Genomic DNA, 144,179 nt, shown 5'->3' with positions numbered 1-144,179 from the left:
TGTTTATATTGTGGTATTATACTCAATCGTGGTAATAAGGTCAACTATCTTTGATGCGGTATAGCCATAAATAAGCCACAAACAATATTAAAGTAAACCTTTTAAAAATAATCAAATGCTGCATTTTTGTAAAATTTCACAATGTAAGAGTGTCATGAACTAAATAAAGTAAGTTTCACTGATACACATGTCTTTTTGTAATTACTCTATTATATTTTTACTAATTAATATGTTTGCGGTGAAGAAAACAGGTCAATTGGAACTTGTTGTTGTGGTTTAAAATTAATGACATATTAAGGGATTCCCAGTAATGTAAGTCGTACAAAGGTAATATCGTACATAATTGTCATACAAAACCTTGCATGCCTAAAATGTACCCATTTATTGAGGGCATGCAAATTCCCCAACTCACACTTGACCAGCATGGTGGACTTAGGTCTTGATCCTTCCCTCGTTCCGGAGGAGACCCTTGCCCAGCAGTGGGACGATAACGAATTAAAAATATACCTATATGAAGGATATCTATATAGGTACTTATCAGTGCCATGTTTTAGCCATTCTTCTGTAGCCAAGCTTAAATGTGCATACTAAATAATATACAGGCTATTAAATATCATTTGGTTTTTGGTCTTTTTACGTTATTATATCAGAAAACATACAAAATCCCTTGATTTTAAATAAAGTTTTAATAATACGCGCGTATATCTAAGTTAATGAAACGACATTAAACTCGGAATAAGTGTTTCCATTAATCGTTCCGCGTAGTCGGACTATAAATTAGTGTGGGGCCATAAATCCAGCGTGGCGGTGACGCGCGGCCGCTGTCCGCCCACCGCTCCGCTCGCCGCCGGCGCGCGGGCCCCGAGCACCCGCCAGTGCGCGAGTGTACGCGAGTGTACGCTAGTGCTCACTGGCAGAACGCTGTAGCATGCCACATTAATTCATTACGCCTTGTTTTGGAAGCTACGTTTTGCGGTAAGGATGTTTTATGCGAATATATTTCGCGTTATTAATGAAGTTGGGTTTTAATTGTAGTTTTTTGTTATGTACTGTGTTTTTATTGTTTGCTGAGTCAGTGTGGCGTGTTGATTCATAAGAAACGAGAGGTGAAATTGTAAACAAACAAACTTTATGCTGAAATAAATTCAATGACTCAACTGCTTTTGTTTTTATAATCCGACGCCTATTGTTTCCGACGGAGGCAGAAGGGTCTTATATTTATATAACTATCTTTAATTTTATCCTACGTAAAGAGGGTCACCGATTTTTTATGTTTAGAAAATGTGCAAGAACATCTTATCTCAGATGCAATTAAGTAGTTTTAAAAATACAAAATCCAGATACTCAATTATACTGCAGCAGAGCGTCTAAGAAGGTTTTAATATTAATTGTTGGTCTTAGCCAAAAGTCAAGTCCGAACCGTCGCGACCAATAAAACCCCTGCTTCCTGTCAATTTGCCTAAATCAAAGGAGACTAACGTATTGCTCCACAAAACAAAACATTTATTTCTAGAATATTCTTTTTTGTGAGGAATTTTGGCTCGACTTTAAGACTACACCACGAAATGCACAAGGTTTTTAAATCACTTTGTTAATTAATTGGATATTTTAAATGGATATTTTGTGTTTGTACTGAAGGTGGTTTATGGCTAGAATGAATTAAATTTTTAGATCCCGGAATTAACTATTCTAACTAACTTCATAGGGTGTTTCTAAATCCCTCGGCAAATTTTTGTTCATATTCAGATGACAAGCCAGTCATCTCTTTAGCGCATTTAACTATTATAATTCTACGAATTCGTATATCTTCTGGCGTTTAGGTCGCGAACCGAACCGCCTTCATCATTCCAAAATACAATTCCCAGCTTTAATTTAATATATTTTCTGTTGATAATAATAAAGAAACGAACCTTTACATCAGGATTACACTAGAGGTGTGGGTTTATGATCCTATCCTACTTTTAAATATTTAAATAATAATATGTTCTCTAGAGTATATCAAGGATTAGAAGAATCTTTCACATCGCATGTGTCGTGTGAGCTGGTGACCCGCAGCCGCACGCCGGTACACTCGACTGGCCGCGTGCGCTATATAAATTACACACAACACAACTAAACCACTGCGCTATGGACCTTACCGCTGCTACAACTATGAACTGACGAATATTATTTACACATACCTTGAATTCTAGATAACAGTGGATTATTTATATCTAAAATTAATATCATTGTTAATGGCGGAACGTGGGAGTAAAATCAAAATCAAATCATTTAGGTCAAATGCTGCCAATTATGATAGTCAATGATACAGAGAATGAATTTACCGCCAGTTCGGAAGGTAGGGCCAATGTGATAGTATGTATGTGTTTATTTCTTGACATTAAAACCACCATTTTACGTCTCGTGTAAACGAAAAAGTTCATCAATAATGTACCAATAAAACCATTCGTTTTAGCTTTAATTATTATTATTAGTTTAAGTATTCAAATAGCATAAGTTATTAAAAAAACTTTTCTTATATATATTATTATAAATCGTAAAGATTAAACAGTATAAAATATCGGATCAGATATTTCATGCATGAAAAATTGTCATGAAGAAATTATTTATCGTTGCATGTTCATACGTTTAGTAGTCACATTTAAGAGGTCCACCGATGCCGAAATAACCCGATGCGAAAATTAAAACAACTGTGTGCAGTCTTTGTTATTCGTACGTAGCGATATTATACGCGTAGCATTCTCGTAGCGATATTCTCGTAGCTTTGTGTCGTAGCATTTTGTGGAATAATTAAAGGCCTCTATCTGGTTTGGGTAGTTTGCATAAATTATAGATTTTATAAGCGTAACTCTAAAAAACATTTTTTTTACAAATTTTCATCTATTTCTCATTTAGGTCAAATAAAAGAGACTCACTATTGTCAAAGTTAAACTAAGGCTGATCTACTTAAACGTTGCAAAATTAGCCAGCTTGATAGACTTATGACCCCAACATTTCTCCTTCTTAGAAGTAAAAACATTTTATACAAAAAGTTATTAATAGAACAAAAACCTATCTCATTTCATAGTTAATACATTTCAATGTTAACATAGAAGAATAAGGTGCGAAATCTAGACCTTCATCATCATCAGTAAATAATAAATCAGCTAATACAATCAATCTTAAACTACAAAGCTAATGTTGCAATTGACGCTGTGTTGCACCGTCCTCTCTCACGACACAACACGATACGACACGACACGACACGATGCGGTGCGACACGAACCGCCTCGGTTCTCAGCGACACTTAATTTATTTGCCGCTCTTACTTCCACTGCGATGATTCTCTATCTACAGTATCTAGAATATCTAGCTGTTTTCAAACTGAAATGTTTTCATTAATCTCTCCTGTTTCACGTTTTTCATATGCTAACGTGTTGATTTTGTTTGTTTTATATTTTGTTTACTTTATGGTACTTTAATATAATATAATGTAGGTTATTGTGACTCGAGAAAAAGAAGCTACACGAAATTATAAGTCACTGGTATTTTAAACCACGCCTTTTTTATGACATAATCTGGTCTTTTTCAAAGTTATATGCCCCACTCTGCTTGTAAAGTTTACTGTATAAATAGAACGAAAATTACGTAAATCTAATTCCTTATGATAGTTTTCATCTAAAACTTTTATTTCAAAATACCGTAAGAAAAAATGGAATAAGCCCACATTCGAGTTAATTTCCTTCTTACTCACGACCTTTGTCCACTGACCACAATCGTTTGATTCAATTAATGATCAGGTAGTGCCCTTACATTGGTCGGTAATCGTAATATATGCAGGAGAAGTAGTGAAGTAGTGAATCAAAGACGATCCTGTTCAAACAAGTCAACTAACTGCTCTGACAATTTGACTAATTGCCGACCGACTAACAACTTCCAAGAAAGTTGCTCATTTAGGATTGAGATACAATGAGTGAGATAGATTAGAGATCGTACAATCAGTATGTTTGGTACTAAGTTTTAGATATCTATTGTTGTGTAGCAAAAGTTTCAGATAATTTTACTAAAGCAAAATAAGTAATTAGCTCTAAAAAATAAAAGTGCTAAGCGTCTTAAAGAATTTTTAGACCCAGGCAACCATGTTATTGTTATAACTTGTCGTTGTCACCAGTGCAAAAAGTAATGACTTTCAATATCGTAATTAGATACTTTTTTTACAGTGAAATCCACGTTACCGGACTTAATTATTGCCTCAATCATGATCCAGTATCAATTTGTATGAATTTGTAATATAATCAAACTAAAGTATACAAGTCATCTACTTTCTCCCTGTACACCTCAAACTTAGTAGCACGGTGAATGAGCAAGTCGCAAGCAGTGAGTACAATTAGTGGCAAGCACCAAGGGTCCGAGTGTCCAAGTCTTATCGCCCCACCCGGCCGGCTCGGCCCTCTCGGCCCACTCGGCCCACTCGGACCACTCGGCCCACGTATTTGCATACGTGGCTCTTAGACGTGGTCCTCGGTGCAAAGTTGAGGAGTTTAATTACTAGTTTATCTCATTAGAGGCTGAATCGATGGCGAGCTTACTGTAATTTTGATGAAGCCAATAGACGCATTTCCTTCAAAATAAGACCTTCTAAACAAAAAAGTGAGTAAAAACTAATATTCTTGTGTCGGGATGTTACATATTACATATACATATACTCTGAAACGAACGAAGAACTTTACTTACATTTCAAAACACTTACAAGACACATTTTACTTACACTTTCACAGAAAATTATATTAATATTGATGGTCAAACTAAGTTTACCTATCAATTCTTTGATACAAACCAATTTCACATTGCTGGAAAACCTTTAGACCTTTGTTACTGAACAAAATAAATCAAGAGATTTGAATAAAATAAGTTAAACAAATAACTTAAAATTACAAGTAACAGTAACTATCTATAGTTACACATGGTCGAAGTCGTAGTCAAAATCTATAGTAATTACAAGTATTGCAGCTCACCCACCTATGTTTGAAACATTTGATAAGTTGGTGTAACTACTTAACTAGGGGGTGTAATCCGGGAAGCAATCAAACTTGCCTCATACATATGTATCGGTGGACATCAGCACTTTAATACACTGCACACAAACACACACAGAACTAACTTTGCCACGTGAATATTTCGTAATTGGAAATTAAGGGTATAAAGGCAGTAGTGCCTTTGAACAGTGAAAACAATAAAATCACCCTATTTTACTAAATGTCTCTTAATGCACTCATTTAATGCAATTAATTTTCTTTATCTCATCTTGAATGATGATAACTTTATTCAGTCATGGTCATTACCACTCGCAATAGTAAAATAGCAACTTTCTATTCATTTTGTACGCAGCCGCGAGGGTTAGTTATTATAAGTAACATAGTAAACACTCACTGCTCCTGTGGCCCGGTCGGTAGTGTATCCGACTACTACTCATGAAATCTAGAGTTCGTCGTCAGGTCGTACGAAGCACTATTGGTCTTGAGTAATTTAATTTAAAATACTTATTCCTAAATAGTAGTCCAGGCTTTGTACTTTCCCGGTAAACGGCTCGCCCCTTATTACATGGGTCTAAAATTAATAGCGAAACATGGGTGTTTTTCATAAACCCCTGCCTACACCTTCGGGCATAACAGGCGTGATATTACTCATGTATGTTATACTAATCATAACAAATCTATACCACAACAGTGTATAGTTAGCCGTTATCACCTTTCATAGTCGCGTATTGAGTGCAAACCCTCGCGTCGGCAAGTGCCGCGAGTGCGGGTCGGGGTGAAGGTCGTCGCGTCCACGTGCCGGCGTCGTCGCGTAATCGACACTTTATGGCGCCTCGTGTCCGGTACACTGTTTACTAGCAATATCAGTCAGGTGTGTCACTGGCTTTATGAATAAATAGTTAAATAAATTTTTGAGTAATATTTTGAGAATTAAACGATTGCACTAGCAAATGTTTAAGTTAAGTCACAAAGTAACCCATCACTATGCCACTGCTGGGTAAGGGTCTTCTTCCAAACGATGGAGCATTTTATTTAATTAACTTATTTTCGTCATCAAAACTGTAGTACCTACCTAAATTGCAAGTTCTATTAAATTAATCACTGTGCTACACGTTTACTATTGGACTTAATATACTTTGATCCATATTCTATTCTAATTTTGTACTCTGTGTCAGTTAACAAAACACAAAACAAAACTTCGTCAAATTAACATAATTTTAATCGCCACGACAAAAACGACACAACTTTAATAATGTTCCTCAAGGAACAATTTTATAAAAAATCAAATTAAAACATTCGGATGGGTTGTTTACCATTTCGTTATGATTTTACAACGAGGAGGAACAAATCAAGGGAACTCTCAACAAACATATAATGGAGGCTGTAAACCGCACATAAAAACGCGAGACTACGCGTCAAATAAGATACAACTTTACACGCTAACAACTTGGGGAAGTTCGCAGAATTTATCCACGTGGAATAGAAATATGCTTCTTTGAATCAATGGGAGTGTTATTTCTATACCTAATGCAATATATTACGGGGGTGCATTTTAAGGGCCTCATCGCCGCGCGCCCTTTAAGTTGTTAGGTTCTGCAGTGAAAAATGTAGATGAAAAAATACTTTCACCTCCGTCGTAAAAGCCTAGCAGAATCAATCATTTACAATAAATTGTTTTTGACGTTTCCAAGCCGAAATAAATCTAACTGTTTAATAAACGCTAAAATCATTTGCATTTCTCATCCAGCCGTCGCGTCGTCTAATCCAAGTTCACGAAATAAAGAGTATAAAGAAACAAATTTGAAGGGGGTTGCAGTAGTGTGCAATATAAATATGCCACGTGTATGTGTGTGTGTTATCGCGAGAACATAAAGTGCTATCGCGCGATCTCATACATACACATTGGTTAATTTGGACACACGTCACTCGGACGTCGTGTCGTCACGGGAAAGGGTTGACGTGACGTCATTTGTGTCGTAAAAATGTAATAAAGTTAGTTTTATTGTTGTTTAATAGTCTTTACTGTAGAGTTATTGAAATAATTTAGTGAATATTTGTTATCTTTTTGTTCATTACTATGCTTTATTTAAACGTGCTTTATTAAAAACATCGACAACATAAAATATTGACAGCGTATTTATAAAAATATTTGTATAATACTTTGTGAACCAAGAATCCTGTAGAATCCTTTCCAATTGAATTCTATTTATTTTGAATTTTTCTACATCTTTTATGGCATTTCATCAAAATCTATTTTATTTCATAAATCTAAATCTGTAAACAATCCCTACATTTCTCACCTATAAATTACAAAACAAACGGAGAACAACATATTTCCAACATCGTCCCTTCAAGACTTAATCAAAACATTTTCTCTCCTCACCTTTATATTCAAAAGAAAGCAAATTTTCTCAGAAATCATCAGACAAATAGAAAGTTAATTTGATTGTAAAACATGGAGCCGCCATTGATCTCATCTGTACGGGTGAGTGGGGTGAGGGTGGGGCGAAAGTGGGGCGAAATGGGGCAAATATTTGACGCGAGTAATAAAATCATATCGGATACCTGCCGGAGATTGAACAGTGGGGCGAGGTGCGAGACATGAGCGGTGAGAGGTTTGGGCCGAATTAATTAGGGATTAATGTCTTGATTAGCTTTATTAACATGAGATCAGTTAACATACTTACTGTTTAGTTAAAATAAACATAGCACTGATAGTTTTCAAGACCTTTTTCATTGCTCCTTTATTCTGCTTTTGTATTCTTCTTTACCAGTCTATTACGGTAAGAAACCTGTGTTCAGAATGGGTAGTAATGCATTCTTTGTCTTTAATTTAATACATTATGAAAGCTTCAGTTACAGCCCCGACATAAGAAAAAATGCCTGCAATTTTCAAATGAAATGGTAATTATTATTTAACACATCCTACGTATTTAGGTACTCGAAATAATCCATTAACAAACTCACACAACATTATTCAATTAACACATTAATTAATTGACAATTCTATTCATACGGAATTACCTACAATTATATAAGGATTATACAAAAGGTAAGAAACATTAATAAGTATAACAATGGCGGGTATTTCCGTCTGTCTGTCACGTGTATATTTTGTCAATGAGATCGTGAGGACAATGTTTCCTTCAATTGCGTGTCCGGGATTAGCCCGAGATTCGTACCTTCTTTGTTATTAAGTAGGTAATTATTAGGTTATTCACTTTTGTCTAAATTAATTTTACAATGTTGAGACATTTTTTAGTCCTCTCACGACCAAGACCAACGTAAACTTACTGTTACGCAACAAAGTACAAAATATGATTAGGAAAACTTTGCTATTCGCATACTTGATGTAAAACATATTCAGTAACACATTTAATTGATGAAACACGTGCCACAAATTAAAACCTATATGGAAAAACACTTCAATCCGCCAGACATCTTCCGCATGAGTCTTGAAAGTTTATATTTCTTTAACAATCGAAAATACAGCTCATGGAAACCATTTTGTGTATCAAAACAAAACCCAGAATCGAGAACTTATACAGTTAGTTTATGCTAAAGTCAGCATTTACAAACAGATTGTAATTCGACTATAGGTACTAGATAAAACATTCGTATTTGATAGCTATGCAAGTCGCTCTCGCTGTATCCTGCCCCTCGGCTGCGCCCCTGATATATTAAATGTATAATACACAACAAAGTGTATCAGTCAGTTGATTGCGCGCCGGAACCTATTTATGTTTGTTCGTCTTGAGGTGTACGCTGCCTTCCCTACAACGTGTAATGAAAGATTATGCAGAAGATCAAGTCTGTACTGTCAAAGAAAATAGCTGTAATATTTGTAAATAATTATACGTTTCTTTTAAGGTTTGCTATTAAATTCGCTTTAAATAAATTATTTTTCCAAAATACTTTCAATGTATTGTGAAGTTTTTTTTTATCATTAAAATATTTTACCCGAATTAGTTCAATATCAAATAAAGTTTCGGTGACAACTGGAAGACGCCATGAGTAAAGTAAAATAAATAAAGCCAATACACGGATGCGTCAATTTCCTCCATTATTTTCTAATGCAATAAATCCTTTAAATGATGGTAAAACATTTGACGACACGAAATTAATCGCCCTGTGTAAACATTCTAAGACGTTGTTGTACTTCTGTGTGTTATCTGTGTTATATCACCGGGGGTGTACCGGTACGTAGCTGGAAATTACTCAATTTACACTTCAATCCAGGTTCGATGCTGGCGGCCATTTTTGTGCCAACACAATCACAAACAACGTCTGATTGAAATACTCAAGATCGTAGTACACAGTCGTTGCTTCGTTTATTATCTTACAACAAAACAACAGGTAGATTTTCCACAACTTGTTCGAAAAATCTGTTGTTGGTTAAACCTAGTTTTATAATTTATTTCCAAGTTAAGTAGTGAACCTATATTCAGGGGTGTCGTTTAGAAAGTTTTGTTATGATGAGGTTAAATATCCCATGAGTCCAACATGAGTAGGTACGTCATGCAGGAAATTAAATAGTTTGTAGTGTGAGTTGGTAGGAATAATTATTTTAATCAGATTTTTTCTTATATTTTCTGCATTGGCTTGACAAGCCTATGATACGAACACTACCTGGTAACCAAATAGCTAGCAAAGCAGCTTACAGATATTTATTCTTTTCTCTATACATTAATAATATATATCTTTTAATTATATTCTCTATTTATTATATATAGATATCTCGAAACTCAAGTCAAAACTAGCAACAGCAATAAAATAACCATTCTCTTCAATATTAACCCTTTAATACTATCTAAACCAAACACGAATTCAATAGCTCCTTTATACCTTTAACGAAGTAACCCTCAAACGAGGTGACGTCTCCCGCGCACCTGTTCCATTAATATTTCAATTACGTCGCCGCTCGGGGACAGTCGGCTGCGCTCGGGATTACTCGGCAAATACTGTGTTTGTTTAAACACGGTATTTGTATATGTTTGTTTTACATTAGTGTTTCAATGAGGTGTGTAATACTGTGTTATGTAAAGTTCTAATAGAATACTAGCAATTGTAAAGTTTTATAATTTGACGCCGAATACTCAAATAGCTCAATGCAGTGGTCGTACATGCCATCCCTTCTTGAAAGAAAACACTCTTTTTGTTCACAGTACTGTTTCTATGGATTATAGTAAAAACTAAGCCATTACTGTCCCACTTCTAGTACTGGCCAGTGCTTAGCTAGCGCGGTGAACCCAATCGCGCTGGCCAAGTGTGGGCGGTGGACAGTTTCTATATCATGAGGAAAAAAAATATTTCTAGCCATTTCTTCTCATAACATTCTAATTTCTACATTATAAAACTATGTTGATCTACCTTTCTCCACACACATAACCTCACCTCCCTACAAATTGGACAACACATCCTCCAACATGTATTAACTGTAACAACAACTTACAACCCTATTTACTCACATAACCCGTCACTCGTCTCGTCTCGTCGACAAACAGACTGTTACACGTCGATTTGCGACACGATACGTATTCGTTAACCCCCCGCTACGTGAGACGTGCCTGTGTTATCAGGTGGGAGACAACGTTTACGCGGCGCTTTATACATATGTTGAAGTAGATATGGTTTGTCTCACTAATTATAAATCCTATCCACACTTACATTCTTATTGCGAACGACTGTCTGTATGTCTGTTATGCTATTACAGTTAAACCTTTGAACAGATTCTAAGGTTTAGCCTGAAAACGGTCTCGGGATGACTCGTGATGATGAAATAGCTTAGCTGTAAAGTTAAAATTGCTGAATTCGTTTTATTAAACAATTAACCGTTAAAGGTAGGTTACAGGATTAAAAACGCGTGTCGCGCGGATTAGCCAGTCCTACTAATATTGCGGAAGTTTATAAGCATATTAAAATGTATTACTCTTCCACGCAATAGCTACTAAATGGATATTGTTTAAACCTTGATTATTGCATGAGATACCTTTTCACCCAAAAAATCTTCTACGCGAAGAAAGGCGCCATTAGAAGTTGCTGCCAAATGTGGCGTAATTTTATTTGTGAAAAACCACACCTTCTATCTCTCTACTTTCAGACCTAGCTTAACAAATAAAACCTAGAAATTCAAATACTAAGTTGAACACAGCGTGATCTTTCGATCTCCACAACTAGCTACTTATGCGAGCTCCATACAATGGAGAGCGGCCAAACAAACAGTATGTGTGAATTATGCTAAACAGTGAAGAAACACGGGCCGGAGTCGTGTCGGCCTCGTGTCGTCGAGGAAAAGTGCGCAAACTGAAACATACACTAGTGTGATACTGTTTCGTTAGTTTTTGTTGACGAAACATTTTTTTTGTTTTTTGGTATATTATTCTACATTCAAAAATTTTACTAAAAAATTATAAGTGGCTAAATTAAAAGTGGGTTCGTACGAACGCATGCCTATATTGGTGTTTGTCGCTTCTATGTATAAGCACATTAAGTACAATCTGCTGAGTGAATTTGGTACACAGTTAGTTTATAATTTTGATTAACACGGAAGACATTAGGATTTGAAATTAAACCTGTTATATGCATGCTATTAACACCTTAAATACAAACACAGTAAATTGGACTATTATACATTTAGGGAAAATAACAATGAGATACTTTCCCTACCTATCATATTTTATTTAAATCCATTATGTACACATTTGAATCCATACTTAATATGCAAGAAATATGTAAAATTAAATGCAAGTCTGTCTTTTTATATCGTACTTTTACCACAAAACGGTTCATTTCATATACTTAAGTGTAAGATACGTGTTTCACTATTATATCCATAATTTACAACAAGAAAGTGAATGCAGACAATGCCGCGGGTACAACATTCTAATGTTAACAAAATAAAAGCAGTGACAGCCGAGTGGTATAAGTTGTTACCTCCCACGCAATTGGTTGACGGTTCGAGCACGAGGTATTATATAGGAGTTATGTGTGTATTATAATTATAACTTTACAAAAATAATATAATAGTTTATAAGAACAGGTACATGAACAATATGTAGTTATATTATCACAGACAAAGTTAACGCTATTTCCCGTATTTAGAGGAAAATAATACTATTATATTCTTAAATAATTAAATTAGTTTAATTCAAACCGTTTATAAAATAATTGAAAGATAATATTAAATAAGTTCCTTGTTATTGTAATCCGTAGTTCGAAGTGTTTGTGGGTTTTTTCATGTTTACTTCTAGCAATAGATTAGTTTATTAATCGAAACTAAAACGATATAAATTATTTAAATACGTTTTGTCCACGTGTGGGGAAAAACAAGTGGCAAATAGTTCTGTTGTTTTTGTTCTAGGATGTTAGTGTAGTTTTTAAAACAAGGTAATTAAAGTCAATTTTAACGCATTTGACGGCTTGTAGAGAAAAGCAATCGAGTAAATTAATGAGATCATTAATTTACTCAACAGCAAGAATCATTTGATTCTCTTCATAAGTCAAAGGGAACTCTATTATTGACTTCGACGAAATCTATTTTTACTATCCTAAACTGCCAGAATCCCACCTAGCTCGGCACGCATACAAGTGGAAATTGTTGGAAACATGCTGCGAAAATTGCTTAAAACCAAAAAAAATAAAATCCTGCGCATAAGTGAACAAACACACTTCCCAACTTCAACAATATATATTTATTTATTTACATTTATTAAAGTCAAACACAACACGGACAACTGGTAGCCGGGCGGGCGCGGCCAGAGCGTGGCAGAGGTCAACCCTTCAACCGCGCGAGGCTAAGACGGCACCTCCTTTTCCGTGTACCACCCGCCGGCGAACGGTTAAGTGCGCAAAAAATTTATGCGATACCAAGGTGACAGTGGCCGCAGGGTTGAGTGCCAGAGCTGCGAGGGTTACATGTAAGGAGGGTTCTGTGGGACTGGTTGAAGGCATTCGTGGAAAATTCGTAAGGAATAAAAAGTCATCTCATGTACAGAATTGCAGGTATCAAGGTTTTTTTAATATGTGATCACTTTAGCATATCTATGGACTGTGGCCTGCAATAAATTATTTGAATTAACTGATTGATTATCTATGAATTTACTTTTTGTATCAGCGAATAAAGTAATTGTCTTCTTTCATGACATGACATATTACTTATATGACATTATAATATGTATATCTTATAACTACTGACTTACTAACTATAATTTGTGTACATAAGTATTTGTAAAATAAATATCCCGATACATAAAACAAATAATAAAATACCATTTCAAAATAGTCGAACAAGGCACAAGCTAAAAATCTCAAGCTTTCGCGAACGTTCCACGCACAGGATCTCACTTGCAAAACATTAAAATAAATATTTTTACCGTTTAATCAAAAAACAAAACTAACTTGGCTTGGACTTATTATTTTTGTAAATGTAGAGCAAACGACTTACGTAAAGCTTAACCGCAACAATACAAATATACCATCTACTCTACTTACAATCGACGAAAGCAAGCATCATGAATTCATGACGTCATTTCACTTTTACATAAAAGATAGAGACGTTTGTACGTCACAGTCTACTCTATATATATTTACTACGAGAGTTTTACTTCAATACAACGCACTTGCGGTGCTAGGCATTATGACTGACTCTACCTAGAGACTAGTGGACGTCACTACGGGAAATAGAGGCGTTATTGTAACGAAGAATACGTATTGAACTTACGCAAAAGAAAATTATTTAGAGATTTCAATTAATTTAATTGACGCTACTATTAATATTGGTAAAAAAAGTCATGCAATATTATGACATTAATTATTACCCGCGACTCTGTTCGATGTATGGAGTCAACTATTAACATACTAACTTTCCTAATTTTGACCAAATTACGTTTACGTAACGAACTTTATTAATGTTGTTAAAGTTTTAAGTAATTGCCTTGATCGAATACAATTGACGTGATATGGACCGCAAAAAGGTAAAATTTTCCATCGGAAATAACTAAAAGAACGATTTTGAATTCATCATTGTAAACAGGAAAGAAAAATGCAGATAACTCTATCAAAATGATCCATAGTTTAATACATTTCGCAATAACAGTAGTGTTACAATTTTCAAATTACCTGTCCATAAACTTGCACTACAGTAAATGTAGAGACACACTTGTATCACCATACTACGATATAACGCGTTCTGAGTACACAAAGCCACAGTACATAACCCCACGCAGTGTTATGTAAAGTGTGTACATAGAGTCGTTACGGAAGCACGGCACAGGTGCGCGGCAGGTGGGCTGACGCAGTGGGCGGCGCGGGGCGGCACCTGCGCGCCACGCCCCTCTCACCTGCACAACAGGTGACTCTACCGCGCAGGTAGAGACAGGTAAATAACGGCTTATGTACTTGCGCTGTGGACGCGCCTTTCGTGAGATATGAGTGGGTGTAGAGTTTACCTGTACTGTTAGTGTGTGTAATGTAGAGTTTGTTTACGTTGTTTGAGTGTGTGGATAAAATGGCATGCTAATAAAATTGTTTGAATGTTGTTCTATATTTGATTTTGCATATACGGTGTATTATTTGTGATTGATTTTTTAGGCGACTCTCCTAAAACCTAGTTTGCACCTATAGTAGTTTTTAAAACAACTATATATAGTATATATAGATAGTCTCGGGCGCATAGCAAAGGGTTTTTGCTGATTTCAACAACACGAAATAACCACTGAGTAAACGAACGAAAGCAAAAAACCAAGACTAGTCACTTTGTTTATTAATATTTTGAGAAACAGTATCACTAAAACAAAAACACATGTTTATCCAACATTTTTTCCTCGACTCTACCAAAATAATTTCTCAACATAAGAGGTAACAAACAATCCCGGAACAGTGTTGTGAGAATAAACAAAGGTTCCCACATAGAGTAGGTGTCACAATCAGCGGAGTAGGCTCTACTAGCCACTCTACCTAATTAGGACGACGAACAAACAAGTTTTATAAACAGCGGCAATTGGATTATGTCGGCACCTAATTACCTTAATGGGGAGGTGGGGTGATCGTATTGGAATTACTTGGTAGAGTCTTGGTAGAGCCAGGAGAGAGATGACTCTACTTACAAAGAGGAAACATTAAAATTATGATGGCATGATGACTTAAGTTATTATCGCTCAAATAATACTCAATCATACCCATATAGTTTTATCTGTAGTGAAACAGAGGACAGAAACTTCACGATTAATTCTTTCTTTCTAATTAGCATAAAGACAATACATTCCACAATTCTAAACTAGGTGCAAACCCTAACCACCCGCTTAACCAAGCTAAGACAATTTAAAAATTAATTAAACAAAATAAATTCCTCAATCTAAAGGGGTAGCTACCCCAAGAATAAACAAAAAATCTGAGAACACCTCCGTAACGAGTGGCGCCATCTGGCGGCCACACCTTCATCTCAACCCTTCCGATATTATATAATAATAAAACGACTAATTAAGCAAGACAACCAATAAAGACAAGACGGTACGGAAAAATAATAAAATTAATTAATTAAAAACAACCGTTGAAAACCTACCAACTATTGCAATAACGACCTCTCACTCTTGCAAATGAATTTTCCAATAAGTGTGAGCAAGACTTCCGATGGTTTTAAAACTTTGATTTAGGCGTTTATCGCGCACGACAATTGCGAGTGCTCGATAAATATTTGCAAAAGATTCTCGTCGTCTCGATATAATTAGTTGAAAACGAGAAAAGTTTTTCAATTTGAACACAATACTCCGACTTGAGACGGACGTAGGATTAGTTAAGATCTTAATTAAATAATCTTTGAAATTCATGAAACAATTCGTATCACAAGACAATCAAACTCTTTGCTTATACAGAAATATTGCTTCTATATCGAAAATACCTAACAATTCCAAACCATTTTTAAACTCTCGCGACTTGTACACATAATATTATAATGTAACAGGTCTTAAACGCGATTGAAAATTATAGGTTAGAATACTTTATTTGTCCAAACCAACTAAAACCAATTTCACTTAAAATTATTCCATGAAGCATCACTAGTGGAAAATCACCGTAAATTTACAAATAGAGGTACAACAAGTACATCACTAACCGCATGCAATATTTGTAATAATAAAATTAGAAATTAACACAAACATCACAGTTTTCCTGTTACCTAATTTATTTTAAAATTAAACTATAATAAATCAATGTTTGGCAAAAATATTAGTGAAGCAATTGAACGTGGTATGGATAGTCGAACCATAAATGCATTGCGATAATTGTTCTAATACATATTTCAAATTGTTTTATTTACTTAACAAGGTAGGATAGTAGAGCTACTGTCTATAAATAGATAGTTGCCTTCAAATTAATATATGTTTTTTTAAATGAGCTTATAACTTTGACCCTAATGGTTGATGCAAACTATGTCGGAGTCACAAACCTTACGTTTCATAGAGGTTTTACCCAATTACGTAACCATTAAATTTCTCATGTATAGTATAATATTTTATACTATATATGAGAAATTTTTTCCAATATTATAAAATAATATTATATCGTATTCGTAAAAAAATATGCTATTAACATTGAAATTATCATTTGAGATTTCAACCGTTACAACCTGTCCAAAACGTCCAGCAAGTCTGGGTAAATAAATGAAAATCACTGTAATGTTTAACGCATATTGTCTCCGTAATGTAAAAAAAAAGTTATAGCTTAGACTTAATTACACAAAAACATCCACAGCACATAATCTTAAAAGCAAAAGCGTTAATCCACCGATAATTTTAAAAGGGTGGTTTGATTAAAAAGAAATCGCGAGGAGGGCGCTAATCCAATTGTAATGCAACAATGTTAAACAATAACCGGCTTAAACCGGTTTATACAACATTAGCATTCACGGAATCGGCCGACGATAATGGGGACGCTTACCACAGATTCAGAAGCTTGACTACTGTTAGGGCACTGCCACACTACACTTAAATGCGTCACAATCAAGTAATTATGATATTTACTTGATGCTTTTGTGGCGTAGTAGTTTGGGTGGCCATCAAGCATAGGTGCATATGGAACGTGAAACTGACAACTGACTGACTGTGTTTGAAGTGGCACTTTAAAACAATAGCGATGTGGAAACAAGATTAATAGCTCATACGGAAAATTCTGTTTTGTAATTTAAAGTAAAATAAAACTGTTAGTAAACGATTATGTTATAATATAAATGATCAACAATGCAATGTGTGTGAGACACTTTTGTATGAGTTCGTAGTTAACGTCATCTCGCATTCTCTGGCGTTGCCCTAACACTGCTTGGATAGGAAAAAGTAATTTATGTTCATTAATCACGTGTCGACTGGTATGCGACCGCAGGTTCTCTCGAGGACCTTGCGTTTTACGGTTTTTTCCTAATGAGAAATAATTAATGTAGGCACACAGTTATAATGAGCATTGTGTCTGCCCATCTTAGGCAGTTAGGTATGACGAAGTACATTTGTAACCACATTGATAGTTTCCTGCAACAGGCTATTCTAATTAAATTTAAAATATTATACGCATTGTATTAGCTCTTAGATAGGGCTTTAACTAAACACAGGATTGTCTCTTATCTCTTATCTTAATGCTCTTATTTTTATCTCGCAAATGGAATTGTATTAAAAAAGCAACCTGAAAGTAATGTCTAAAAGACATGACCGAACTCTCCTTTGACACAGGAATCATATTAGCCCCGTAAAGTTTATATTCCAAAATTTTACAAGTAGAGCCGCAAGTATAGCTAGTTATCTGCTACTATTTCGAAAAACAACGCGAGTAGAACGATAGGTACAAGCTATCTCTATCTTATAAGACTACAAGTATTTCTTTCGTCTGATACAAAAGTGCTACACCTACTATATCCCCAGTGTTTCCTTGCGCTGCGCGCTGTGTAGTTTTTGTTCAAAGCCCCTTTGTCTGAGGTACTCTTATTCTTGTTAACTCGTCTTTGTCTCACCACCTCACTACTACCTACAGAACTACAGACAGAAGTTTCTTTTATTAAGAATTCACGTTTTAATGATTGTTAAATACTTTGTTAACCTTTAAATTTAGTAAGAAAGCGGCATATTTTTTGCACTATCTCAGAAATCTCATAATGTGTTCAGATAGTAGCGTTACAGATAGATGGACGTAACAAATATTTAAAGGGTAGTTTTAATTATGGACAGGACTAGTGCAGATTGTACCAGGATGGTAGCAAAAGATGGAAAAGAATTGAGATCATAATTTTGGGGCGAGGCCTAGCAAAGGAATGAAGCAAGCTACCTGTAACCGTAGCAGTAATATTTGCCAACGTTACCAGTCCATCAACAACGATCTAATAATAACTCTAATCCTGCAACAATGTAAATATCAAACAATAGAAACGAATCAATAATTTATAATTAAAACTAACTACTTCAAAGTTTAATTACTCAAAACAATAACGAGACAAGTTTGAACCGTGTTCAATTTAACAAAAATCGTTTAACAATCCCTCTGAAGACATACAAAAACTTTGTTGAAGATCAATAATCTGGAATAGAATGAGCAACCTGCTTGTAAAGGCAATTAACGGACTTATCTTGTGAAATAACGCGATCAAACGGGCCGTGGACGAAGCGGGGGGAGGGGCGGTGTCGCGGGGGAAGGGGGGCAGTTGAGAACTTGTAGTTAGTCGAAGAAAGAGAAATCAATCTTTGAACCGAACCTGCCGGACGGGAGTGACGTTTAGAGGGAGCGATACGATTTTGTATAGTGAAACGACGTTTGATAACATAATTGGTATTGGAAGTTACCTTTACCCAATTAAGGTGAACTAAAACTTTAAGCAAGTGAATAACTACAGGTGAACTGAAAAAGTGGGAACTATTATAAAGCATCTAACAGGTATTTTTTAAGCTACATCTTCACTTATTATATCTTTCGTTTCAAAATATAAAAGGTGTTTAGATTCGCATTATTCAGCTTTTTTCAATCCTGTTCAGTTCGAATTTTTTACAAAATTTTTTTTTTATTTATCGTATATTAACTTCAGGTGTTATTTGAAAACACAAAGTATTTAACCCTGAAAAAGTACCTACTGACAGAATAACAATTAAACCTAAACCAATCTTCCTGACAATTGTCGTGAGATATAAAGGTGTTCCGCGATCGCCGTCGGCGGGACTAATTTAAATATCAAAACTAATTTGTGGAGAGTGTCGGCAGTTTGATTGTGTGACGTCACGACGAGCACCGGTGCCGCGGACGAGGGAGAAAGAAGGGTTTAAAGAATACAGTCCAAGGTTTAATTTTATGTGCCAGTTGATAAAGAAAGTGAAATATTAACTAGAAGATTTATATGTGATCAGTGGCCTTACCCCATAAGAATGGAATTCAAATCATACTTTTAAATTCTAAACTAACGCGTGATCAAACACTGGTTTATAATGAAAATAATCTACCTCAATCAATCTTATAAGTTTCACTTAAAACCATCAATCATGCACTATTCGGAATTAAATAGTTTGAACATGTCGACGGTCCCTACGTACATTCCCTCAAGTGGTACTTACGGGATTTGCCTTTTTTGTTTCCGTGACCTTCCGGTTGTCATATACTTTCGATTGATTAAAGAAAAATTAGTAAAAATGCTTTAATTCTACCCTAAATCAACACTCGACAAACCCCAGAACTACAACACTTCCGATGTAAAATGTCACTAGTGAGAGTTAAGACATTTTACATTGGCAAGTCAACAACACTCCCGCGCGCCTCCCCCGTAACTCCCACATGCGGGCTTGTTGCGCTCGCGCAAAAAAGAAAATGAAAAATGTAAAAGATAAAGGTAAAACCATCAAAATATCATCAGGTAAGTTGAATTTGACGTTTTATTTTATTGTACCTTCTTTAACTTTAATTATTAGTCAGTAAAAAGTTTATTTTTAATTACATTATCAACTTAAATTACTTTTTTGGTAATCGAAACAAGCTTTGTTCAATTCCGACGTAATTAGTCGCTTTTGGTAGTGACGTTATTTTACTTGGGAATGTTTTGAATCAAAAAGTCTTAAGTCTTACATAAGTGTTTTTACGTGGGAGAACATATACTACTGTTTTAAGTAACTGCCACTTAAGTTATTTTACATCGGGAATATTTAATTTAAAATGTAAGTAATTACCATTTCTGTTATTTTACGTTGTTTTTTGTTATTTTTTTCGGGTCCATTTTCGCTAGCATCAAAAGATGAACACTAAGATCTGGCTCAAATCCATGCAAAAAGGAGTCCTACGCCACCCTCGGCTCCATTAGCTTCAAATTTGCTCGGTGATAAAATACTGTCAGATTCAAGTACAGCAGAAATATTGGAATCGCCACAACCGACGTCTTCTCTTTGGCTCCAGGGGGTTTCTCAATCACCTTCCGAACATCGTGTTCCTTCATGGACTCCAACTCCCGCTTCATCGCTGCTATTCACTCATGGCTATCAGGTCTTCGAAGGACTTCTTTGTACGAACGTGGTTCTTCCTCTAACTTGCATGTACTGTTGTAGCAATATAGTCCACTTTGTACGCTACGAAGCCTATTCCTCAGAGGATACCTAGGCTCTTCCTCGATATTCACACTTACTGTTCTGACTCTTGTATCACAATGTTCAGCATCAGATTCATTTGAATTCACAGGCTCCACAGATTCAACACAAGGATCTGTATCCACATCTGCTGAGTCTGAGCTCTCCTCCGCAACTTCAATACTGTCTGGGTCTGTCAGACGTGTTTCGTTCTCCACATGCCTCACGAAGTCTTTGAAAAAGTTCAAAGCTTGAGACTTCTCCCTGAGAAAGAAATTTACTAGTGAAATTGTCTACTATTACGAACATGTAACGAGCTCCACCATAAGAACGTTCCGACATGGGACCACACAAATCAGCATGTAATAAACTGAGTTTGTCTTACGCTCGCCTTGCTTCACCCTTTGGAAAAGGTAATCTATGTGCCTTACCTCTTATACAAGCAGCACAAGGTTCCATTACACTTTTACCTCCAACCTCGATGTTAGGCAACTTCCGTAAATCATTCAAGTTAACATGCCCTAATCTACGATGCCAAAGTGCCAACGAGTCTTCAACTAGAACCGTAGCCAAAGCACCATCTACAATAGCAAAACAACAACCTGAGACTTCACTAGCAGTAACCACAAGTTTACTCGTTATCTCGCTTATCGATTGGTGAAACATCCTACAGCCATTAGAATCAAAAATAACTCTCCATCCATTCTGTACCAACTTAGATACCGACAAAAGATTAACTTTCAAGCCAGGCACAAAGGAACAATCTTTTACAGTTAACAAAACTCCTTTCACATTAACTATAATATCACCTTTGCCTTCACTTGACATTCTATCATCATTTGCACACGTCACAACATTCTTATCAGTAACCTTAAAGTCTCTAAACCACTGCTTCTGAAAACTCATGTGTGTCGAGGCTCCACTATCGAGATAAAACGTCGAGGGGCTGAAGGATGTGTGCACCGACAGTGAACACTTGAACAGCATAACGCAACTTTCTTCGACTTCAAGGAAACCGTTGGTAAGCGTGCTCCACATCCTTGTCCAGCATCGGGCAATCGGACTTCTTATGACCTTTCTTTCCACATTAAAAGCAGTTGTTTGTTTTGTTTTGTTTCTTCACTACTAAAGCCGAGTTCGACGAGGATTCATTTGAAGAGCTCTGAGCGCTATCTTCTTGTAGAAGCTTTTGCCGAACATTTTGAGAAGTAATCTTCATTCCTGAATGCTCTATTTTATTTTAATGGTCGGTAAACATAAGGTATACCTCGCAAAAGTACCACGGCAACCAAATCGTCATCGAAACTTTGATTGATTTCTTTACGCTTTTGAGCGTGACTCATGACAGCAGATCGGTGGTTTTCCAGCTTCTCATCCAAGAGACAATTCATCAGAGTTATGCGCCTATTTATTCCCTTGTCTTCAAAAATTATTGTCAATGCTACCCACACTTCTTTTGCGTAAGTAAGATTTTGAACATACGGATACAGATGAGATTCTAAGTAAAGGCATATTAACGTGTATGCTTCTTGATCCTTCTCGATCTCGGCTTCATCATCCTTCTTTGGAAGTGTTGATGTATACTTGAAACATTTTTCTCGAGCAACCATATTCAACAAGTACCTAATTATGATTGCTCAATATTATTACTATGTAATATTTTATATCTTTATGATGAAGAAAAAGGTTGCCTATTGTGAAATTAATAAAAAAAGTTTATAAAATATTTCTTTTTATTTTATTATCAGCCCTTACCTCATGGCTTCCAGTATGAAAACACCGTAATTCAATATTATACTCAACGTAAAATTTAGTAAAAGGCAGTTACAATTTAGATCGTTGTTCAATCCCCCATGTAAAGATCAGTAAGTACCACTTAGGTAAATGCTAGTCGGAATGTCTCCGATCTAAAACGACGGTTGTGACCAATGGTACATAAAATGAATATATTTTAACGTTTTTATTTTATTTTCTCATAAAAGACAACAAATAAAGACTTCGTGCAAAATTTCATAGCTCTGCGATTGATAGAACTTGAGATACAAGTGTTTGAAACTTCAAACCGCTCTCCTGTAAAATTTGCGTTTTGCAATTAGGTTATTGTACGTAGGGACCGTCGATGTATTTATAAATATAATTATGGCAAATTGAAACATTTTATTAGACACTCATTTGATATTAACGAAAATACGAAACTGTGACGTCACTTCACAGTATTTCTATACTAAGATGTGTATTTGACATTTCATTCAAAGTAGCTGATTTGAGTGGTAGTCAAGTGCTCAATTCACAAATTAGTATTAGTAATTTGTATAAGTCACATATTATTTAATTGATCAATGACAGACAGAGATAATAATCATTTATCATTTTCCGATGACCATTTCATTCAAAAACATACATTTAATTGAATAACAACGCGAAACAATCCCATCATTATTAATTATTATCAGTATTCATTCAATAACAACTGAATCGCACCTGTGGAATACCTACCAATTATAGCGTGGCTTCATTGAGCGCAGATAACAGGAAAACTGATTGACCTGTAGGTGACAGGTCATTCGCAGTTTAAAGGAAAATATTTGTGTGTACTGTGACGTCACAAATATAACAATGAACATACGTTATGTTGCACTGTGACGTCATAGGTGTAAAATGACGTATTAAAGTGAAATTTTACGAAGTTGATTGCTTGTTTCATCCTTTAAATATTTTTTGTTAATCGTGTTTGATGAGTTCTGACTCCAGAAGTTACTTGTAATAAAGGAATGAACATATCAGTTTCCTTATTGAGTTAAAATAAGCAAGACTTTTCAAAACCTGTATTCAAAGCATAAATAATATTAAAATTATCTTAAAAATTAAGCAATCAAATAGCGTCTTTATCTTCTAAACCCCTTTAAAAAGCGTACCCTTATTAAACTTCTTCAAAAAATTAACGAGCTCAATTCACCGTAATTATAAAGATTGGCTATAAAACCGTTCATAACAATAAAAGTATTAAGCGATGATGCCGAGAGCCGCCGGTGTAGCCACCCCTTTAATTAGTAAAAATAGCGCGACATTTCATCGTAGCTGTCAAAGTTGCGGAAACGACGCCATGTTACAAATGGCCGCCGGAAGTGAGGTAGTCTACGGTTAATTTGTTTTGCTGTAATGGCTGATAAAGGTGGGTAATGATGTGCAATATTGCTCTTGTGTTAGACAGGAGGGTTGTACAAACATAGCATTCTTATTTAATTGAATTTTGCCTTTACTTACAGTATCTTTATAAAGTTCTACCATACTTTTGTAACTGTATTTATTACAGATTTTATTTGTTTAGTACCGAACAATTACTGCAAACGTTATTTTTTTCAGTTTATTTGGAGTTTACTATCGATTATCAAAATATTTTGTATTTTTCCCCTTGTTTTTAACATAAAGTATTTCAGACTCTAGACAAAAGGGAACCTGGAGGCCTTGAATGTCATAAGCCCAAAAACTATTAAAATCATTCTACTAGAAAATATTATTAAGTTTTAACTACAATAACAAAACTTCTCACTCAATATAAACGATCAATATTCAAAGTCCGTAATGAAAATTAAGGTGTTTATAAACTGCGGCCCATGGAGAAAGTGATTTTAATTTGTGAAAATGTACCAATCGAGTTAATTCATAATCGTTATTAAATGATTGGATTTATAGCGTCGTTGGGCAGCGGGCGGCGGTCCGCGTACTTTATGGCCCGCCCCGAAGCAACTACTTTCTAATAATTGATTGAATAAGTTCCACAGTTGGCGACTTATATTTGCCAATTGTTTTAGAATGAGTTGCTTTGTTTACTTCTGTTTACGTTTGAATTTAATATTTTGGATTTGTGAATTATTTTGCTTAGGGGTTGCAATTTCTATAAAATGTTATATACCTAATAGGTATGTACTCCCTCGTTAAGCCCATCTTCATTAGGCATTTTATCGTTTTCCTTATTTCAAGTCACCTCAATCGAATATGGGAGTCTTTTGAGCTATAACCATTATATTCAATCAATCCACTCTACAATCTATAAGATTATCAGAAAGAACCAAAACAAGAACAAAATACAACAACAGTGCCACCATAACTAACCAAACAAAACCGTCTCAATCAAACCTACCTAAAGAGACCTTAAATACATTTTAAATTCGCACCACCTGCACAAAAAAAAAACATCGTAATCGTGGTTAATTCCCCGCAGTACAAACAATGAAAGTCTCCAGCACTCAGAGGTGCTCAACACAGCTCGGGTCTGCTCGGCGCTGCTCGACGCTGTACAAACGCAGTGCCGAGTGTTCGGACAAACAGAATAATTCATCCGTCCGCGTTGATTCAATGAAATCTGTTTCACCCTTCAAACTGAATCTTAAGACTGCTACACCGAGATTTTTCCTGGACGTCTTCGTGTGGTACAAGTTGTGAGTTCCAGTGATTAATCCGCTGCTGTAAGATTTGTAATGCATTTAAAGTCAGCGGAAAGCAGCCTAATTGTTGTTGGTGGTCAAATTAGCATATGTATCTTCAGTAATCTTCACTCATGCTTCATGTTGTATTTGCTTATTCATTCAATCACAATTGTGTGTGGGGAGCTATGTAGGCAATAGTAGGCATACTAAATAAGCAATTAAAGGATGACTGTAGATGGCTGTTTAAGTGTAATTTGAGGATCAAATTAAGAAATGTTGGCTGTTTTAAGTTTCTGTGAACAGATTTAAAAGTTAAGGCTTCTCGTTGGCTATTTCTAAGATATTTTCGCAGTTCCTTAACACATCAGTCCGCTATTAGCTTGCACCACTCACTGATTTATATTTGAAACGGTGGAGCGGCAATTACTCGCCGAACTGGAATCATTGCCTCTGCCCTTCACTAATTAATTCCGCCCCTCTTTTAATGTTCAAAAATCGTGGCGTCTAATTAGGTTTTAATTCGTTTTATTGGCCAAAGTAATGAAATAATGGCCGGCCCGCGCGCAGTTACCGACTCGCGCAACTCCGCAACTCCGCACAACTCCGCACCAGCTCCGCGCCGCTTCACCCATCACCCGCTACGCACAGCACTGTTTTATTACTCTAAAACCTTTTAAAAGTTTACTTTGTAATAGGTTCGACTCGGTCACGCGAAAATAATCATTTATGAATTACATTTTCGTGGAAATTATTGCGACGATTGGCGTTTACCTACTTCGATTTTGGATTGTTATTTTTGCTAGCTTCATAACAATTGGGAAATACGTACCTATATTGAAACAATGGATGGTAACAAATGCATATTTATACTAGGTACTTTATGAGAATCTTGCACCAACTTTCTAATGGAATGACGAATAATGCAAATTTAATAATAGGTATATAACCAATGCCCATGCACTCAAAATGCTTTAAACCAAGTTCACACTTTTTCATACCTACCTCTATATTTCGTTTTGACTTTAGGTTTTGACTGAACACAGCATTTAAATATTCCCATAAATCACAATCTCTATAATATCAGCGCGCAAGTCATAAAACCCACGATTGAGTTTGAACGAGCACCGCCAGTACCGAGTACTTCTGACCTCTTCACCTGCCCCACTGCTGTTTGCTTCTAACGACATTTTTCGCGCCATTACTCCCGCCGATAAAAAACAAAGCGCTCCTAATGACTGCGCCGATTACCGATCACGGGGAAAAAATCCACTAACCGATGCCAAACACTAGCGGAATTCAATGACCGGAGAACTGAAGATATTTTCAAGAATATTCCAAGATTAGCGTTTCAATTGTGGATAATCTTTTGATGATGCAATGAAAGGGGAGTAGTGATAGGTGACTAATTTGTTGACAATTTTACTAGAAAATCTATGGAAAAATGTTTGCTTAGCTACTCCTCTATCATGACAATAAAAGAGTAACTATAATTAACACAGGATGGTTAAATACCTACATCATTATGTAATTGCAATAACCAATTTAAGAATACATTTCGTGGTAGGTAAATATTTAAATATCCCTAATTTACTGTGTACAAATTCAAATCTGTTTATGAACTCAAACCCCTGCTTACAAATTCTTTGTGAAACTTCGTATCAGATAAAGTGGCGCGTGGCGTGCACAAACTGCAAACGAATCCTAAAAACAACAACGTTAACGAACATTCAACAACGCGATATCTATCGCCTACAGAGCCGCCTCAGTCGCTAATTCAATATTATTTTTTCGTCGGCAACGTTTTAAAGTACACCGAGGTTAACTAGTTAGTTATACAGGCCCCGCTGCGCCGCACCGCCGCACCGCTCACCCACCACTTTAATATTCGCCACTGGACGTCTACAATTAACGCTTCAACTATTTCATAACTCGCCTCCGCCTTTGAGCGCTCACAAACTCCGCGGAAAAATAAAAAAATGTATATCAGGTCGCGAGGCAAAGGAAATAAACAAACGGCCGGAGCGGAGCCGAGCTCACAAAGAGACGTGGAGCCCGTAATTAGATTAGTGGAGCCGAGATCTCGATTGAATCGACAATACTCTTATCGAACTTCTTTATAATCTCTTGTGGATCCCTTTTGACAACTAAGGTCCAATTTATTATTATTTCGTTCATTACCGAGAGTTTTTTGTTGAGTCTCTCCGATTAGTCCCATTCATTTCCATATTTGGCAATCAACTGAGTTGCCAATTTCGTTATTGTTCCGCGACTTACTTTTCTTTATGAATTTGGTTTTATTGGAAGATTCCTTAATATCGCAATTTAATTAAAGACTTAAAAGATTTCGAAGTGATAAAAAGTTCTAAATAAATTCACGAACCACAATATTTTCTTTAGAATCAGATGAAACCGAAGTTATCAGCAGCACCAGGACTAACTTACTGTCTGAGGTATCAAAGGCACTTGGTGGCCATTATCCTCTTTACTGTAGTAAAATAATCTAAGATGAGAGCACACGTATAGGCCAATCACGATGATATCGCGTTAGGTAGACACATAAAATCTTACAGCCTCATCAAATTTAAGTGTAAAATCTGTCAAAAAAATATGTTCGTGACAGAGCGTTGCGAACAGATAGAGTCGGTCGTCAACCCTCGAGTAATCCCAGCGGGCGCCTACTGCGTCCCGGGGACGTCCCGTGTCGGTCCCGGCCCCGGGCGCCTCGCTATCGCCGCATCTACCACACCACACCACGTCAACATATCACGAGCTAAATGCGCGCCAATTTCCAAACATCTAGATTGCAACAAGCAATCAACTTGCAAATCCTTTATAACTCATTGTATCGATAGAGGAACATATTGTTTGTATTCATAGCGGCTGACACGACGGCGCGAGACGGGAGGTGCCGCTGTCGAATATGCGAAGATAAGATTGAGTTTTTGTGTTCCACCTCGCGGCGACCGTTCGACTCCCGCGTTTTATGTGTTCGCCGGGGGCTAGCCGGAGATTCGAAAATTTCGCTGTCACCGGTTTTTTTCCAGATTGCCACTTGCGAGTAATCTTCAAATCTAACTGGCCGTAAAGACAAAATAAGTTTTTGAAGGACGATATTATTTTATGCTGCGTATAAAGGTGTCAATGCACTGTTTTTGTCTAACTTTCGTTGAAGTCTGAGAGTATTAAATGGAGTGAAATTTGAGCAATTCGCATGCACTTACTTATAACATTATGAAAACATATTAAAGTGGTTGAGATTGAGTGAGAGTGAATCAATACGTGTCAAAACAACCAAAGCAAGAATTCGAAGGGCACTTACCTCTGAGATTTAAAACCTTCGATGTGACCTGAAACAAAAGTAATACACAATGAAGTACATAGAACAATTAATTCATACAACTTCATGTTCAATACAAACATACAGCGCAATGTATCACTGAAGACAAGGGGCCCTTCGACGTGGACCAGAGACATGTTCTAAGAGTATCAGTTATTATCTACAAGTGATATACGAGGGACTCCACGTCTCGAGGCTGACCGCAAACACTTCTGTTCGATGTCTACACATCGTGAGTTATTGCAAGTAATACCCAATTGAGTGAAGAATCTTTTGTTATTCATGTTATTTATTTATCGTATGGTTAGTGCCTAGTGGTGAACGTAGTCTTTCTTTTTCTTTTTAAAAAGACAACTTCTGCTTTAAGAATTGCTCGTGTCGCGGGGACTTTTACAAACATACAAACAATGGACGCAAAGTGCAACCAGACCCGAAACAATAATTTGCGGATCGCACAAATAAATGTTCCGAGTAGAGAATGCCAAAGTAGCAGTAGTGTCAAAATTCTTCCAACCGCGTAAGGACTTTTGACATCAACTGAAACCGACTTCTACCCTCTGAAGCACGCCGATGCTCTGCTCTCATACAAATAAATACTCACCCATCTATGGAACGTTTTTTTAAGGTTGCTTAACCTAGACATCATGTGCCAATGGACGCCTCACGTTAAAGTTAAACCACAGCCGAAACTCGTTATTATTCATGGGATTGTGTACATTTAAAACTGTGTAATAAACCGGTCTTGTGATGTAATAAGTCTACATGTAACCTAATTTAAATTATTGCTTTGTATGTATTTGTTGTGTGTACGTTCTTTAGTGTTATTCACGAATGACTAGTGTGGTTTAATAAGGTACCTAAAAATTAGTACAAATTGCATTTTTTTAACACATTGGTTGCCAGCAACTCATGCAGTGGGTTCAGAAAACTTACTTAGTAAGTTTGTTGGCAGCGAAAGTGTTAAATAGAAATTCTTTTATGTGTTTACATACCTAATCGGGTGATACAGTACGAGGTGATTTAACTTAAATTTTAATTTAATGAAAATCAAATCCAAGTTAAAATTACGAGAAAAAAATAAGTGTCAACACAGTTTTAGCGAATGCGTAAGAAGCCCAAGATTTAGTGTAGTGTCAGTACTTTCCTTAACAAAGGCAAGGTCATATCATTATATTGTTCAACAAATTACAAGTCCCGTTAATTCCCCGTGAGTCACGCACCTCTCTCTTAGTTAGTTAGCTTAGTATGAGTAATGCAAGGTTACGGTTATCTCGGGCAAAACCACACATTTACTACATAATTTGTAATTGAGTACAATAGGTAAGTAAATAATATGTTGAGGAAAGTAGGAAAACTCTGAAAACAGTTGTTTCCTCGATAAAAAAATATGCAAAATATCACTTAGGAAACAAAATATTGAATTCGAGAATTATTTCTTCTTGTACATTCGATAAATATATTGAACACGACTATATTTTAAACAGGGCATAGTTTCAAATATTGATGTAATAATTACTTATTTGTATCGAACAGTTTAACGTATACCTAAACTACCATAATAACTTGAGTAAATCCCAAATTTGGCTTCACTTTATCTAAATGAAACTTTTTCTTATTAGTTTGCACGAAAATTACATTAAATTAAATTCAGATAAGATTGTGTTTTTTCTTAAAATTCTTATACATTACTATAATTTTTTATCCTCCATCTACACCTCACTCATATCAGGTATATTCAGGTATATAATAATATAAGAAGAAGGTATATTAATATTAAAACTAGTATTAGAGAAAGTCACTTAACTATTAGATAAACACTACATACAAGATAGTCACAAACATGTTTACGCGCGTGACCCCTGACCCCGCGGTGCGTACGCGCAGATCACAGATAGCCGTCTCTCATTAACACATCATGTACTTTGTTTACCTACTTTACTGCGCAGGAGTTTTGGACGGTAATGTAAACATGACGCACGGTGAATCTGACTCTTTCCTTAGGTGAGGAAATATTCCTGGTTAATTGCGTAAATCGATATTGCTGATGCTTGTTGGGTCAAATTAGATAATTAAATTGAGATGAAAGTGCATCTGCTTTTGAAAGCGACAATCTAGCTAGGTTACCTTACGTTTAATACATTTGTATTTTCATCACACAAATTTAAATGTATTTAAGTAAATTTTTACGTTTAACTTCTTGGACGATTCCAAAAGTCTTTGTTAATTTATTTAATCTCAAAATCGAGGTAGGTTTTTTGTCATTTTCACCCAAGTTTCGTTCTCATTTTCTACGTCTTATCACAGAAGTAAACTGCATCAGTTATATTGGCACCGGCTATCTGCAAGGCCGTCCTATCGGCTTTACGTCCAGCGCTCACCTCCCGTCGCGAATAAAACTTATCGTGCCTCTTACCTACCTCGATGATACAATACCAACATACACGACCAGATAAAGACCACTTTAGGCACTTGTATTAAAGATCAAAGTTGTGTGGCTGAGGTATATATTTAAGTTGGTTTAGCCCAAACGGCGCGGACACATGGACAGCTAAGATGATCTAAATAGGAGGATTCGGTTTTATGACGGCTGATTGTGTGAAATTTCTTTTAGTTTGTAGAATGACACGCCTCGGGATGTGATGTCACCTAAGGGACGAGTTTTATATTGCAGTCCGTACCTTTTGCGGGGATAGATCGGTTGCCCGAGATTAGATAGTGCATGAATTTTTTTGAAGATGGGCCTTAGTTTATATTGTTGATATTACTGGGAATTAGACTTCAACGGAATTGTTTCAAAACCCTTTTTTATCTTTAGTCTTTTGTTTACATGGTTTATGTAAAGTTGCTTCAAAATATGCCTACACTGACAAATTTCCGATATAGTTTCTGAAAGCAAGAGAAGAGTACCTAATACCTCATGTTCCTAATTTCCTAGATCATTTTATATGGGGATTAACTACATTCTGTCATAAACTTTTAATTGAAATATCTTATTGCAAAATTCATATTTGGCCGACTTAATTTTTAACCAGCACTAGTACAACCCACACAAAATATGATCACCATTAAACATGGCCTTACAAACGAAAAGTGACTACCCTAAACCCCTCCCATAAAGAATCAATTTCTCACTAATGCTTCCCTTCGCAATTATCCCGTGCCTTCCCTTGACCACGTGCGTGTCTATGAGATATGGCCGGCCGCACACCTGCGACACACCGCACAGCTCCGCGCCGCACAGCTCCGCTTAACTCCGGACGCATTTATCTTACGCTTGCAAGAACACGCGGCGCGGCGCCCGCTCATATATCTAACCTGAATGACTTCGGTAACCGGCCTTTCATTTAGATAAGTAACGTTTGTTTGAATTGAAATTATTAATAAAGGGATTTGTTTCAATAGTTATTAGTTAATTCAGAAACGTATATCTTGATTTGTAAATTTAGTATATCTATAAACAATTCGTTTCTTTAAATTGTAAGTCTTTTTGACATTTTACGCTACGCTATCTTTGCCCAGGTAAAGTTTTTTTCTTTCACAGCACTTGTTTACGTTTGATTCTTTGTGATATCTCATCACATACTTAAACATGTCCCACCAAATAATCTCACAATCTCCCCTCGCGTTAAATACAGACCTACGAAAACAAAAGACAACACAATGAAAACATAAACATTTCAATTTGCAGCACAATTCCAAAACCAAAAAATCCCATTAATAAACAAGGGCAATAAATTCGCAACACGTGTAGGTTGTCCGACACGGCGCGACATCTCGACGCGACAACTTTGTCGCACAACTTCAAATGTCGCCCGCTGTCGCCCGCGATAATTGTTGTTTGTAATTTGTTCATACCTCATACCGCACGCAAGGTGATATTTTAACCTACCCGCATTTATATGCAAATGTGTAAACTTCCGAGTTTTGACGGCTACCTACGCACATAATTTTCGTTTGTCCAAGTTATAAATTACTCGCCCTCGCCCCATGTGATTTGAATATGATTACATCTAAATTTTGAGTGTCTTCCTGTTTGAGAATTCTAATTGAAACCTACTTTCGGGAATTAGGTAAGTTTTAAAATTCAAATGTTTTCACCTTGTTGTTCGTGTCGTAGATTTTTTTTAAAGTCTTCAGGTGGAATTAATTTTGTTGAAGCCACTGTTAATGACCACAATTTGTACGAAAATACAAAATCAGCCACAATTTAGTTTCAAAGTTAAAGAGCAAGTTCTGTTTGATCCCAAACTAGGGCATACATATGTAGTTAGTTGTTTAGCGCATTCAGTATTGGAGGTAGGGTCCTTAATAGCCATTGAAACTGAACAGAAACGTGAGTGGACAAATTGGTCGAGCCCGGGTCACGATAAGGGCTGGCCAAGGAAAGGGAAACGTCCATAAACAACAGGCGACTCGGTCCCAATTAATAAAGCAGCCAACACTGAAGTAGTGCAATTAATTCTGTGCCTTCGGAGATTTTAATAGTTCACATAAATCAGGCCGAGTGGCCGGTGGGTTAATCGTCGTTTAATATGCGACCGTCCTATCGTCCTGTCTCATAACAAATGTATTGCTCACTACCAACTGATAGAGCACGATACGTGACGAAGTTTCGATATTGTTTTCTTTTCCAATTCTATATTTGTTCGAGGCCCACGTTAGGGCGCCAATACGAAAATTTGGCGCCCGAACTGGGACAACTTCTGGTTTTTTATATTCGGTCTACGTTATACTTTACATTGTCATGTAGGAAAAGCTTTCCAAACAACTTAAAGCGATAGCTTACCAAAAACAACAAGGATATTATGAGAGCACCTAAAATTGATCTACATATTTTAGTACGGTGGAGAGTTCGGAAATTCAATTCGGTCCAGACTTCACTTCTCGTTAAGTGGTTATATCCCCTTTAACAGTGGACAGAGGACGGCTAGTGGACACTAAACACAAGGTGCACGGGTGTGCGAGGGTGCCAGCGGGGTGCCGCGGGGCGCGGGGCGGAGGGGGAGGTCGGTAGATACGACGACACCTCTGGATATTGAATTTGCGGCGGCGAGCGACTCTCAATTGTTATCTGCCGCTGCAAGGTCGCCCCCAATAGCCCCTGCCAGGTACTACAGCCCTTTCTTTTAGGCCAGGGTTGTCACTGCCAAACTCAATAATTTAAGTGTATTTATAATTTAGTGCCTCTAAGTAAACATACATAATATCTCAAAAACATATTATATACAATACAGCATGTTTTATCCCTTCCGAAATGAATCGCCGTGAACTTACAAAAAAATCCTTTCAACAATGAACCGTGAGCATTACACAGAACTTTTGTACGAATACTTAGTCCGGAAGGGAGCATGACTTACAGACAGGGAACTCCGAGCCGAGGAAGGTAAACAATATCTAGACAATAAATACGAATGAATAATATCAGCACGTATCATAAATCACGCCGTGACGCGAACATTCGATACTTACACAAGTCCGCTTTGAATAGGCATGTAATCATTTATTTCTCATACATATCAAACAATGAAAATGTCTGGCCCAGATTGTACACAATGGATTTGGAGAGGAACTGAAGTAATTTAAATAAAAATGTATACGTATGATTAACTCTCATATAGATATTGTAATGAGTGTGGAAGGGTATTAATGATCGCTACTTCTGACGTCACGTAACGCTTTCTTGAAGAGAGAAGCATTATCGTACTACAATGAATCCTTCCTTGTTGTTACATACATTTTCAATACATAATTGAGACACCAACTTTTATTTAACTATAGAATAAAACTTAACATAACATTGTGCAGTTTAAACACTGACTGTAATAGACACAATTTAAGAACAAAATACTGTTAAACTCCATAAACTACACTTCTATAGAAGACACAGTGGCAGCCCTAAAGTGTTCGCAACAGCGGTCATTGGTCAATTTATTTCTTGCGCCTGCCGGGGACCGCAGTTATCATGATTGAATTAAGTAACTCGCTCCGAATTGCACCCGCACCTCGACCGGCCGTGATTTAGGGACGAGCCCATTGTACCCACCTCCCACGGAAATTGCCGGCAAAAAGGGAATTTTGGAATTTTAATCGTGGGAAACGTCCTGCTGCAAACCCGAACCGGAACAGTTTATTTAAGGTTAATTTCCACGAGTTGATTTGAACGGTCAGTTTTAGTTTACGATCGGGGTCAGCCGTTAAGAGCAGTTTGATTTGAAAACACTGATTCGGTTTTGATTTGTTTGAACTCAACTTCCTGTTATGATATTGCTGAAACTTTCTGTTTTAAACTAGCGTTATTAGTTTAGTTTCATTGATTATGTTATACTCGTGTCTCTGTTCTCAATAATGTATGTATATAATAGTTGCTGTAACCAGGATATCGGCCACATTTCCGGTATTCTCGATCCTTAATTTTCGTTCTAAAAGTTGTAAAACCTATTTAACATATACAGTAAAAGAGATACTCGAGTTCATTTTCAAAACAACCCACGTAAGCCATCGAGTGAAAAATAATTAACTAAACGAATTCAGAATAGCAACTAAAACCTAATGTTCCGAGCGTTTAAAGGTAAATCGTAGCTGTATTTCCCGATCACGTAGCACCGTAGCGGCTCACCGTCGTAACTCGTAGCAAAGCTAAGCACCGTAGAACTTCGTAGCTGTCACGTGCTACGGAGGCTGTTAATTGAATCGCACCGGCCGATGAGAGGTGGCTTAACTTAGTAATGTTACAAACTTTTCACTTAAACAAGTTGGATGCAAGTTGGCGCGGACGGACCCGCGGTAATGTTGTTGTATAACTACCCTCGATGTGCGATGATGCATAATGGCCGTTAATTACGAATCACTTAGAGATATTAAGTTGATTACTTTATAATCAATTAGGTAATGTAATTGCTGATCGGCCATTTGCTGTCCGATGTACGGGGTTTTCTTATGTAAGAGTATTCTTGGCATTCATTAGAAGAGTACCTAAAGATTGGCTTTAAATTAGTGATTATGTTTATTGATCTTGGCTGTAATATTTACGGTCACTCATTATAATCGATATTAAGAACTTTTTTATATGAACCTGCTGTATTTCACTACGCCTTCTAATTTCGACGTTAACAATATTTTTATGTTTTCAGCATCGGTGAAATCTCAAGCATGAATTAATGAATTGAGTGCTATAGTAAATAAATAATAAATATTAATCGAGGTGGACACAAACACAGTTAAGAGGCTTTAGTTAATTACAACAACAAACTACAGTTATTTAGTAAGTGGTCATATAGTTTGACGTGCAATAATATTATAATTTATTGACCACGTACAGTCGTAACAAAAATACTTGATACACGAGCACTTAACTCATAACAATTACAGTTACCAACATAAATATGTTCGCTGATCTTATGTTTAATATACATAAATCCAATTAATTACCTACTTCAACTGATAAACATAGACCATCAACTGAAAAAGTGACCACTGAAAATCTTCTGAAAGCCATGTCTTCTTTGAATAATACAAAGAGCGGTAAGTAATATTAACTGTTTTTAAATCTAAATAAACGATTTTTTTTTTCTTTAGAATTTTTTGCAAATCCACATTAAACCTTATTTATTCAAATGTTTTTTTTACTGCATTCTGGATGAATACTTATTTATGCCAGTGACAAAAACTTTGTATATAGTGTACAAATGTAACTATATAATATGTAGATTGTAGGTACAATATGTCGTAGGTTGTTAACAGAGGCTGTTGGTGACGTCACATGTCTCATTAGCATTCAAGCACGGAGGTTGTATTTATTGCTAACACTAAGCACCTATAAATAAGTACATAGTTTATTGTTATGTATCGTACTGAATTAGACGTGTCAAGTTAATACACTTTAGTTTCAAGAGGTCTTGGATACAGCATCAAGTTCACTTGTCAAATAACAAGTACAGCTATTGGCCCTATTTTATCCGCCCTATAAAAAATGTGACGCAGGCGTTTTTTTGAGTAAATTTAAAATTTCTCATGCCATCATGTCACTTTCAAACGTACTATCCACCTAAACAAACAAAAATATGGTACCATAATATAGAGGAATATCTATAATTAGGTAAACTAATCAAAATGACAAGAAATTGTTGCCTAAACATGATGTAATAAGCCGTAATGATCAATTATCTGTAACACCATAGAACGATGGTATATTTGCACATGGAAGTACCAGGCACGCATAAAAGTGAAGGATCTAATCGGGCCCACGTCAATGGCAGCGTTACATCAAATTATTCCATTCCATTTTAGACGAAATGTATACAGAGCAAACATGAAAAGAGAACAAAATTAAGCATTAGCGCGGGACGCAAGCCATGAGTGATAGCGGAGAAAATGTCACATTATGTAAATGCAGGGTTAAAAAATAAAGGTTTTGAGGAATCTTATTTGAGTTGGTATTTATTTTAAGGAAGATATATTAATATTTTTATACGAGACTATTTTCCAAATAAAATATTAAAATCAACATTATTATCAAAGAGATATTAGAGAGTTAAGTATTCGATCTCTTAACTAAACTAAGATCAATAATTATTTAATCATTCAAAAGTTTTGAAAACTGGAAGTCACAGGCTAGAATGTACTTTAGCATTTAATTAACTTGTAATTAGTACTACTTATGATCAATAAATATCTGTTCTGCAGGTACGATTCTCAATAGAAAGATCTTTTTCTATGTCTTAGGGCAGAGGCCGCGTTGATCGGGCGGCAACGCGAGGGGCTGGCGCGGGGTGCGCGGGGGGGGGGCGACATCAATAATCCTCCTTGTTATTCTTATGCAAATGCCCACGGTACGATAATAAGTGGAACGCGAATCACCAGACGTTATACAGATTGGAAGAATTCGCTGACAGCCGCCACTGTACACACTAGACGATTTTTTTCTGTCGAAGTTACTCGAAGGTTTGGTCGTGGTATAATAATGGTGTGCTCTAACTAAGCAGTAGGCACGAAGTGACGTTAAACAGTAACTTATGGATATTTTTGCGGGTTTCAAAATTAAACTAGTAATATTTAAAGCATAAATATCAAGTAGTCTATTGGGAGGTTAATCTCCAATTATGTATTCTATCATATAGGCAGAGAATCAATCTTGATTAAGGACCCATTGCTTAAATTATCATCATTGGGAAATTTGACATCACAAAAATTTAATAATTTCATAGATACATACCTCTTGTTTCTAGAAACTACTCAAGTGCACATAAAATATCAAACCGTAGCGCGAGTACTAGAAAAAAATGTTGTCAAAACCCCCCCGTGTGTATCGAGTACATGCGTTCATGCGTACATGGTTGTCTGTCGGTAACATACAGCCTCTCGTTTAATCAGCGGCGTCACGCAACTGATCGACTGTACACTGTTCACTGTGTAGTGTACTCGATACATCCAAACTATGTCTCCAGAGGTCTATGAGCCGAACTAATGCGTTACATGCTAATATTACGCTTGACTCATTGCACTGATTGAAAAATATTGATACAATTGTAGTAGCAGGGGGAAAATAGATCTTTAAGTTCTTGACGCAATTGTAGGTAATAAAATTAATGAAATGATTGAGAATTTGATGCAACGATAGAGGTTTGATGCAGAGCCATCGGGTTTTAAAAGAAACTAGATTTTCCGAAACGGTCAAAAAATTATATGAACATTTCTACCATGGCATTTTAAGGTAAAATGCGTGTTCGCGTTCATTCCCGTATTCTATTATACATTATGATGTAATACGAGAGTTTAAAAGTTATGAAGTTTAAGAAATAAAGGATATTAAGAATTCGAATTCGAAATCAGTCCACATGCGATGAAGGCCGATGAATGCTGCTGAAATGTCGCCTAAGGTGCTATCATCTAAACAAAACCTTAATTGCGTTCAAAAGTTAGCAACGTTAAGATATAGGGTTAAGGTATCAATTGACTGAAAATGTGTTTTCCCGATAAAATAAAGTGTGTGGAGTTATGAGCTTATGAGTTCGCATGTAGTCAATAATATGTGTGTCGATCATTAAACGACAGTAATTCTTAAGTTCCCAACTTATTTAGACAATCGACATGTTAATAATTAGCTTATTTGAGATAATAACATGCAGTGTCATGCCAAATATAAATAAAGATAAAAACAAATCATCTCTTACGTCAATATTCTATATTTTGTCGTATCTCATAAATAACGTAACTCATTCTATAAATTATTGTTTGTTTTGAGCACGTTAGTAATTATAGATTTTGTCCTGTTTTTATTAGGTTTCGTGAGGTAAACAATTTGTTTTATTAAAATAAGTACTTATATGTCGCGGGACTTCCCCGGTACATTGTTTGTTCTAATTTAGCTAATTCATAAAACAATAGAACTAACGTCTTTTAGAGGTTAATATTTCACATGCAGTGACGCAGTTGTGTGTTTCAGGTAGTATAAAGTAATTATCAAGTGCAAAACAGGGACTGACTTTTTACGTATTTTTCCTGCTTATTGAGTGAATTTAACCTTGTTTATTTATAATATTTTATTTGACATTTGTAACTTTAAAAACACTAAAAAGTCCTTGACTAGATAATAAAACTGGTGTTTATACTAAAATAATCATTAAATATGAGTACCTAAGTGACAATTTTCATCAAAATATATAAATACTCCAATCAATTGACAAACACGACTTATAAATAGCCGCAGTATGCGCGTGGCACACACACAAGTGCTTGCACACACACAATAGCTCGCGTAGGTGAGTGAGTGTGGGGACGCAGTTGCGCGCGCGCAGGTCTTGTTATCGTCAGTCGATACGCGCGGTCAGAGGCCAGGGGCGAGATGTAACCATGAGTTGGAGTTCATCCCTCACCTCACTGGTCTATACTAGAATATTTTATATAATATCTACACATCTAACATTGCTATAGTTTCTTTTACGTCTAATTTATATTTTTAATTGACACTTTAAGTTCTTGTTTTATTACAAAACTAAAAGGTGTGATGTGAATTAGGTGCGTTTTTATGCAAAAAATTCTGATCAGATTTGGAAGTAATTTTGTACACAGTTTATAACTTGTCTAACCACACTATAATAGATGAAATAGATGACAGAAACCACTAGAGTCACATACTACAATCAATTAACGATAATTAAACTAGATTTCATGAGGTTTAGTTCACCACGTTGCCCAAGTGCGGGTTGGGGACTTTGCAGGTTTCATCACGATGTTTTCCTACAATGTTAAAACAAGTAATAATTATTTAATTCGAAAAGTCATTGGTGAACCGCCTCGGACTGAACTTGTGTGGGAGGTATCAACTACGTGTTAAAAATCGTTTCATTTTGTTGCTCTAATTAACACGCTACATTATTCGCAAAGATAATTTCAATATACAATACTACGTCAATCAACATTATTACAAAGGAAATGTAAATTGATTATTATTTAGTTTGTTTATAAAAGTGTTAGTAATAAAACTAAAGAGGCGTAATGCTGTTATCTCAATAAACACGCTTATCACTGAATAAATGTAAATAATAGGTAATAATTGTTATCTTTTAAGTGTTCAGGAGGCGCCCGTAGCCAGTTGCGCTCACCGGTCGGTAAACGATCTGTGGGATAAGCAAACCTTGGCGCGGTCATTCCATAGATGGGTGACCGCATAGTGGTATTTGAACAGGGCGTCTCCGTGCTTCGGAGGGCACGTAAAAAGTCGGTCCCGGTTGTTGTCAATTAAGATAACAGTCGTTAAGCCACGTCAAAGGCCTTTGGGCGGCTTGAACAACTTTGACACTAGGTTGACCACTAACCATACGACAAGAAGAAGAAGGCGGTAATTGAACAAGAGGTATTTTTCCTCACAATCTTCGAGGTTTATTATTTTTAAATGTTAGATAAATGTATGTGTGTTTGTAAAATAACAGTTATTTAGGTAAAAACACGTGGTTTTGTTTTAATAATAAAGATAGTCTGACTTTACCCTAATATTATTATCATAGCTGGGAACAATTTCTATGTCGTGAGGGACTTTATAATCTAATGAACGACAATTACAAGAAGCAATAATAACGAAAATTATTAATTTCTGGATTATATAACGCGACCAGGTTTCTACCGGTACCATGGCTCTGATTGCAGTATAATATTATAATGTTTTCTAAACGAGTGAACGATGCATAGGATTCTAAACTATTATTTGATATAGATATTATTTGCGAGCATTTAATTAATTACTATTTTAATAAAGGAGAATGGGCAAAATAGTATGGAGCCTGGGCGATCCGCGGCCAAACTTGATTTATTGTTTTTTTAATGTAGTTTAGTCCTATAATTACCGTGTAGAAGTTTTATTGCCGCGACGCACTTATATGACGAACAAAATACATTTTTGTTTTTGAGCACTTTTAATAGTATAAAAACATATTTTTGGCTTATATTCGGAGATTAAATAAAAAGTACTATTTATATTATTGCATACAAATGTAGACTTTAATAATATTCGAACAATCATAACATGTAAATATATAAATAGCGTAACAAGTAAACATCTTGCTCTTCTATAATATATTCACTGAGACGACTTATGTGTCTTGAATGCTCAGCTTAAAAACGAGGCGTTCATGTTCATAGCCAGTTGCGCTCACTGGTCGGTAAACGGTCTGTTGGTTAAGCAACCGTTGGCGCGGTCATTCTATAGATGGGTGTCCGTATTGTGGTATTTGAACTGAGCTTCTCCGTGCTTCCGAGGACACGTAAAAAGTCGGTCCCGGTTGTTGTCAACTAAGATAACATTCGGGCGGCTTGAACAACTTTGAAACTAGGTGAACCATATGATAGATAGATACGAGTTAGGATTATTGTTCATTTTGATGGCATGGCAATCGTTATAAGAAGATGTAACGTTATTACACAACATTAAATGCATTACAGACACGAAATAATTGTAATTGTTCTATGAAATTCCATTATATTTACATGTCAATATATTGCTTCCTGAAAGGATTGCAGCGAAACGTTCTTAGTAAAAGTTGTTCCTAGTTATCATTACTTTAATTTGACACTACTTTCATTAATGGCCGCCGACCGCCCAGGAGTGCCCATTCTCCTTTCGTAAATATCTTTTACAACAAAAAGCTTTTTTAAATTTAATCAAAAACTGAAAAGATAGAAGCATAATTCGGATTGGCACGCAGCCAACGACTCAACAACTATTTCTTATAACTCAACACAAACATTTTTCCTAAGACATAGGAATACATACATTTCATGTGCATTTTCCATGACCACCATAAATAGTATTCTTATATATGAATGACATTATTAGCTGCGCGTACGCCGGTTTAAATATGAATGAGTGATAACACACACATACACACACAGATACATATATCATATGTATAGTCATGTGCAAAAATAAGTGCAGAAGGAGTTGAGCTGACGGTTGAAAGAGATGAGTGCAGGGAGGAAACATGTCGAAACGACCCTACTTAACGTGGAATAAATGCACGATAATGATTTTTTAGTATGCAAATATGCAATAAAATATTGATTTTTGTTAACAATAAATTAGTTGTACCGTAATTGACGGTTGTAATTTTAGTATTTTCATTGATAAAAATGCTTTTGAAAATGTGACAGCGTATACATAATTTCTGCCTTTAACTGTACATGCATCACACGATTACCCACACATACAAAGTTAACGACAACCGTTGTCTTATCAGAAGTGACGGGAATTTTACCTTATTGGTGGTGATAAGATAGTGAGAGACTACTGTGATTGGTGCACACGATATAACGGTAGAGTCTAGGATTATTATTGAGATAAGTGTCATGGCGTCTTATAATAGAATAAATAACGATATAATGGCAATATAAAATTACTGTCTGGTGTAAAGCCACACTTGTCTTTAAACACTATAGTTAATAGACAGGGTTTTTTTAAGTTTCATAAAATATGGAGTAAATACTAAATTACGTTTACCGACGACCCGAAGAAAAAGTTACAATAGGCAGACCAATGTAACCTAACCCAGGAATCAAACACGCTACTTCACGCAACGTGATTTGCAATCCCATACACACCAACATTTGAACAACTGAGACAGTAAAATAGGTAAGTAAACAATATAAATAAAATCAGAACATTACAATAAAACAAGTATGCATGTATGAGTGCACCTGTGTGTGTGTGTGTATGTGTGTAAGTGTGTGAGATGATTCTAGAACATTTCTCTGTAGGTGCAGATAACCGCGTGACGCTCGCAGAGATGAATGAAGTTCAATCAGAGAGTACAACTGATATCGTTACGATATTGTACTTGATGCACTACTCAATAATATTGTAGATAGCTGAAAATATCACGTATTGTAGTGGAAATTTTACGACTTATTATAGAAGCAATCATTTGGGCTTAACGAATCAATTGAATTTGTCAATTATTTCAGTGAAATTGAAAATAAAATACAGTATGTATGTTTTAACGCAATATTGTTTGATAAATTATACTTATATAATACACAATCATGTACACTAAGAAACTTGTACTGTTTTTTCTTCTTAGTATAAACCATATTTTCTAGCAAGCGTTTACATTAGTTACCGTAGTAGCATTGTAATTTAACATGAATATGTATAATGTATATGTCATTTAATAATTCTATGAATTTTGAACTTGGATTGGCTTATCATAATTATCACAACATTTGACCTTACCCAATTTTTGAAAGGAGATCGGCAGATTTCGTACAGCTTAAAGTTTGTGTTGTTTCGTAACAGAATTTGTACCACTTATTAAGGGGACTAAGTCACTTATTTTTATTTGGGAGTATTATTTTTAGAAGTCCGGATGAATTAGAAAGTATTTGTTTATTTAAATAATAATTTTTGGTCCATGGCTTATATTTGTCGACAACTAAAGAAAAAGAAAATCTCATGAGACGTCACTTTTTTGTCTGACGTCTACGCATCCGACAATTTGCTGTTGTTTTGAATTGTGGTTTTGACAGCATCTGAGCAATTTAGCGAACTATCGGGGCTTCTAAAAATGGACATAACTTTTACCTCCCAACTTTTAAAAATATAAGAATTTTAAAATAAGCTTGTCTATCATATTAGCTACCAATTAAAAAGTAAACCTAAACATGACATTTTATAAGCTGTACGAATTCTTCATATAAACCTGCCGTTCGCCTTTACAAATGTTTAAACTCTGTCTACACTTTGTGAAAACAAATAATTTTTCAAATTATTACCAAATAATACATGGGAACAACCCAAATAACCAAATTTTAAATCACCTTTTAAAAAAACCACTGAATAAAAAGATCTCTTCCGTATCCACTATACTCTGTATATAACGATACTGAACACAGTACGAGGCACCTGTTTCAGTAAATTAGTCTAAAAATACTGAACATTAACGTAAAAAGCTTTCTATACTAGTTGTTGTATAAACCTGTCGCTTCACAGTGGTTATATATGAATGTCACAACACACAGAGACGAACTGAGAACACGAGTTTCAGTTACGCTTTATTTCTTACTAGCTGACCCGCGCAACTTCGCTTGCGTCGCATAAGAGAGAATGGGTCAAAATTTTCCCCGTTTTTGTAACATTTTTTATTGCTACTCTGCTCCTTTTGGACTTAGCGTGATGATATATAGCCTATAGCCTTCCTCGATAAACGAACTATCTAACACCGAAAGAATTTTTCAAATCAGACCAGTAGTTCCTGAGATTAGCGCGTTCAAACAAACAAACAAACAAACAAACAATCAAACAATCAAACAAACAAACTCTTCAGCTTTATTATATTAGTATAGATGGATTCTTTAAAATATAACTCTACTTATACTACCTATAGTAATAAAAAAGATGTAAAATCTCTCATTCATACAATTATAGGCCCGATTGTTATTCTAAGGGAAAGTGTCTCGTCCCGATATGCGGTTGAAAGTATAGATCTAACCCTTGAGTCCTATATGCTTTTTATTTAATCGTATAACATTTTAACAGGCAAGCTAATAGACTAGTTTCTTCACGTAATTGGCCGAGTACGTAATCCCTTCAAGAACTGTTAGCGTATGCACGGTTTCATTACGATGTTTCCCATCGCCGTAAGAACCAGTGCTAAATTATATCTAAGCATAATTTAAAAGTTACTGATATAGTTCGAAAAATGTTTAGCGTAATTATAACTAATTCCAGTAGGTAGGTATATTGGTGTGCTAAAAAAATAACGGGTGACGGGGCAAGGTTACTTTACAATAATTATAAAGACATAAGTTTCACAACATTACACTATGACGAGCTGTTTCACCGTTATTAAGCGCTCGAGATAACGCAACCGTGTTTATCCTTGTACAATATAATTTGTACTTAAAAAGTATGTGACATCATCCATTGTGAGGAATTTGAAGCATCGCCTACGACTTAATTAATGTACTGAAACACTGACTCAAAGTATCTGTGGGCCGAGAGGTAGTGTAACGGGAACTTTTACAAACATACAAACAACGGACACATAGCACAACCAGACCCGAAACAATTATTTGTGGATCGCACAAATAATTGTCCCGTGTGGAATCGAACCCATGAGCTCCCGACACAGTGGTATCGGCATGGCGACCTAAACCACTGCGCTACGGAGGCAGTCGCATATGTGTATTATATACCTAATACACTAGCTGACCCGCGCAACTTCGCATGCGTCACATAAGAGAATCATAATTTTCCCCGTTTTTGTAACATTTTTCACTGGTACTCTGCTCCTTTTGGTTGTAGCGTGATGATATGTAGCCTATAGCCCTCCTCGATAAATGGGCTATCTAACACTGAAAGAATTTTTCAAATCGGACCAGTAGTTCCCGAGATAAGCGCGTTCAAACAAACAAACAAACTGTTCAGCTTTATAATATTAGTAAGTATAGATTTAAATAACAATTTATAGGTACCTGCTGATATTATAATGACTAATGAGAAATAACAGGTTCCTAGTAAATATGACTCCGGCTATCACCGAATTTGCCTCTGTATTGTATATAGTCTCTGGGAAAACCTAGTTGCAATTTGATTCAATGATTTGTGCAAATGACATTACCTACCTAGGTACCTAAAAAGTAGGTCTTAACTACGATTCATGGATTATAAAATTTAATTTACCAATGGAATTACCCGTATTGATATGTCACAGTCACATTTCCAAATAGAAACGAAATTGTGGATTGCACTTGAATTTTTTTTTAAACCAATGGCAGTACAATGCGCTCTCTTTCTTGATTTTAACGTTATATAACATAACTTAATTTAAAAGATCGGCAATTTAGTTTCATTCTATAGACTAAGCGGTAAGAATATTAGCTTAAAATCACATAATTTGCTACGATCAGTAAATTTATTAAACAATATATAGTTTTACATTATAGTTTCTAAATATGTTTGGTGGTATCAGCGCAGTAATTCGAGGTAAACATGGCTACCGTCGGCACCGTAACTCGCCGCGTCACCTGTCACATCAATAACGACGCTGTTGCACAACACACGCTACATTGCGCGTAATCTATGCGCTTCACCTACACCACCGCTCTCCAGCGCGCATGCAATTATATTAATTAGCTAAAGCAGTATACTCAATAACGTGTGTCACCACTTTTAGACTTTCGGGTTGAAAGACAAATATCTAAATTACACCTAGATTAAAGTCCAGTGCGCTGGTTAAATGCTACTTTGTATCCCTTCAAAAGTTAGTTTAAGAATTCTTTTTCACGCCAGTCTTTCCTGCTCAAAAAGTTTTTTTACTCTGTTGAAACGACCCCCAAGTCAAACTTCAAAACGTCATTGGTGTTGCTTAGGTTAAAACCCTGGACCACACGGCTATCATTGCTTATCATCACCTATTTAGCCATACTAGTTATAACAATATTGTTCCTATTGTCACCAAGCAAGGTACAATGTAAAGCTTTGATTGTATAATTTTTTTCAAGTAGAATAGTAATTGTTCCAGATACTTACGTATATCTCTTTTCTAATGCTAATAATCACTCTTAGTAAAGAAAGGATTTGTTTACAAATAGAATAACTTTATCTATTTCCGCTAAAAACATTGTTGCAATACATTGTAACTGTGACCTGTATTTGTAAAGTATCTAACCTCATTTGAAATGAAAATGTAAATGCAACGAATAATTTCAAAGGTGTTATCTGCACCGCTATCGGAAATGTGTTAATTTTATTATTTATCTCATATTTAGAGGAACTGAAGTGGGAAAAAACACAGCACGAGGTGACAATGATAACGGTTGACGCATTCTGACAACGCGTTTGTAAAGGTTGAAGCACACTAAATAATAGTGCAACCGCGCGGCTACGACAATGGCTCAAAGTACTATACTATAGCCGCTAAAGCTCGCAATCCACTCTATGTTCACAACGGTTTTTACTAGAAACAACTGTATGTAATCTTAATATGAATAAAAATTTCTTACTTAACTACAGTAATTGTCATCCTGTACGTAATCTTTGTTTCTGGCAAGCGAAGTTAAAAAAAATATCCCTCAGGCTTGCAGACATTAAAATGCACACGCACGATTAATACATGTTTTTCAATCAATCTTCTGTGCGCATGCGGCGATAGTTGTACTGCAACCTTTAATCGTGCAGTGAATAGGTATCTTTATCCGCCCACAGCTCGGTGAAGTACAGCCATTGTTTGATAACTTATTATAACTGTACACGAATTGTACTTATTTATAATTATTTATAAACAACACTCACATACGTTTACTTTCGTAATGGCACTTTGTACTAAAATACCACTAAATTGTTGAACTGTTACCAATGTTTTGTTGCTAAGGTGAACGGCGTGACGTCCACACAATTGACATAAAATACTTGCTGGAGAATTTTGTGTTATAATGCAATGTTATTTAATTAATATTATGTTATTTAAAGAGGAGCTCGTGGCTTAGTTAACAACACCCGCGCGGATCGATCTCTGAGGTTAAGCAACGCTTGCCGAGGTTGATCTGTGGATGGGTAACCATCTTGTACATATCGAGTTCCTCCGTGTTTCGGAAGGCACGTTAAATTGTGGGTCCCAGCTGTCATTTTCGAAGATCGTAGTCAGAAGCTTGAAAGTCTGACAACCAGTCTCACCGAAGGATATTGTGTTATATCCTAGATAACTGTGTTACGCAAAAAACGGAAACATCCCTACGTTTTTAGGTAATCAATTGTTAGTCCATAATCTAAGATACAGAGCTTATAACCCTAGAAACTAGCTTATGTAACGTGAACATAATTATTCTGATCAATAAATCATACGATTCGCTAATGAGATACGTCACAGTCGGTCGCACGGCACGGCGCGGCGCGGGGAAACACGTACTAACAAACATGTTTGTTGCTCTTATACCGTCACTACCTGCACGTTGTGTGACGATAACATACACTTACGTAATTATACATATACCTATGTGCATACACTGCGATTGACGTACCTAATTATCACAGGTCTGGGGTCACCTTCATTAGATTCTGATAAGTGATAATTGAGAGTAAATTCCTGTACATTTGATTGCCCCTAATGGTAGGTAACTATTCATTACTCACTTTGCTTTGCGCCATAGTTTTACTCGAATACAAGAATAATTGTTGGAACTGCAAAACTAACTAACAAAAATCACGGTTGAACTACACGAGTAAATTGGCAAATCGAATTTATTTCCTGTATGTCATTTGCAATGCAAATGTGATTTTTTGAGATTGCAACAAGATCGACACAAGTTACGTGTCATATTCAGAGAAATTATTGGATTCAAGACAATTGAAATTGATTATTCATAAGAGGTAGTACAGTAATTTAAAAATAGTTGATGATCAAAATTTCATGCAAAGAAATCAGGAAGACTGATGATTATATAAATGTAACCCATTAATGTCCCACTGCTGGGCGCCTCCCGTAATGAGGGAGGTGCTAGGCCTTGAGTCCACCACTCTGGCCAATTGCGGGTTGGGGACTTTGCGGTATGCAATTTGCGTTCTGTTCTAAAGAACTCTCAGGCATACAAGAATAAAGATGTACTCGTACCTGTAACTCCCCTTCATTATGGGAACAGGTGATAATTATTTTATACTAATTAAAATTTGACTGACGATTAAAATTACCTTACGTAGGGAGGTAAATACTATTAATTCACCTCTGATTCAAAAGGAAAAAAATACACTATATACTTACAACGTAATAAATAAGTATATATTATTGAAAAACAATAAAGTATTTATTAAATAAATGTATACAAATTAATAATTTATTATATAAAGTGTGGGTTTTACCAAACCTATTACAAACACGGTAGGTACACTTGTATGTGTATGAAGTACACAATTTAATAATAAATATTGATTGTTAATTGTTATGTTTGTGTGATATTTACACAACTAAAGGAAAAATGCCTTCTGACTGCAACTGATCGAAAGGTCTCGAGTTCAAATCCCGGGTCTGGCAAACCATTGCTTAGCGTTTCTAAATTAGACTGGGATATTTCTCAATAGAAGACCGGAGTTTAGTAACATGCCTGTTAAATGGCAATAGTCTCTCCCCCCATTACATGGTACTGACAGTGCTAATTGCGAAACGTAGGTTTTTCTCATAAGACTTCGGGTATAACAGGCGTGATATTGTGTAATATGTTAAACAAAAATCTTTAAAAAGAAACTTGTTGTAAAATTGAAAATTGAAAATAGAATGTATCGTACCAATACCAAGCACATGACATGATTATTTCCTATTTTACGCATAGCACATGACGATATAGATGACGATTAGATCTATAGAGCTTTTCGTCTACCAATGCCGGGGTCTATCCCACTAGTCCCGTTGAGTTGTCCGTGACCTTAAGTACCTGTTGTCACACAACTACTCAATGGAACCAGTTGTTTTGACCCTTCCGTCTGTCCCATTAGTCCCGTGATTTTTCTGCAACGGGACAACTGGCACCAAAACAGTGTCACTTGTCCCGCCACGGGACAACAGGGACAAAATAGTGCCAGTTGTCCCGTCACGGGACAACTCAACGGGACTAGTGGGATAGACCCCAATGCCGTCATCATGTCGTCAATGTCTCCAAGAATCGAAATTGCTCGTCAACAAATTTACATGACGAGCAAATTAGTCTCACTAGTCATGACGACGCTCTACTATAGTCATTTCAGTGACTCAATGTAATCTCACGACTCAATGACAGTCGAAATTCGATTTACATATTTGACAACTAGTCCATTGAAATGTTACAATTTGAGGGCCGAATATTGCATTTCTTAGAGGACGCAATTTTATTTTTGGAACATGTAGGGGGGGTCAATAGAAGCTTAACTTGAAGTTTGTGGGGTCGCCACTCTTGTCCCCCGGCCGCCATCTTGGAAAAGGGGGTAGAAACACTTTTTTCGCTATATCTCGGAAACTATGCGTCTTACAATAAAATTGTAAAAGCATAATTTGTAGCAAATTATTTTGCCTACAAATATGTCTAATAACTTTTTGTCCTCAATTAACAATTAAAGAAGTTATACGCAAACTAGTGAATTTTTTTTTTACAAAAAATTTCTTTCCAAATCCGGTCTATTTCGGAGCGCTGTTACTGAGTTTCTAATTAATGAAATGAAAAAAATATATAAGGCAAAATTTTCCTCGAAAAATACTCTACAAGATTGGTCTGAGTTATTTTTTTTTAATTTATTCATATCAGCTTAGCCTTTTTTCCAAACTATGTTGGAGTCGGCTTCCAGTCTCACCAGATGCAGCTGAATACCAGTGTTTTACATGGAGCGATTGCCTATCTGACCTCCACAACCCATTTACCTGGGATATAAAACGATACCCCTGGTTAAGACTGGTTGTCAGACTTTCAAGCTTCTGAGTACTGTTAACGACTGTCAAAAATCTTCGAAAATGACAGCCGAGACCCACAATTTAACGTGCCTTCCGAAACAGGGAGGAACTCGATATGTGTAAGATGGTCACCCATCCACAAAACAACCTCGGCAAGCGTGGCTTAACCTCAGAGATCCATCCGCGCGGCTGTCGCTAAAAAAAGTTATAGTGCAATAAAGAAAATAATTATTAAAAGAATTGCACTTTTTTGCTTATAACTTCTTGAATTGTTAATTTAGGGCAAAAGTTATTAAACATATTTGTAGACAAAATAATTTGCTACAAATTATGCTTCTACAATTTCATTGTAAGACGCATAGTTTCCGAGATATAGCGAAAAAAGTGTTTCCACCCCCTTTTCCAAGATGGCGGCCGGGGGACAAGGGTGGCGACCCCACAAACTTCAAGTTAAGCTTCTATTGACCCCCCCTACATGTTCCAAAAATAAAATTGCGTCCTCTAATAAATGTAAATCTCATGTAACATTTCAATGGACTAAACTGGTTAACCCACAGTTTCATACCCTATATCAGCAACTTATGATGTAATACTTAAAAACTAAATGGCTTGTGTTTAGTCTTCAACTATTTATCGGTTTAGCAGTTTTGCCGTAAAAGGGTAACAGACAAACATACAGACAAGTAGACAGACAGGCTTTCGCGTTTATATTTTACTATCGTTATTAAAGCTTCCTTGAATACTGAATCATCGCCTTTTATAACAGGTAATAAATAAATAAGGTTTATAAACCACGAACAAGGAAAGACAGTAGTGACATAATAATGTAAATATATTGACCCAGACTTAAGGTTACGGGAATACCTCGTAATGAGCTCATTTTCATTATTACAATTTCTTATTGCTATTCTTTACTTCGTTTTTATTCAATATTTTGTTAAGTAACTACTTCCACTCTATCAAAATTCTCCACTAACGCTTGCATGCTCAAGTGAAGTCGGCAAATAGTAACCATCTCTTCTGGCAAAAACATGCTTTATAGGTGATTTAGATGATTTTCAGCTGATCGCCTACTTGGCATCAAATCTCTTTAGTAATCCTTCGTTTATCGTGAAAGTGGAGGGGTAATTTAGTTTGTATGTGGGTTAACTGGAATATAGGTGGGAGCGGGATTAGGGGGACATAACAGCTTTGAGGAAGGGGTTGCTAAAGGCTGTCGTCATTTAAAAAAACAGCTAACTGAGTTGTCTATACTTCGGACGTTTCCCATATTTTAACAGTAAGTACGTAAGTAAGTTTTCCTCCACTATCACCTTTCCTCTAGACTGTACAACATAAACAAGACTATCACCACAAAAACACATTCAGTAGTAAACATAGATGACGTCAGTTGTGTCCATTTCCTGGCATCGAAGGCTGACCCGCGCGGCCGCGTCGATAGCGCCAAAATATTGATATCATTTGATTACAGCGTATGTCGGTGTAAGGTTAATGCCTTGTGAAATAAGACGCAGTACAACCGACCTAGATGAGACCTGAACATTTAAAACATGTGATTAAAATATTGGTGTTTTGTTTTTGTTGGTTGATAAGCTTTTTATATGTTCTTAGTGTAGTATAAGTTATGGGCGGGGATTTTAAGGTAACGTGATGATTTTTAATGCAGTCAGTATTCGTACATATTGTACGTAGTCGTCATTTTATTGACTTGTAGGATTTACAAGTCATTGTACAAGTAAAAAGAAAAATAAATACAGGAGTTATTACGAGTTAACTTTATTGAGTATTGTGAAGATAAGGAATGATAGATCTTTTGCACGGTGGCCTTTTGACCAAAATGCCTGATGAAAAACCAACTAACATTTGTCTACCAGCGGTGTATCAAGCATAAATAATTTCCCCAGAAGCGATCCTCGCTAAACAAATGACGCACTGATCCAGCAAACTTTGGTAGATTGTCGAAACAAAGAGCGATCAATCATGTTATCTCATCTTCTTGGAAGCGAATGATGGGCGACACGTGAGAGTTGCGCGATCCTTCACCTCTGACTCGTGCGGGCCTGCGATGCGATACGCGCGCAAATAGGCTACCGATTGACGTCACGCACCGCGCCGAGGTAACTCTGATAATACTGAACTCTGACACGAGTATCTCGAACGCGCCGCGTTTGCACCTCCGATACTCGAACGTGTATGTCTGTATTGCGCCCTCCCTGCTGTTTCATAGAAGTTTTCGTAAGTCCTGCGTCTAAGTTAAGAATTTCATAAGCCCCGTGAAGCATTTATAGGCAGGTACAAAGGGCCATAAGTTGCATAATCAAAGTAACCAACTCTGCACCACTAATTAATATATTGAAACGTACAAAGATAAGAAATTAGCACTTCTATCTCTACTCTAATGGTTTTCTAAAGAGGACTCTCATTTACTATACGAATTTTAGTTCATATTGTCGATGTGATATTTTCTAAGCCGGGGAAGAACGTAGTCTATTTTTAAATACACAAATAGATAAATAAAGTAATTATGTCAAACGATTGAACTTGGAAACTACATAAGTCACCCCTTCTATATATTATGGCCAACTTGATAGTTTATAATTAAATAAACAATAGAATGTGGATAACACCTAGAGCAATCTGCGGTTAAAATTAATTAAAAACATCATAAAATATAATTAATTTGAACAATGCATTATAAGTGCTAGTACAGTTGACGTGGCCAAATCTTCTGCGCAATAGTTCCACTTATTTAAATATTACAGGAAAATATTATAGTAAATTATCCTTATAAGTATCTTCCTGCCCTTTATTCTAACTCTAAATTCAAGGTTTACAAGGGCCTAGGTCATCACTCCTAACACAGTACATTTACAGTACCTACATAATAATGTACCTACGTAATGTTTCTTCATTTAAAGTGCGACTCCCTTCACTTGGTTCTAGTTCTCTCAAGTTTCTAACATTTTCATGTAAGTTACTTTTGTGTTTGTTTACCAAATTTATTACAATATGCCTTAAAAATACATACATATACCTATAGTGGTGCATAGGGGTAGGCAAAAACCAAAGAACGCCTAAATCGATTCGATTGATTCGATTTCGATTACAAACTTACTTCCATTCTCCAAAAAAAATTGTAATTCTATGATGTGTAATTTTTTTACAATACCTATTCTTTTTTTATCGTTAATAACAATGTGTTATTTTTTCATCGCTAAACTTAGGTATACGAAATCTTCCACTTTCTATAAATATATTCAAAATAACGATAATGAATACCAGATATCGTAAATCGAAAAACCAACCATTTAATAATTAACTTGAATTTAAATAAAAGGAGAGATCCAGCATCTAATAATATTTATGTTACTACCTTAAGAGAACAAAGATTGTTCGTTATCGAAACAAGTTGTCGATAATTTGTGTGGTCTCCGTTTGGTATGGAAACGTACAATAATAATTGAAAAAAATAAAATTTTATAGGTGACAGCAATTTTCAATATTCTGTCGCAGATTGCAGATTGATCGTAAAGCGAAGTAACGATACAATTAATAGTAGAGTTGTGGTTTAGGTCACCGCGCCGCTACCATTGCGACGGGAGGTCGTGGGTTCGATTCTCACACGGGAAAAATATTTGTGCGATCCACAAATAATTAATCGTTTCAGGTCTGGTTGTTCTATGTGTCCGTTGTTTGTATGTTTGTAAAATTCCTCGCGACACAAGAGCAATTCTTAGTGGGGAAGTTGTCATTTAAAAAAAAAAGACATCGTAATCTATACTAATCTATACTAATATTATAAAGCTGAAGAGTTTGTTTGTTTGTTTGTTTGAACGCGCTAATCTCAGGAACTACTGGTCCGATTTGAAAAATTCTTTCAGTGTTAGATAGTCCATTTATCAAGGAAGGTTATAGGCTATATATCATCACGCTACTACAATTAGGAGCAGAGTACCAGTGAAAAATGTTACAAAAACGGGTAATTTTTTTAACGCTTATGTAACGCAAGCGAAGTTGCGTGGGTCAGCTAGTTCTGAATAAAGACATTAAAATGATAACAGAAATAATAACAGTATCTAATAGTGGTTCAGCATCAAATCATGCATTAGACACAATTGAGAGACAAATGTAGAGTGAGTGCAGGGTGTGCAGTTTGAGGAACAGTACTGGTGTCCATACATCACGGTGTCTCAGCCACCTTCACACAGTTGGCGCCGCGCCAGAACACCTCGGCGACACGCCACACACCTCTAAAATAACATTTAACTACACATTTTTCAATCTTAACTCGAATTTACCTTTTTTGAATGGAAATATATTGTTTCTGATAAGGTTTTTGATACTTACTTACCTTAATTGTATTGTAAAATTTTGGCTAAGTTGTAGTTCGTGATCTAATCAGGGGAAAAATTGCTTCTATCTATTCTTAGATGATCATCTCGCATAGCAAAAATGTTATAGTTGTGTAATGTATGTACTGAATGCATAAAAGTTATTTAACAGTGTCAGGAGTGCTTGTGTGGTAAAAAGTGAGCACTTGTGTACTAAAACCATATTGTCTTTCGGCAAATACCTTAATTTTCTGTTTATAAATATCTTGTATAACCATTTTAATTACCTTTAGTCTATCACCCAGTTATCCATCAGTCTTATAACCATTTTATTTAATACAAATGATCACCTGACGTAAGTTTTATTAACTATTTTATTTTATCGTGTCCACTCACTATGTCGTAAATGTAAAACGAATGGCCGCGGCTCGCTGACTGATCGCTTTATTACAATATAAACTAAAAACTGATGATTTTATTACTTGTAAATGCAACGAATTTTATGTTTACACTTTTTTATATGTATTTAATTTGGCTAGAATCATGTCAGCTACACACTACTTTACTATTTCAAACTGAATTTATAAAAATGTAAATAACGAACATTAAGGAGTACTAAACATTTCAGTTTTGCATAATAGTGCGAGCTAAGGGCGTATATACATAGTGGTAATGACTGCGGGCGATGAGTCCGACGTTCCGTCGAGTCCGCGCAGTCCGCCGAGTACGCCGAGTGCGGCGGAACCTGGCGCAATAAAGGTTCGCATCGGCGCGTTGTTTTTATGTGCAACGGAAACAATGTCGCGCCAACGTCGACGAGCCGCGACACTACAACGCTATTGTATAACAACTACTAACAATCAGTTGCGAAGAAATTGTTACATGATAACTATAAGTCAAAATAAAGGATACAATTTCAGAGAATAGTTGGTTAATTTCTAGGAGTGGTTATCTAGGCTGGCTACGCTGGGGTGCGATATACAGTTAGTTACGTTGTCAAAATGAAGTAGATAACTCTCCTCATGAGAAGACATGAAAAGAATATAATACACGTGTATACATAACGGCATAACGGGACTAAGTAAAGAGTACTTATCGTAAAACCTAATTTTTAAGAAACAATTCAATTTCCTCTACAGCAATCTCATTCCAAAACCATACAATTTCGACTAGCAACTATCGCACAATAATCGCTACAATAATGTCAGTGATATACGTTATTGTTTTAAGTGCTTGTATAACGTTCCTTGTTTATTACAATAAACAAGGAACGTTATACAAGCACACGGGGAGGTTGAGGGCGAGGCGCTGGCACACATCTTTGTAACGCGTCGCTGCGCCCGCGCCGACCTTGTGTGCCAAGCTTTACTTTAATACATGAATTCACCTATTTTAAAAATGTTAAGAAGGGTTTTTTTTTTAAATATGTTGTAGGGTTATTAGTTGATTCTTGACAATAAAGAAACCACTCAATGTATGATTCGGGAATAAAATCCGAACTAAACTGCGGCTTATTTATTTGTTAAAGTAGGAAAATCGCCACGTATACATTACGCGTAAGATTAAACCAGTATCTATTAAAAGCAAGATATATTGTAGTAGAAAGTCAAAGGCCACTATGACGCTCTGTGTATTTCACTTTTGAAGCTAAATATAAAATCAGGTAAAATAGTTTAAACTGCCATAGTTTACTATATCTTATGAACCTACGTAACGTACCTAGCTACCAGCTATTCATGTACAGAAAACAATTAAACAGAAACATCTATACTTCAAACATCAAAAGCATAAAATATTACCAAGCCTATACAATAAAGTAACAAGACACTTCCTATTGCACAATTAAGGTATATTCAACACTCAAAATTTGTATGTTTGTAAAGTCCCACGCGACATCCTCTGGGCAAACGAGTGTTGTTTTAATAGTCTACTTGTAATATAAATAGTGGTATATACTACATATTATCGAACTTGGGAAATCCGCTTCAATTATACAATATTGGTAATTAAATGTTGTGTAGGTAAAACTGTGAAGTAAACAAACAGCAAGGTTGTGTATTTTTATATTGTAGGTATACCTGAGGGTCTTTACCCTAACCTATTAAATACAGGTTTTTACCCAGACTGGGGTTAAGTCATAGTGTAACCACAGGTTAACGGTCTTATTCAAGGACTATTTTGAGAATTGATTACCTTTGTGTCCAAGCCATATTGTGGTAGTGGCTGTGGATGTTTATCACAAAGTTTATATTCCCCGGTATAGCAAGTATGTATTATAAAACCTTTTTTGATTTTTATATTCACAATTGCAGTCGGAAACGGAAGCATATAACGTGCCTAAAGCCAATAGGCTTAAACTTCATCCCATACTTAAATCTAAAATTATAAAGATCGCATTATAAAACGAACGAACTTTCTCTCTTATAAGAAAGTTTGTAGGAATCGTACTAAGTGGTGTTCTCTGGTCTCTGCCTACACCACTATCGGAGAGAAGTGTGATTTTGATTTATTAAATTGATGACTACCCAAGAAAAAACCTTAATTACGTCAATTGTTCAGTGGACAATAAATAATATAATCAAAAACGAAAAACTATTTTTTAATTGTTTTGATATTCAACAAACATTGTCAAACGTTCATATCATATTCAACAAAGTTGATAATGAAACAAAATTATCGCGACATATTTTCCTCAAAGGTGTTCCGATATCAGTATATTTAATATGAACGTGTTATTTTTCTACATTTATTGTTGTTATCGTACGTATATATTAAATGTTTATACCGCACATTGTACCTAACTAAGGTAAAATAACAACGTTAGGTAATCATTAACTTGATATCTCGGTTTGAACCTAAATCGCGAACACATACTGGTACATAATGTTTCTATGCTCAAAATATTTAATGTTAGCTGATATTTTTTTTGTAGAAAGAATAATAATGCCTCTGTGGCACAGTAGTGACCGCTGATCATAGGGTCTCTAGTTCGATTCTCAGGTTATTTTAACGCGACTAGTGACATAATATCGTGTATATTTGAAACCCTTTACTGTCCCACTGTCCCCCTCGCTCGGGAAAGGACCACTGCCGAGTAATGATTCGGCAGTCGTCTTTTTTTTAACACTGACTCCTGCTATGCTTATAAGGAATATAATAACCAGTATTTTAGATGCAAACTCTTAGAATATTCGAAATAGAGCCCTGACTCACATTGTAAGCAGAATTAAGTGGTCAATATAAGTGGGAAGCAGTATCGTGTATAAATGATTTGTTCCTGTTGTTGTACCTACAGGAAAACGTTATCGCTTCCTCCCTTACATGTATATATTATGTTACCTTAGCTCGGTTTCCTTCCTTAAAGGTGTAGTTACCTCGCACACTTCACGGCCATTTGTAACTTCTTTGTACTAAAAACCTGCAAAGGATAACTTCATCATAGAACGAACTATAGAGCTGCTATCAAAAAATGTTAAGTTATGTATTCTGTTATATTCTTTTCCAAAATCAAATCATTTATTCATATAGGTAAAGAACAGACACTTATGATTGTCAAAAATACAGTAGGTGAATTTACCGCCAGTTCTGAATGTAGTCGCTTTTTAGTAGCAATTTTTGTTTTCTACTGCAATTCTTTGATTATGTAAAGAGCTACAAACAATATTACCCAACACATTAAGGTACCGACTAGTAAGAAAGCCAATTTTCACTATCCCATTGTTGGGCAAAGGTCTCCCACAAACTACGTCACGATCCTTGGCCAGTTGTCGCCACCATTGTATAGTACGAATTATGATATATTATGAAATTCTGGCATATTTATAGTGTTAATTGTATTGAAATCATTTCACATTAAATAAGGTTTAAGGATAATCCATACTAATATTATAAATGCGAAAGTAACTCTGTCTGTCTGTCTGTCTGTCTGTCTGTCTGTCTGTCTGCTACTCAATCACGCCTAAACTACTGAACCAATTTGCATGAAATTTGGTATGGAGATAGTTTGATACCCGAGAAAGGACATAGGCTACTTTTTACCCCGGGAAAATGACGCATTTCCCGGGAAAATTCAGGTTTCGCCACCGAAGTCGCGAATAATCAATATTATAATGACATTGAATTAACAAAATTCCGTTGTCATGGCAACAGTTTTAATGGCGGATATGCTTTAGCGCGAGTTATATGAGATATAAATAATTTTGAGAATATTTTTCGTGAAAAAAAGCATATTTTGTTGTTAAGGAATAATTAAGCTTTGTATTAGTAAAAAAAATCATTCACGCGAGCGGAGCCGCACGGGTCAGCTAGTATTATTATATTTTGGTGATGATTCATACTTAATTCTAGTAATATAGCAATGATCAAGAGACTATTTAAACTATATGCTAAAATATATACGAAAACTAATTAAATACTTTTCTACAGCCAAGTTTTCCTCAAGGCATGTTAAAGTCAGGTGTTACGGATTAAACTATATATTTTCAATAAATACGCATGACATAATATATTATATGAGTCACTCGCGCTTCCTGGTTACACATTCCTTATGACGATAGGATCATCATTCCTTATGGTTTCACTATACATTGTTTTAATAACATGTTTGATTTCAGTTTGATTTACATACTGAAATCAAATATGTTATTTATTTTTTTAACCATTTACTGTTATACTGCTCGGTAACGGTCTCCTTCTGAATGAAGGAGGCATTAAGCCCCGAGTTCACCGAGTGACCATCGTTGCCAAGTGCAAGTTGGGGACTTTGCATGCCCTTACGAAAAGTTCGTAATTCGATCTTATTTTATCTGCCTCACAATCTAACGCATAGTTTTAGCATTAAAGACAAGTTTCAGTGCCTGTATTACGTATCTATGCGGTATATGAAAAACACTAGATGTATGAGAAATACTGACTAAATTAATTTGTTGCTATGCCGATACTAACCGAAACTTTTCTATAAGCCACGAAACTCGTTCATAGACTTACTAACAAACAGACGCGATAGTGTCTTATCTACTAATATTATATGATGCGAAAGATTGTAAGTATGTATGCTTGTTACTCTTTCAGGAAAAAAGTACGGGACGAGTTTTAATGAGATTTGGTACACTAATAGCTTATAACCTGTATTATAAGCTTAACATAGGACAATTTTACCCCGGGATTTTTTGTCACACAAACGAAGTCACAAGCAGAAGCTAGTTGTTTTATAACATCATAGACTTATAGGTGACAATATTCGCCGCGTCACCGTGGGGCGGCCACCAGGCACTTTATAATTAATTAACAAATAACAACAATAGTGAGGGAGTGTTTTTACGAGACGTCACACAATAGAGCATCAAGTTCGCTATTGTGGGCCTTTGTCGCCTGATGTGAGAGTTATGTAGTGAGGAACAAAAATACAACAACTAGGGAACACTTAAAACTGTCGTGAATAATTCTGTGACGTCATTTTAATTAAATGTGTCATATTGTATTAGTAGCGTGGAGTAATTAACTTTATATGTTCACAAAGAAAAGTTTCATTTTAACCATTTCCTCATTTCGAAGAAACATCTTATCTTGTATGACAAGATGTATGGATGTGAATGAGGCAAGGAAAGTTTGTAAGAATCGTTCCAAGTGGCGTTCTCTGGTTTCTGCCTACCTCTATAAGAAAAAGGCGTGATATTATGTATGCAACTTATTGGAAATCTTTCTTAGTCAACCTAATTGATTGAAGGGTTATAATACCTACTGCTACCTACCTACTGCTACTTTTAAGTTTTGTATTTGACTAACTGGTCACTAAGAACCAATTATTGTGTAACTTCGTAACAATAAAAATTCTGTGGGTTAGGTATTTCCCGAAATATCAACAGTTATTTATCGTAAAATTTTAATGAAGTAAAATGCGAGTTTTTGTATGCTGTATAATAATTCATACTGCTACAACCGCAATATGCAGCCGCAACAAAAATATCACGAAAAACACAATCAATCAATTTCAAATATAATTTGCGTTGCAATAAGTCATCATTTTTTGTGAAGATTTGTGTTGTATCAACACTATTAAAGTGTGAAATGAGTGCATAAGAAGTGGAATAATTCCGATATAAGTAGGAAGGTGAGAACTAACGCGCGTCTTGTCACTGTGCCAAGCGCGAGCTGTGAGATACACGACACTTTCACACGTGGATATGCTTGGATTTTTGTTTGCCAATGAATTACAGTAACTGTTAGTGCCGAAATAAAAATAAATGTAACGGTAAAAAGTATTTTCGGTACAATCTCTTTGTATAAGTAAATTTTGTTTCGCTTTGTAATCCATACTAATATTATAAATGCGAAAGTAACTCTGTCTGTCTGTCTGTCTGTCTGTCTGTCTGTCTGTCTGCTACTCAATCACGCCTAAACTACTGAACCAATTTGCTTGAAATTTGGTATGGAGATGTTTTGATACCCGAGAAAGGACATAGGCCACTTTTTATTCCGGGAAAATTACGCATATCCCGGGAAAATTCAGGTGGCGAACGAAGTCGCGAATAATCAATATTATAATGACATTGAATAAACAAAATTTCGTTGTCATGGCAACTGTTTTAATGGCGGATATGCCTTAGCGCGACTTCGTTATATTAAGAGATAATTAATTTTGAGAATATTTTTCTTGAAAAAAAAGCATATTTATCATCACGCTACGAGCAATAGGAGCAGAGTAACAGTAAAAAGTGTTACAAAAACGTGGAAAATTCTGACCCATTCTCTCTTATGTGACGCAAGCGAAGTTGCGCGGGTCAGCTAGTTAACTATATTTTTACTTATTGAGGTATAACTTTCTCATGTATTGTCTTTTCATGTACGCAGTCTAACAAGATTTAATTCTATTTAGATGTTTTTATTAGTCTGTAAGGATCTTAACTACGGGCGTTTTCTTTTCATGTTTTCATGGGAAGGAGGATTTAATGTGTGTATTGTATGTAAGTATGCATCGCTGAAGTATTTAACTAGTGACGTCCCTTTTAATCTGGCCGAGCACCTTACACAATAATTAAGAACACAATGATTACTATGGGAACTAAGATGAAGGATGATTCCATCCACCTATATTTTAAATATTTTATTGAACATTGAAATGTTCTCTCTCTCAATGTAAACAATTGCCAAGAATCTCCTATACACATAACATGCATCACTTCACTACTGTTAAACGTATTAACTTATTTATCCTCCATTCCCGACCATTACATTACGTTTACACGAGTTGGCCGCGAAATCAAAGAGACTTACAAATCCTACACGTATCGCCTTTATGTACTTGTCGTGAAATACCTCTCGTTAATGCTATTCACGATGAAACGATAATTGCAAGTGATTGTCAGTATGGGAAAGAATTTAACAAGGATTCAAATAATAATATACCTCCGTATATTTATTTACCTGTGCCGCCTACTAATACAACCATTTATTTTAATGCATTGTTTTCAAATGGATTAAACTACATTTTATTCAAATACCTGCTTCAGCGATATGCTTTTGCTTATCTAGTTAGAATTAGTCTCGCTACAAGAAAAAGGTTTTTTCATTTCGAACGCTCCCTATATTGATGGGAATGGTGGGACATAATGCATTACGATTAATAACTTAAAATAATCAAGATCATACAAATTATACCCAAGATTTATTCTGTCGCTCAGCTAACATTATTCACTTTTTCGATCTCGCTATAATGAAAACATTTTTATAACAAACTATATACAAGATCAGGCCATGTAAATCGACAGAAACTTAAGATCACCACTTACAACAATCTGTGCAAACTTCTTTATCCTTATCCACCTTCATAAACATCTGTAAACCACACAAACAACTTACTTCATTGTTAACTAATCGACTCAGTATAATCCTATCGGTCAGTATAATCCGGCCACGTGTCAAAACCTTTCATCTCATTACCACTGATGTTTTAACAAACAGATTTGAATCTCTCATTATCAAGCACAATGCTATTACTTTGATACTCTAACACATCCTGACAGACCAGCTGGCGACATCTTAGCAAACTTTCAGACGATTTAACAAGGGAATTTAAACTTTATGTTGTTTGTAATAAGGTTGTTTGTGTGTGTTGTATGTATGGTTGTTGTGTTTGAAGACAAAGCAGGCAATAGTTGTGACAATTAGCGTTTGTTGAAGGTTGCAGACGTGACCGGCCCGCAGGTCTGGACGCCATATGCCGCCACGGGCCAACAAAGACACGTATACACGTGTACAGCGTTACTCCTTGTTCTAGTGGTGAATAAATACACGAAAAACAATAAGCTTGCTACACAACAATAATTTTGCTATGCCAAAGTATGCTGAACATAAGACTCTATCTATCTGTACTGAACGCTACTCCTACTAATATTATAAATGTGAAAGTTTGTCACTCTTTCACGAAAAACTATAAACTAAATTTGGTACACATATAGTTTATAACTTACATTACCAAGTAGGGAAAAAAAGTATAAATTATTATTATCACCCCGGGAACCTATTTACGTGGACGATGTCACGGGCAAAAGCTAGTTACCTTTATATTTATCACATCTAGATGAATTCATTTATTGATAGATCTTTGAAAATCACAGTTGAAGCCAATGAGAAGAGCTATCATAAAACTCTAGGCCATTTTTTCTCAAGCTCACAAGTGTCGCCACTTGTCGATGTTAAATAAAAATGTCAAACTAATATAATAAATAGTCTGTCTGAACAATCAATCAAACGAATCAGCCCGGCGTGATTCACTTCACACACATTCAACATACACTAACACGAGCGGAGTCCATATTACGAACATTACGTGATTACATTGTATTGAACATTTTACGACTACTCTATATAAAAGCTATTTATAAATAGTGGCAACTCACACTTGACTAGTGTGAAATAATGGCTTTAACCATCTAATAATAGTTATGTAGAGTTGTGTGACAGAAATTGCATAAATATTTTTTGATCGCCTAAAAGCCATTAACGATCATTGTATTCTGACTCAAAATTTAGTGCTTATACAGAGACCTAGAGAAGATTATTAAATTAATCTAGTAAATCTAAAATTAGGAAATATTCTTTTCAATAGCAGTCTGGAGTTTGGTAACGCACCAAGTATATGGCAATGGGCTCGCCCCCTATTATTGGTATAACATGGTACTAACATTGTTAATGGCGATACGCATGCGTATTTCATACACTGCCTTGACCTACAGGTATAACAAGCGTAATATTATCCATGTATGTTTGTAAATTCTTAAATTTTTGCGATTATAGGAAAGTTACAAGATAGTAATCAAAGAAAAACTAAAAAAGATATTCTATTAACATAACACAATACTCAGACAAATTAAAATGCACTAAAACCATCTCTTAAGTAACAAAGACACACACAACACCCAGATAATCATTAAAACATTAAACTAAACCAGTCAATCAGCTCTTATCTCCAATAACTTAACATCCCTCTAAACCAATCACCACCGAGATAAGAAGACAAGGAATAAAAACATTACAATCAGCTTACCACACTGATAATACGACTCACCGACCGAGCCGAGGTTATCGAGCGACGTGAAAAAAACTCACCACACATGGAAGGGATAAAACGAATGATAAGTTTTGTTTAAAACTTTGAAATATGATGTTTGGAGATAAGTATTGTGTTTTTATTTTGAGGGTTAAACATTGAAAAGTATACGACATAATGTCTTTAACTCTTTATAGCGAGTGAGCAAGGTTCGTGCCTTGACGAAAAGGTTTGTTCTTGGTCGTAGCGTGATGATATATAGCCTATAGCCTTCCTCGATAAATGGGTTATCTAACACTGAAAGAATTTTACAAATCGGACCAGTAGTTCCTGGGATTAGCGCGTTCAAACAAACAAACTCTTCAGCTTTATAATATTAGTATAGATAATATTAGTATAGATTATAATATAAGTATAGATTACTAGTTGTCTAAAAGGGTGCCTCATTTAACCGTTGCTGCTTATCAATTAATTAACAGTAGTTATGTCTCTAATTAATGATAGGCTATTGGAAACCGACTACTACTACTATCAAGTTGACTTAGAAACTTTGCGTGCGGTTGCTATCTATTTATTTTTTTCAACGTATTTTTTTGAAATATTTACAATAAAAATAACCGCTACCCACATTTTCTCAAATACAGGTATCAATTACACACATAACTTACATTCCCACAACAAACAACAAAAGTTACAATCTCATCTATAATCTGATCTACAACAAATCAATCGATACATTTCCCAATACTTATACAAGAGCCACAATTACCTATAACTGAATTCACAGTTTAAAAACGCCACAACTCACATTACCGATACATAAAACATGTGACCTTTTAGAAATGGAATGTTGAAGTATAATAAAACAATTATCCCACATGGACGGTAAACGGAACCATTCACAATGAATGTGTAAAGGAACTAATAATAGGTGTGCACGTATGCGGGTGATCGCGAGTGATTGCGGGTGATACCGGCCTATTATCGCCAAATATCACCGATACAGGCACCACACTAGCAATTTCATAATGTTTCACATAGAGCTGTACCCACAGCTGCTGTCCCCGCAACGTTTTTCCTTTCTTTAATACTGTAGCGCGATTCTCTACAATTGTACCCATCGAGTAACGAGAGTTTGACACTTAAAATGTAGAGCAAAAATAATTTCTGCGACATCCGCTAGAGGCGCTGATCACATTTTCAAACATTTTTGTTATAGCTAGCGGTTTATGGTAATTGATAGTTGTACAAAATCTCACTACCGGTTTTTTAGTCATGTCATGCAACGATTTAAAATTTGCATAGGATTTGTTGACTAATACCACAAATGCAAAAGTAGCAGACATACATACTCATGATGATGAAGATGACTGTGTATTTTATACGGATACATACAAAAAATCACGCCTTTTCCAATAGGTGTAGGCATAGACCAAAGAACGCGCCTAGTACTCGTATATCTACAAACTTACCTTGCTTCATTCATATCAATACATGTTACTCTTTTACGAAAATCTACTAACTGTAATATAATGCAATTAAGCATAGCACAAAAGTATCATTTTAAAGGATGATTTTACCTTGGACAATCTGTCTACGATGACGAACTTACAGGCAGAATATATTATTATACTAGCTGACCCGCGCAACTTCGCTTGCGTCACATAATAGAGAATGGGTCAATCAATCAAATCGGACCAGTAGTTCCTGAGATTAGCGCGTTCAAACCAAACAAACAAACTCTTCAGCTTTATAATATTAGTAAACATTTCATCCTAACCTATTGAGTAGTATATGCGTGAAAGAGTAACAAACATCCATACATACATACTTACAAACTTTCGCATTTATAATATTAGTATGATCTGTCTACCAAATTGTATCAAAGTTTTTCAATAGTTCTTGTGTGAAGGTAGTTTTAAAGAAATAATCATGAGGAATGACATGTCTGACAGTTGTTTAACACAGCTCTTTATAGAAAGTTGCATTTAAGTTAATAAAAACTTTGTATGATACGTTTGTGGGGTTTTTTTTTTACTAATACAAAGCTTAATTATTCCTTAACAACAAAACATGCTTTTTTTTCACGAAAAATATTCTCAAAATTATTTATATCTCTGAATATAACGAAGTCGCGCTAAGGCATATCCGCCATTAAAACAGTTGCCATGACAACGGAATATTGTTATTTCAATTGTCATTGTAAATGCGAAAGTAACTCTGTCTGTCTGTCTGTCTGTCTGTCTGTCTGTCTGCTACTCAATCACGTCTAAACTACTGAACCAATTTGCATGAAATTTGGTATGGAGATATTTTGATACCCGAGAAAGGACATAGGCTACTTTTTACCCCGGGAAAACGACGCAGTTCCCGGGAAAATTCAGAAAATTCAACGAAATCGCGAAAAATTAATATTATAATGACATTGAATTAACAAAATTTCGTTGCCATGGCAACTGTTTTAATGGCGGATATGCCTTAGCGCGACTTCGTTATACTAAGAGACATAAATAATTTTGAGAATATTTTTCGTGAAAAAAAAGCATATTTTATATCATCACGCTACGACCAAGCAGAGTAGGTAACAGTAAAAAGTGTTACAAAAACATGGAAAATTCTGACCCATTCTCTCTTATGTGACGCAAGCGAAGTTGCGCGGGTCAGCTAGTATCTACGTATATAAATAAATATTCATTATTTTATTTTTCACAACATTGTTACCTCGAGGTAAAAACTTTAATTAAAAGGATATCTATCATGAAATTATTATATTATTACATTTTACTTTCCCTGTGTACTATTTTCACACTTTTTCCGCGACAATTGCAGTACTTGTAAGTATTGTATCGAGTTGAACCCCGGCTCAAAGTCTACTCACGATTATTTCATGTTCCTGTCTCGTGTCACACTCTACCTACATATTGTAACCGCAAACTTTAATTAGACGATTCGAATTAATTTCTTATGAGTCACAATGTGTTCACTTTTACGAAACACCTTACATGGTAACTGAACAGGTGTCCAAAGGAGGAAAATGTAAGGATATCTGACTTTTAACTTCCCGACGTTTCAGGCAAATACACGGCCCATGAAAAGTAAATTTTTACGCATGAACGATATTTTTCATAAATCATGACTTAATGATATGAATCCAATATTGTTTATTAATATAATTGCAAAAAGCTGTGTATCTGTTGTGCTTTCACGCCGAAACCATTTAACCGATTCTGGTAAATGAAAATCGTTGAAGAGCACGAATCTAACGATAGTTGCATAATTTTCCGATATCCAAACAAAGTAAGTCACAAGCTCAGCTGGAAGATTAGAAATAAACGTAGAAAAACCAATCAATAATAATATTATATATTGCTTTTACTAATATGGCTGACTAGAAAATAGAAGCTAATACGTCGCACATACACTTGGCAGTTTCATTTCACAAATTTATAGTTAAATAGTTTATTTTAACTCTAATAGCGTGTTTCAATGATTTTCACGTGTTCATAGGTAAAATACATGTCCAGCCAAATAACACGTCGTAACTAATAATATTACTATCCTATTAGTACATTTGCAGCACACAAATATGACAGTCTGATTGCTTTACAATAAATATATATTTGTTGATAACGTTTCTGTCTTCTTAATCCTTTAACAAAAACTATTATTGTAATGTGTGAATGGCTGAAAACAGCACTATGGTGTTAATTTTATAAATTACGTTTATTCGGTCATAATATGACGCAGATATTGCAAGCACTATAATATTTGATATCAAATAACTTAACTAATTTAAATAAAAGCTTATATATCCCATTACCCTTACTAATATTTTAAACGCGAAAGTTTCACCGTGTAGGTTACCGGTACCGTTTTCACAACTAACCTCTGTGTATGATGACTGACTGACATCAATAAAATTTTACATTAAGATGTTTAAATGAAATCTAAACTCAAATATAGGCATGCTTATTTTTCTGCTGTCGTATCCGTAGAGGTTTAAATATGAATGGAAAGCTGTCCACGAGCGTAGCTGCGAGAATCCTTTAGAACAAAATATTATCCACAAAGATGATCATAAATAGAAAACAAATAGAATAATTATATACTAAGTAAAACATCACAATGTCTGCCTGTGACAGCAGTTATGTAGTAAAACAATAAAGTTACCTGTGCGTGGCCGGCGCCGGTGGTGGCCAGATGTGCGCGCCGCGCCGACCCTGCGCCCGCGCACCCCGTGAGAAACTAATATACCAACTAGATTTCTTTTTTACATTAGTATCATATTTGTCTTTGACTTTCTATAGTTATTATAATGACAAGACTGTCAGTCAGTCTGTTAAATTTTTGTGACTTGATCTCTTAACTTACTTCGGTGTAAAACACAGTAACAATTAAAGTCCTGGGAACAAACATTATGCCACGTCTTTGTCAGGAATCAATACTTAAGGGCTGACATATAGGATCAAATTTAGGACGCGAGCGGAGCAGCGCCAACAAAGTAAGTAGTGCATATTAAAATCAATTACTTTAGACACTGTTAGAAAGCATCGTCATTCCTGTGATTTTTACAACCGTTTTTAAGAAAAGTGAAGTCTTTAATGTGCACTTGGCTGGTCGCGCAGTGGAGAGTCTTAACCTACGTATCATTTCTAAAATATATTTTTGAGCAGGTGTTGCGTATGCGACGGCTAATTAAATTTAGTTTTCTGAATTATAATATTCTCGTTCAATAATGCATTCTCAGTTTCCTTAGACTAACATTGGTTAGTATCAATAAATATGTGACACATATATTAATATATTATATCTTTATACAAGTCGATATAAACACTGTCTATTGTTGAGAAAAACAATGGAATGATAAACGTTTCGGTCATAGTGCTTGTAGGTATGTCTGGCGCAGGAAGGAAAACGTTTAAATAAACAGTTTTGTAATTAAATTGTTCAAATTTAAATAAATATTCATCGCCAGTTGTCCTGTTAGATTTAGACTTACCGTTTAAGCATGTTTTGTACCTATGAGAACTCCCTAAAATATCTATAACAGTTAATAAAATAGTTCCTTATAATATATTATTATGTATAAGTTTGGTGGTCATCAAGTCACCGTTTCTACAATATTGACGACTTTTACTTAAGGATAATTCTGTTCTAAATAGTGTCGAACATGGCAGAACAAAAAAAAAAGTTCTAAGAAATTATTTTTTGATGTTGGCTTATCTGCATTAAAGAAGGAAAGACATAATTTTTCGCGATGGTGGATTGGTGGCCAAGAATAGAGCCCTTTTGCAATAAAATCTGCTTTAGAATGATAGTCAAACCCTGATACCCTTGACTAGGTGTACCATAGCCTTCAGTGTTTTTAGAAATTACCTATCCGTAAAGTATAAAATATCAGAGCCGTCATATTGAGTGTAAAGACAAGTGCAGACCACACGTAGCGGCCCCCCGGCGCGACACACGTGCATCACCGACCCACACCTTTGTATAACACGACGTGTGTGACGTCACACACGCACTGCGCGGGAGCACACACAGGCCTGTACAACACAGGACTTTTTGTTTTAACATACGAGTATTGTGATAGATTTTATAACACACCTGATGTAGTAAAGGGCTTAATTAAATATGTGTGCTTTTGTTTGAGAAAGCTTTGCACAAGCAGTTTAAAGAAATTAATAGGTCATCATATTTTTATCGGATAAATAAATTGACGTGAACTAAAATCCTTAAAAACTGCCGAAGAAACGCATCTAACACTGTATGATAAAGTTAGTATAACTATAACTATCCATTTAACAACATAACGAACGTAGAATTAAAGAATATGATGGGTTACATTACATTACACATATCCTGTAAGCTCTACTAGACTGTAAAATATAGACAAACAATCATGTTACAGATTTCAAGCGGTTTACGGCTTTTAGCTTAAACCAATCAACACAAGTTTAACTGCAATCAAAAAATAATCTCTGAATGATAGAGAACTAACCACTTTCTAAAAGTTCCACACAGCACTTGTTACTCTGTATCAGAAAGAGATTTACTCTCATCTAATTCTCAGCACATCACAGGAAGAACGGTTTGCCACCAATCCGCGACTTTACAGCCTCCATAAACAAGCTTTACACTCGACACAATAGTGTAGGTGTGCTTTGTGTCCGCTACACGTGCGACACACGTGGCTTACAAGGTGCTATTGTCTTACTGCATTCATACAAACACGACGCAAAACCGACTTTATGGGTAATATCGTATGGTTGGGATTCCCATGCAGTGTTTTCAATGATTAAAATTATGATGGTAGTGTAAGTTTACCAGTAGTGAATAGTTAGTGATGTGACTGGGCGTCGTAAATTATGCGCTAGGTAGTGTTTTGTTTATGGCCGGTGATAAAGGTTCGCACATGTGTTCTCTTGTTCGAGATGAAACTGTTACGTTCGTAAATAACTTTACTAAACTTACTAGGATTGTTGTGGATTGTACTTCATTTTAATTCAATGGCTCTCAAGGAGCAAGTGCGCGTGTGGTAGGTACTGTGTTGCGCAATGGTTAATGAAGTCACGACGTCGCTATTTAAAATGGAATGAGTACCTTGTGGTTTTGATTTCCATACTTTATTAGTGGAGAAGGTAACTATGAAACATTGAAAATAAATAATATACATGCATACATGTTTACATAATATCACGCCTGTTATAATATATGGTTATACCTGAAGACGCAAGCAGAAGTGTTTGGAAATACAACCGCGTTTCGCTATCTATACTTACTAATATTATAAAGCTGAAGAGTTTGTTTGTTTGATTGTTTGTTTGTTTGAACGCGCTAATCTCAGGATCTACTGGTCCGAATTAAAAAAATATTTCAATGTTAGATAGCCCTAAGCCCAGTTATCAAGGAAGGTTATAGGCTATATAACATCACGCTACGGCTATTAGGAGCGGAGTAGCAACGAAAAATGTTACAAAAACGGGGTAAATTATGACCCTTCATTCTCTCTTATGTGACGCAAGCGAAGTTGCGTGGGTCAGCTAGTTAACTATATTAGTCCTAATGAATATACTCTGGACCACTATTTTCACAAGAATCTAAAATCTTGTTAAAAATTTCCGTTTTCGTCCGACCTGGGAATCAAACCCAGCACCTCGTGTTAACAGTCGAACACGCTACCGATCGTGCCACAGAGGTCATCTAAATAATAATATATAAAATGTGTACCTAATCTAAAATTAATAATTATATCATGTTAACACCGGGTTTATTTTTTTTACTTCTTAGGTATGTACATTTTGACTCCAGGAAAGACTGCATTATTGGGGAAACCATTCTAATTTTCCCGATACGACACCTAAATACAGCATCGGGTGATGAGCATTTGTCAAAATTACCTGTTTTGTCTTTGTTTGAGAATAGTAGGCAGCATCTAAAAATGGTCAATGTACAGTATTTGTTACATTTTAATAATTAAGTTAATTAATACCTTATATGCAGTTACCTACGTATTTGTACGAATTGTACGTCATTCCTAATCAAAATTGGATGCTGCTAACACAATGCACGAATTGTATCCTCAAGATATACCTTAACAATACTAAACATATTATGTACCTCAATTTAGATTTAAGAGTTAATCAACAATAATACAAATTTGGTATTTGATCCTTGTATCTTCAACAACTCTACTACTTTAAAGCGTAAGCATCAGTGCTGACACTGACACTAATAATTTTCTAAATGATGAAAACTATAATTTTCTTATTACATAGCAACATCACACGAAAAAAGTATATACTTATAAATCTATTTTTTTTTCATTATTATTAAAAAAAAAAAAAAAAAAAAAACAAAAACATTTGTGTGTGATTGGTTCAAATTACTGTTCCTATCATTTCTATTGACCCTAACATACAGGAGGTTTAATTATTTATTTAGCACATGTGATGTTAGATACCCATCAATCATGGAAATCCTTTCAAGTTTTTCAAATTCAAGTACAGTAGTTACCCCGTGGCGCAGTGGTTTAGTACACCACGCCGCTATCATTGCGTGCTTGTATGTTTGTAAAAAGTCCCCGCGACACAAGAGTAATCCTTAGTGAGGGAGTTGTCTCTTTAAAAATAAATAAATATATTTAATTGTCTGAATTCAAAAAGACTATTGTATGCTCTGCTTATCCTCTCGGTGTAATGCTTGTTAGTACGGAAGTGTGTGATAAGATAACGATGATCAAAGGCGTTTACGTGTTTATAATGATGTGATAACTTGAGCTGTCTTTTGTAAACATGTTTTCAAATCATCATTATCGGCACAGCTAATGTCACCGTCATGAGGTGCTTACTACAAAACAATAATACATTAACATAATACTTAGATCACTTAACTAATTACCTCAAAATCTCTTAAACATACTTATTCAATGTTATTGACAAAAAATATAGACTACAAATTACCTATCTTATTTTTTTATTTTATGCGAATCAAAACACTAAATATTATTTATTTGTGTATTTACAGACATAGTGTTATCACCATTTGATTATTATTCATGGTATTATATAATTTCGGCGAGAATAAAGCGCAATACACACCAAAGTCGCCTACCCGCCGACATAACCCGCCTACGAACACAAGCGCTTAGTTGGCCAACTAGCCCGCCGACAAAAAGTTGCCGACATAGGTCGGCGGAACTATAATGGCACCCGTTGTAGCGACGCGTCAAAAAAGTAGAGTCACCTGATTTAAGGGACACTTATGTTTATAAGTGTTACAAATATGATATGATAATATAATTATTACATATTATCACACACATTTAGAATTTATTTATAACCAACAAAAACAATTTGCAATAACATCCAATACCAGTAGTCTACTTACAAGTTCAAATCATGATATTTTTATAAAGATACGCCTAATATAAACACTAATTGCCCATCGGCTTCCATTCTAATTTAAGTAAAGAAAACATGACGGTCCTCCACATGTTGTGAGAGAAAACAAATAATTAACACTACTCCTATTAGTTACAATAACAAAATATACATTAGTATTATCTACTCTACACAATAATATTATAATAGTTTTATTATAAGTAGCTAATGTTTCAATCGATTCGCTAAACTGTCCTATTGTTATTGGTATCATTCCCTCTTAACAATGGGCACTAATTATGTTTTGTTCTTCAAACACATACAAAAGCTAGTTTGATACGTCCGTTAATTATATTACGGTGTATTGTAACGAGTTTCCGCGTTGCTCCAGTTATTGAAATGAATGAAATGCTTTCAATAGATAACTACGTTCCCCTGTTAAAGTGGATGCACGGCGCGCGACGCGAGCTCGCCGCGGACACGTAACGCCATCTAGTACCCGAAAGCGGTACTAAAAATGCAACGGTTAGTTTGACCTACCTTTTTGTGATGAGCACTATTATAGTTCAGAAGCTAGAAAATATTAATATTTATTAAATTTTTATAATTTGTATTTTTGAAATTGTCATGATTTCATTTTATTTTACCTGTAAACATTAACAACTTAGATTAAATAGAGTACGCTTCGCAGAATGTAGAGAACCGCAAAATCCAATCGTTACAATACATAAGCGGCATATACATACCTACTGAGAACTTATAAATGCAAAGTAGTAACGTCGTTAGATAGAGACAGGTAGATTACCACCGAGAAGGTGGAGCGTAGAGCATGTAAATAAACAATTGAAAGGTAGAGCCGCGACCAATGCCTCTGCGGTTTGTAAAACGTGTGTCTTGTCGTTTGATGGAAGGTGTTATAACAGGAGCGGTGTATCGTTATTAGAGTCGGTGGTGAGACACGGCTCAGCAGTCGCAGTCGCCAGTCGGCTCTACTAATTAAGTATAGGTGGGGGAGGGGGCAGCGGGCGCGGCGCGGGTCGCGGGGGCGCAGGGCGGGGCGAGAGGCGGGCCGGCGCGGGGTGCCGCCGTCGCTTCATTCCGCCGCGCGCCGTGTCGCAAACAGCACGTCCGTCCGCGCGCGCGGGCCATGGTCGCGAGAACCGATGAGAGCATGTTCGGGTGCTATGGTGACAGCTACTCGTACCGCCTGTGGAGCCTGGCCAACGTGTGGGGCGCCTGCCGATGTGAGTAGCGCGCCGCCGACGGCCCGCACACCACGTGCCCCCCTGCAACACAACACTAGGACTTTTACCGCTGACGTCAGCGGAGGCTGTGAAATCTCGGTGTAGTACGACGTAGATGCGATTCCGCCGCGACCGCGAAGTGCTTCCCGCGATCCCGCGATATTGCTTGTCGTCGCGGTAGTGACGTGTGAGAACAGAGGTGTCGCTCGATGAAAGTGCAGAGCTCGCTTATGGGAGTTGGCGGTTGGTACGAAAGCTTAGCGGCCGGTTGGCTTGCGGACATGAGGAGTAAGCAGGTCCCCACGTCTACCACCTCGGCCAGGCGGCTCGCGGCCCTAAGTAAGCTTCCTTTCTTTTTGTTTTTATTTGCATTTTATATATCATACATATTATATTTCGCTTCCATTATCTATTATTCACTCTATTTTATTATTTTTATCATGTCTTACTTGTAAAAAAAAAACTCTGTAAAAATTTTCCTTGAATACCTGAACTCGTCCCGAAAAGTTTGCAAGTTACTAAAACAAATGCAGGCAAGATTGAAAGTCAAAAAGTAAAGTGCGACTCCCCCAGCTAACGCTCCTCACAATGTGAATGAATGATCGCAGGTGAAAATGATATCACCTCTGAGGTATTAAAAATAAAACTCGAGCACGTCTTCATTAGAAATAACCTCGATGTTCGGTAATCTCCCCTCGTCTCCCTCGGGATATAATTCATCCACTTGAAAATCGGGAACAGGTACACACAGACTTGAAAGAAAGTTTCGTTTGTCGAGGGGAAGCCCGCTCGCTTTCAACGTCTTAAATCGTAAATGATTATGTTGTTTTAATTCATTTGCTTTTTTCTGTCTTACTTTTTATTTTATTCTTCCTCTTTGAGTGCCGCCTGTCTGGAGTGGATAAAATAATAGGGACGTTTGATGCATTCGAACGAGCCACAATGCGTAATATTTTAGATGCGAGCGCGTGGAACGCGGATGAATAAATTAGTAAAAGTTGCTTTTATTGCTGTTCTCCGGCGAACAGACGGTTCACTGTGACGTTCGTGTTTTTAATCTCATTATAATAAACTGTGCACTGCATCCGACTTGATCCGAGATCAAAACGAGCCCGCGAGCCTAGATCTCGACTAGGCACTACTTAAAATTTAATGAACAGTTCGTCTCGCAGGAACATTTATTTGCTATTTGATTTACCTGTACTTTGACAACGAATCGTTTGATGTGTATCTTTAAGATTTCTAGCGTGAGAATTTAATGTTTCGCTATTAGCCGACACTCTACGCAATCGACGCAAATTACTCAACATATTATTTCGAACTCAACTCAATAAATACATTTTCATTTGTGCTGTTATTTTATGCAGAAACTGGAGTGAATTATTCGCAATTATTCAAAATATGTGTGCCTTACGCATTTCTTATTATAAAGTAACTTTAAGCGTCAAAATATTACTATTAGCCATCCTGATGTATTACCGGGATATTGTTTAGGTGTGTAATTCTATGATTTTACGCGTACATTTGTGATTTATAGGGAAAACACAAGAGATAGCTAATGCGATTTGATAAACAAACGCTTCGAGGAACCGATATCGGTCTTAAACAAACAGTACCTAGTTAGTTACCTAATAGGTACTGCAGCGCTAATTACTTGTTTGTTTGGGAGTAAATGAACGGCGCTACTAACAGCCGAACTTTGTTAATCGTTTGTCAAACATTATCTGAGATACAAGCTTTACCTCGCGCTTATTGAGTGAGTCACGCGTGAATCAGTGCGGTATGATTTTTGTTCTGTTTGTCCATCTCACCTCTGAATCAGAGGAGTACCTATAGATTAGCCGCACTGTCCACATGACACTGAACTTAACGTCTCGTTACTAAAGTTAGAAACTGTGACTCGTCTACTTATTCATATTTGTAATAATATGTTTGTTTACTTGAATCTCAATTCCGAGTTAGGTGAACTCGATTATGAGTCACCTGCCAATAAATTGAGTCCTCAATTTTAGTTTTTACTTCGAACTCCGATGAGGTGTTTGTTAATAACTTATTACGTAATATTTATTACGGATAGTTATATTTAAGTACAATTATGAAGATCAAGAGTTACTTTCGTCGCTGAACTCCTGCCTTTTGAAATAAAGACATGATAAAGCAACGAAATAATTGCCATAAAATTGGTACAAGTAATATTACACAGATGACTCTACATTGACATACCAGCAGATTCAGATGTAGATGAAACAGTACAAACAACTACGTCTAATGACATGACAATGTATTATATAAATATTTCAGTATATAATACAATGATTATAATTAATATTAAAGGCTATCAAACGTTTGCGGTCAGCTCAGATTTACCTATACACAAAAGAAACTAATGTAATATAACTAAACCGCAGAATGAGCTCCTTGTTTATTAATACATATTAATTGCCGGAATTATGACGAATTATAATATAGTCTGAGACCGAGTGGGACACTTTCTATGTACTCCGTGTTTGTTGCAACACTTTGTATACTTTATGAAATGTTGCAATTAAGTTTGTGGGAACGATTTCTTTATTTTGATGACTTATTGCGTAATTTAGACGATCTTACTATAAGTACCCAAATGACATCTGGATTATAACTGATGATTTTTTGGGATATTTATAAACATACTTTACATATAGTACTTCCTAATGAGGTTTGTCTTCCGCAACAAATAAACGAGTTCAACGCAAATATGCGAACAGCAATAAATCACAAACGAATGTTGAGTGAGAAAAATATGTAGAAGTGATCAGTTAATAGACGAGTACGTCGAGTTCGCCGAGTACCTATGCCAATGAGACGTCGAACACGCGGCGCGTGAACAATGCGATACAATAACGAACAAATAGCTAGCGTCCAAACACTTCAATAATAATTCTCTCAGCGCACAATTACAATTCCGAGCGAGAGGTTACAACATGGTGTCTTTAGTCGGACAGGCGGAGTTTTTTCTTCGAGTAAAGCAAACAGCGGGCGCCGCGCCTCCCCGCGGCCCGCGGGCCTGCGGCGCGCACAGGTGCGACCAATCACCAGTCGCGGCCGTGTGCTACGATCAACAATCGGACTCTTATCTCTCGGACTATACTCGAGCGCGCGTGAGTGTGTGCGATAATTGTTATTTGTTGTGGAGCGCAATAGGAAGCGCGGTGCATGTGTGTGCGCGTATGTAGGTTTTTTATCAGCGGTTAACGGACGCACTCTGCCCGTGCGCACAGATTACTGGTCGCGCGATAGCGCCGCGTGTGTAGGTGTTCCGTCCGCTCCACCTAATTAACGATACGGCATACGCATTCATATTTACTACACCAATTACATGACTCGCTGCTCACAGTCCTCACTGCTCGGAGCACTCAGCATCTTTACAATATCCTAAGACACCCATTTTCATTCCTGAAAACGCACGAAGTGGCACAATATTTTTGTAACTAATATGAATTGTTTACGTACGATTTACGTAGAATGTTTCGTTTTAATCTTTTGTAAGCAAATGATAAGAAAATCGTCATGTTATACTACATTATAACAAAATACACATCTTTTATCTGAACATATCGCTCATGAATGGGGGACTCTACAAATGAATGAGCGCGACTGTTAGCGCCATCTAGTGGCGAGTAGCGAAACTAAATCTTTATGGAACAGGCGAGAGCACAAAATGTTTATATGCAATCATTTCTATGCTTAAGTTAACAACAAAATTGTGGCATAATACTTTAATACGTTTTCTCTGGCATAAGATATAAGTATTTTCACATTTCACAACTAGCGACCGAAACCATCTATATTAAAACAAATAGTTTCCGATATACAGGTTTTAACACGATGTTTTATTTTAATCCTACTATTGGTTTACCTGTTGTTTTATTATGGCGTAACTACTAAACCATAGGCAAGAGATATTAATTAATTTAATGTCACATTCGTTAATGAGATTGGTGTATTTTTATAAAGTTAACCTTCTTTAACAATCCTATACATGGTCAGTGTGGAATACATAGGTGTTTAAGGGTTAATTATCCTGTGCTTATTGGTCTGTGGACTTAACTTAAACTTGAGTGGGACTAAATTGCTCCTCATAAAATTTCTACTAATTGAATTTCCGAATTCATAGTCAACTCTATGGTTTCCCCAAAAGATGAAATCAGCGGCGGCTTATAATTAACCTACAGACGCTAGAATCTTTTGAGTCCTTTATATTGAATCACATGGTGATTTCTCACCTTTTAACTATTAAACGTCACTCTCATAGTCTCAGGATTAACGAAGCTTGTAGATATGAGCAGGTTTTACTAAAATTTAAGTGTTCTGTCTCTCTTTTTATTTTAAGTGATCGTATGGATATCAAAGGCCTAAAAAAATATTGTTCATTTATAAAATAAGTAATTAAAACATACAATTCTATGCTTATCGTCTGTTAATTAAAAACATGCCAACGTTATCGGTATTGTTCTTTACGGCAGGTGCCAACTTCGCAGCGGCGTAGGTACTTTTGTATGAAATGTATGGATGTGGATGAAAACTGTTAAAGAATGACAAAGCACAGACACTATAATAGTGTACTTTTTAATGTGTTTTTTTTTCTTATTAGTAATATACTAATAACGCTGAATTACTATGGACTCGTCGACCTCTACATAGTTAAAAACTTACACATTGTTAGGCTTTTGGAAGTTTTCTTTAACATCAATGTATTTTAATACTACATTTGATGATTTTTGACTAGCATATTTTTCTCAAAACTGCTATGTATTTTCGAAAAAGTAGCAATTCATTTAGTATTAAAGCTACTACTAGCGCCATCTATCGTTGAGTAGACGAAGCCTTATTTATTCAAAGTTTGAAAATAATTTAAATTAAACGAATATTTAAGAAATTGTGACTTCTGTAGCTAGAATACGACATGCTTATAATGTTTATGTTGGTAGTAAGCAAAAAACTTAATCGATAAGTCTATTCGAAACTTTAACATGGTAGAGTCGGAACAAAACACCACTGAAATAAGCGAAAAGCGCAAAATTTATTTTCACCTATAACCGTTAATTCATAAATACATGTGCGGATAACGATAACGATTAGTTTCACGTACGTCACCTAATGCGATCATTTGAATATCAGCCAACGGACGGTTAATTAGGTACCTACCGACACAACGCGTGTATTGGACGTTTCGTACAAACATACCGACCGATACCATATACCTATCAGCGAGGTGGTATGCGCTCGTATTTTCTAAAATTCAATAGCGGTGTCGAGATAGGCACGGTATTACACGGCAGCGGGCGACACACGGCACAAAGTCGTGGCCGGCGCGGGACCGGCGGCAGTGTGGGACACACGGCCGCACTAATTAATACGTCGCGTTGTTTTGCTCTTTATTATATTTGATTTACGACGCGGCCGCCACCGCCGCCCGCCCCGTGCCGCCCGTGCTCCGTACGCTTTTAAAAACGATATTACGCTGGAATACGCCCGTATTACCGAAATAACCGACTCCAAATTGAATTGTTGCTGCCATATTTGTTTTTATAAAGCGAGCGAAGCCGTAAAGGTGTCTGCGATCATTTTAATCGCCAACAACACGGATAATTGTTTTATTTCCAATTGGGGTTTACGACGCCCGGATGTCGAGTTTTTTAATATTAATGACGCAGATACGCTCTCGTTAATGTGATAGGTGTATTTTATTGAGTTACTTATGAAAAATGAGTCGCATCTCCTCGCACCGTCGTACTACACTGAGATACTGTGCTGAATTTCGTTACTGTCCATTAATTCGATGACGCGTGTACTATTTGCACGTTTCCTTTACTGTTAAATAAATTCAGTTGAGTTGTAATGATGTAGAACCGTTCAACGCTTGGCATACGGACAGTATGCAGTACCTAGTACCCACACGAAGTGTTGTGTTTTCTTTTAAGGATTGATTCTATACTATAGCGTATGTAACTTTGTTAAGACAATCTCGACATAGATGCGAGTGAAACCAAATTGTTACAAATCATTTTGGTTTCGTAGATATAACGACTCTTTCAAACTTAGGTATCTGATCAATCCGTAGTTTCTGACAACTGACAGTAACGAATGATAGGAACACATTGTTGTAGGCCAATGTGTGTATTTTGACTAAAACTAAACATTGTGTGTTGTTGTCCACAGTCCGTCCGCTGGCGGGCGGAGGGTCGGAGGGCAAGCCGTCCGAGGAGGAGGAGGAGCGAGGAGGCTCGCCCCTCGGGCCCGGCGGGCCTTTCTCCTGCAGCCAGTGCCGCGGCGCCTACCCCACGCGCGAGCAGCTCGAGCGCCACGAGACCCTGCACGCGCCCAACACACAGGTGGATACCGTCAAATATGTCAGTGCCCATTGTATTACGTAACAGAGAAACATTATATACACCCTCAGTCAGCCCCTCTGATCTCTCGCTCGATCCCTTGTTACAAAATTCAACTTGCCATTGGTCAAAGTGTAAATAATAATAAATGACAAGGCACTTAGATTAGTTAAACACCAAGTATGCGAGACGCTGACAGTTGTTTGTTTTGTCAACAGTCATGTAAGATCTGCCACAAGAGCTTCGCGAACGTGTACCGGCTGCAGCGGCACATGATCAGTCACGACGAGAGCGCGCTGCTGCGCAAGTTCAAGTGCAACGACTGCGACAAGGCGTTCAAGTTCAAGCACCACCTCAAGGAGCACCTGCGGATACACAGCGGCGAGAAACCCTTCGAGTGCGCCAACTGCGGCAAAAAGTTCTCTCACTCCGGCTCCTACTCGAGCCACATGACCTCCAAGAAGTGTCTCGTCATGAACCTCAAGATGGGACGAATTAAACCAAACAATCCTGCGCTTAACCCAGAGAGAAGTCCGTCGAGAAAACGAACGAATGCCATGGTCGCGTCCCAATTAAATAACAACATCGCGCCCAATGGAAATTCCTTCCTTCCGATCCTACCGAAGTATACCGACGCCGCGGCGTTCTTTGCCAACATATCGGCAGAGAACAACTTCCACCGTCCGCCCCTGGGTCAGCCCGGTATCAATCCTTTCTACATGCCGCCCGGTATGCCTATGAGTCCGGCTAGTGGAATAACTCCTTACAGTATACCGGCATCCCTTAGCCAATTCTTCGAGACGCTAGCTTCATCTCAGTATCAACCGAGGAAAATAGAAAATCCCGCCAGTCCGAAACAAACAAGCCCCGCTCCCGAAGATTTAATCGAGGAGGTAACGGAGGAAGACGACAAGCGATCTGACGGCAGCGCGGCGCTCGTCATGGACATCGAGGATGACGTCACCGTGTCCATCAAGAAGGAGCACGAGGAACGCGACAACGACCTCAGATCACCGTCGCGCACCTACAATTCCGTCCCTTTGAATAACAACGGCCACGAAGCCGACAACCATTCGGGTTTTAATTCTATATTAGAATCTGTAAATGCGTCCGTAACGAAACATTTCTTTAGAGCTAACATGGAGAAACTCTCACCCGTCTCGGGCAACATTTGTCCCAGTATAGAGTCGCCGCCCACTCCTCACATCATCGTGAAGGAGGAACCCGAGGACACGCACAGGTGTCTCAAGTGTGACGCAACCTTCAGCAATAAGAGTGATCTGTTAGATCACGAGAAAGAGATCTGCGGCAACATTTTCAGAAAACATGAAGGCTTGGCAGCTCAAATGGCCGAAACGGTAGCTCTCAATAGACTAGAAGCCGAAATCCACGCATCGATACAGAGCGGCGTGAGCGCGAGCGAAGATGAAGACTACGTCAGAGAAGAGCGCGATGATAAGATGTCGATTCACGACAACGATAGGAAGATAAGGGTGCGAACAAATCTGACCGAGGAACAACAGACAGTGTTGAAGGAACACTTCGCGATGAACTCACGACCGAACCGCGAGGAGTTCAAGCGAATAGCTCAGCAGATCGGACTCGACAACCGAGTAGTACAAGTGTGGTTCCAAAACAACCGCGCGCGAGAGCGGCGCATGACGATGACTGCGTCCGACCAGCCGCTCGACTTGTCCACCAAGAAGTCCAACCCGTCGGTGACGTCGAGTCCGTCACCGTCGCCGTGCAGCATTTCTGTAACACATTCCGACTCCGAGGAGGCGGTGAACTTGAGCCAAAAATCGTCGCGTAGCACGACGCCTCACCGCACTAACTATCTGAATACTTATCCACATTCCAATTGTTCTTCATCTTCCTTCACCGACTTCCGGTTGTCTCCCTCGCCAGGGGAGAACATCAACGGACAGAAGCGATTACTACCCCAGAAATTACACGTGAATCCCCTAGTGCCAATGGACAAACTGCTTCAGTACAACGACATGGCGCACGCGCGCTCTCCCATCCTCAACATGCACCTGTCGTCGGAGCTGAGCCGCCAGGGCTCGAGTCCGTCGTACGAGCGCGGCGCGTGGGCCGACGACGCGCACGTGCCCGCTGACATCGACGACGACGCCACTGTACTTAAGAAGAGCAAGCTGAAGGCGGGCGCCGAGTACAAGGAGGGCGAGGGACAGTTCGTGTGCGACCAATGTGACAAGACTTTCGTCAAGCAGAGCTCGCTCGCACGACATAAATACGAACACTCAGGTCAGCATCACAATTTGTTTATTTATTTGCCATAGTAACATTATTAGAGCTCAGTACTCACATCAGGAAAGTCCAACGTATTTGTGTACTAACTGTTACAATTTGTTGCACAGGTCAACGTCCGTACAAGTGTCTGGAGTGTCCGAAGGCGTTCAAGCACAAACATCACCTGACGGAGCACAAGCGGCTGCACACCGGCGAGAAACCCTTCCAGTGCTGCAAGTGCTTCAAGAAGTTCTCGCACTCCGGCTCGTACAGCCAGCACATGAACCACAGGTTCGCTATCTGCAAGCCCTACAGGGACTAAGTCGTCGGAGCCGCAAACCTTCGGTTGTACAACTATTGTTTCTATTCAACAAATGAATTAAGTGCACTCGTTAAATTTTCCAAAAAGCACCGAATTCGTGTTAATTGCTTCGAATTTTATTAGCGGTTTGTAAATAGTATGTGATCTACACGAGGTATTCGACTATTAGTATCGGCGAGGAACGCAACGCGATGCTCAGCTGCTCACTCGTCAGTCGTCACAAGTGGTGAGCGAGGGAGCGTGTGCGCACAGAACTGAGCACAGAAGTGACAGGAGTGACGCGGTACAATACTTACCTCGGCGAGTGCTGAACTCACGCAACATTATAATACTCATTATTATAATAAAGTATTCATTGCCCGGTATTTTCGTTTCGAACTTAATTAAGGTCATTGCTCAACGTCATATTTTTATACTGTAGAACATAATTCGGATTCCCTATTTATAATGTAAGTGCCAAATATACCAACCAAGTGCCATGTGACATGCCAAATAATTATTTGATCTTTTAAATATTTTAACAATTTATATATGTATAGTTTTGTTTAATTTAATAATAACCAAAGGTACAGTACCTGTAGCATAATACTCCAATGTAATAAATGTTATTTTATTTTTTATAATGTTACGGCCAAAGTATGAAATAAGAAAACGTGAGTAAGAAGTGTTTCGGTTCAGATAATATGATGTCGTGTGTATGTATTTATGTGCAACTACAGTTATTTTATTTACGCAAGGCTTCATGAAACAATCATAGATAACTCGGTTACAAACTATTTACACAGTATTTTTGGATAATTGAATTTCTATGAAAGTCGACACTGTTCGGCGAGCAGTAGAGCCTGACGTAAATAAACAACGTTTGAGTGTGATGCTCGCGACGATCAGTGTCCATGTGATGACAATATTCTAGTGTTATTTATAAATGATTACTACTCATATAAGTGCTGTTCTATCGATACATATAATACGTAACCATTGTACCACATACGTACTGCGGTACCTCACACGGCTCACACCGATGTTATAATCTAAATTGTTCCTTCAAGGTAACGCTAAAGGCTCTCAATTGAAACATTTTATTTTCGGACCAATTGCAGTTATTTACACCAAAGATATTAGTACCACCTATGCGATGTTTTATTTATAGTAGATAGATAGTATATTAACTTAATAAACTTGAAACACATTTACTGAACACACTAATCAGTGATTAGGAGAGTATCAAGACCGATAGCCAAAGATTAGAGTAAATCATTTATAGTCCGAGTGAATAAAGAATCATGACAACGTCTCGGTCCGAACATTCAGATAGAATGATGTCCTCTGTTATGGAAACATTTAAAATGTAGTAGCCGTAAGCTTCTCGTATTGTAATAATAAGTGTTAGATAGATTCAATCTTAATTAAGTTTAAAGCATTCCATAATACTCCTATGGGATCTCTGCTGTGTTTAAAAAACTCTTTTAATTAGTCGAAAGATGATCGTCTATTAAGTGTAAATAATATAATGTACATAATAAGGGTTTATGTGTAAATATGATCGCTTCTACTGTGTAACGTTCAGTAACGTTTAGTGCCGATACGTACGTATTACGTATTACGTATAGAGTTAACGTCAGTCTAACACAATGAATATGTGACAATAATCAACATCTGTTTATTGAATGCAATAGCATTAAATAATATTTAATTATAACTAATAACTATATTGATACTTATATCTTATAGAACTTAAATTTCAAACAGATTTATAAATTAATTTCACATATTGTTTTGTATAGAGAATGTTTCACCAAATCATTAGCCTCTCATTAAACGTCGGTCCTCGAGTGCTTACATTGAGTTCATGATTGGTGTACTTAATTAACATGCGTCATTACATGATTTAATGTTTGAAATGTCTGAATTATATAACATTTACGTCATAGTTCATCGCAACAGTATATTAGAACAGAAAGTTCCTAAGCAAAAATACATGTTAAGAGATACCTAATGATTATTTCTATATTTTATAAATGTAAGTAGATAAAATTAATTTTTAAAGGTTTCTAAGCAACGAATTACATAAATGATAACAAGCAGTATATACTTCTTCATGTAGTGTGCATCGTAACGCCTCCGTGCGAGCAGTATTGGACACACCCACACTGTCCACACTTTGACACATCGACACATCGACACATTGTCACTACGACACATCGTACACCACCAACATCAACTAGCGTCTACTAGCGTAGTCCACACACTCTACTTTACATTTTATATAAGCAGTATTCAACAACTCACAGATTTTCTGGCAAAATTATACTTACGCGTTAAAATATAAATATACTTATCTAAAGTATGTTATGTACCTATCTTTAAATAATCGTAATCGGATTAAGCGATCCTGTTTGAACTATTTCATATTTTATTATAATTTGTATGTAAGCGATTCCAAATTGTTCGCGTTTCGCGGTGGGCTAGATAAACCAAAGATTACTTACGTTGATAACATGATGTGGAACTGTGTAATATATAATATCCCATCATTTAGCTTTAGATTAGTTTTACTTGTGCCAAAAAATAATTTTAAGGCTTCGAATATAAATTTTTATATGGAAATTTATTTTTAAAATGGAATGGCAAGATGTACTATATCGAGGTTTGTTTATTGGTGCAGAGAGATGCAGAGTGATGCAGAGTGCAATAGTATTGCGCTCAAGTATTCGGTTGATATGTGAGTCTCGTGCATACATATATGTGTGTATGATTCGAGTATATAGAGTTAGTGTAACATTAGCCGATGTGAATTCCTATTGCCATATTGTGTTTGTTGTATTTTGTATGAAGTGTGAGTGAGCGGGAGAGCCGACTGGTTGCTGAATAATTGTTAACATTAAGTAAACTCTAGATTGTTAAACTTACCTATAGATTAACATGTGTTAAAATATTGCCTATATAAATTATAGTAATTCATTTTACTTGATATTATAATGTATATTGAATTTATGAATATTAAAAATATATATATTGACAATTCAATGCAAAATATTACTTTCTTTTTATTTTACCCCATACTAAAGCTATGGACATGCAGACTGGGAACAATTAACTTCAGTACCTACCTAAGTACTTAATAAAGATGGTGAAACAAAACATTGCATTGCCGCAACGTAATAAACAAATATATTAAAAAGTACATACAATATCGTACAAGTCCTTACTAAAAGTGGACTGATTCTTTATTAAATAACTCTACCTTTTTCAGTAAACTCATGCTAGACTCTCGAGCCTGGTGAAGTGCTTCGTTAATATTGAAAACTTTACTTTTCCCATATTTCTTTGGATGAATTTCCAACCAACATCTGTAATGGGGCTTTTTAAACAGCAGGGAGGATGGATGAAACTTGTGTTTATAATAAGCACACTCCTGTTTGGTTAGCTCATCTATTCTAATCTATACTAATATTATAAAGCTGAAGAGTTTGTTTGTTTGTTTGTTTAAACGCGCTAATCTCAGGAACTACTGGTCCGATTTGAAAAATTCTTTCAGTGTTAGATAGTCCATTTATCGAAGAAGGCTATAGGCTATATATCATCACGCTACGACCAAAAGGTGCAGAGTACCAGTAAAAAAACGGGGAAAAAATTATCTAATGTGATGCACGCGAAGTTGCGCGGGTCAGCTAGTTGAATATAAAATGGCTTAATACGGGTTACCGTATTAAGCCGGTGTTAACCGTTAAATATCTTAATGATTAGTAACAAAGAAAGACATACCGTTAGTCAGCAATGGTGACCAAAATGCTGTAAGGTAGAACACTACTTTGAAGTATTTGGATAAAGTATCATTATCAAACAATTTCAAAATAAAATAGTTATAAAACGTAGAGGATACGTACGGGTCCTATTTTATACGATTCGCTGCGCATTTCTGTAAACGATCTCGTTATGTCAATTTCACTACGATGTTGTCAAAGTCAAAGTGACGTTTGACGTTGACGTGACAGCACGACGGCAGCTGTCAGTCGGCTGCCGTGGTTTTAGCAATTTATTTGGAAAACGTATCGAAAACATTACTTAAAACAGCAATAAATTATGATATTGTGTCTATTTTACTAACATATTCATTTCAAAATGGGTGGTAAGACAAAACAAAGCCAAAGGACGAAGAACAATGCCCGGGTACGTATTGTTGTTCCCGTGTCGCAATTATGTTTTATTATTGTATAACTTCACTTTACCTTGTGCAATTTACTTGAGATATTGATTAGTGACTCATTAAGTAGGTATATACAACCAAAACATTAAAATCTGAAGTGAAAATAAGTCATTTTTGTTATTACACGTCATGAAAGAGAACGGGGATGTTTGACCATATTTTGTTTTATTTTCTCTTGTAGCCGTCAAGCAGTAGTCGCAGTGCAGAGTTGCTGAGCAACTCGGTGGTGTTCGACGGAGGTTTGAAGACGGTCAGCAGTGGGAAAGTACTACCGGCATTGTTCCCAACACTGGCCACAGTCAACTTGGAACAGGGACTCAGTCCAGAGTACCAAATATGCATAAAGAAGCTGAATAAAAAGGATCCGATCACTAGAACTAAGGTTATTGTTGGCTTATTTAATTAATGTTAAGCTATTTAAATATAATGGGATAATAAATTGAGATAGATAGTGTAAAAGTGCACATTCAGTGCTAAGTGACCATCATAGACATAAGAAAAGAAGCGAGTAAGTAGGTACCTAGGTAATCCTCAGAGGGGATGCCCTTGAAAGACATACAGATAATATTGGTGATGTCTTCCAAAAGTGTCATGCGAGTAGAACTCGTAACCAGCGGTTGTGTATGATAAGATGTATGAATGTGAATGAAGCACAGAAAGTTTGTGAGAATCATACCAAGTGGTGTTCTCTAGTCTTTACAAACCCTATGGGGAGAAGGCACGATTTTATGTTCATATGTATAAACAAGCTTTTGTGGATGATGTCAACATTATTCCTATGTAAATCAGTTACACATTTTGCATCCAGTGAGTATTTTAGCAATTACTAAGTGTATTGTTAAGTGTGCCTTACACATAAAATAAGAATACAATGTAATGACACAGTTACTGTGATGTAATACTTGATAACCCATTCATTAAGTAATTGACTTCATAAAGTTAATGTGATAAGCTAATGAGACTATTATGTAAACAAACCATAGAAGTAAGAATCTTTTAAACTTAAATACTCGACATGTGAAGTATATAGAGAAAAAATATAACACAATCTGTTTCAGTAACTATGATTATTACTTAAAACTGTCTTGAAACATAAACCATATTACCTGATTATGATACTGATACATCAAAAAATCTCTGTAAAAATGTATAGTTGCAGTAATAGATGAACACGGCGGAGTGGTTGGGATTGATTTCACACAGAACTATTTTATGTGTTATACAATAGATGTTCCTTTTTTTTGTTGTATATATGTTTGTAATAGTCCTGCGACAGAGAAATTCTTAGTGCTGTGCTGTTTTTTCTAAATCTAAAACAAAAAGAAATACACAAGGAATAATAAAACTACAATAAACAATTTATTTAAGATTTTGCTGCTAAAGCTGAGTTTATTCCTAAATACTTGCTTTTTTACTAGCCTTTTTTTGTGTCTCACTGCTAGGCGAACGCCTCCCCTCTTTCGTTACAAACCTGTCTATCCTGTGCCATACTCTGTCATGATGGTCATACATTATAATATGGTAACTTGTTGTAGGCCCTGCAAGAGCTTTGTGAGCTGGTGAACAATGGCAATGTGGATGATGTGGTGGCCACTTTGCCCAGCTGGGCACACTTCTATAAGACACTCACAGCCGACACTGACAGGAAAGTCAGGGAAATGACACAGGTACAGCATTTATTACCTACTTAGTATTATAACTTATAAATAACTTGCAGAAAACTACCTCTTGCATAGACCTCAGGACAGCATATGATCTTGAAAGATTTCTTTGTGGCACGGTTTTGTCATCAAGTATACTTTCCATTAATCTCTATTCACTGGTCAAAATCAGTATTTTGAATATTTGTTAAAGTTTGGGTGTTAAATAAAAAAAAACAAACAAATTAATTAATATTTTTAAACTAAATACTAAATAAAACATATTATTTATGTCACATTACCACCAAATTGTAACTACATATATTGACGCAGGTGTGCCACGGAGCGATAGTGCGTGTGTGCGGTCGACGCATGGCGCCTCACCTCAAAGCGCTGCTGCCGTCGTGGTTGCAGGCGCAGTACGACGAGCATGGGCCCGCGCAGACTAATGCACAGAACTCCTTGAAGGTATGTAGGCATAGCAGGAAAAGTGGTACTAGTTTAAAAACTATAGTCATCTATTGGTTAAGAATTCGAGCCCTTGCCCAACAGTAGGCTAGTATAGGTTAGGTCTAGAAAAAAATATTATGAGGTGTACACTTTTGCATACACCTCAGAATATTTTCTCTTGCTTTTGCAACTGAACGGCTCTTTATACACTGTTCTTCCCCCGTCGACACTATTTTCAAGGCGAAGACAGAAGCTTGGACAATAATATTAATTTAAGGTGTTTGTCAACAGAGTACGTTCCCTGACAGTAAGCTACCAGAAGTAATATCGTTCTGCAAGGCGGAGGTGATGGCGCACCTGCTCGACAACCTCATGGGCAACACAGAGGCTATCGTTACTAAGAAGTATATACTCACCTACTAATTGATATCTACTTTTTACTTATGTGTTTGTCTTGCTTACCATTTTCATATTATTTCTGTAAAAAGGCTATAATCCTCATATAATTAGTTGGTCACATAATTTTGAAAGTAGACCTGCTATAGGGCACACCTATAGCAAGCCAATAGTGGGCTCAATTTATATTAAAACGCCCGACTGCTTATAAACAATGCACCAGCCAACTATTATCCCCCATCAAACAATATTTTAATAACCAACTGCATTAACATTATTACTTATTTACAACACTGCATTGTTCACCCAAAACGTCTATCGTCTTCTAGGATAGAGAACCCAGAAGAGCGCGAGCTGGTACTGAGCCGCATCACGACGAGCAGTCTGCGCGGGCTGGAGTACTTCACGCCGGAGCTGCCGCCCGCGCATCACGACTGGCTCTGGGAACAACTCGCGCCGTTACTCGATGCCAACGCTTACTGGAAGTTCGCCACACATAATGCTCAGCAAGTCAGGTATACCTATTATCTACTTAGATAAATATTTGAACTCTAACGGTGTGCTTTGGTGAGGTCCCAGTACGAAACCCTGAAGGACTCCTTCAATAACGTTGATTACAGGTCTGGTTCCATATAATAATTTTTGTATTGTTTTGTTTGAAATAGTAAAAATAATTAGTACAAAACCAATATTGTCGCCTTTTTTTTTTTTTTTTTTTTTCTTTTTTTTTTTTAAAGACAACTCCCGCACTAAGAATTGCTCTTGTGTCGCGGGGACTTTTACAAACATACAAACAACGGATACAAAGCACAACCAGACCCGAAACAATTATTTGTGGGTCGCACAAATAATTGTCCCGTGTGGGAATCGAACCCACGACCTCCCGTTGCTGTGGTATCGGCGTGGCGACCTAAACCACTGCGCCACGGAGGCAGTCAAACTTTACATTTTACCTTATTATTTCTAAAGAATTGAATGTTCTACTGGGTCAAAGGTTTTTGCCAAAACGAAAGTACGGTTAAACATTGAAGGATATAGAATTTCTCGTTTTATTTTCGATATTATTAACAATGTGATATTTGATTGCCAAAATACAGGGCAGCATGGTTCGGCGCGATGGGTCGTATCCTGGAGCGCTACAAGTGTCAGTTCGGAGACAAGTACGGTCTGCGCACGATGCGCGTGGTACTGAACGCGGCCAGAGACACCAACTCCATGGTCGCGGCGCAAGTCTGGACCTGCCTGCTGCAGTTTATGCATCATATCGAAGTGAGTATTTTAGAGAAGCTCGTGGCTAAAGAAACAACAGCTGCACGGATCGATCTGTGAAGTTAAGCTACGCTTGCCGAGATTGATCTGTGGATAGGATCTTATATATACCGAGTTTCTCCGTGTTTCGAAACGCAGGTTAAATTTTGGGTCCCTGCTGTCATTTTAGAAGAGTTTTGACAGTCGAACATTAACCGATGGGTGTCGTCAGTCGTGTAATAACCCAGGTAACTGGGCTATGGCATCCAGTGAGACTGGAAGCCGACTCCAACATAGTTGAAAGAAAGGCTAGGCCGATTTAATTTTTTGTATGACACTAGAACAGTTTACTGAGTGTGTATTATTCTAGATTTAATCAGATAGCGACTATGGTTATAAAAGATGATTAGAAGTGGGTACCTGAATGCCTATTGTGTTGTTTCAGGACTGGCATAAATATTTGGAAAAGAAAGAATTACTTGTGAAACGGATATTAGATGTTCTAGAAACCGGTAAGTGGCTCAAGACGTAAATTATTTTATTCTAGTAACAAATATTTTTTGTTAACGTATTTTTTTCTGACGTAGGTGGTTGGGGCGACGCGAGGAATCTTTTGACAATGCTTTTACCGTTATTGGCGCATCTACCAAAGGAAATACTCACTAAGGAGTTCTATGAAACATTCTTCAATGCAGTGTATAATGGGCAAGTCAAAACACGTGATAATGTTACCTTTTACCGTGGAAAGCGTACGTTCTAAATGGTTTTAATGTGTCATGGTTCCATTTCTTTACAGACTCGACAAGAAAAGTATACTCAGTTCAAAGAGCGAACGACAAACGTGGATCACGAGCCTAGCCGAATGTTTACGATATCTGTCGATACAACAGGACGACTTCGTGGTAGAGGTCGCCACCGGCGTGCACAGGACATGGCTGGAGAAAGTACTCGCCTCACATCACGACACGCAAACACGAAACAACCTCATCAAATGTTCCGCCACCAACATGACGTCACTCGTCAAATATTGGCTCAAACAATCCAAGGAAGAACACAGCGAGAAATACGACCAACTACTAAGAAACTATTGGCAGAACATTGGCGCCACAGTTTTGACGCAGATAGACAAATGTGGGACGGGATTGGATGAAATAGAGCAGTTGATTGACGGACATATATTATTACTGCAGACATTGAAAACGACGTTTTGGCAGGAGACGAAGAAACAGCAGAGTATTAAGTTCGATGGTGATGAACAAAGTACTCCTGAGAAAAGTCCTTCGGCGACTGCGCAGATTGACGAATCAATTTCTGAGAGATACAAACATAATTTAGATGAACTAGCTCATAGAGTTTGTTCACAGTACTTCGAAATGGCTGAGAAAAAGCAAGTTTCTAACGCTATTTTAACGCCTCTTATAACTGTGTTGGTAGAGTTCAATGGTAAAGGCTTGTACACGGCTATAGCGCGACAGTTCGACGTAGACAGTCCGTACAAGCTGTACGACAAAGTGTTGCGCGTGTGGCTCACCGGTGATACGATGAGGTGCAAGGCAGTGGTCGACATCGTGTTCATGATGATGGAGTACTGCAGCAAAGAAGAACAGGATTGTATCTTTGATTCATTTAAACAAGTAAGTTTGTCCTTTTAAAAATATCTTCTTTCCTGTTATTTCTCATTTCAATAATGTATAGGGTTACTAGGGTGTTAGATGTGAACATTTATAGTAATTTACTCAAGTTAAAATTGGTAGATGATAGTCAATGGCTGTGGCAAGTGCACTTCCGCAAGACTTCCACTTTCTTTGTAGATTGGATCTGCTTTTGTGGTCAAACCAATTTTTCAAACTAATTTGCCAAAAAGCTTGTTTACCGTGCGCTCCGCGACCATAGAGTTGCTTGCGCATTGCTCACTAGCCTTAACTTGTAAGGTCCAGTTTTTTGTTGCCTGTAGATATATTTAGTGCATAAGCATTGTTCAACATTGGCCGTTTGTTGCAGTTCACACCAGCGGTGGTAGAGTGGTGCCTGTCCCGCTGCGTGTCGCACCCGTACATCGGCTCGGCGTCAGGTGGCGCGTGGTTGCGCTCGGCCGTGGCGGCGGCGGCGCTGGGCGCGCTCGCTCAACGTGCCGCGGCGCGGGGAGACGCGCGCGCCGCCGGCCTGCTGCTCGTGTGTCTGGGCGACGGACCCGATGGAGGTACGTCACGGGTGTCACATACATATGTAAGCTTTCGAGCGACCGTTGACATGTACGCTGACGGAAAGACTTAACGTTTCACTCTTGACGCTTTGAAATCTTGAATTGAATTGACGTCTGTTATTTTGAGATAAGAGTAGAAGATATTTTGACATGTTTCTTTAAAATTTAAAAAATATGGTATTTAAATTTTAGTTTTTAGATAGAGATACTTCAGATTCCAGTTATAAAAAAAATATCTAGTAGTTTAAGATTTTTGAAATTTTCGGAAGACCTGCTTTTAGGTAGTCGTCTTCGAAATAAAAATAGGTCTGTGTCAATTCGTTTGTCGTATGTCCAGAGCCGCTGAGCAGCGCTAGCGGGGTGACAGCAGCAGTAGTGACAGTGAAGGCGGCACTGCGCGAGGCGCGCGGCGAGTCGCGGGAGGGGGCGGGCGCGCTGGGAGCCCGCCTGGTCACGGCGCTGGCCACCAGCGACCACGCCGCGCACACACAACACTTCGCTGAACTCGTGTTCGAGCTCTTCAAACTTAATATACTCGTGCCGGTCAGTTTTACTTATATTTTTAATATACGGCTATAAATTGAGATGACGTTTTGTTCAAAACGTCAATGAGTCTAACAAAAAGGGTAACGATGGAAAATGGATGATTATTGTTCCCCGATAATTTGTTCATACCGTCAACTCTAATTTAAAACCTAAAGCTATGCCTTAAATCGTAACGTACTATCTCCTTTAGCACTGCTAACATTTTAAACATATATATTTTTAGATATACTAAATGATAATCAATGTGTTGTGTAGCGTGGCGACAGCACCATATCAGTGGAGACGTGGTGTGAGATCCGGTCGTCGTGGCAGGACGGCGTGGCGGCGCTCGCCGACGACGCCAGGAAACTGTTCCTCAAGCAAGCTGCTGAACTGTTGCACGAACAACTGTTCCAACAGTGAGTACACCTAGCACGTCAAACATATATACTTCTTTTTGTTTTGAATTTTTCGTATACGGCTATTTCTGTGATATAATAGTTTTATAGTTGGTGGTTGTTAAAAGTTATTGAGTGACATGGTATATAATGTTGACCTGATCTACTACTTTGAAAAGTATATGAATCGGCTAGTGATACCTTGTTACTTAAGTTTAAATGACAATTGAAACTTTTTTTCAAATCCGATTTTTTTAATGTTACGAGATAAGTAATATTTCGTGTTACATTTCAGAATAGAAACCTTAGACATCAAGAAAATCGAGCACATAGTATCTCTGTGCCCGCACCTGTTCAACCGCTCGCTGGGCGACGACTCGGACTTGCCCAGTGACGTCACGGAGATCATCAAGTTCACACAACAGCTGTACAACATGGCGGACGACGAGGCGCTCGCCGTGGAGACGTGCGCGTTACGTCACGACTGCGTGACGTCACAGCTCAACTGCCTCTACGACGATGACAACGACGCTATCAAAAACGTTGTAGCGACCGCCGCCGATCAAGAGCTTAAAGAACCAACGAAATTGGACCTTACGCGGTATATGAATAAGTACCTATTTCGCTCGATATATCTAAGGACCCTGTTGCTCCATAGAGTGACGGAGGATGATGATGACGAAGAAGAAGTGAGTGAGCAGAAGACGTGGTGTGACGCGCTCTTGAGTAACAACTACTTGCGACAAGAGTTCTGTCATATATTGTATAGATATGTGATCTTAAGCTCGCTGTATGAAGGATATGCTTACGTAAGTATTTCATATCTAGTCATGAATGAATTATATGAATGTTTTTATGACATTTGTCTTATCAGAAAATAAATAATGAACTTCATTAGTATTTATCTAAAAAGATAAAACTATAATGATTTTTGCATCTTAGCTTAAGATATTTAAAAAATCTCCGCTGTACCTTATTGTTAGTATTAATAGTAATTTCACACTTTTTCATACGAATTATATAAATATAAAATTTCCAGCTGCCCTACTTCGACGTAATAGAACAAGCGAAACTCAAAATGGACACTCTCCTCACTGACGTCATCGCGGCTACGTCACAGTCGTTACGTCACACGATAGTGACGTCACTGTCGGAGGTGGCGGCCGCGAGGGGCTACTACTGGTCGTTCGCTCACAGCTGGTACAAGGTTAACGCGACGAGTGAACGAGATGTTTGCGATGACTTTAACACCTTGAATCTGGAGGAAATTATATCTGGCAATGGATTCTTCCATAGCTTACAGGTATGTGCATATTTGTATCTAAGCCAATTTGTCCGTACTTTAGTGTCTTTTAAGAGAAGAATGGATTTTATTTAAAATTATCTTAAAATTCGATCATCATCATCATCATCATGATCGGTTAGATTAAGATTAAAATTAAAATTTTATAGTGTTTCGAATTTTCATTTCACATTTTAACTATAACAATATTATTACGGTAGCTGCCGCCACGCCGCTGCTAATAGAAATTGTAATGAGACCGATAAAATATAGTATAAGCTGAAGTTTCTTAGGTTATATTTTTTTTAACCCATAACTGTCCTAATGCTGGGCAATGGTTTCCTCCCAAACGAGGGAGGGGTTAGGCTTTGAGTTTACCACGCTGGCCAAGTGCGGGTTTGGCTTGATGACTTTGCATGTCGCCAAGAAATTTATAATTTCTTTGGTTAATAATAGCGTCAGTACTTACTGTCGTTATAATTTTCTCTACCTATCCCCAGGCTAGTTCAAAATACTCGTCGGACCCGGAGCTGAGCTACAAGACATCGTACGTGGTGATGTTGCGCAGCTGGTACGTGGCGCACGCATACTTCGACCCCGAGCCGTTCGTGAGCGACCTGGCCGCGTGCCGCGACACCTGCGACCCCGACGTCATCGTCAATGATTACTACAGGAACCGACGCACTATGTTGTATGAACTGTGAGTATACACTCTAACTAATATTATAAATGCGAAAGTTTGTGAATATGTATGGGTGTTTGTTAGCTGTGGACCCGGAATAATAAATAAGCTACTTTCTATCCCGGTTCCCTAGGGTCAGAATTTACACGGAATGGGTTTCCACTAGGACGAAGTCGCCTCTATATTATATACATGGCACCGTTTTATTTTGATTCTAACTTATTCCAGCATGGTTTTCACGCCTTAAAGATATCAAATTTTGGAATCAGTCACTAATTTATACCGTAATGAGTGAATTGAAACCCTCAGGGACATAACGAAATCGTCGTGGAGTCACGTGGTGAGCAACGCGGCGGCGGTGGAGTTCATGTGGCGGCGGATCAAGTCCCGCGGCTGGGACATGCCGCCGCAGCACTGGGACTTCGCCACCATCTCGCTCTGCTCGCTGCTTATCTCGCTCGACCGCTCCAAGCAGATATGGGGCTCCACCAAGGTAGGCTTTCTAACTACACTGTGTACTGGCGATATCGAATATTATATGCGTATTAGATTTTTTTATGGAGGATGACTCGTTACTAGGTGTGAAAATGTATCGTATATTAAAAGCAAATGAGTCGAAATATGCACGTGCACGCATGTAGAGTGCATAGGAAGATGCGTGCATAAGTGCGGGTGTTCATCGTCCACATTGGAAATAAGTTTACACTATATGTAGATGAAAGGATTTGTAACATTTCAACAAAGTATGGCATACTGATGCAGCACGTGAAACCGGGAAGAGAATGGCAAAATCAAAATCAAATCATTTATTCATATAGGTCAAATGCTGACACTTATGATAGTCAATGATACAGAGAGTGAATTTACCGCCAGTTCGGAAAGTAGGGCCTATGAGAAGAGCTGGCAAGAAACTCCAGGCCACTCTTTTTAATCGCCAATTAGTTTTAACAATCTTTCTATTAGGTATAAAACTTTGATGATGTAAGGAGCTGCTACCATCACTACCGAACACACATAGGTCATAATATTAATAAATTAAATCAATGTAAAGGTGCTAATAAGTAAGATAACAAGTGTATAGGAAGCATGATGGGAGCATCTACCTACATCATGATAGTATTGCAGTCATAAGAGGCATCTCAAGAGCATACTATGGCACAATGAATTATATTGATTTATATGTATTTTCTTGAAAATTTTGGCAAATTCGCCATAACCAGGACGACCAGTCACCCCAAGCAGCACCCGTTCACGAGTATGTCGCATGAACCAGCCATCACCCCTTTCGCACATATTAGAGGGAAGGGGGTGACCCGGCACACGACGCCGCCGCAAGCAATGACATTTTAGTGAGCATGACGAACCTTGGCATGGGAGCCCATCATATCAACAAACAAACACACTTCAACGTATCCATTAATTAAAGTCTAAACATACGGTCGCGGCAGCATATCCTCACCCCGATTTCGTCCTCATTCAGATTTAATCCAGCGTCGGTCTCTCGTGAACTCCTTCTCGAAACTCGAACCCCGCTCGTTTCTTGTGAACTTGCCTCGCTTAACGTACCATGTACTTCGTTCGTAGGTCGCGATGTTGACTCAGTCGGTGCTGCGGCTGCTGGGCGAGGTGCGCGAGTTCGTGTCGGGGCTGCGCGCCGAGTGCCTGCGCCGCGAGCCGCCCCGGCACGTGGCTAACCTCATGCTGGAGTGGACCGAGATGTTCGCGCCCGAGTCCACCGAGCACGTGCTGTCTATCACTACACATGTCCTCGGTATGTGTACACGCCGCTTTTTGATTTTTTTGAAGGATTCCTCGTACTGTTGAGTGTATGAGTGTCACACGGTATTGTTGCGCACGGGTGCGGGCGCGGCGCGGTGCGGGGACGCGCGCCCGCGTGTCCGATACGGACGCTACAATAAGATTTCATATGTTTAATTCCGTCGCGTTGCGTCTGCGCCCACACCCGCATATCAGTCTGGCCAAGCCCTAAGAAGATGAATCTATCAGAAAAATTAACACATGTTTGTCCTTCGAAATGTCCTAGAAAATCGAGTTTGTTCCAGATTCGTGCAAGACGAAGTGGCTGTCGTGTCCGCAGGCACGCGTGCTGTCGTCGCTGATCTCGGTGGTGCCGCGCCTGCAGTGGGAGCTGCTGACGACGCCGCGCGCCCAGCGCGACCTGTCGCTGGCGCGCCTCGCCGTCTGCGGGCTGGCGGCGCTGGAGCGCGCCACGCACCCCGCGCACAAGTACCTCGCCTACTACCTCATGCAGACCATCGCCAAGCACCTGGTGCTGCAGGACGGTGAGTCAGTTACTTATGAGCCTCTGTGGCGCGGTCGGTAGTGTATGCGACCTGTCGCTGGCGCGCCTCGCCGTCTGCGGGCTGGCGGCGCTGGAGCGCGCCACGCACCCCGCGCACAAGTACCTCGCCTACTACCTCATGCAGACCATCGCCAAGCACCTGGTGCTGCAGGACGGTGAGTCAGTTACTTATGAGCCTCTGTGGCGCGGTCGGTAGTGTATGCGACCTGTCGCTGGCGCGCCTCGCCGTCTGCGGGCTGGCGGCGCTGGAGCGCGCCACGCACCCCGCGCACAAGTACCTCGCCTACTACCTCATGCAGACCATCGCCAAGCACCTGGTGCTGCAGGACGGTGAGTCAGTTACTTATGAGCCTCTGTGGCGCGGTCGGTAGTGTATGCGACCTGTCGCTGGCGCGCCTCGCCGTCTGCGGGCTGGCGGCGCTGGAGCGCGCCACGCACCCCGCGCACAAGTACCTCGCCTACTACCTCATGCAGACCATCGCCAAGCACCTGGTGCTGCAGGACGGTGAGTCAGTTACTTATGAGCCTCTGTGGCGCGGTCGGTAGTGTATGCGACCTGTCGCTGGCGCGCCTCGCCGTCTGCGGGCTGGCGGCGCTGGAGCGCGCCACGCACCCCGCGCACAAGTACCTCGCCTACTACCTCATGCAGACCATCGCCAAGCACCTGGTGCTGCAGGACGGTGAGTCAGTTACTTATGAGCCTCTGTGGCGCGGTCGGTAGTGTATGCGACCTGTCGCTGGCGCGCCTCGCCGTCTGCGGGCTGGCGGCGCTGGAGCGCGCCACGCACCCCGCGCACAAGTACCTCGCCTACTACCTCATGCAGACCATCGCCAAGCACCTGGTGCTGCAGGACGGTGAGTCAGTTACTTATGAGCCTCTGTGGCGCGGTCGGTAGTGTATGCGACCTGTCGCTGGCGCGCCTCGCCGTCTGCGGGCTGGCGGCGCTGGAGCGCGCCACGCACCCCGCGCACAAGTACCTCGCCTACTACCTCATGCAGACCATCGCCAAGCACCTGGTGCTGCAGGACGGTGAGTCAGTTACTTATGAGCCTCTGTGGCGCGGTCGGTAGTGTATGCGACCTGTCGCTGGCGCGCCTCGCCGTCTGCGGGCTGGCGGCGCTGGAGCGCGCCACGCACCCCGCGCACAAGTACCTCGCCTACTACCTCATGCAGACCATCGCCAAGCACCTGGTGCTGCAGGACGGTGAGTCAGTTACTTATGAGCCTCTGTGGCGCGGTCGGTAGTGTATGCGACCTGTCGCTGGCGCGCCTCGCCGTCTGCGGGCTGGCGGCGCTGGAGCGCGCCACGCACCCCGCGCACAAGTACCTCGCCTACTACCTCATGCAGACCATCGCCAAGCACCTGGTGCTGCAGGACGGTGAGTCAGTTACTTATGAGCCTCTGTGGCGCGGTCGGTAGTGTATGCGACCTGTCGCTGGCGCGCCTCGCCGTCTGCGGGCTGGCGGCGCTGGAGCGCGCCACGCACCCCGCGCACAAGTACCTCGCCTACTACCTCATGCAGACCATCGCCAAGCACCTGGTGCTGCAGGACGGTGAGTCAGTTACTTATGAGCCTCTGTGGCGCGGTCGGTAGTGTATGCGACCTGTCGCTGGCGCGCCTCGCCGTCTGCGGGCTGGCGGCGCTGGAGCGCGCCACGCACCCCGCGCACAAGTACCTCGCCTACTACCTCATGCAGACCATCGCCAAGCACCTGGTGCTGCAGGACGGTGAGTCAGTTACTTATGAGCCTCTGTGGCGCGGTCGGTAGTGTATGCGACCTGTCGCTGGCGCGCCTCGCCGTCTGCGGGCTGGCGGCGCTGGAGCGCGCCACGCACCCCGCGCACAAGTACCTCGCCTACTACCTCATGCAGACCATCGCCAAGCACCTGGTGCTGCAGGACGGTGAGTCAGTTACTTATGAGCCTCTGTGGCGCGGTCGGTAGTGTATGCGACCTGTCGCTGGCGCGCCTCGCCGTCTGCGGGCTGGCGGCGCTGGAGCGCGCCACGCACCCCGCGCACAAGTACCTCGCCTACTACCTCATGCAGACCATCGCCAAGCACCTGGTGCTGCAGGACGGTGAGTCAGTTACTTATGAGCCTCTGTGGCGCGGTCGGTAGTGTATGCGACCTGTCGCTGGCGCGCCTCGCCGTCTGCGGGCTGGCGGCGCTGGAGCGCGCCACGCACCCCGCGCACAAGTACCTCGCCTACTACCTCATGCAGACCATCGCCAAGCACCTGGTGCTGCAGGACGGTGAGTCAGTTACTTATGAGCCTCTGTGGCGCGGTCGGTAGTGTATGCGACCTGTCGCTGGCGCGCCTCGCCGTCTGCGGGCTGGCGGCGCTGGAGCGCGCCACGCACCCCGCGCACAAGTACCTCGCCTACTACCTCATGCAGACCATCGCCAAGCACCTGGTGCTGCAGGACGGTGAGTCAGTTACTTATGAGCCTCTGTGGCGCGGTCGGTAGTGTATGCGACCTGTCGCTGGCGCGCCTCGCCGTCTGCGGGCTGGCGGCGCTGGAGCGCGCCACGCACCCCGCGCACAAGTACCTCGCCTACTACCTCATGCAGACCATCGCCAAGCACCTGGTGCTGCAGGACGGTGAGTCAGTTACTTATGAGCCTCTGTGGCGCGGTCGGTAGTGTATGCGACCTGTCGCTGGCGCGCCTCGCCGTCTGCGGGCTGGCGGCGCTGGAGCGCGCCACGCACCCCGCGCACAAGTACCTCGCCTACTACCTCATGCAGACCATCGCCAAGCACCTGGTGCTGCAGGACGGTGAGTCAGTTACTTATGAGCCTCTGTAGCGCGGTCGAGGTTCCTCCAACTATATTGGAGTCGGCTTTCAGTCTCACCGGATGCACCCAGATACCAGTATTTTACAGGGATCGACTGCCTTTCGAACCCCCACAACCCGGTTACCTGGGTTATAACACGATACCCTTCGCTACTACTGGTTTTCAGACTTTCAAGCTTCCGCCTACTGTTAACGACTGTCAAAGAACTTCGAAAATGACAGCCGCGACCCACAGTTTTACGTGCCTTCCGAAACCCGTAGGAACTCGATATGCGTAAAATGGTCACATCCACAGATCGACCTCGGCAAGTGTAGCTTAACCTCAGAGATCGATCTGCGCTGTTGTTAACTAAGCCACGAGCTCCTCGATGTAAAGTACGTTGTGTTAAGTGAACGTTGTGTGTGCAGCGCACGAGCTGGGCCTGTGGAGCAGCGAGGAGGGCGCGGACACGGACGAGGTGCGGCCGCGCCCGGCGTTCGCGCTGGACTACTGCCACGCCGCCTTCACCACGCTGCACGACATCGTCGACGCCGCGCTCGCACACATCGTGTAACGTACACCATTACATACTAAAATATATAATGTTTTGTTAAGTATTGCATGCGTGCTTCTTGCCTGTTCTTTACTAATTGCACCTTTTAATTCCGAGTTTTAAAAGTAAGAACGAACTTTACGATAGTTAACGACATGAATACGATCACTTAAATTACGAGAAAGACTGAATCGAGAGCCCGTTATGGACACTTTTAACCCAACAATGATAAGTTTCAAGTGAGACGAAAAGCAACTAATTTGAGTGTTCGAACATGTCGTCCCTCAGGTTGGGCGAGGAGACGTGTGAGTTGGTGAGCATGTCGGACAGCCACAGCATGGCGCTGGGCCTGCTGCTGTTGGCCGATACCATCGCGAACCTGTTCTCGCTTACACGTGGCGATCTCACGCAGATCTACATCTCGATATACAGGTATAACGAGAAACACAACCCACCTTTCTATAATTTATATTTTTTTACTTTAGTTTCCGTGAAGCTTCGACCGGGTGCCCGTAGGAGCTAGCTCACTCGCAGCAAATCATGCAATAAAATATATTTACACATATAATTCTTATGTTTCTAGTCAGTGACCGAAATGACCGATATACAACACTCGTCCGCCTCTCGACAAAAAGTATATGATACGGACGTTATATATACGTATACTTATGGATACGTTTGTGAATTTGTAAGTTTGAGGCCGGTAATCTCCGAAGCTACCGAACCGATTTCAAAAATTATTTCGCCATTAGAAAGCTAAATGATCCGAGATCGTATAGCCGTACATTTGTTTTAAATTAAATAATAGCTTTCAGACAGATTGATCAACATTTATAAAGAGTTATTTTTTTTTAAATATATGGTAAACAAATTGTGTGTATGTGCAGAGAGCGTCAGTACGCGGCGGCGCTGCTGACGACGGCGCTGCGCCTGCTGCCGGCCGCGCTGTTCGCGTACGGCGCGGAGGGCGGCGGACACTCGCCCGCGCCGCCCGCCTACGCAGACCTGTTCCTCGCCGTGCAGCCCTTCTCCATGAGCGGTGAGTGCATCGACACCGCTCTCTGTATTATTGGAAGGCTTTTATTAACACCAATGAAGCGATCATTTAAGCCACTATTAAACAATGAAACGAGATCATAAATGGTTCTAATTAGTCATTCTTACGTCACTTAAGCAACTATCGTTCAGTGAAATCTTAGGTATAGGTGGTTCTAATTAATCTTTTTTGTTACGATGATAATGCGTATTAAAAGAACGACCCAATATTTTATGAATAGCAATAATGTAACGTTTGTGTTTTTGAGTTTCGTGAGGTCCCCATACAATGAACTTGTTCTTTTTTTTGGTACGAAACCCTGCGTGCGCGAGACCGACTCGCACTTGTTTTTATCTGTAAAGACCAAAAAACCATAGCTGGAGTCCAGTTGCATCGCTCTATAGAGAGTCGCAACGAAATTTCGCTTACCTAAATCATGGCAGTTTGAACACACCTGACCACTTTAATATTGTTGATTACATTAATTTATCTGAAAGCTTTTTATTTAAACACATTTGCGTTAGTACATAGTCGCTGTTGTTTGTTGAAAGATAAAACGAATCAGACTAAAAGGCAATCAGCACAAAGTAATGAACAATGTAGGTGCAGTCATACTTGTGAGAGCGCGCTTATAAACACGTGTCACCTTTGTTTGTGGACGAAGATAGAAATACAGTTCACATCGAATAAAATAATAAGTTCGCCATTTAAAAATACTTGGTAGAAGGTATAAAAAACTAATAATGTATATAAAGTCGGGTCCAGACAAGTGTTACGATTAATGTAAGATTATTTGTAATTTAGTATTGAGTGAGTGTTTTCATTTTATCCCATTTCTAAGCTGATCAAGTCGCCTGAACGGTGATATGGTTGTACGACTGTTTTCTTAATTGACTATCATCGAGACCGACTTTTTACGTGCCTTCTTGTGGAAGACGTTAAGTTCATATACTGCTATGACTCCATCTATGGAATGACCGTTTAACGCACATATTGTTTACCGACGGGCGATCACAATCAGATATGAGCGCCTCATTCAATTACAGAATTCGCCTTTCTTGATACGTGATCTTACATTACATGTAACACTCGTCTGGGTCCTACAAAAGAGAACACAAAACTAAACTCTCTTCGGTAGTAATGTATAATAGCTAGCTGACAATCGGAGTCAGCCTGCGACCACGGCCAGTGCACCCTGCGCCGAAACGTTAGTCATTTTAAGGTAAAATGCGTGTACGTGTCAATTCCCATATTTTATTAAACATGTATATGGTTGTATCTCCCAGCGGCGACGAAGGGCAGCGATATAAGCGGCGCGGCGTGTCGCGCGCTGTACACGACCGTGTGCGGCGCGGGCTGCGGCGCGGCGCGCGGCTGGTGGGGCGCGGCGTCGGGCCGCGAGCCCAAGCTGCTGGAGCGCCTCGTGGCCGCCTACGTGGCGCCGCACGCCATCAGGGAACAGCTGCAGAACCTGCACAACCGGGCCGCCGAGATTGACGACACAGAGGTCACTGCATGTCTTTTACTCGTTAACCTATTTTCACAGAACGAATAGTCTTTTCGTTATGTTAATAAGATATGTTTAACTGCACCCAAGTAAAGTATATTCGTGAGGTCACTAGACATTACAAAATGTCTAGAAAAATGCACTTCATGAGTTACCTTTCAAAAATAATACTCCATTCGTGAGTTTGATTTTTTTTTCTTTTCTTTAATCACTTTTTGTCAAGTACGTAAAAACAAATAAAAGTCATTGAACCATTATTGAACGTGTATCGTGGTTGTAGATCCGCATCTCGTGGTCTGTGAACGAGGTGGTGTGCGTGTACAACGTGGAGGAGAGCTTCATCGAGCTGCGCGTGTGGCTGTCCCGCTCGCACCCGCTAGTGCCGCCACGCTTGTCTTCTCCCTCGCTCACCGGCTCCGCAAGCAACACTCACTGGCTCGCGCTCTACCTTGCATATCAGGTAACGTTACCATCAAAAGAGTCCTCTTTCAGATTTTCTCAAGAAACTTAAATTCTCAGCAAAATAATATTTTTGGGGATGTGACCATACTATGTTGTTACGTATTCGATAGATCACCTCTACCCAAACTAAACGAAACCCTGCTCGAACACTTCTTAAGCTTAATTCTAATCTCTGAAGAGAGTATCCTATTTGTCATAGTAGCAAAAATACGTATAAAAATATTATACGTTTGATACAGTATGAATTATATTGTATTTTAAAATGTTTGTATACACAGAACGGCACGCTGCTGAACGCGCTGAAGATGTGGACGGAGGCGGTGAGCGCGAAGGTGGAGAAGTCCCCGCAGTGCTACATCTGCTACTGCCGCCTGCACCCGTCGTCGGGCCGCCTGCCGCGCGTGCCGTGCCACCAGTGCAAGAACAGGTTCCACGACGTCTGCCTGGTCAGTACAATAGAACTTTCTTTATTTATTTGTTTTAGGTAGCAACAATCATGATAGCGAAATGACATGCTAATTAGTAGTGTGCTTGCGATTTGATGGTTTTCGCTTCACATATTCGATTTAACTGTCTCTGAATTGCAATAGTATTAGCGATTGCAATTTACATTTTTATACTCGGTAATATTCGGCATGTTTTTTTTGACGCCGTATCTCGTCTACAAGTCCACGGTCCAGGTTATGATAGTAAAAAAGAAGGGCGTTTTGTTAATCGTTGTTGTTGTTCCAGCGCAAATGGTTCGCGACCAGCAACAAGTCCAAGTGTCCCCTATGTCGCGCAACATTCTGATAATACGCCCCGCTTGCTGTCGGAGCGAGACACCGGTAGTCGCCGGTCACTGACCCCACGCCAACGTGTGACGTCACTACCACTGGACATTACAGGAAACTACTCCTGGTCAAAACACATAACAAACTGCTTAGTGCTGTGCGAACTTCTCGTTGTAAAATAAAAGTGAATTATGGATGAAATGGTGAATCCTGTAAGTTACAAAAACTCAGATAGCGGGGTTCACGGCAAACGATCTATCTTTTGAGTCGCTCCGCCGATAGTTTGCGTTTCAACCACTCTTGAGCGCATTGGATCGTTTAATGTGAATCCGGCTAATAAGTCCATTTAGTCCGTATAAATGATGTACAAATAATATTTAATGATGAAATACTTATAAATAAATAAAATAAGCGTCTTTATCTAAATAATATGAAATACAATTATATTTACATTTGGATACTCAATTGACTATAGTAACTTTTAAGATTCACCTGATGACAAAATCTGGACAATGTAATTTACCGTACTAAACATATTATATTATAATTAAATGCGAAATAACCTACTGTTAATTCGTGGTACTTGGTAAAAGCAATATTTATTATACTCGATACATAGTAATTAACAATAACAACGAAATTGTACAGCTACTTGATAAAATATAGGCGTACTGCGAACGTCATATTATAGACATAGTTATACTGTACCCGATTGATGTTAGGACATCTAATTTCTTCATTAGCAGTACCTACGCTCACTGTGACATTGAAGGAAGGATTTCAAAGACAACTGCGGGTCGCAGACGGTACACCTGTAGTGTAAACGATCTAAGACTTCCCTTCTTACGCTGACGTCGGTGGTCTACGTCAGTCTCACTTACGTATACACTACGTGGTATGTGACAGTCCACTGCGACGCGGCCGTGCACAGTATAATATGTCCATGTTATACGCAAGCGACGTGGGACCGGAGGAAGGGAAGCCTAACAGAAACAGCTTAGTCAAGATTGTCGTATCCCGATTTCGTCTATTTGGAGTAGCTTTTTGTAAGGTACACTTCTTTAAAATACCTTGTAAAGGAATAATCAGCATCGGTTACAGTCGTCACAATCTATGTTAACTAACTAAAAATTTAAAAATACCTACTGGTCAGTAATTGTCTGAAGTCCTTCCTTAATAAAACAATTAGATTTAGTTCTTGCAATAATTATGTAGCATTAAACAATTAAATTACAGCCTCTTCATATTTTGACAAATGTACTCTATCCTCATTGTACAAGTTAGTTTTTATTGCGTTGTATACGCTAATCATGTGTTTAATACGTAGTGCAATATTTACCTGTTGGTAGTGTTTGACAGTTATTATTACATCTAGGTAACAACTTTGTAACGAACGGTGGTCTGCTAGAACAATCGCAAATTGCAAAAGTTTAAAAAAAGGTTCTTACAATAAATTGACACAGATTTCTGTGCAGTTTGCAGTTTGCCATCGCAGCTTGCAGTTAGTCGCTCGTCACAAAGTTTTTCTTTATTAGTTGGCGCGGGAGACCATAAAATAAAATCATCTTTGTAAATGTGTTTCACAAAAAATTCATGTCTTGTCTTTTTTGATAATAATTTGTGTAAATAAATAAAAACATTATCATCTTAAACTGAGTTTTAATTAAACACGTGGATTATTTTGATGGATAGAATACTTTATTAGAAAAATAAGTTGTAACAAGGAGATAGTTTTTATCTTTACTTACAAATTATGTATTCAACATTTACACATATTTATGTGAAATTAAACATCCTACCTACATAATAATCAAGTGAGTGTGGCGCAGACACTCAACTTGTGAAAGACTAGAAATTCCATTGTTCAGTCCAATTCCATAGAGGTAAGCTCAAGGTTGATGGGAAGGGCTCCACTAATGAGTTTGTAGCTGCTGGTTGATCCAGTCTATGTCCTCATAGAAGCGAGGGTCACTCACTCGCAGGGCAGCTCGCTTGTAGAAGAAATAGTACCATGGAGACACTGGAAGCACAGAATATATTGGTAACATTCGATCATGATACAACATACAACAAAGTTTTCAATCTTATTTTTGTCATGTTACTAAGAACATGATATTCTTTATAGTATATTTAGAGTGATTCACTACCACGCTGTAAAACTGAGAGTTCCTCTGCATGTTGAAATAATTTCTATAGTTCTATTTTACTGGAATCTGCACAGAATATCTAAATTTACCACTATAGAGAGTTGAGTTTTGAATGAACTCACAGCATCTCTGCAGTGTGAATAGGAAGATGAGCATGGGAGTGGAGACACTCTCAGGGCTGGCCCATTTCTCCAGCAGCCACACAGCGTGCAGGGCCACACTGGCAGCGACGTATGCCACGCACACCGCGCCTGCTGCACGGAACTTGCGGACCAGCACCTCCACCAAACCTGCCTGAGTAGGTTAAACCAAAATAATTATTTACCTTTTACCCATTACCTATCTCTAGATTTTAATGGAATAACAGCGATGGACCAAGTATCTACACAAAATTTTCTGGAAAAAATTAAAATATGGACAACTATTTGATAAAATATTTTGCGATATCGTTCTTACTTGAAACAGATACGTCGAGAAGAATGTCATCAGCATTGTAGTTATAGAGAGTACCAGGAACAAGTCCTGGAATCTGGAAAAATATTTAAAATATTACTTACAGAGAAATTAAATTTAATACCTACTTATCCAAGTAATAGTGAATTTTACTACCCGGTGAACTAGTTGGACATATAGGAACAGGTTTCAATTATTTTTAATTTATACATAAACATGTTTATTACAATAAAATAAAAACTTACATAAACAATACGAGTAATCCATCGCGGCTTCGCGGAAATAAACTTACACAGTTAAATATTAGGTCACAAAATATGAACATAAGTTGAAAAAATATACAGAATGTGTATCGTGGCGTAGATAACTTCATTTTGTTTGTTTATTTCGATAACGAATAGAAAAATCTGACTTTTATTTGTTTACTGTTTTTATCGAGCCGCGCAACCTGAAAATTGTTGTTTCGTTTTACCGTTTGCTCTGGCGTTTGAAGATAAAGAGTTGTCTAATAAACATATACTTAATTAGGTGATAAGTAATACATTTTCTTACTGAAAATGATCAAATAAACGATTACAAAGACGTTCAAACTATAACATAATGCGTGAAAATGTGAAAAAATCCTTTCAATTTGTTTTAAATACAAAGTTGTCTAAGTTTTTGCATGAAATGAAACATAACGTGAATATTGATTTTCCGATTTCCTCATCCCACCAACGTAAGCCTGTCGAAAAACCCGAAGTAAAATTAATTATATTTAAAAGTTTCTGAATGGGAGAGAAATTTTCATAATAATATACTAGGTATAAAAGATTTAAGGTAATTATTGTGCCCCTCTTCCTAAACGCACAACGACAAAAAAACGGATAGGTATTGTCATTGTCAAAATAAATTACCGTTTGTCACTAACTAACGTCAGTTGTCAGTTGTCATTTCAGATAGGCAAACATTTCGTGACATGCGTTGTATTGTAATATTTGGTAAATACTATATTTTCCTTGACGATAACACCAACAATTTAACAGTGAACGACACTGTACAATAGCTAAACCATGATCACATGAAAACTGTTCAGTTAAACGTGGTTAGTGTTAGATTTAGCCAGTGTTTATAGAGGGGTAATTACGATGGGTGGCGACGGAGATCGTAGTCGTTATCGTTCTCGCAGCGGGGATCGTCAAAGGAGCCGAGACAGGCGGGAACGAACAAGAGACCACAGTCGGGAACGCACCAGAGACCACAGTAGGGACCGTACAGGTGACAGCAGTCGGGGCCGCACGCAAGACCGTAGTCGAGAACGTACCAAGGATTACAGTCGAGATCATACCAGAGACCGTAGTCGGGACCGGACGAGGGACCACAGTCGGGGCCGCAGCAAAGACCGCAGTGGGGAGCGAGGCGGCAGAGAGGAACGCGCGCGAACAAGTCACCGCGATGACATTCGAGATCGGGATAGAAGCCACAAAGACCGCGACAGGGGACGCAGCACTTATAAGGACGCCGTGTATAACGGTGGAGGATTGGGCGCAGGTAATTGTTTGTTATCTATTTGCCGAACTATAAATTCACACATAATAATTAATCTGTTCTTAATTATAAGGTCATTACACAAATTGCTTCTGAATATTAATATTACCTAGAAATCTGCCAGTTTGTTATGAATCATTATTAATTTTCATATAAATGTTATCTGCTCCAGGTCTTGGTGGAGGTGGTGGTGGTCCAGCGGCTAGAGGTCGCTATAAGCCTCAAGAGGAAGAGTTCCTGGATGCCAGGAGAGAGGAGCGAGAGAGGATTGGCCAAATTGGAGTGTCTTCTGTCTGGGGCAAGTCTCCACTGAGAGCTGAGTAAGTTCAAGAGATTTATATCAAACCTTATATCATGACTTTCTTGCTTGTTGGTAAGACTAGGTAAATACAGTTGTCTTCCTTATAATAGTTTCTAAGTGTAGATATTTATAGTTAAACTAGTTTCAAAACTTATTTTATATACTAAAGATTACCATTTTTCTATTATTTCTAGTTCAGAAGAGGAACCAGAGCCAGAAAATGCAAGCAGCAGCAAAGACAAGAAAAAGAGCAAGAAGTCCAAAGACAAAGAAAAAGACACCAAACAAAAACTTAAGAAGTTAAAGAAGAAGCTCAAGAAAGTAAAGAAGGCTAGAAAGAAAGCTAAGAAGAAGAAGGCTAAGAGTTCCAGCAGTGACTCCTCCTCCAGCAGTGAGGAGGACGAGGAGGAAGTGTGGGTGGAGAAAGGAAGTAAGATCAACTTTGTGCTTTGTAATATTTAATGAGTTTGAGGTTTTTACCAAACCAAGAACTTGGTTTTTACACTGTCCTTCATATTATATAATCAGACAACATATTCTTTATGAAAATAATGAAATATGTTTTACTTTTTCCCCATATTAAAAAGGTTAATAATGTTATACAGAAACTTTGATAATGTTTTGATGCTTTTGTGTGATTCATTCTTTTATTCAAATTTTTTTCTGATTTTAAGAGTTATCAATTGTAATGAGAAAGGTAAGTCCTGAGCAAAAAATAATAATGCCTGTGTAATTTAAACTAGATCTACTTACACATTGCAGTAACAGCAGTATAAATTAAAATTAGTAACAGCCTGATAACTCTTTGTATAAAATAACTTTTATCTTGTTATTACAGAGGAGCATGAAGTAGAGACATCAAGTACTAAATCAAAATCCAGCAAGAAAGATTCTGAATCTGGTGAGCTAGCATCGGAAGCATTTGGTCCCGTGCCTCGCGTGGGGCCAGCCCTGGGACACAAGGACTTCGGCCGAGCCCTACTGCCGGGTGAAGGCGCCGCCATGGCCGCGTACGTCGCTGAGGGAAAGAGAATACCTAGGAGAGGAGAGATTGGACTCACTTCTGATGAAATTGCCGCATATGAGTCTGTTGGTTATGTTATGAGTGGAAGCAGGTACGTGTTCTTTGTCATCATTATACTCTAAAATGTATAGAGATCTTTGATTTAGTTCAATAGTTTATTTTGAAAGTTTCTAAGATACAGATCGTTCAAACTGATTTGTTATGTTATTTCAGACATCGTCGCATGGAGGCGGTGCGTATCCGCAAAGAGAACCAGATCTACTCGGCGGACGAGAAGCGAGCGCTGGCCGCCTTCAGCAAGGAGGAGCGCGCCAAGCGGGAGAACGCCATCCTGTCACAGTTCCGTGATGTACTTCAGGCCCGCAGTGCTCGCCGCGACAACACCTAGCACCACGACTATACGAGTTTGATAGCCGTCGCGTCCTTATGACGACAGATATTAAGATCTTATTACATCATCCTATTGTTGCCGAGAGAATTGGCGATAACTTTGATTTTTATATATTGCAATTGCGCTAGAGTAGAAATATTATAAGTAATTCGAAGTTTACTTTGAATGACCGACGTTTTTGATTTAGAATCATTAGTTGACATAGGGACACTGAAGATTGATGTATGTTAAGATACAATTTTTTTTATGATGCAGCTAAATTGCAGTTTAGATTCATGCGAAGATTTTGTCAAATCGAAATAATTATCTGCATTTTAAACTAGGAGAAATTATTAGATCTTTTTACACATAGGTGCTCGTTGTTGAATAGCAGTATAATTGAATGTACGGCTTCCATAGAATCCGCTAACTAGAGACTGAAATAATAAAATTGAATCAGATAGTTTGCCTTACAGTATACATATAATATTGCACTATATAATCAATGTTTTATCTGCTAGAATGCTAGACAAACTCACAGTACACTGTATTTTTATATAATTGACTTGTATCGAGTAATGTTCCCGAGGTTTGCATCGTTCTCTTGAGATATGTTAAGGGAGGTAATCAAATGTAAATAATAAACGATAGTTTTACAAAATTATACGTATATTTTCTTAATCATACTTTTTACAAAATGGCTAAGGTCGCACTCTCAGCGTGGTAGAAATTTACATTATTTACAATACAACTAGCAGTCCAATGTTGTGCTGTTCGTTTTCACACCGAGGATTATTTTGCTGATTATATACTTGAGGTTACCTTAAAGTTGTTAAGTATTCTAAAGTTATGTTAAAAGCGCGATTCTGCGAAACTCCTCGGTGTGAAACCGCTTCAAAATGAGGTTGTTATGGTACATTCACACCACACTTTATGTGTTGTAACAAATTAAAATATTAATCATTATTTTTCTACTATGTAACTACCTTGTGTGTGAACTGTGAACGCACCATTCGTCAGATCCTGCCTATTTCACAATGGCGAGACTACTGGAAATAATAAAGGCTTGTGAAGTATAGATTCAGCATAATCATGTGGGATTTATATCAAGTAGTACAGGCATGGGATATAATGTAATAACACAAGTAAATACGAGGACCTTAACGCCGTTACTGAGCGCAATATAAGGACACCAAATTGGCGTCATATTGAGCAAAATATCTATAAACTGATGTAATATTTCAAAATAAAAATAAGTGCCGTAATTGCAGTTGTTCAGTTATGATCTAGTGTTTCAGTCACGGCGCTAAGCGATATGCTAAAAAGTTTTTAGAACGGTAGGTAAACTCAACACGTATCATTTACATAATAATATACAGGACAACTTGTGTACTAAACTATAATATATAACGTGCAACTTGATATGTTAATATAACACAATATTATAATCTAACATTAACTCTAACATCTTCCTCAATCGACTTTCATATAAAAGTATAAAATGTGTCTTCAATTAGTTATCGACTGCTGATTTCAATAACCTATCATTATTGCAGCTTATACAGAACATAATTTTAAAGATCATTATAATAATTGAATCATAGTTTAGTTTAACTGATGGTAGTTTATTGAAATCGGTCGTGAATAAATGGTAGATAAATAATTTTGTGGTTTGTATATCTCGATGAGTTCGTTTTGGATAACAATAATGATTTCTTATTGTGATCAAATAAGTTATTATCACGTTAGTCATTATAAATGTAGGTAATATTTAGCAATTTGTTACTTCATTATCGTTATAAATGTATCAGTCATGACGGTTTAATATGAGAGTATTTACATTTTGTTTTGTGATCGAAATTAATAACCTACAATGAGAATTGTTTTTCTTTTTAAATGATTATTGTCGCATATCATCATACAGTATGTTGTCGTCGATTAGAGTATTTTATGATCATTTCTTTTAGTGTAGGTAGTATTCGTAGGTGTCGTATAGCGAGCGAATCGTTTGCGTAGTGATAGGAGGTTATCAGTTTCAGCGAAACAGGATCGCGGGTCGGTGTGGGGAGCGCGTTCACCCCGCGTGCAGTTTCTCGTAGTGCGCGAGCTTGGCGCGCGTGAGGCGCAGCTCCTTCCGGAGCGCCAGCAGCGTGCGGTGCGCGGCGCCCAGCTGCGCGCGGAGCTGCGCGGGCGACGCGTCGTCGTCGGGCGCCTCCCACGCCTCCGCCTCCGCGCTGTGGCCCGCCGCCGCCGCCGCCCCCGCCGCCGGGCTGCTCGGCGCCGCCTGCACACACAGGGTATACCAGTTCAATATTCATGTTCATACAGGCACATATAATACAATAATACCGTCCAGTAACTCTCTAACGTGCTCGTGTCGCTTAGCCGATAGCTAACGAACAGATAAGAAATAGAACGAATATCAAAACCGATCCCTTCTAGTTTACTCACGTATATGTCATCGACTATCTTATGATTGAGTATGTCACCTCTTGAGTATCCTCGGTGCGTGTGGCGTTCGCCATGAGTCTGTTGAAGTTGGACTTGTTCATGATGATCTTGACGGCGGGTCGTTGACCCGGCGCCGGTGATCGCGTCACCCCTCGCCGGACGGGAACTATCTTCGACGGGGATATGATCTTCGCGTCGGGAGGCAATTGCACGAATTTGACCTGACGATAGTTTGAAATAAATTTAATTTCGAAATACTGACAACCTTGAATCGCTGTCGGTTCTTTAATATTGCTTTTGAAATGTAATTTGAACATAAATTAAATGGCAAAATACTTAATAAATGAAACCACCTAATGACACGAAGCTATGGAACTGTCAAAAGTAGCTTAGTTTCCTGCCCTCATACAAATAGTATCTAAAATAATGTCACACCTGCATATCTTGCGGGTTAATAATCTTCTTGACAGGCACCTTGTTGTCCTTGGGTATGGCGAGCAGTTTGTTGTTGAGCGTGAATATCTTCATGCCGGGCTTGGGCGGCGACTTGACGGGCGTGGCCGTCAGCACCATGTTCTTGGCGGGCTGGCTCGCCGCCGCCGCGGGCTTCGGCGTCATCGGCGGCGGGGAGCCGCTCTCCTTTAGCATTAACTTGCCTGCGTCTGAACAACATTTTAAAAATAATCACCAAAACAGCGAGCGTTGTAGGCCGCTGCCTAAAGTTTCTAATATTATTAATATTTCTTGTTACAGTTACTAAACGCAGTAACTGATAGAAAATTCTGGTATCACTTCACCCGGACAGGTAGCTGGCGGTGCTTTACAATGTTTAGAGTAACGTGAAGATGATGTAATGTACCAGAGAGCACGACGGTGCGGCCGCTCTGCAGCGCGTTGAGCACGGTGCTGGTGTCGTCCGTGGGCAGCAGCGTGATGCCGTGCTTGCGCAGCAGCTCCTCGCCCGCCGCCGACTGCACATCACCACATCATTATATTCATAGCTTTTGCTTTTCAGAGATGTTGATACTTATATCCGAAGGTCCAATTAAAAGTCCAAGGCTTGTCGCCTTTGTAAAGATTACGGCTCAGAGTTCTTTTTTAGAAATTATTTAAAGAAAACTAGAATGACCGGCGATTTCGATTTACAGATAATTTTAGCAATATACGACAGTTCGGGTCCCCGAGCTGCACCACTCACCTCGTTCTTCATCTCCGTCTTCGTTACTCTTTCCGTCTGCTGTTTCATTTTCGTCGGCTTTATATCCTGTATCCCTGCAAATGTGACCAGATTAAAATACAGCTCTGCCTTCGTTCGATCGTTCCTAAAATGAAATAGGAAACTCACTCTGGACGGCGTCGAACGTCTGCAGCTGGGGTTCCGGAGGGGACGACTCCGCCATTTGCTCTAAAAATTAAGCGAAAAAGATATCAATCATCCGAGACCCGACGGCGGATACGACAGTCGAGAAGAGTTCGCTTTTCGTTCGACCCGGACGACGAGATCGATCCCGTTCGTCGATCGATCGATTTCATCGTCAGGACCGGACGTAGGCGAGCGCGCACCCGTGACGAGGTGGTGCACGGAGCGCGCGGCCTCGCGCTGGCGCACGCTGTCGTCGATGAGCCGCAGCAGGTCGTCGCGCCGCAGCGCCGCCGCCAGCGCGCGCGGCGTCTTGTGGAACTTGGACACGGCGCCCGCGTCCGCGCCCGCCGCCAGCAGCACCGCCGCCGCCGCGTGGTGGCCGCGCTGCACCGCCCAGTGCAGTGGCGTCATGCGCAGCATGTCGCGGCAGTCCACCAGCGCGCCCGCGTCCAGCAGCAGGCGGCACACCTCGGCGTGCCCGCCGCAGGCCGCCAGGTGCAGCGGCGTGCGCTCCACCTTGGTGCGCGCGTCGCGCGACACGCCGGCGCGCAGCAGCACGGCGCACGTGTCGGCGTGCGCGTGCGCGGCCGCCAGGTGCAGCGGCGACGTGCCGAGCCAGTCCGTGGTGAAGGGCGCGCCCTTGGCCATCAGCTCCAGCACCTGCGGCGTGTCGCCGGCGCGCGCCGCCAGCAGCAGGCGCCGGCCCAGCTCCACGGCGGCCGACGACGCGGCCACGCGCGCGCCCGCGCCGCACGACCCGCCCGACGCTATCGCCTCCGACTGCAAGCGTCTCCGGCGTTAGCTCCGAGAACTAGCTCCGAGACTATAGGTCTATAGCGCTCACGAACCGCACTCTCGGATACTTCACATCGATTCATATTTTAAGTCAAATTATCATGCTAGTTGTAGATTTGAATGTACTTTTCTATATTAATAAATGATTTCTAATTTACATACCTACCTTATTTTCTATAATTACTAACATAGCTTACCCCTAATCATAAACATTATTACACTTTTTTTACCTCATACGCCTTCAAGAAATAATAATGGAAAATATAAACCTAACCGATCGACCCTCACTAAGATTAGTGATCTGAATCACAATGAGTAAACACAAAATAATAAACTTACAGAAATAATCTGTGGTGTTGTGATGCGCACCACCACATCTTCACTACAAAGGTCTGTGGTCATGGTTCCTCATCTGAAATATTATAACATAACTGTAAATACTGAACAGGGTAAATACAATGTAAAAATCCAATAATATAAATGTAGACCACTCCAAATATCTGTGGAACTCATTCAAGGTTGCTTGTAAACATCTTCAAAATTAAAATAAAAACAAAGAGTGACTAAGACTATGTCATGAGATTTGATACTGACTCTAGGTACTCTAGATAACACAGATTCTGAGTGTATACAGTTATTTACTCAGTTTGAATAGATATTGACTGATCATTTATTTTGATTAATTAGATGATGATGATGCCCCATGTCCCCAAGGTTTAAGACTATTCAACTACTTCAGCACTTAATTTGTTAAGTGAAGTATTAAAGCATACATGACATTCGCATAAGCACATAAGGTACTGAAATGAAGACCATGTCAGACACCAACTAATCCAGACTTGATTTGGAAATAAAGATATTAACTTGATTCAGTACAACTACAAAACAATGTCATGATTACATTGTTAGCTGAGTATGTATTTGTATAATCATATAACTAAAAGACATCGCAAATATTATAGTTTAATTAGACAAAAGGGCTTAATATTTTATGCAGTGGTTGACTATTTTGAGGAAACATTCTTGCAGTTGTATCTAAACGATCGACGAACATGATGAAAATTCTAAAGCCAAAGAAAATCAAATGTTTCAATTCGCGCTTTTACATCTCGATTTATTGATCGAATTCTCGAACAGGATAAGGATGTCAAGCTCATTGCTCAACCATGCCTTCGACCGCCATAACACACACTTCCTTTTCCTGTCTTAACGGAAGTGATTACCTAGCCCTACATTACAAACAACAACAAGAGTTTATCATAACTTACCTACGTTCAACCTCTCAGATTAACCATTATAACTTAGTTTTAACGCACCGTATAAGATTTGATATTAAAAATGTAAACGTCAACAGAATTCCATGTTTCATTGAAAGAAGAAACACTTGTCTACCGCGAAAATCAACGTCAAAGGTGAACTTGAAACTGAGTAGAATGGTTTAAAAACGTTAACTAATAATTTATTTAATATTATTTGTTGTAATAACAATTATGAATATCAAAACATGAGTTTTTATATGATTTTAACGCTTTATTTGATAATTTATTACAGAATTTGTAGGTTATAATATTTTTTCTTTACGTTGGTAGCATTGCATTTGAACTCTATGGTTGTCACATAGACACAAATAATTCTGTAAACCCCGTGTTACACGAACATGATTATTGACTTATATTTAGTAGTTTTTTTATTAAACCATGCTTTCCACGAGTTAATGAAAATAGAGAAAAAAATTACGGTGCGAACACATAAATGCAAATCTCGGACGTGAACGTCCTAAAATGACATAGACAGGTCATATCTCATAACCGGCAGTCCTGTATGACAAAATATATGGACATGAATGAAGCAAAGAAAGTTTGTAAGGATCATACTAAGTGGCATTCTTTGGCCTCTGCTGGTCATTTTATATAGGTATATGTGTATCATAGTGAAATTTAAAGTTCCAACTTATTTTTTTATACCCAATTTATGTTACTTTAGATTAAAGTGGTGGTTCAGTAATGATAATTGCTATCATTTAACTTATTTAAAGCTGAATAATTAATGAAACTATACGACATAATGACAGATCTCAAAAGATCTATAGTTTTATCCGGTATCCTTGTGTTTATTTTTCTTCAGTCTTTTTACTAGCATTTAAAGTTAAGTAATTATGTAGGCTAAAGTGTTTTCTACAAGGCTTCATTGCAATGTTATCTTTCACCTATAAAATAAGTCATAACTATTTCTAATTTTAAAAACTGATGTGTTTCTTTAGATTGCAACCCTGCACTACTTGAGTGGGAGGTGAAAGCTTCGACCACTCTGCTATAATTTGCTTATTACGTACTGTCTTTTCTAATTCGATAATATTATTAATTATAGTTAAATATTGCTAAGCAGAATTAGGAAGGTTATCTAATCAATAAAGTTTAAACTCATATTAAAAAACGCTATTGAATAGATAAACTACCACTTAATGTACTTACTCAGAAACCGGGTATACATCATGCATCGATGCTCGGCACGATCCATGCATTTTGTTTAAAGCGATTTACCTTTTCTGTACGGCGCGGGCGTATATGAAACCTCTGCGTTACGTGTCCTATGACATGCAAAACAGCTCAGGTCCTTTTGCTATTTAAAGTTTTGTTTACATTACACTAGTTTACATAGTATATTGTACCTTCTGCATACGTAATGTGAAGCCTTTTCACAATGGCGGGCACTTTTACATTGTGTTGTTTGAACTGACTGCACTGACTGAAATAAATTGAATGGGCTATATATAAATACTATAGTTCATTTCCTTGAATTTCCTTCAGTACCTTTGTTGTGATAGAGTCGCTTCAAGTTTTACAGATCTGGTTGTTTTTATTCTTTTTATTTAGAATCGAATACCTAGCTAATACAACTCGCTTAAAACTCGGGTTTCCTCTTCGTCTCTGAAGTATAGAATATAGCTTAGCGACGAACAATGCTTATAACCGTCACTTAAAGGAGAGGGACTATTCAGTACCTACATATTCGACTGTAGAAATTACATATTATACATATAGAGCCGCGACGGACTTAAATCTAATTTATTCTTGACCACAGATCTATGGATTTTTTTTTTGTTTCTAATGGATCTTGAACGTCCTGTACCTACTGTATGTAGGTACCTACCCACAGAATATTATCAAAACTAATATTTTATATTCTGCGCTTAAATAAAATGTGCCGTAAAAATATCCAAAGTATTTTAAAAGCTCGAATTTCGTAATCAATACTTAGTCTTATTAAGAGTTGTATTGAAAAATAAAGTACTTAATAAGTTTATTTAATAAACTCGACGGAGCGTGACGAAACGAGAAATATTTTGCAGTCATTAGTTATTGGCGAATATTGCTTTTGACTGACGAGCGGAAACTAATCAATGTGGTGGGACTAACTGAGGCTCAATGACTCAAGCAATAAGTATGCACTACACGCTCAGCGCTGCTAAGTACTGCTGCCTTCGTAACATCCACTTATGAATTACTTACTTGATTAATATTTTTAATACCGCTTAGTTACTTTTTTTATCTAAAAAACACCTCGTCTATAATATCGTAAAACTGGCACATTCGAAACGGTGAACTAATGAATATAAAGTTAGCCAGTTATTAAATCAGTCAGATTACTGTATATTCTATAAAGTGGTAAAATACGTGGAGTTTGTTGTCGGAGGTAATCTGTTCATTCCCACGGGCTTCAAACGTCGTGTGGTTGTTTCAGGTTCGCTGCTCGCTAAAATAATTAAACAAAATTACCTAAGTGAAGTGCGGAGTGGCCTGCGCCCCGCGCCTCTCACGGGAGTACGCTTACATGGAGAGTGTTAATTCTATTCCGTTTCTATTCACAAGCCGGCTTCCTATTTACGAATCCTCCACCGATCTCAGGGGAGGTAAAAAACAAAAAATAAGCATATATTTTTACATTTTGCACTCTATCTCCGGTAGTATGGCGATTGAAAAGATTCGCAACAGGAATGAATCTAAATCGCCAGTACCGGCTGGCGTGGCATGAATAAGTAAGCCGCTAGTTCGCTTAGCTCTGACCTTATTTATTGGCTTGTTCTTTGCAGGGTTGTGTGCCCGTCGTCCCGACCAGTGGCCCTTATGTTTCTACTTATTCATTACTCTTTAATACATAAGTAGATATTTAAATTTACAAGAAAACGTTTTCATTCAATGCAACTGAGGCTAATTAGTTATGATACGCGATTCAAGACAAGTTAACTTAGCACTCCCTATGTAGGCATAGCCCGATGATCATCTAGTGAAACTTAAGGGGTTACTACTGAGTAACATTATATTATAGTAATTACAGAGAAACGTTCTTTGAATCAAATCTGCTATTCATTGTAGTCTAAAACTAGTGATAATATGATATCCTAAAGGAATATTTCTCACATATAATTTGTGCGGCACAATGGCGGCGTTATCTCCGTCAGTCCGCTGTTACTGACAGACATCTTTGTAGAGCGTATTGTTACTATGAAAGAACGCCAACCTCGCCAACCATCTCCAAAGCTTTTCTTGCTAATAAAATTGGAAATTACATAAAAGAATCATCCATAGCAAAAGTTCATTCTCTTTGATATCGTTCTACCCATCACTTCTAATTCCTAACTTTGACAAAATGCACAAGTCGTGTTTTCTGAAAAAGTTTGAAGCATTCCTCGAAACCGCCGAACTAATATAGTTCACATATTTTATTCAACATGTTACCACAAGAAAAAATCAGTGAGGGATGCGACATCAAATAAAGTGGAAATATTGGGGCGGATCCGACGCGAGGATATTTCGGTTTGTTAGTTTTTGTGTTAGCTTCACTGATCGGAGAAAGATATCCACCACGAATATTTTAGCTGTCTACCATATTGTATGTACAGTTTGTACAATATACACCAATATAACGGATTAGCGCACACACTGGTAAGTTCGCTATATATGATGTTTGGGGTCTATCCCACTAGTCCCGTTGAGTTGTCCCGTGACGGGACAACTGGCACTATTTTGTCCCACTTGTCCCGTGGCGGGACAAGTGACACTGTTTTGGTGCCAGTTGTCCCGTTGCAGAAAAATCACGGGACTAATGGGACAGACGGAAGGGTCAAAACTACTGGTTCCATTAAGTTGTTGTGTGACAACAGGAACTTGGTACTTTGGTAAGATAGCAGACGTTATACAAACTAGTACATTTTAACAAGGGTAGATATCTCAAATGGAATATGCACTATACTTGTGTAGATAAATTGTAAAACCAAAGGTATTTAAACCTATATGCTAGTAAAAATACTCAAAGTGTACCTACACAGGGATAGTTACCGGATTGTGTCCCATTACATCTTTGTTATACTAAAACTAACGAAAGTGGTTTCTGCGAGTTTGCTTACCATACAAGCCTAAATGGTAAAAAAAATCTCTTTGTGAATTTAAAGTTTACATAGATAAGCGTACAATAATTCATCATCTGCTATCTTACCAAAGTACATGCCATGTACCTGTTGTCACACAACAACTTAATGGAACCAGTAGTTTTGACCCTTCCGTCTGTCCCATTAGTCAAGTGATTTTTCTGCAACGGGACAACTGGCACCAAAACAGTGTCACTTGTCCCGCCACGGGACAAGTGGGACAAAATAGTGCCAGTTGTCCCGTCACGGGACAACTCAACGGGACTAGTGGGATAGACCCGATGTTTGTTTGTTAAATATGAAACAATAGCCGTTTCTCTAAAATGTTATTATAAGCGAATTGTATTGTTTGTTATAATATGTTATTTGTTGTAAAACAACCGTTTCATATCTGTATGTGTACAGCGTGCTAACAAAGACATAAAGGTAAACCAAACTTTTTATTTGTTTATGTGTTTTGGAATCGCGGCGCGCGTGTAATTGTTCTGAGAGCGAGGCGCGGCGAGGCGCGGCGAGGCGCGGCGCGGAGCGGAGCGTGGTAATGAAGCCGTGAGCAAACACTGCGTGTACACACTGTACACTCTGTACACGCACATTGTCGTATATACGCGTGTTTGTACACTCATTCATTGCAAATGTTGTTGTAGCGCGCTTTGTTCCCGCGGCACAAGTGCCGGCACAATGGCCGGCTAATGGCACCACAGGCTCCGCCGCACAAAGACGGACCCTCGGCGGCGGCGGCGAGTGTCCACTCATTTAATTACAATATGATAGGAGCGCGATAGCCGTCATTCGTAACGGATGGACCGGATTGCGCTCATTTTCAGATATTGCGTAATAAAATCAATGATCGCGAGTATTGTGCTCAGGGCTACCACACTCTCTAATCCTATCTTTTGGTAACAAACGTCACTCCATTTTGTTGTTGACTTAATCCAGAAATATTTTTTTTAGACCTGGGTCGAATGGTGTAAAACACATTGTAATAAAGATGTTGTAAATATTTGATCACATGACCGAGTTTCCGAGTGTCTCCGAATAGACATACATCTTTCGTTGAGCTCCCGCGAGATCGTCACAAACCGAGTACGATAAATATAACGTAGATACGTCGCGTACTACCCTCACGAGACACGGTGTCATCTCTACATCGTCATACTCACGCGAACATAAAATATTGCACACATATAAGTATTATTGATACATGAGCCTGCGAAGATATCAGTAAGCTCGTCCATAGAGTTGCTTTTTCTTATAGAACAACAGAAGTGGCCAAGGGATTTGCTACGAAATAAATTGACGAGCTACAAAAAGAGGTCCTTCGGTGCGGAGGTGAACTGTACGTGTGTAGGGCTGTGGGGCGCCAACCCTAATTGCATTGTGCCATTTTATCACACGACGCGCTACAAACCCACTGTTACCCGCTGTTAACTGGCACGCATTGAGCGCAATCTTTACGCGCTCGGCGCTACCGTTACGAGCTTACATCCACTCGCTTATAAAGTCGCGCCTCGCAGATAACCCGTTGTAAAGTAACACAGATTTAAAACAAAACTGTTCGTGAATTCGCATCTGGGTTAAGATCTCTATATTTATAGTATTTGTAGAAACCGAGAAGGTATGGGGTTCGTGCCAAGAGTGGTGTGTTCGTGCCGTCACGTAACCATTCCGACGAATGCGGACGTGATAACCGCTACTCGAATATCAGTTTTAATGCTCGCTGTTGACGATGCAGCCTTAGTATCGTACAATGCTGCCTCACCAAGATACTAAAGCGTTCTTGGCGGTAGTGGAGCAGTGATGTACGTGTAGCGAGGGGGTGCTGTCGTCGGAGTGAGGCGCGCGCGGTAGCGGCGAGGGCGCGTCGAGTTATTTGTCTAGATCGTGCGGAATGCAACTATGGACAGCACTAGGTCCACACGAGCGCTATAACCTGGCCGACATTACTCTGCTCGCACTTGTACGCGATAACAACCTCGCTCTAATATATTCCGCAGGTGCGGACCTCTCAGGCGAAAGCCTGTTTAACATAACTTCTAAGCTTAAAAATATTCTGAGAGAAGATAGAGTACTGAATTATTAGTCGGATGGTTATCTAATTATTTTACATTACTAATAATGTATAAATTAGGAATAATCGTAGGTAGGTACTTCCGGATAGCTCGGAAATTGCCGACGTCGCAATATTTAATGAAAAGGCAAACAATAAGGAACCTCTGTCAAATTAGGTAAGCGACATCAGATACCCGATGTTATCTGTTAATATAGTAGGTATACATAACATCCGGTTAATCCTATCCCGGGAAATAAGTGGAAGATAAGATCTTCCCTTTTCCTTTAAGTGGTATCGCACGAGCGCTGAATGGCGAGCGCACGTCGCGTCGTCGTCACTGCTCGTATTGACCAACAATGTGCATAAATCGTTTGCAGCGCGTGTGCTCGGCGCCGGCCACAGAGCTCACGGTTTTGGCTGCGTTTCAAGGCCGTAACCGGCTTAAATCTCTCTCGGTTTAACCTGCTCCAGTTACGCGATTCTGTCGTATCGGAACCTATAACGTTTCGCCGTGAGCGGGGGTGTGTCTCACTAATAGTCTGTTTATATGACGATAACGGGTCCTTCGAGATCGCCTCGTGTAATTACCTCGCTCCTCTGTATCGGCGGTCGTCGATCGGAACGGTGTTTAGAAAATTCGAACACGTTTTAGTACTTCCAAGTTGTGGAGGACGTTAGTTCGAGCGAGGGAGCCGCTAGAGCTAAACTTTCATTAATTTAGAAGGGAAAGTCATTAATTTGGAGCGATTTACAAGCGGGTCCCATCTCTGCCATTGTAATACCGTGTCGTGGAGACAATGGCCGCTCGGATGATTAATAAAGCCCCGCGGGTAGTGGTCGCATCACCGGCGGTCACGTCCACACGCCAGCACCGCACCGCGCCGCGCCGGGACTTGTAACTAGCTGTCACGACCCTTCACTCCGATAACGACTATATTTGTGTTACAATATTGTTGTGACGTAACAGATTGTTCATAAGTTTGTATCACGTCCCTGGCTCTATTAACTGGTAAACTTGAATATTGGATTCCGAGAATAACACCGAAAACAAAAGATAAAGATTGCATGTTGGAGACATGTGAAGAACGAGTTGTGAGTGGAGTCAAGGAAGGTTATTGAATATGACAGATAGTAGTTGTGTAGTGCAGCTGTGTGGGGCGGTGCTGGCGGGCGGCGGCGGGCGGCCGCGGTGAGTGGTGTATTTCTGCGGGGCCTTGACACGAGCCCGCGCCGCAGACGGGCCGACGCCGACGCCGCGCCGACCTCGTCACGATCACATGACGTCACACACATGCACCACATCACTTCACTACATCTGCAAAATATCTTACGTTTAGCAATTTCTTCATATTTTGGCGACAATCTTTATTTGGCGACACTCTTTGTTATATTATGTAGAGACGATTTTTTAAGTTTCACACTTCTCAGGAATGAGGTAAATTAATTGCACAGTATTGAATTAAATAGCGTAAACTAAGTTAAAATGAACTTGGAAAATGCAGGAAGTTAAATTATCTACAGATAATGTACCTACTCTGTCTTTGTTCATCCGGATATAGAAACGGGCAGCACCACTTTTGCATCTAGCGTATTTTATACGAAGAGTTATAGTAAATATGTGTGGCAATATCAAGCAATATTTCCTTGTGCACAATAAAATAGACTCGCAACGACATCAATCAAGCTCTATCTGGAATAGAGGGATTTGCCGCTGAAATATGTATTATACATAGAGTACGCATATAGCGCCACACTCCCTTCGGCTTATTGCAATCCTCAACAAATACTTTACGAGGTAGACGTCTCAAACACAACATTCCCATGAGAGACGAGTCAGTCTCTCCGAGACTACTCCGATATTAAAGCTTTAACAAAATTGAAACCTGCTTTACAACGTAATTGTTTTTGAAGCCGATCGAACACTGAGCAGTGAACAGTTTAGATTACATTTTCAAAGTTAATTATTCTCAGCGATGATAAAATGTATTTATAATAAATCAGTGAGTTATACACTAATGTTTGAGAACTAATAAATACAGGTGAGTGTGACAGTGTGTCGGTGTGACAGTATGGAGGAAGCTCGCTGACCTGTGAGGAACTGTGAGGCGGATTTAGATAGCAGTGAGAACAATGCTATTGTAGGTATCTGCGGTATTGTAGTAACAGGGACAGACTTGAACAACAAACGATATTATAACTTGTACAATGAACCCTTGGAACAAAGAACAGACGGCATATTTTAAAAGATGAATTCCAAACCCTCGAACTACCTTAACTAACAGATAACAGCGCGAGCGATACAGACGAGCGCGGGGGTGAGGCACGCAGCGCAGGGGAGCGAGGGGGGGGGCAGCGCCGCGAGACACAACTTGTTATCTCAATAAAAGTTGATAATCTCATTTTTGTGTTGGTCCCGTGACCCGGAACCCGCGCACTAATTAGCCGGGACAATACTCCCCTCTAATTTCCCCTTTTAGCCCATTATTGTTTATCTCCGGACAGGAAAAACTTTACTAAACGTTGAATAGGTATCATCTACATTTACTGAAGCTCTCCAACTTCAGCACGCTTCATATAATTATTATAAAACTAGAGAGCGCGCGCGACCGCGCTCCTATTCGATTCACTTTATCTACCGAACTGAAAACTTTGTTAAAATCCACTCGGAGGGTGCGCCTAACAAATATCGAATGGTTTTATACTTCGTGAGGAAAATGTTTGATACCTCCATGTTTAAGTTGGATCTTGACTCTCGGGATTTCAAACATTGAGCCGTCGGAATCCATTCCGCAATTTTCGCGCCGGAACAAACAGATGAACAAATGTACAAACAAAACTTAGTGTAAATATGAGTGCGATCGCGATAACTGTGACACGCGGTTATGTTCGCTATATACATTACTGTGACGGTTATAGCGCAGACATCTTCTTTACACTCATAATAGCACTTCCTTAATGGCTCATCTTTGTTAACGGCCCATAGAAACAACTTTGCCAAATGGAAATTATGGAGCTTTCATTATTCATTAAGTCTAAAGCACTTTAATGGTATTGAGACGCTAATTGTTAGAGCACCCACACTCCTCGGCTCTTCACATTACGCACACCTACGACTGTTCATGTTAACACCACATGTGCCGTAACGCTTTTCTTACAGATAGTCGACATGGGAGAAAAAGTTCTACAAAAACAATTGCTAATGGGTTTCCTAGTCATGAATAGTTGACAGGCACTAGACGGTCATTAGTGTAGCGTCATGTAGCAGGGCTCCTACGTGATGATGTATGTACTAGTGTGTAGTATATGTGAGGCGAGTGGCGAGGATGTCACACATGGCCTACGACCGGCTACAAGCGACCGGCGCTCACACGAGCCCGGCCTGGACATGCAATCATAGCGTCGTTGGTCGCAACACTCGCAACTCACAGGAGACGCCCGGGACCCGGACATTGTTACACTCTTACATTTAAAACGCTCCACTGTTTTCATTTATATTTCAATTATCTAAAGCCGCTCTTTCTCTCTCCGCAAACCTTTTAGAAACTGACAGAGTTTTCAGACTAAATTAAATGTTTGTTGTATGAAAATGTAAGATTATTAAGCAGGCTCCAATATGTTATAGTAATGTGAACACACATTAACAACTAATTACATATTTAACGGAATCACAATATACATATTTATTTAGTCGTATAAATGTACACAATACCCATAACAACACAGTCGTGAGTTTCGTTACGTAACTCTAAGTTCGCAGTAAGCTTGACCGCTGAAGGCTTACGAACAAATATTAATTAAAACGGGAACATAATTATTATTAAACGACTCGGCGCTTACTCACTAATACTGAAAGAGATAAAGACTCTACAGTTTTATAATATTTTTTTCTCAACGTTCATTAAAGATACTTTATATTTATAGACGATTCAATGCAGTATATTTGAGGCATAAGCTTCAAAATGTCTCTAATTTAAGTTAATCGATGAAATTTGGGTCGAGATTGTGGAATTAACTGCTCAGTCAGGCTTATTGGAGTCATTTGAGAAAATACGATGATATTATATTTAAATACGTATACAGATTATAACGACGATGTCCTTTCAAAGGGTTAAGTTCGTAGGAGTATAAACCGACGGTCTTGTATAATAGCATGACTTTTGAAACTCTAAGTAACATAAGTTTGCAAAGATCATAAGCTGCATTATTTATTCTCCGCTTACTACGATAAGATGAAAGCTTGCTTATGTGTATGATTTGAAAACGTCTTAAATAAATTCCACCATAGATTAAGCTAGTAAATAAAAGCAACTGTACATAAATCATTTGATATTTATAACACACAGTTAGATGTGTAGTGTCGTGGTGTGGGACACTTAAGCAGGACACACGCGGATTTGATCTCCCTCCAACAGATTAGGTGCGCAACATTCGCAGCTCGTGAGCGAGTAAAAAACATTTTCCTTATCTGTGAGGGAAAAATCTTGGATTCCATTTTCCTTTATACCTGCATTTATATGGGGATATCCGTAATAGGTTTATTTTTATCTATTGTGGTGCTGTAAAATCTCGGCTCCGTGGTTTTACTTATTTACGGATTTACTAAAGGCCGATTTCACAAATATTGAGACTAGTTATACCTCCAGATAATAATGTAGATCAATTGCAAGGTTTCACCAGTGAACTAGTGTTGGCTAACTTACCAAGTGCAGCATTGAAACAATATTTCAAACATTTTCCAGATACTTATGAGTCGTGAAACTGGCCTTATTACAGCTTAATTGCCAAGATATGTTTGTCATTACCCAGTAACTACCATACTTTTCTTTAAATCTAAGAACAAAACGGCGGTACGCAACGAGGCGTCCCTTTATGACGACATATTAGAGCGGGTCACTAATGTGACTTAACACAGTTGGCCTCGAGTCACAGATTTAGTGGGAAACAATAATGATGTAACAACAAAGTTGCGACTCAAAGTTGTTTCGCATCAAATATGAACGTGGCTTGTCCCTGCGACCCCGGGAACAATGAACAATGGACGAGCGGCCACTAGCAGTGCGCGACAAAACTTACCACTTAGCGGCCTCCGCGCTACTAACTACTACCTACGTACATACCTACTACACGCTATACACTTGCCTCTCTCGTATCGTCCAAATTTCTCGTGCCTCATTTAGGTTTTTTAGTAAGCGTCCCTTTTGTTTCTTTATTCATAATTTGTAACTTAAAAGTAATCCAGGTACAAAATAAGAGAGGCTTAGGATCAAATAGCGATTTAATGCTAAACGTATTTTTTGTTTATTTATAACTAACGAAACCCCGCGACACCGCTTCTGTTTTATTTGGGTTATGGCTTCATTGTTGTGAAAAAATCCTTTATTGAGCCTGGATCTTAAATTTCTTGTTAAATTCCGTCAGATATAGTTTTGCAATTTAGTCGATTGAATTATAATTATTATAAGTAATATTTCGGGAGTATTACGATGGTTTCTCAATAAGAGTAATATAGAGTTTATGTGCTTACATGTGTTCTCTCTTATCACATTACGTACGCAATACGCACTTAAGGAAGGGTATTTTATGTATTTCGTTATTAGATTACTTCCTCTGGCAACTCACTCCGCCGCCACCCGTCCACGTGGTGGACACAGGCACACAGCGCCTCACCTCACATTCCACATTCCATGGAGATACCCGCACCGTCACACTAATGTGTAAATGATGGACTAAAATACCAGTAATTAAAAAATATGTCGTTAAGATCCCACACTGTTATATAGAAATCAACCAATAAGTTTTTTCTAATTAAATTAATATTTAATAAGCTCTGTATTTCATTTAAAGTCTAATAACTCGGATACTTTTTAATTTGTTCTTTGAACGAAGCCATAGTTCGGCTCAAAGGGTCTTTATTAAATATGTATGCGTCTAATTGAATTATTTCACAGATTACTTTTTCCTCCGCCCTCGACAGAGCTCCGACAAAAACGAAGCCCGTATAAGATCGTTAAGAAGGATTTTCCTCGATAAGTAGTTGGCTACTTATCGCCTGTCCGTCTGTTATCTCGCTTGAAATAGGCTCGCGCTCGCAATCTCACGGGATTAACATACGACACACGCGCGATTTATGATATCAACCAGATTTAGTGCAGCCCTAAACAACTATAACGACGCTGACATACACAATACACGACGTACACGACATACGCGATATACACTACGAACACTAATATACTTACATGTAAGAGATATTCTCGTAGCGAAGCAAACACATAAATGAAGAGCGTCTCTCACGCATATTAAGTATTATATTAAGTAAATACATTTGATATACATGCAGTCACAATCTCGTGAATTCCTTCCTACATAATAATATACACAATACGGAAATGAGAATTTTATCATAATTATTGCGATATGGTAATTTCCGTGGCGCTCGGTGCCGCGCGCTGCGAAACTTAACAAGTTAACATTAAGTTTTCCTATAAAAGCGTTGCGTCGACTTTGACTTCGTTCGCTTTTAGCTCTCGTTGAGCGTTCACCTTTAATTAAAATATCAAAGTTGGTGAGTGAAACGCTCCGCAGCGAGTGAGTACATCAGTACAGCGTACACAGAGTACACAGAGTACAGTCACAGGCTCACAGCGCGACACATCAAAGTGGGCCTCCACTTCCTCCGTGGCTCGAGACACAATTGCGTTATTTGTGAGAGCGCTCGCCGACAGGTGGCGCTTCTGTGCCGGATATTAGCGCCTCCACCTACGGCTTTATTATATTTCATTAGAGCCGTAACGTTCAGCTCCGGGATCGCTGTAAAATAGGCAATAACAAGGTTGGCTCTCGAGCCGCCGCCACCGCCACCGCCGCCCGTCGCTCGACGCTCGACGCGGGAACACTCTCAATATTCCCTTCGACTTACCTTTCTTTATGTTCGTACATAAAACGTAAATCTCCTTACATATGTTCGGTCGGCGCCGAGTGCGCTATCTTGTCTCCCGCGAGCGCGGTGCCGCTTTTATTAGTTGCCAGTAACAAAGTTATAATTGTATGCGATGAGAATTAATTCAATGTTTTACAAGTTCGCTCAGTTTGTGTGACACCATGTGCGCGTCACATCAAACTGAAATTATTCTGAATGTCAGCTACAAGTTTACTTTGAAATAAGATTCAGATGGTAGTTACTGTAGTTAGTGAAGTTGGTGTAGTTAGTTTGGTCGCTTCGCTATTCTGTGTGCGTCCACTGTGACTTATGAGATAGTTGCATCGTCTCGGCGTTTCGACATCTCCACGTCAGCATCACGCTACTAAGTAAACATTAAAACGATCTCATGGACGGTTTAGCCCTCATGAATGTAAAAAGCCTGTTTACTGGATAATATAAATGTAAATATGAAATATCATTATGTGAGCGCATCTGACTTGTATGTAACTAATGTTCCCTCTACTAATTATACGTACTTATGCATAGTGTGGTGTGTGTTTGAGCAAACTACTTCGCTATGCGGGGTTATTCAAATTAGTTGACGGCAAAAGTGTGTAGTGCGGTAAACGTTCACTTAACAAATGTGATTATGTAGAGTCGGGCCGGTGTACGGGTCTGTGCGGCGCGGCGGCGGCCGTGCTCGACCCTTTTGAACCCGTACCCGTATCGATTGTGATTCGCGTCGAGTGGCGGTTAACTAATTTGAATATCAGAGAGTATAACACAGTGTAACGGGGAGAGAACAGTACAACTTAAAGATATGAATATTAAGCCGTTAGCGGGCGAGCGCGGGGCGAGGCGCGGGCGGCGGGGCGGGGGGCTGCGGACAGCGCTCGGTGGAGAATCAAATGAGCGAATAGACGTGGGAATAGCGGTAATATCGGGAATAACTAGTCGGAGATTAGTTTAGCGTGTCCGCGAGCGCTCGCCGACAGCCCGCGCCTGTCTGTTATACGGTGGTACTGGTCGAACACGTCCGCGCCACGCTTCAGTTTGCTCGGCTGCCTGCAATGTTTACTGACGCCGGGATTATTTCACATAAACATGCTACAATTAGAGAGCACTGCTGTGAATGGAGCTGAGTTAGTAGCGTGATGGGCACCGGCGCGGTGCTGCGTGAGTTGCGAGTGTTCCGCAAAACAAGGTGATTATGGCAGCTGCCCAACATGAAGCTGAGCGCGGTGCTCCGCAATATGTAGTCGTGGTCTCTTCCACACTTCCTGAACAGATTTTGTGTAAACACCTAAACACAACACAACTACACAAATAAGAAATGCCACGTTTTTCTTATTATATTAGCCACTATGTTACACGTTCACACCTGAACTGAAAATTGTTTTTTTTTAATAGATGCTCTATTAAAGTTTAAGTTATCAGTCAACTACAATTTAAACTATAATCTTAAACCTTGTACACCTTTTCGGTGTAAAGTAGTGGCACACACTACTCTACACTACCACATCACATGCGGTTAATAAATAAACAGGTCGATTCCTTGGTGAACACACATGTGAACAAAAACGCGGTTATAAGCTAGTTGGCTATTCATATTTCTTACAGAGATTACCACATGTGTGTATTTGATACAATATAGTGGAGAATACGCTCGTCCCTTTTGGTTTCGGTTTATATCCCGAAGCGGTTCAAAGGTCACGTGAAAGATGTGCGGTCTGTGTCCCACTACTCCCGCCCGGTACATGCGTCGCTCACATACTGTCGTTTTGATAGACAGTGAAGCTTAACTTACTTATGAATTAAAGGCATTTTCTTACGTTTGCTTATGTCTGCGGTTAAACTCGTGTAGTTGGTCGTTGCTAAAAATTGTAGCTACAATTTTTTGCAAAATATATGTCATCCAAACTGCCTAATTTTTTTAAATAAGTCCAGTTGTTTTGTGTTGAAAGAAAAATCAACAAAAAACACACTATTCAATTAGTATAGAATTGTAATACTAGTATAAACAGAGTAGTAATAAAATGTTTCAATTCACCAACATTTTGCTGCCTAGTAGTTCCAGCGTGATATAATTGGGGGCGACCTTATTTACCGGCACTTCACCAAATCCGGCAAAAATTCAATAACACTTTAGTTGACTCGGCGCTGAACTTGTGACCTCGGGATCAACTGTCGCCCTGCTCACACTATTCACTGCCCTTGTTTGGTCACGAATACCGCTATATAGATATTTTAAGTAAAATTTTGAGATACACTTCACTTTAGCAGCAAGAGAAAATTACAAATTCTATTAAAAAGAAATGAAAAATTAGGTTCTTGTAGTATAATTTTTTTAACGTATTTAAACTCCTCGTTATTTTTAACCAGCATGCGGGAATTTAAGGTCTATAGTTCTAAGTAGTAACTAGTACCCAGCAATGGACCAGTGACGGGTTAAATATAATAACATCATAACAATATGTCGATGTCGTTCATCATATATAGTGTATGAATAGCGAGAGCGATGACAAACGAGCGAACAAACAGGATGTTTGTAAGTCAAAGTATTTGTCGATCATGAGCCTACATACGTACCTATATAATATGTACACATATACGTATGTACATTGTACGTATAACACACGCGCCTAGTAACTGTGTTCTATGTGATGTTGGTATACATTAGAGCTTCTGTGTGTAACATACTTTGAACAAATAACACAGAATTAGGTGATTCTTGTAAGATGTTTATTCCAATGTTTGGATGTGAATGAGGTAAGGAAAGTTTGTAAAGATTGTACCAACTGGCGTTCTTTGGTCTTCGCCTATCCCCATAGGAAAATGGCGTGATTTTATGTATGTTTAATCCTTACTAAATTAGATACCATATGGTTTATATGACTGTGTGTTTGTTTATCTTTAACTTCAAAGCGGCTCACCGAACTAGGATTAAATAAGGAGGGTATAAAGATACGAGTACAGACTGGCATATACGAGTCTGTTAAAATACTTATGAATTATGATGACAACATTTTCTGTATCTGACTTCAATTTATATTTAAAGATATGTTAGATCTAGGTTAGTTATCACAATATATTAATGTTCAGTTATCTAGTTAATAGTGTAATGTGTGCTCGCCCTTATAAGTCGGATGTCACGACGATGTTTTACATATTGTGTGTATCATTCACTGTTTATCTATTCTGTTCTCCGCTCACGGTACTCTCCGTACGTAGGTACTGAGTCAACGGAAAATATAGCAGTAGATACGCCCAGATACTACGCCGCTTTGTACATTATTTAGAGACTTACCCACTTTGATACTACCAAATATATCCAGTAGTTTTAAAAACAAAAAGCCAATTTGAAAAACTAGTGCTTACCAATTTGTACTACTATCTCTCAAGTGTTCTCGTAGCAGATACGTAGCAGTTCGTAGCCGTAAATATCGTTTAGGAAAAGATCTATGTTTATATACACGTAATCAGACTTAAGAATAAATAACGTACACTTTTCTGTATCAATGTCGTAAAGAGTTGTTACACGATAAAAAGTTGCTACGTAGCACCTAAATTGTGTTACCGCTACGAGACTGCTACGAGTGCTACGAGCCACTTACGCAGTGTACACACGGTGTACGGCTAAAATTCCAATGTCATTACTCGCGCGTGCTTGCTCTGCGCTCATAAAAATGTGTCAACGCGCTCTACGTTTAACTAGAACCCTCTTAAATATGTATCATTAAGTGTTGTGAGTGCGGCGTAGTGCGGTGTAGCGCGGCGGAGGAAGTCGTGAGCGAGGCGCGGCGAGGCGGCGAGGCGAGGCGGACTGCGCTAATAGTGCTCGTTACAAGTTGGGACATTAGCCGATGATGTAGTCGGAGATGTGCCGATACACCTCCGCCATGTTCAGCGTCGAGTGCATATTAATGTACCGGCGGACACGTTTACACAGCACTCGCTCTCCGTTCGTCGACAACCCATTTACATACGTTTCTTAAAATAACACTCGCGCCTACTCTCCCGGGATGTGTTTAAACACGCGTCAAGTGTCGCCGAGCGAAAAGTTCGCGTAAATGTGTGGACCGGAGAGTACAATAACTCTGTGGCGTGCGGTGCGGTGCGGTGCGGCGCGGCGCGGCGCGGTGCGGCACGGTACAGCTGGGCCGCGGTCACCGACGCTGCTGTAATTTATGATTATTTTTGTGTACAACAATGTTTCTCTCGCACGTACGATGACACGCGCTCGGTCACATATGTTGTGCGCGTCGTCGACACTACGCTAATAACGGCCGCTGTACGTAGGCGCGGCAAACAGATGAAGCAATAAACAAGACGGATTCTCGTCATAATTAACATCTCGGAACGCTTGGAGCGAGATTACTCTCAATTACAGAGTAATATCTGGTTTTGAGAGGCTCAAACAATATGATTGTGGTGAGAGAAGCGGGAGGTGCTTAGAGCCGAGCACGCGCCTGTAGCTATACATATATTAACTTCTTCATGTATGGTCCGACTCTAGTAAGTAGTGTAGACATGTATAGCTGAAGTCCTGCACGTGAGGTGTCGGTGAGTAGCAACAAAATGTGTCTCGTCCAACTAGGAACACTCGTTACACCGCTCATTAGCGTGGTCGTACCCTCCACGAGTAAGTTCCCGCGCGGCTCCATTGTGGGCACAACTCGTCCCTTTCCCCGAAATAAAACATTTCGAGTAGGGATCGGTCACGTCGGCTCGTTTCCTATCTCTAAACCGGAGGGCCTATCTACTTAATTAATATAAGGAGCAGGTGTAAACGCTTGCGGCGTCAGAAAAATGCGGAATCCCTTAATCGGCACTTCGGTCTCTCGAAATTCTGTGAGAGCACAATTCGCAGGTTTGGAGTGCGGCGGCACAGTTGGGGAGTGTTTGTCGTCCGCGAGAGCCACACGTATCGATCTGTGAGAGTGCACTACTTCGGTGACGAACTTAGTGCCGCGCGGGCAAGTTGCGAGCCGCGCGGGACCTCTCGCCTCACATTACTGCACAACTTGTCCCGTCCACCACACCTGCATACATGTGAGTACATACTGTGTACATACGTGTACACACTACACACATAGTGAGGCGGCCTGCGGCGAGTGTGCGGGACGACGCGGAATTATTTATCTTTGTAAGACGTTAATTGTGTTGTTTATAGCGTCCTTTATGAATTTATGTCCCCGGCGTGTCGGCGAGGGACCACCTGTATCAAGGCGCGCACTGAGCTAGTGACGTCACACACACCACGCACTTATAAATAGATACGAATGCGAATGTACTCACTAATTCAGATGTAATTAACATTACCGACGCGTACTCGCCACGACCGACTTTATTACCAACTTTGTACAATTTGAAGAACAAAAGATAAATGAGAGAGCGCAGTTGTCGGTCTTTTAAATGTAAAATACGTACATAAGCCTGCAAATGTAGATCCTATGCTCCTGCTTAGAAATAATTTAAATATTTCTGTCTATCACTAAGTCTGTAACAATTCTCGTTTTCGAAACTACACTGCTACTGATAGAAACTTTGCCTAGGCAAAGGAAATTGTCCCATATTCAGGAGAAGCTGACTCGCGGTGTCAGTGAGATTAGAAGGTATTGTGTAAGTGTAATGTACAAGTTGTGCGCGCGGCGGGCGGCGGGCGGCGGCTGGAGGCAAACTTGTATCACTCGTGAACCTCGAGATAAACTTACACAGGTTCTGTGTTTGAGTTGTGCGCTTCATGTTATTGTGTCACACACGTACCTAATACTATGTCAATAGGCTTCCATTAACATCATTACAATACTGTCAAGTTCTTAACTCCGATGACTTGCAAACTTCAAGTTTACAAATCTCTTGATAACAATATGTTCGTGAACTGTCTGACGCGTTTAGTTTGAGATAAAGCCATTTCAGTGTAAATTTTTAGATTTTCTTTGTACTTTAATTAATAAGAATATGACAATAATATCCAAAAACATTTAAAACAACAGTAATGTAGAAATTGTTAATAAGCTAATCTAATGAAGATTAGCTTATCAAAACTTCGCCCCTCCCGCAATAAGAGTTTTCGCATAAAAGCGGTGCATCAAAATAGTTTTGTTGTATTCCTTACGACGTGTGTCCGTAGTGCGGTGGTCAGCGTTTTGTTCCCGCGCTGCTATAATTCAGTAGTTCAGTGGAGAGATAGCGCGGCGCACCAGCAGCCAGAGACGAGAGTTATAGTGCAGTTAAACTGAACGAAGAAGCCCCTCTCCACCGGCTATATTAAACGAGAAATAACCCGCCGCACTATATTCTCTTATATTAGGAGAAAATAAATACACAGCCCGATTTAACTACAGCAATTCAGAGTGGCTGGAAAACTGCTCTATGTTCACTGAAATACTGAATATTCATTTTTAAACGAAATAGTTCTGCCTTTGTGCTTTATAAAATGGAGTGTTTATTTAATTTTGAGTGTACATGGCTGCTGGCTAAGGAAATTGCGATGCTCGAATCCTTGAAGACCCGGTCACGGTATAATCACAAAACTAAATCTATACTTATATTGTAAAGCTGAAGAGTTTGTTTATTTGTTTGAACGCGCTAATCTGCGGAACTACTAGTCCGATTTGGAAAATTCACTGTTAAATAGTCAATTTATCGAGGAAGGCTATGGCCTATGATATATAATCATCACGCTACGACCAATAGGAACAGAATAGCAGTAAGAAATGTTACAAAAGTGGGGGAAATTATGACCCATTCTCTCTTATGTGACGCAAGCGAAGTTGCGCGGGTCACCTAGTACGTAATAAAACTTCCTGCACAATAAATTTGCCTCCTCAAGACTTCAAGAATATGCTGTTAAATTTTAGTTCTGAATGCGTAACTTTAGTAATAGCGTACAGTGGACCCCAAAGTGTTCATTAAATCAGTTAATAGGTGCAGGAGATAGTCGCTCGGGGTAGCGTGTCATCGTCGCGCGCTGTCCCGCGGGCCGCCACAGCTCGCGTGTCTTATACAAACATATACGGTTACTCTCGCCTCACTCTGTTGCCACGCAGAGCACACCACGTGTTGTTCCGTGGTAACTTACTCGCTTTTACAATATTCACAAATATATACAATGTTTTTATGCAAAGTTACGTGAGCCACATTGTTGGGGCTTTGTTTATGATTTTAACAAATGTTCTGCAGCTTCGGTTGGCGTCTTACTTATAGTTGTGATTGCCAATAGTTACAAACGGTTACAGTTATCGTCTATCAAAATAAATAATAATACAAATTAACTTAAGCTCTAACTAAAACTAAATCATAGAAAATAAATAGGTATCTTTCGTAATTGCAGCAGCGTTCGAACTCTAAATCTAAAAGGACAATTGTAAGGATTGCAATTCTCATCGGATCGTTCGGCGCGGTGTTTCTTCGATCGTAAGTCTCCGTAACATCGTGTTCCGTCGTCGAGGAGGCTCACATAACTCTAGCTAGGAGAGCAGGCGGTGGTCGGCGGTGGTCGGCGGTGGTCGGCGCGGCACGTGTGGTGTGTGGTGGTGTCGTGTGGTGGAGGCACGCGCCAGATTGCCGACACTGCACCGCAGATACCAGCACATATCTTTATTGTGACACACTACTTCTTCTCTTTATTAAACTTTTACGCCGCCAATACGACTCTAACATGCAATACCTGCAGTTTCAAAGGTTGTATGCAATGATGTTTGTGCGTTCGCGTGCAGTTAACTGTATTAGAGTTAGGCATCTGTGGCTGAACATAATTAGCATTAATGTTATTATGAAAGCAATACGCTTGTGCGTTAATTAAGCGCGATACAAATTGAGAGTTATATAACAGCGAGATCGGCTCTCGCGACGTTAGTCAAGATATTAATAATGTAATTACGTTTATACCGGTTCGATGATGGAAAGTGTTTTATCTAATTTCACGGCCCGTTCCGCGGCTCTCTTTAAAATTTAATCGCAACTTCACGGACTAGGGATGCCGAGAATAACGCTTTTCATAAATCCTTTTCCGGTTTTATCTTTATCAATAGAAATTAAATTTGTGGAAATATTCATTTCGGCTCGGATTATATACGAACGTGCGTCTGCGGGAGGGGATTACGGACCCGCCGCCGATACACGTCTCATATATGTATGTACATGTGAACAAGTAATAATATGTAGGTCGGTGCGTCAGCTCGGTACAGACGGTACAGACGTGCACTGACTTCCGCAAACAAAGTGACCGTACCTAATGCACTGGACGTGATTCATATCACAAACTGCGCGATATAAACCTTTTATAAGGTTAATGGTACGTAATGCGGCGGCGTGTAGCGGTGGTGTACAGCCGTGGTGTGTGGCGGCGTGTGGCGCGAGAGGTGGCGGATCAATTGGACGCACTCGAGGTCCGCGCCCTCAAGAAAAAGCTTTTATCTCTCATTTATCATTCAGCGCGGGTGCGGGCGCCGCGCGGCGAGGCGGCCGGCAGCCGCGCGGCTGAGCGCGCCGCGTCATTCTCGGCGACGTGTCACGACGTTTAGTGACGCGACCCGACCGTCTTTGTAGATTAAGTTCGTGACGAGCTTATGTTAAGTGGCCTCGTCATCCTTCTATATTCCGTCGCTCGCTGGATGCCGATGTGCGCCATTGTACCACTTGTACGTATGTATGTAGGTGAAGGATTGTGACGGAAGATATTTTTAATATCCATTATCGTGAGATTAGAAAATGGATTTGTCGAAGCTAATCTATATTCGTGATTAGTTGCGAGCGACGCTTCCTGGCTGCGATCGGACGAGATTAGCGCAGATTTATTGTAGAGAGTCGTGCCGACGAAGCGCCGCCGAGCTGCTCTAAAATGATAGCTTGTTAATTAATTCGGAATAATGAAAAAGCCCGACCGGGCCCCGCCGGCTACGTATCGAGTATTGATCATCCAAATCTATATTTAGTGGCGCGCTGCGGAAGAATTATTTGGGATATGCGAGCGCGAATTAATAACACAAAGGGATTTAGAGAGAATTACGGGGACAGTCGCCGGTGACACATAATTTAGTGCAAACGTTGAGCGGCGCTCTCGTTTGAATGAGAATAGCCGTGACGCCCGAGGCACGTGACGGTGGCGCGTGGTGTGGCGCGTGGCGTGGTGTGTGGCGCGTGGCGTCAGCGTCGGTGCCATATTGATTGGGAGGAGGTTGGCGCGCGGCCCGCACACCGTGTTCTTATTTTTGTAACCGGCCGATAATCCCTTTAGTGATCTATCTCGGCGGCAAGCTTGTATCTTCTCGGCCAATTTCTCGATACGTGTTGTTGTATCAGACGGGGCGCGTGTCGAGGGGGCGGGGCGGGGGGCGCGGTGCACCGCATCGACCAGGCATATATGTGACGGGCCGATTCCTCGCTGATCCAGATTACGGAGGATTAAGGACGCAACTAATAGATGTAATGGACTTTTAGTACACCGTGGAGGCCGAGCGCGTGGAGCGCCGCGCGGCTCATACATGATGCACGGTGTCGTTACACTCGCTACTGATGTACACGCGTCACTGTGTCGTGTGTGTACGAGGCGCCGGTCTCCGCGGACTCGCTCGTGTGCTCGCCGCTCGTCGCATGTCGTCGCTCGCTAATTGAATTGTAAACGTCACCAACTTGTTAATGAGTGACTGTACGAGTGTACACAGTTGACACAGTGTACAGACTTGTCGACGCTTTATCCCACTTTAATGATGATTGACTGTTTAGATGCTAATTTATGTCTGTAAGTTAACGAGCTCGTGTCGTTCCCGCGACGTGTTGGTATCTCGCGGGAAATATCGCGCGGTTGAATTTGCACATAAATATTACAAATCTTTGTATATCTTCCTCTCTCCCCAGAGAGGGCCTTAAGCTCCGGTATTCTAAGTAATGTCAGGTAATCACGGATGAAAAATTGCTCCGGATCTTCCCTTATTTATTTGCCTTTGATTTGAATCGCATTGGTCTGACCTGATACACACAATACATACATACATAGAATATGGTGCATAGATAGAATTTTATTGATGTAAGTGAAATATGCCTAGTTCTTCAGTTACATTTGTGATTATCGCTTGCAATCATTAAGAATAGTGTCGGAAGGCAAAGTTATAAGCCGCGAGTGAGACTTAATATTGGCGTCTCTGAATAGTGAATGTCGGCCGACGCTCCTCTGGGAACGTCCCGTGAATGTGCAAGTATTCAATAAACGTTTTATGCTATTATGATCGTGCTTATACGTGAAGTATTCGCCACAAGCTGAGCATCGCTCGGGAGCAAGTAGTAAACACAAACATGGAGATGTAGAAGGTGGTGAGGTCATTACTCGCGGAGCTCATTAGGCGCAGAGCGAGCCGCTAGTTGTTATTCACCGGCCGCGCTCAAAGGAGCAGCCTGTATAACGCACCGGACAGCTGCAGCTCCACCACATCGTGCGCCCCGGGACCCGCGCGGGGGAGGGGGGGCAGGTAGAGAACAAATCGCAGCAAACAAGCCGACAGGTACCTCACGCGATTTATAAATTCACCCGCCGCCGCCGGCCCCGAGGACCTCCACGTTTTCGCATATTTGATTAATGGCTCAACAGACGCCTGTTTGTTGGTTCAAGATAACGTTGTTAATGTCACTCTTCTTGTAAATAAGTTACAGACTGTCGTGTTGAAGATCGTTCTCGTTTCATTGTCGAAGTGACCTCAACTGTAGTTATAGTTGTACGTTACACGAGACTGATACTCTGACGATTTCATAAAATTGTGATAAACATTCATTCATGACTATGTAATATAAGACACACACATACACAACACGAGCCGTATTCACGGACATGTCGTTGCGCGCTACACATCTGGGGGCACGGAAGTGCCCCCGCAAGTCGAGCAAAAAAGAAGCGGCACGGCCGTAACATCCTTTTCTCGAAGCAATTCGGGCTATTTTTGACACCCCTATAATTTCGTTGTGGATAAAACAAGAAGCCTGGATTTTCAGCAACTAATCAGTCATTGTATAAACACGGTATATTTAAAATTTCAATCAATTTGAACCAGTAGTTTAAGAATGACAACTTGTTAAAATTTTGGATTTTGTCACTCACTGATTCACTGACTCACTGACTCACCGATCATCAAAAGTCTAAGGTACTTCTAGCAGACTTAGAAGCTTAAAATTTAGAATACAAATAGGGTTTAGTGTCTTAATCATGGGAAAAATTTAATATTTTCTAATTTCGGTCCAGTTTTCTAAATACACCAACTGCAACAATAACTTTGTAATTCTATATAAATGTATAAGATTACAAGGTTACATTTGCAGTTAATGAATTATTATTACTGTAGAAAATAAAATAAATACGTGTAAATAGGTACCTACTATATGAGGCATAACGGGAGAGGGTAGAGGGTGGGTAAGGGTGTTTAGTCCATGAAACTGAACAACATTCCCATAAGAAAATATGTTGAATTATGAAAAAAAAAGTCTTTCCATACAAATTTCACTTATGTTCGCTCTACAAAAAGAAGTGAGATGCCATCAAAAACATTCTGTAAAAACCTCAAGTCTCGCCGTAAAAAGTTGTGCGATCTATATAATACCAAGTCGATTAATCTATTTAGTCTCTACTTAAAGGACCTTCTGTCTAAAGTTATTACGTATGTTATTATCATGCCAATTTTAAAAAAATACCTTAAAAACAAATAGATCGACTTGGTCATCGCAAGAAAACACAAATTCGCCATTATTAACATTTCAGGAGCATTAACTTCTTGTCGTGCTGTGTAGTGTGATACATACTAATAATTAAATCATGCGATGGCCAGGTCGGTCTATTTGTTTTAGAGGTATTTTTTTGAAATTGGCATGATAATAACATACGTAATAACTTTAGACAGAAGGTCCTTTAAGTAGAGACTAAATAGATTAATCGACTTGGTATTATATAGATCGCACAACTTTTTACGGCGAGACTTGAGGTTTTTACAGAATGTTTTTGATGGCATCAGTTTTTCTCAGAAACAGAGAGGTAGAGTGTCCTTTCTACTTTGTTCTGAGAACACTTCTCATATATACTCGTACATGAATGTATGAACGTTAAAGTAGGGTTTCTCAGAATACTCCACAGCGGATATCATTCAAAAAGTTTTGACCCCTTCATAGAACTGGTATTAAATTTCGAAAGTTGTAAGTTGATAGAGCAAACTATTAGTGTGTTATGCACATTCCAGTGAGTTTGTGTAATGGAGCGACAAATGGCCGCCGCCGCGCCGCCCCCGCGCGGGTTGTTCACCGTATTTGATAATAATCACTGAACATAATTAGTCGGTGCGTTGCCTCGTAACAAAACATCAGTTCTGTTTGTGCGCCGCTATTACATTACAACGTAAACAAATCTGCTCCCTAATATTACCTTATTTATAGAAGGAGGAAAATAATTTTAATCCGCAACGCGTACTCGGAAAATTGAGAAATAAGAAAAATGCGGAAATTATGAGAAAATATGAAGGGAACAAGTCGAGTGGTTAACGAGCTTTCGTCATATGATTTTAACGTGTATTGTGCCCCGGCATTATCGCGCGTCACCGAGCGCGCTGCCCGGCACGGTCGCGCACGACACGGCGGCGCGGACGACACGGGACGGCAGCGGCGGGCGCGCGGCTCGTGCCCTCCCATGTGATCGTTCCATATCATTTGTCGTCTCCCGTCGAGTTTCTGCTCCATTGATTGCGCCATGAATCCGTTTCCCCTGATATATTCCGCAACGTTCGTCCAACAATCTTTTACTTACGCTTACACAGCGCGTGCATGTTCCTCTACCAATTACTATACGAACGATCAAATAAACCGCTACCAATAAAACACAGCGATGTTTTTTTGTGAAATAAATTCATATTGTTTTTATAAAAAGGTTTACTTTGTATGTCGGGAGGGGCCCGGGGCCCGGGGGTATTTCGTTAGTAGCGAATGCGATCACGCTGACTTTGATGTAGGTTCTTTACAGTTTTGGCGTTAAGACGAAAATAAAAAGCTGCCAGGTGAGAAAAGGGACCGCGCCCGAGTACTTTACACGACTCGTACTAGAATATAAGAGTGCTCACAGCATTAACTACGATTTGACTTCGTTCAAATTTCAGTAATTTAATAGTTTCAGCGTTCATAAAAGAGAGACATAAGGTAAATGAATGAAGAATTTTAAATGTTTAAATAAGAGCAGTATATTTAAAAAAGCGTTAGTTGTTAGTGTTGCGTGAGTGAGTGGTAACAATAGACGTATTGATTTATAATCGAAGACGTGTGGATGCCGCCGCACGATGCCGCTCGCACTCGTCACACTCGTCACTGCCTTAGATGCCCACTGAGCCACTGGTATTATGAGGTGATGACACTTACCTACTACTTTATTGCTACGTTATATATGACATAAATACGTCTCGGTTTGAATGGTCTTTAATTTTACCCTTCCAATTTAGAAGAGTTTGAGTAATATGTGACTTTGAAACTTAAAAAACGCTCACATTCCCACTGCTGTGCTGTACAATTCAGCCAGATTGAAAAAGAAAGCCAAATCTAGATAGATCTTCAAAGTCTGCAATAAGAAGTCTGTGACAATATTGTTCGACCACTAGTCTATAGAATGTCCTGGCTAAGGTTGCTTAACTCGCTAATTGTTTACCAATCAGCAAACGTTACTAGTAATGAGTGCCTCCCTGAA

At 39.0% G+C, this 144,179-nt stretch overlaps 5 protein-coding genes across 7 annotated transcripts; 3 read left to right on the top strand and 2 right to left on the bottom strand.

Moving 5' to 3' along the window:
* The first annotated feature begins 74,105 nt into the window (after positions 1-74,105).
* Positions 74,106-86,218, top strand: zfh1 (Zn finger homeodomain 1). Of its 3 annotated transcripts, none has more exons than XM_076115093.1 (4): positions 74,106-74,239; positions 80,438-80,628; positions 80,826-82,875; positions 82,989-86,218. In XM_076115093.1, exons 1-4 carry the CDS (start codon positions 74,143-74,145, stop codon positions 83,180-83,182), a joined length of 2,532 nt encoding a protein of 843 aa, XP_075971208.1. In that variant the 5' UTR covers positions 74,106-74,142; the 3' UTR covers positions 83,183-86,218. The 3 variants fall into 3 exon arrangements, with proteins under 3 accessions (XP_075971208.1, XP_075971207.1, XP_075971206.1); XM_076115092.1 differs by lacking the exon at positions 74,106-74,239 and adding an exon at positions 74,309-74,578 and having other exon boundaries at positions 80,438-80,610; XM_076115091.1 differs by lacking the exon at positions 74,106-74,239 and adding an exon at positions 74,309-74,578.
* A 951-nt stretch (positions 86,219-87,169) lies between these two features.
* Ltn1 (E3 ubiquitin-protein ligase listerin) lies at positions 87,170-107,298 on the top strand. Its single transcript, XM_076115836.1, has 40 exons — positions 87,170-87,352; positions 87,571-87,771; positions 88,925-89,056; positions 89,363-89,497; positions 89,771-89,883; positions 90,205-90,390; positions 90,973-91,144; positions 91,569-91,635; positions 91,711-91,828; positions 91,920-92,757; positions 93,125-93,323; positions 93,664-93,869; positions 94,128-94,270; positions 94,545-95,058; positions 95,289-95,552; positions 96,032-96,231; positions 96,523-96,706; positions 97,798-97,984; positions 98,277-98,556; positions 98,733-98,870; positions 98,908-99,045; positions 99,083-99,220; positions 99,258-99,395; positions 99,433-99,570; positions 99,608-99,745; positions 99,783-99,920; positions 99,958-100,095; positions 100,133-100,270; positions 100,308-100,445; positions 100,483-100,620; positions 100,658-100,795; positions 100,833-100,966; positions 100,999-101,316; positions 101,744-101,885; positions 102,157-102,300; positions 102,756-102,907; positions 104,191-104,411; positions 104,692-104,871; positions 105,152-105,319; positions 105,606-107,298. Exons 1-40 carry the CDS (start codon positions 87,305-87,307, stop codon positions 105,663-105,665), a joined length of 7,362 nt encoding a protein of 2,453 aa, XP_075971951.1. The 5' UTR covers positions 87,170-87,304; the 3' UTR covers positions 105,666-107,298.
* A 40-nt stretch (positions 107,299-107,338) lies between these two features.
* LOC142973427 (transmembrane protein 138) lies at positions 107,339-108,713 on the bottom strand. The gene is made up of 4 exons (XM_076115090.1): positions 108,492-108,713; positions 108,250-108,322; positions 107,916-108,087; positions 107,339-107,666 (listed from the first exon to the last, which is right to left on the bottom strand). Exons 1-4 carry the CDS (start codon positions 108,617-108,619, stop codon positions 107,560-107,562), a joined length of 480 nt encoding a protein of 159 aa, XP_075971205.1. The 5' UTR covers positions 108,620-108,713; the 3' UTR covers positions 107,339-107,559.
* Positions 108,714-109,155: 442 nt separating this feature from the next.
* Positions 109,156-112,132, top strand: LOC142973426 (uncharacterized). Its single transcript, XM_076115089.1, has 5 exons — positions 109,156-109,776; positions 109,946-110,093; positions 110,269-110,504; positions 110,913-111,189; positions 111,312-112,132. Exons 1-5 carry the CDS (start codon positions 109,374-109,376, stop codon positions 111,484-111,486), a joined length of 1,239 nt encoding a protein of 412 aa, XP_075971204.1. The 5' UTR covers positions 109,156-109,373; the 3' UTR covers positions 111,487-112,132.
* On the bottom strand, positions 112,120-117,661 carry Atac3 (Ada2a-containing complex component 3). The gene is made up of 9 exons (XM_076115088.1): positions 117,346-117,661; positions 116,417-116,489; positions 115,483-116,062; positions 115,265-115,324; positions 115,118-115,191; positions 114,779-114,890; positions 114,355-114,581; positions 113,958-114,140; positions 112,120-113,752 (listed from the first exon to the last, which is right to left on the bottom strand). Exons 2-9 carry the CDS (start codon positions 116,477-116,479, stop codon positions 113,543-113,545), a joined length of 1,509 nt encoding a protein of 502 aa, XP_075971203.1. The 5' UTR covers positions 116,480-116,489; positions 117,346-117,661; the 3' UTR covers positions 112,120-113,542.
* Positions 117,662-144,179: the final 26,518 nt, after the last annotated feature.

The sequence above is a fragment of the Anticarsia gemmatalis genome, chromosome 6 (genome assembly GCF_050436995.1).
Source record: "Anticarsia gemmatalis isolate Benzon Research Colony breed Stoneville strain chromosome 6, ilAntGemm2 primary, whole genome shotgun sequence".
Classification (NCBI taxonomy): domain Eukaryota; kingdom Metazoa; phylum Arthropoda; class Insecta; order Lepidoptera; family Erebidae; genus Anticarsia; species Anticarsia gemmatalis.
The sequence above is the reverse complement of the archived record's forward strand: the minus strand, read 5'-3'. Positions and strand labels throughout refer to the sequence as shown.

Excerpts from the sequence above, each read along its gene's own strand:
- zfh1 (XM_076115091.1), top strand. The coding sequence starts at position 74,449 with ATGAAAGTGCAGAGCTCGCTTATGGGAGTTGGCGGTTGGTACGAAAGC. Across the intron at positions 74,579-80,437 it reads CAGGCGGCTCGCGGCCCTAA|TCCGTCCGCTGGCGGGCGGA; the intron begins GTAAGCTTCCTT and ends TGTTGTCCACAG. Across the intron at positions 80,629-80,825 it reads AGGTGGATACCGTCAAATAT|TCATGTAAGATCTGCCACAA; the intron begins GTCAGTGCCCAT and ends TTTTGTCAACAG.
- Ltn1 (XM_076115836.1), top strand. The coding sequence starts at position 87,305 with ATGGGTGGTAAGACAAAACAAAGCCAAAGGACGAAGAACAATGCCCGG. Across the intron at positions 92,758-93,124 it reads TCTTTGATTCATTTAAACAA|TTCACACCAGCGGTGGTAGA; the intron begins GTAAGTTTGTCC and ends CGTTTGTTGCAG. Across the intron at positions 104,872-105,151 it reads CGCTCTACCTTGCATATCAG|AACGGCACGCTGCTGAACGC; the intron begins GTAACGTTACCA and ends TTGTATACACAG.
- LOC142973427 (XM_076115090.1), bottom strand. The coding sequence starts at position 108,619 with ATGAAGTTATCTACGCCACGATACACATTCTGTATATTTTTTCAACTT. Across the intron at positions 108,323-108,491 it reads GGATTACTCGTATTGTTTAT|ATTCCAGGACTTGTTCCTGG; the intron begins GTAAGTTTTTAT and ends ATATTTTTCCAG. Across the intron at positions 108,088-108,249 it reads TCTCGACGTATCTGTTTCAA|GCAGGTTTGGTGGAGGTGCT; the intron begins GTAAGAACGATA and ends TAACCTACTCAG.
- LOC142973426 (XM_076115089.1), top strand. The coding sequence starts at position 109,374 with ATGGGTGGCGACGGAGATCGTAGTCGTTATCGTTCTCGCAGCGGGGAT. Across the intron at positions 110,094-110,268 it reads AAGTCTCCACTGAGAGCTGA|TTCAGAAGAGGAACCAGAGC; the intron begins GTAAGTTCAAGA and ends TATTATTTCTAG. Across the intron at positions 111,190-111,311 it reads TATGTTATGAGTGGAAGCAG|ACATCGTCGCATGGAGGCGG; the intron begins GTACGTGTTCTT and ends ATGTTATTTCAG.
- Atac3 (XM_076115088.1), bottom strand. The coding sequence starts at position 116,479 with ATGACCACAGACCTTTGTAGTGAAGATGTGGTGGTGCGCATCACAACA. Across the intron at positions 114,891-115,117 it reads AGACGGAGATGAAGAACGAG|TCGGCGGCGGGCGAGGAGCT; the intron begins GTGAGTGGTGCA and ends GGTGATGTGCAG. Across the intron at positions 114,141-114,354 it reads TTAACCCGCAAGATATGCAG|GTCAAATTCGTGCAATTGCC; the intron begins GTGTGACATTAT and ends AACTATCGTCAG.